The sequence below is a fragment of the Calliphora vicina genome, unplaced genomic scaffold (genome assembly GCF_958450345.1).
Source record: "Calliphora vicina unplaced genomic scaffold, idCalVici1.1 scaffold_18, whole genome shotgun sequence".
NCBI classification, from domain to species: Eukaryota; Metazoa; Arthropoda; class Insecta; order Diptera; family Calliphoridae; genus Calliphora; species Calliphora vicina.
In genome coordinates this window covers 702529-827401 of record NW_027052672.1, presented here as the reverse complement: position 1 = coordinate 827401, position 124873 = coordinate 702529, and the positions used below count along the sequence as shown (strand labels likewise).

The 124873-nt window shown below is 29.6% G+C and overlaps 3 protein-coding genes and 1 pseudogene across 4 annotated transcripts; 2 read left to right on the top strand and 2 right to left on the bottom strand.

Annotated features, from left to right (window-relative positions):
• The first annotated feature begins 9048 nt into the window (after positions 1 to 9048).
• LOC135963151 (troponin C) lies at positions 9049 to 12899 on the top strand. Of its 2 annotated transcripts, none has more exons than XM_065514925.1 (5): positions 9049 to 9180; positions 9251 to 9281; positions 9347 to 9490; positions 9573 to 9824; positions 12655 to 12899. In XM_065514925.1, the coding sequence occupies exons 1-5, from the start codon at positions 9163 to 9165 to the stop codon at positions 12681 to 12683; spliced, it is 474 nt and encodes a 157-aa protein (XP_065370997.1). In that variant the 5' UTR covers positions 9049 to 9162; the 3' UTR covers positions 12684 to 12899. The 2 variants fall into 2 exon arrangements, with proteins under 2 accessions (XP_065370997.1, XP_065370996.1); XM_065514924.1 differs by having other exon boundaries at positions 9056 to 9180; positions 9248 to 9281.
• Positions 12900 to 31289: 18390 nt separating this feature from the next.
• On the top strand, positions 31290 to 102352 carry LOC135963160 (protein rogdi-like). Its single transcript, XM_065514931.1, has 9 exons — positions 31290 to 31444; positions 48182 to 48268; positions 48669 to 48816; positions 48883 to 48954; positions 49102 to 49236; positions 49314 to 49471; positions 92561 to 92681; positions 100573 to 100782; positions 100907 to 102352. The coding sequence occupies exons 1-9, from the start codon at positions 31431 to 31433 to the stop codon at positions 100973 to 100975; spliced, it is 1014 nt and encodes a 337-aa protein (XP_065371003.1). The 5' UTR covers positions 31290 to 31430; the 3' UTR covers positions 100976 to 102352.
• On the bottom strand, positions 32854 to 34398 carry LOC135963140 (crossover junction endonuclease MUS81-like; annotated as a pseudogene).
• On the bottom strand, positions 35311 to 36767 carry LOC135963145 (crossover junction endonuclease MUS81-like). The gene has a single exon (XM_065514918.1). The coding sequence runs from the start codon at positions 36719 to 36721 to the stop codon at positions 35471 to 35473; it is 1251 nt and encodes a 416-aa protein (XP_065370990.1). The 5' UTR covers positions 36722 to 36767; the 3' UTR covers positions 35311 to 35470.
• Positions 102353 to 124873: the final 22521 nt, after the last annotated feature.

Below are 124873 nucleotides of genomic sequence, written 5' to 3'. Positions count from 1 at the left end.
GAAAATTGGGTATAATTTTAATTGCCCTTATCCACAAATAAACAAATTGGGTAAGACTGTCAGTGCCCAGAATATCAACGCTTCATTTAAAATCGTAAAGGCACTAAAAAATAGGCTGATACCCTACAAAGTATTAGGATTATTTAATATTAACATTTTTTTTATTTTTTAAAGTTTTAATTATAATTTAATATAATTGTACGAATTTAAGTGAAATGTGAATTTTGTGATGTTCTTTAATTTTCATCAATATTTTTTTAACGAATTGAGGTTTTGCTAACTTTTTTGTTGAAATACATATTTTTTGTTCAAATTAATAAAATGACTTTTAATTTTTTATACATATAAACACCTATTACTGCCTGTATAATTTCATAATATTTAAAAAAAAATATGTTGTACGATTTTGAGTGACACTCACTGTAAGTATTTGCAAACGGTTTTGCCAATATGAAAGATGTTTTTTGGCAGCATTATATGTCGGAAACAAAATCGTTCCAGAATGGCAGACGAAACCATAGATGCAATATTATGCCTTTTAGTGTCTAATAAAAATAATTGCTAAATAAAAAATTTACTTTCAATTGTAAAGACATTATTATGTACGTTTCTTTCGCATAATTTTCGGAATTTTAGATTTCCCGAAAATCCCGAAACCCCGGGTCGGGATTTCGGGATTCTTTACCAAATCCCGATCCCCGGGATTTTCAAAAATCAGTCCCGATTAGCATCTCTATATGTAATACACAATTGTTTTTAAATAGTAACGTACGATTTTTGTTGTAATTTTACAATCAATAAATTTAATAAATAGTGGGGTAGAAGTAGTCAGTAAAAATTTACTCAATACTGGTAATGAAAATTAAATTGCAATATCAGTAAAAATTTATTTTTACTGCAATTATACTGGTACTGCAAAGTAGCCTTGTATAGCTACAGTAGAGCTATAGTAGAGTTGTATAGCTCATGAATGACCTAGTTCAATTGAACTATTCACTTAACTGAGCGAAGTGAATCATTCATTTTACTGAACGTTTTCAGCTCAGCACTGAGCGTTTTCAACTGAGCTGTTTTGAAATATGCTCATACTTCTTTCAGTACTCATGAAAGAGCTGCACAAGCACATTCATTTGTCGTCTTCGATGTTTCACTTTACTCGTCAATGCTCTAACATTCTTTCGCTCACTGACATTGACAAGTGAGTGAGTATTGTGTCCAACAACAATAAAACAATCATTCGAATGTATGTTTGTTATGTATATGATCGTCAGCGTTGCCACAAAGTAAATATTTTTCCTACCAACATACACTCTAAAACCTACCAAATTCTGTCCTATTCTACCAACAATTTAATTTTAAATAAATATAAGCATTTGATTACACAGGGCAAAAAAATCATTTTGTTGCTATTACATGTGGGTTTGTCATAATGCAATAAATCTGAACAATTTCTGCCGATTTCGATTTTTCATGATTTTTATAAAACAAAAAATTTGATATACATATTTACATAAAAAATATATTTTTTTTTCAAAATTCAGTCAATCGAAAGAAGAACCATTACCTACTCAATTTTATGTATATCAAACAAAAAAGTAAAATTTTGTGAAAATGAGCGAATTCACTTAATTGTGATTAAATTCGAAAATAATTAATCGATTTTTAAATATCTCGTTAAGTTGCTATTATATTAGGGTTTGTCATAAATTATGTTTTCGTTTTGCAGCAGCATTATTTATGTGGGAGCAGTGATTTAATATTGTTTTGAAACATACAATGCAAAAACAGCTTCCATATTTCACCTGCAACCAATCAAAAAGTTGAATCCACTCACTCCTAAATTTCCGCTTCGTTTTGCAAATTTATTCACTACAAAAAAGTAAAATTATAGATATTTTATTCATATTTATTTTCTATCATTGCCGTTTGATGTTTGGTTTTCTCCATCAGCATCAATTGCCAGTCTTGGAGTTTTGAAAGATATCTAAAAATACTACATATTTTAACTATTAAATAAAATTTAAAAAAAAAAATAACTGTTTTGCGGCCTTTTGTTTAAGAAATACAAGTGTTTGTTTACATTTAATTTGCACTGACACTATGATTTTGATGTTTTTCATATAAATGCACAGATGTTATACATTTAACGGCGTTAAGTTCAATAATCAGGGTTCAATAATCTACCACTTTTGGTCCAATTGGACCAAAGCGGCAACGCTGATGATCGTATACTCCCATGCTCTGCCGCGTATATATTTTTGTTTTGATATGATACATTTGTAATACATACTATACATAAGAATGCTTTTAAAACTATTTTTTTTGGAAATAATTCAGTATTTAGCGAACTATTAGATACATTTTTACGAAATTTCACATGGTTGGAGCTGAGGGGTTTTCGAATTTATTTTCAACTTTCTAAGGGTAATGGGGGCCAGTGCGTGGCCCCTCAAAGTTGGTCACCTCGCGTCTCACATTTTTTTAAAAAAAAATCTTCAAAAATCCATTTATGATTCGAATGCTGAAAGCTGAAATTTAAAATGTAAATAGCCCTTTAGAAGATCTACAAAAAATACCCTTACATATGTAAGTTATCACTTTTGGTTGAAGAGATATTTGGGTTTATTTATTTTTTTTAATTTTGCTCGATTTTTTTTTTGTTTTTTAGATAAGCGGGCTTATCGAATTTTTTAAAATATCAGCTATATTGACGATAGAATGCTTAATAAAATAAAAACAACTTGCTAATCTTGATCTCGTCCCTATAAAAAGTTACACGCATCCAAAGTTGGAATATGTAAAAAGGGCCGTTTGTATACCCTACACCACCATAGTGGGAAGGGTATAATGCGTTTGTGCAGATGTTTGTAACGCCCAAAAATATTAGTCTAACGCCCACCTTAAAGTATACGGATCGACTTAGAAGCACTTTCTGAGTCGATTAAACGATGTCCGTCCGTCTGGCTGGTCGGCTGGCTGGCTGTCCATGTAAACCTTGTGCACAGAGTACAGGTCTCAATTTTGAAGATATTTCGGTAAAATTTGGTACATATTATTTTTTCGGCACAAGGACCAAGCCTATTGAAACTGGCTGAAATCGGTCCATTATTTCACCTAGCCTCCATACAAATGTCCTCCCGAAATTGGACTTTATCGGTCATAAATGTTTAATTTATATATGTATCTCCACAAATTCTGCTCCAAATAAGCTGAGCTGAAAAGAGCGCTCACTTTACTGAGCTAGTAAACCCAACTCTACTTCTGAGTTAACATTTTTATCAGTATTATTTATTTTTATGAAATCACCCTTCCTTTTCGTCATTTTCTGATTCGTTTTATTAAAATTAATAAAAAACAAGTAAGAATGGATGATCGGTCAAGCTCGACCATATAATACCCTACACTAAGTAAATGAGAAAAAAAATTTTTCTTTTAAAATTTCAATAATTTATATTTTTGAGTGATTTTTGAAATAGGCCTTATATGGGAGCTATGACCAATTATGGACCGATCACCATGAAATTAAGTCGTGTGATTTATGTTTATATAAAAGTTATTTATGTTGAATTTTATGTGTATACCAAAATTTCTAAAGTTAAAGTGATTTTCGGAAGCGGGTCTTATATGGGAGCTATGACTAATTATGGACCGATCACAATCTATGGGGACATAAATTCCGTATATATAAAACTTATTTGGAACAAAATTTGTGGAGATACCTATATAAATTAAATATTTATGACCGATAAAGTCCAATTTCGGGAGGACATTTGTATGGGGCTAGGTGAAATAAAGGACCGATTTCAGCCAGTTTCAATAGGCTCCGTCCGACCTGTACTCTGCGCACAAAGTTTATATGGACAGCCAGCCAGGCGGACGGTCGGACGGACATCGTTTAATCTTAGAAAGTGATTCTGAGTCGATCGGTATACCTTAAGGTGGGTGCTAGGTTAATATTTTTGGGCGTTACAAACATCTGCACAAACGGATAATAACCTCCCCACTATGGTGGTGTAGGGTATAATTAACGGCTTTATCATAACAATGATGTTAGAAGTAAAAGTCGTATGTTGAATTTTGCAACGCTTCGTATGTAGCATATTGAATTTAACTTAACAAACAGTGACCATAGTTTTTTAAAATTGTTGATTGCAGTGATGTAAAATATACCCTGATAAATAATTACAAGTGATAATTTTCAAAGATTAAACATTAAATATGAAATTATTTTCAAATTAAATGAAATGTCGATATCGTATGTAGAGTTTTGTGACTATGTGTATATTGCAAATTTAAGTCCTTTAGAATTTCTTACTTCTCAAACACAGAAATCATGTTCTTTTCGCTTATGTGATATATGAAACTAAATGATATATGAAACTAAAAACAGTTTTAAATTTCTAAACTGGAGCAGTTTAGAAATCTATGGACAATTTTATAAAACCTTTATAAACATTGCCTCACTTTTGCAACACAGTGTACATTAGGGTGGTGCAAAAATTTCAAATTCACCCTGTTGATAGTAGTAATGTGCCAAAATTTCGGTGCCCTAAGTGAATCAGAAGGCAGTTTTATATTGTTTTACTTTTTAAATATTAATTTCTGGGTTTTACTTTTTTTCAAGATGCTGTTTTTATGAAAGAAATACAAAGGAAAAATTCGTTACAAATTTTAAAGTTATAAAATATGGCTTCGTCATCAGTTTCAATACGCCAAGCGGACACTATATTCTAGATAGGTCTCAAAGATTTATAACCAATATCTAGATTTAATCAATTACCAACTCTAAGGCAAGTTCTTTTTAGATTTAAATTTTTCCTGAATGAAAAATGCAAATCACAGCTCCGTAGAAGAACTAATTTTTGTGTGGAAAAAGGCCGCTATTCCGATTAGACTTGTTAAACATTGTATTGATAAGCTAAAGGAAGAGTCTTTAGCTCATACCCAAAAGAACTTACAACGTGCACAGTTTACGAAGACAGAGAGTTTTTAATTGATCAGAGAACGGAAAGAAGTATGATTATTTCATCAGCAGACAAGTAATACAACATGAAATGCAGTTTATAATGCACTAACTGAATAGGGTTTGGAGAACAAGATATTAGGCATGTGTTTTGACACTACATCCGTTAATACAGGTTTGAAAAATGGAGCTTGTGTTGGCACCACATTTTGGAGATTGTTCTCAGTAAGGCATTTACTCTCTAATTCTCCTGACATTCCTTTATTCAAAAGATTCAAGACAGCACAAAGACAACTATCAACCATTAAAAGAAGCTCCTGGCAGTGAAAATTTTGGAGTTCTTGTGTATGCGAAATATTGGTTTGAAGCCCCTATGGCTACAAATGCAGTTTGGGCAGACCTTTTCTCTGTGGAAAGACATGACCAATTATGAAATTATTGATCCTCAAGTTAGTGAAGTTGTTAAAAATGCCATAAAATCCCATCTTTGGTACCTTTCGGATGAGTTAGTTTTCTTAAGTTTATTCTAAAAGAAAGTATCAAATGAGGCAAAGGTGGCAATTATCAAGAAGATGGAGTGTGAGCTTCTGACAAATGATGAAGAAGAGAAACAGTTGCTCCTGCACGTGGTTGAAGCTAACAGAAAGTGGGTAAACTAGTTTTGAAATTTTGGGCCACTCTAGACTTGCATCCTTTTGAAATTTCTAAAACGGGACACCACTAAATGATCAGAGAAAAATTCAAACAAATTCGTTTATAATTATTATCCTATTTTATTTATTAAAATCAACTATAACACATTAATTTTAAATGTGTAAAATCTACTCATAAAACTTTAACAAAACAAAAACGTTAATAAAAAGAGCAATCTATATAAATATATAAATGTCTTTGTAAGTTTGTTTGTTGGTTTGTTGGTTTGTTTGATCATCACGCCTAAACGGCTGAACCGATTTTATTGAAATTTGGGACATAGATAGATCCTTACTTGGAAGCGTCAATAGGCTATATCTTTTTTTAATACTTGGACTAGAAAGAGATTTAAAGGGGGAAAACCGGTAAAATTGGTACCTTTAGTTCTTAAACAATCAAGAGTAAACGGCTGCACCGATTTGATTGAAATTTGGAACATAGATATTCGTTTACTTGGAAGCAATAATAGACTATATAGTTTTTCTTAACTTGGACCACAAAGGGACGAAAGAGGGCAAAATTTGTATCACGTAAAAATTTGTACAAAGTAAATTGTTATTTTCAAATATCTGCAGAACTAAAATTGTGACTTAATTCAAACTTTATACGAATAAATTTCTTATCACTGTTTGAAATTTAACTAAAAATGGGACGGATCGGAACAGGGGCTGTGACACCACCCATACAAAGTAAATAGTTATTTTCAAATATATGGTGAACTATAATTGTGGAAGTATTGAAATTTAGTCCGAATAGAACCCTTATCATTTTACATGGTTTGGCTGAAAATGGGCGGTATTAAATTAGTGGGCGTGGCACCTACCATACAAAATAAATAGTTATTTTCGAATATCTGGAGAACTGTAAATGTTAAAGGCTTCGAACTTTATATGAGTTAATTTCTTATCAGTGCAAGAAGTTAATAAAAAAATGGGAAGGATCGGAACTCGGGGTGAGTCACCTCCCATACAAAGTAATTAGTTATTTCTAAATATCTTGAGATCTATAATTACTAGATTCTTCCAACTTTATCAGATTAGCTCTCTTAAAATTTTACATAGAATGAAAATGGGTGGCAGTGGATAAATGGGCGTGGAACTTCCCATGCAAAGTATATAGTATTTTCGAATATCTGCAGAACTATTCTTGCGACAGACTTCAAACTTTATACGAATCAATTTCTTATCAGTACATGAAGTTTATCCAAAAATGGGACGGATGGGAACAAGGGGTGTGGCACCCCTTCTTAATTTCTGGCATAACAGGACACTGGCATCAACGTAATTTACACAAAGTTTAAAGACTCTTACAATTAGATTCACTTGATATTCGAATATTTATATATTTTATCTACAATGGTAACAAAATAACTCATTTGAAGCATTACTTTAACTATTATAATAAATAGCTTTCATATCATTATAAGGAGTCTGACTAAAAATAGGCGAATGTCTTAAAAAAAGCTTTAAGATTTTTTTAAAATCACTGGATATTTTTTATACCTTCAACGGCATAGTATGCAATTAATCACAAACAAGAAATTCCGGTATTAATTATATTCATTTATTAGCTTATAAAATCTTTTCACATTTTTTTTATATTACTTCGACAGGGGTAGCGCACCGGGTCAAGCTAGTAGTTAATATTAATATGAACATGTTTATTTGTTTATTTGTGACTTATAGCAGAATTAACGACTCGGTCCGGTCTTGAAATTTGTTCTCTATGTTCCCCTATATCTGGAAGGACCAATAGGCTATTTTGATTGCGATACAATAACCAAGTTAGTAAATTAAATTTCACATACGATAAAATTAACCTAGTAATATTTCCATAAATATAGCGAAATTTTTCCCTAATATCACCCTTAATATTATGCATAGTTTGGGTGAAAATGGTATTGTGTTAGTGGGCGTGGCACCTCTCATACAATGTAAACTTTTAATTTCGAATATCTAAAGAACTATAATCGTAAAAGTATTTAAACTTTTTATGAATCAATTTCTTATCACTATTCGGAGTTTGGGTGAAAATGAAATGGACGGGATTGGATTTTTTGAAAGTAAATAGTTATATAATTGTGAAATTCTTCAAACTTTATATGAATCAATTTCATATCACGGCATGAAGTTTAACCAACAATGGGAAGGGTCGGAACAGGGGGTGAGTCACCTTCCACACAAAGTAAAATAAATATCTTCAGAACTATAATTGCGAGATTCTTCAATCTTTGTCCGAATAGCTCTTTTATCATTTTACATGGTCGGGATGTGATTAGTAGGCGTGGCGCCTACTTCGTTAATTTCGAATATCAGTAGTACTAGGTATAATTGTAATGTATTTAAACTTTGTATGAATCAAATTCTTATCACTGTACGGAGTTTAGCTAAAAATGGTCTGGATCGGAACAGTGGGTGTGGCACTTTCCATACAAAGTATGTACATAGTCAATTTTGAATATCTGGATAATTAAAATTGTGAGATTCTTCAAACTTTGTCTGAAAATTTATTTTTTTATAATTTGTTTCAAAATGGGCGGATTAATATTAGTGTGACCTCATTAAATAAATAGTTTATACAACTTAGCTTTAACTAAAGGTACATCCAAAGTGTTTATTGAATCTCGTCTGCACTGTAAACAAATAATCTTCAAATTCAATTTCCTTCTATCATTAGCATCTTAGCATCGACATCGATAAATGTGCTTTGAGGTCATGTCCACCTGATTTGAAATTACAGTTTGTAGAGAGTAAAACAATGTGTGGTATTGTTTGCAAACTTCAGGCTGACAAACTGTTTTGATATACTCCTCGTACATACATACAAACATACATATGTTCATATAAATAATGTTCTGTTATTGTTTTACAATTTCCACTAAAGCTCTCCACCATATAGACGATGATCCAAAAGGAAAAACAGCCACAATAGAAAGAAGCAGACAATCACACACATGTGCATACATATGTATTTCAACATATTGTGAAAATGTGGTGAAAGGGAAGGTGTAGAAAATAAATGATATAAAATTGAAATTATAAACATTTGCAAACCACTATAGAGTGCATGCAGCAGCATTTTATGAGTTTTTACAGTATTTTTCGGCAAAAAACAATAAAAACAAAAATGGAACGAACACTCTATTCAAAATGGTATGGATGGATAGAAAACAGTAGCAGGCCGAAATAGCCGCAGCAGAATCAGCAGCAACAGAATAGAAACAGGCTAAAATTTATTAAAAAAACAGTGATTTGAATGGGTGAGTGCGTATATTTACTGTGTGTGGGACGACGGCGGCGGCACTGAAGGCATATGAAAATATGTAGATATAGTAATGACGGCTGCGTTTGATGACAGCGGCTGGCTGCCATGACAACGATATGATTTTGGAAGCAATGTTGACTTTGAAACAATTAGTCGGAGAAAGATCGCGGACCATACAGGAGGTTCTTATCAATTAAAAATTCATTGTTAAGAAGTTTGGAAACCAGGAAGTGAAAGCCAAAATGAGTTCAATCGTAGTTGTAAGTTAAATTTATTTTCTTCATGTAACAAATAAACTCATTTTATAAAATTTTCATCAATGTTAAGCAGGATGAAGATCTTACACCCGAGCAAATTGCTGGTAAGTGTTTTTTTTAAATTTGTTTAAAATCTTTGTATTTAATACAATTTATTTGTTTCCAATAGTTTTGCAAAAGGCTTTCAACAGTTTCGATAATCAAAAAAGTGGCAGTATTCCAACCGAAATGGTGGCGGATATTTTGCGCTTGATGGGTCAACCTTTTGATAAGAAAATCCTCGAAGAACTTATTGAAGAAGTTGATGAAGATAGTAAGTAGTATATATGAACATAAACCCGAATTTATTCAAAAATATGCTAAACATCAACTATTTTGTGTAATGTTTCTCTTAGAATCCGGCCGTTTGGAATTTGGTGAGTTCGTACAATTGGCTGCCAAATTCATTGTTGAAGAAGATGCCGAAGCGATGCAAAAAGAATTGCGTGAAGCTTTCCGTCTGTATGACAAACAAGGCAACGGTTATATTCCCACAACCTGTCTTAAGGAAATCCTTAAAGAATTGGACGATCAATTGACTGATCATGAATTGGATATTATGATTGAGGAAATTGATTCGGATGGTTCTGGAACAGTTGATTTTGATGGTAAGTGTTGAATTGTTTGTAATTTAAAGTTTCGCAATAGAAATACTCTTTAAGGTATTTATAGACGGCAACACTGAGTATTAATATTTGTCAAAAACTCAAGTATCATAATACAATTTCATCGTCTAAACAAAATTTGTATTAGATTTTCAAAAAATACAAATGATTTTTTTGATTTACGGTCGGTATTGAAAATTTGTTTAAAACAATTCAAAAACTTTTTATTTTCATATGTATCGGGTATGTATTTATAAAAACAAATAAGGCAAACAAAAATGTAAAGAAAATATAAAATAAAAATAAATTTAGCAGAAAATTATCAGTCAACAAACAAATAAAATATTTGTAATACTATCGTGTAAACAAGAAATATATTTTTCGAAACGATTTCTTGACATACCTAAAGATTTCAATAATATTTTAAATTTGAAAAGTGTTAATACTCAGTACTGCCGTCTATAAATACCTTTAAAAATATTGAAATTCAAAGTACATACTATTATTTTGAATATTACACATGTGTCCAAAATCGCGATTTGGATAAACATTTAAAAAATAATTAAATGAATTATATCGTTTTATTGGAAACAGTGAAGTGATGAACAGATAACGATAAAATGTATGTGAACTAGCATAACAAATTTGCTTTTAAAAATTAATTTTGTAAGAACAAAAATCAAACACAAAATATTTCCAAATTTAATAATAATTTAGGAAAAACATTTTCAAATTCTAATTAGAGTAGATTTGAATTTATAACGGTTTGGATGTGGCTTTTGCACAAATATGGTCTCACAACATCCTCCAGTATGGTCTCACAACATCCTCCAGTATGGTCTCACAACATCCTCCAGTATGGTCTCACAACATCCTCCAGTGTATTGAAATTCTGTCCATATATTACGGTTCCATAATATTAGAAACGTTAAAATGTAGCACATAAAAAGTGAATTTGGACTATTTTGATTTTCAGATATTAGATTTTCAAATACATAATACAATTTATTTTTTGTTATTTACGGTCGGTATTCATACCATAGAGAACATAGAACAGAAACTAGAAAAAACTCAAACAACAAAATTATTAAAAATAATCACATATACGTGTGTTGTGTTTGTTTTCACATAGTTTTTTTATACTAATACATTCTCACCACTTAGGCTTTTGACAACTGAGTTAAGTCTTTGACAGTGGAGTTTCCGATGTATGTTTATTTATCTATGATTCATACATTTTTTTAAACAATTCAAAAACTTTTAATTTTCATATGTATTAGTAATTGATGTTCTCTAAAATGAGTGAACCGATATTCTTTCTGGAAATTTCCCATGAAAAGTGACGACAATACAATTTTTTTTTATATAAAAGCGGTCTTGTGGATTGGAAAATGTATTTTTCAATATGATTTCATGACTGATGAATTTCATTACATATATTTATATATTTGAAAAATATTACTACATAGTATTGTCGCCTGTAAATACCTTAAATATCACAAAATCTACACATAAACAAAAATGCATATGTATATAGACTGTCACTGTATCCCTTATATACAGTAATTGTCACTAACATCTGATCGTTTGGCTAACTCCAATTTATATATTTTGGGTCATTTGACACGTATGTGCTGTTTGTAGTGCAGAGAGAAGACAATTGGTTACTTTATACATTCCATCTAACATAGTGTGAAGTCAATTTAGTGTCTCTAAGTAACCTAGAGTGTAGTCACTTTAAACGTTTATTTTATACCGCCATTAGAAAGTAGTTTATTTGAAAATTATTGATAGCGAGTGGACCAGGTCCATCCAAATGATGTAAAATTCAACTTTCGGGCAAAAATTCTTAAATCTCATAGTCAATATCAAATAAGGGTAACCCATTTTAGATGGCTAAATATGTTCTTAATTATCTTGAAAAGATAATAACCCCGATCCTGGTATGAATATTATAGCCAAAAAACTAAAAATCCCATTTTTGAGATTTTTCAACAATTTTTCAAATTTAAAAATTCTATATAACTGTAAAATTTATTAAAAATATTCATAAATAAAAAATTAATTTTAATTTGAAAAATTTTATCTTTGCAAAAACTCAATAAAAAAGCATTTTTGTGATACCTATACAACCACTTTTTTCAACAAACAATGACTAAATGTAAGAGTAAAACTGGTTATCATAAAATTTTTTAACCTTTTGCATTTCTAACAAAATAAAAAAAATAATAATACAGAAATTCCAAAAAACGAGTTAGATATTAGCATTTTTATTTTTTTCCCATACCAAACGTATGTACATACCCAGGTATGTTGCTGTTGACCTGCGTAAAGCAGTTCTGCTGTTGACATACTATATGTTTAATCAATATAGGTGGACAATAACATACTTAAAAGTGTACCACAAAAAAAACGTGTGGCCTATTTATATATAAGATGTAAATATGTATGTATTTACATATAAAAGAATTTCCAATGCAATTTGTATCGTTTATAATGTTAGAGTGGTCGGATCAACAATGTGTGGAAAAAACGAAGAATATCGTATTTCCCACGTTTATATGTTTAAAATCGCTAAAAATAATATGTATGTATATAGAGAGGAGTTTGCTTATATATAGAAAACATCCATTTAAATATCAACACATTTTCTCCTCCCTACTCATGTATTGTATTAGTGAAGAAATCAGTTTGAATTTTTCATATAGATACATATGGATGTATGTATGAACGATTATGATATGTCTCATTAAAAATTAGTAATTTATTGATGTTGTTTTTCTGTTTTTCTTTGTTTATTAAAATTTTATGAATTTTCTTGGTTTATTTACAGAATTCATGGAAATGATGACAGGCGAATAATAGCAAACGCAACGGCACCAAAAACAAAAAAAAAAGATCACCTCTACTCTACCTGTGTGTGTGTGCTTAATTAAATGTTTAAACGTTTAATTTAAAAATGAAATGTATTATCTAATTTTATTTTTTATACTAAACTGAAAAAAACAACAAAAATGTATCACCCATCGCACACTTTTATAACGGTAACAAAATAAATAACCAACACAATTCACAAAATACACCGTTTTTTTAATAAAACCTTGTCATATGATGTCATACATACAGCATAAATAGTTTTGTAATAAATATTAAATTTAAAATAAAAAACACACTTTATTAATTTCTTTGGAGTCCCAAAGTAGGGCACCTCAGACATGCAACAATTATTAATGGGCCGTGTGCAATTTATCTCTTATACTTATTGAGTTATATGCATTTGAAGTTTTTTCATGACATCGGGCATAATCTACAGAGAGAGAGCCTCAAAAGTGTGTAAACACCACAAGTTATTTGATTTTTTTTAAGATAATGTAAATTCTAAAATCTATCCATCGATTACAATTTGAAAGGTTCGGTTTATTGGAGATTGGGCTGAATAATAGATTCGGTAATGTTTTTTATGATCTTCAAAAAATTCACTGGTGTTTACTAGGGTATTCAATTAATCGGGTTCCTGGTTTAATCGGTTAATCGAGCAAATAATTAATAGGTTAATAATCCGTTAGTTTTAAATTATTCGATTAACCGAATAATTTCTATTTTAATTTTAAAATTAAAATAAATACACGAATTTTGTGTACTTTTGTTAATAAAAAGAACAAAAACATAAAAAAACAAGTAAGAGTGCTATATTCGGCTGTGCCGAATCTTATATACCCTTCACCAAATTATACTTCAAAATTTTAAATATTTTTAGGTAAACAAAATTTATTTTTTTTCCAGTTGTTTTTTGAATTTTTTGGAAAAAAAAATTTTTCGATTGTTATTTAAATTTTTTTTTTTTTTAAATTTTCAATTTTTTTTTTTTTTTAAATTTTAAAATTTTTTTTTTCGTTTTTTCAATTTTTTTTTTAAAAAAAAAAAAATTCGGGTTCAAAATTTTTTTCCCGATTTTGACCCATTGTAGGTCCAACTTACTATGGTCTTATATACGTCGTTGTAAATGTCTTTGAAATATCTATCATTAGATATCCATATTGTCTATATTAATGTCTTAGTAATCCAGATATAGGTAAACAAATAGGTCAAAAATCGAGGTTGTCTTGGTTTTTTCCTCATATCTCAGCCATTTGTGGACCGATTTTGCTGATTTTAAATAGCAAAATTCTCGAAAGCATGTCTGACAGAATTATTGAAGATTTGGATCCCGAAGATATCTGGGGTCTTCAGAAAACTGATTTCAACAGACAGACAGACAGACAGACGGACAGACAGACAGACAGACAGACAGACAGACAGACAGACAGACAGACAGACAGACAGACAGACAGACAGACAGACAGACAGACAGACAGACAGACAGACGGACATGGCTTAATCGACTCCGCTATCTATAAGGATCCAGAATATATATACTTTATAGGGTCGGAAATGAAAAATGTAGAAATTACAAACGGAATGACAAACTTATATATACCCTTCTCACGAAGGTGAAGGGTATAATAACAATAAATAAATATAGAGTTAGTTCGGGTAATGTGGAATACATACCTATTTTTAATTTGACTATAATTTTTAGAATCTTAATTCGATTGGAACAGTTCTCAGCTGGTGTTCTACTACAAGTGTTTCGTTTACATCCATGAAAGTAAAAAAGTCTTTTAAGTTCAAGTTTCAGAGAAATATGGGAAAAAGAGAAAAAACCCATAAACAAGGCATTGACAAAATCGGCGGGTAATGTGGTATACCATGTTCTGTTAATATTTTATACTAAACCACATAACCTATGCATGGTATTTTAATTTGTAAATGAATTTAACAAATTCATGTATTTTATGTATTTTTTTTTTTGTTTGTTTTTATTCATTAATTCAAAAAATTACAATTTTCATTAATATGGTCTCAGCGCCTCTAGGGCATTGTTGAGACAACGTTGGCTACAATATACAAATTATTAATGCTTCAAAAAAAATTTAAAAAGAGATAATATTACATTAGAAAATTTAATAATTTATACTATATTAAAAGCATTTCAATATTATTTAAATAAAAATCTTTAAGTTTTTTCTTAAACAACGATATTGACGAACAGTTTTTTATAGACTGAGGCAAATTATTGTATTCTAAACTACCAATATACTCAATTCTTTGTTTTGTGATTTCTAGACGACATCTAGAAATCCATAAATTCAAGTTGTTTCTTGTATTAAAAACAGTCTGGTTGATAGAAAATCTGATTGTGTGATGTCCAATTCCATGTATTATTTTATAAATATAAGTCAATAGCTGCAGTTTGTAAATACCATATATTGGTAAGACTTTTTTAGCAATATCCCTATACAGCAGCAATGTCGGATATATTTGCGGCAGATTAAACACAGCCTTTAACGATTTATTTTGTATAATTTGTAAACTCTTTAAATCAGCGTTTTTTTTAAATCCATAAACAAGTGTAATATAGTTAAGATGACTTTGAACCAGAGCTTGAAAAATTATATATTTGGTTTTTTCATCAAGTTTATGTCTTAGTTTAAAAAGAATACCAAGTGCTGGAGATATTTTCGATCGAACATATTTAATATGATGATTCCATGTTAAATTACTTTGCAGGATAATTCCCAAAAACTTTATTGAGTCGACTTCAATGATTTCTTTTCCATCTATAAACAAAGGATCTTCTCCAGAAATTCGATGTGGTTGGGGTCTGAAACGTACTAGTTTTGTTTTGTTATGATTTAACACTAATTTATTTATTCTGGCAAATTCTTTAATTAATGATGCATCTCTTTCTGCAGATATTTTAAAAATTAAATTTTCCTTATATGGGTATAGTAGACATAAATCATCAGCATACATTATAATTTTTCCATTTAGCCCCAAATTGTTGATGTCATTAACATAAATGTTAAACAATAAAGGCCCCAGCACACTCCCTTGAGGAACTCCATATTCGACATTAGCCATTGAACTTATGCTTTTATTAATTTGCACATACTGCTTGCGGTTTTGCAAATAACTTTTAAAAAATTCCAATTCCCTGTCTCTTACACCATAAAATTTTAATTTTTCAGCTATTATTGAATGATTTACAAGATCAAAAGCTTTGGAAAAATCATAAAAAATAGCACCAACTCCTCTAAAGCCTCTATCCAAACCATCACAAATATAATTGACCACATTCACCACTGCTTCATCTGTACCACAACCCTTTCGAAAGCCATATTGACTAGGATATATTAAATCTTCTTTCTCCAAAAACATTGATAGTTGATTGTGCAAAATCTTTTCAAATATCTTATCAATAACAGATAAAACTGCAACAGGTCTAAATTTATCTAGTGTATTCCCAAGAACTTCCTTAGGGATAGGAATAATTCTGTGAATGAGTTAAAAATTTTTGTTAATAACGGTGTCACAAATTCTTTACATTCAAAAATACACTTGGATGTTATACCATCACTTCCTGGAGTTTTATTAATATCCAAATGCGTAAGTAAATCATAAACTTCATTTTCATTTGTATGATGTAAAATAAATTTATTACGATTATATCTTAAAGATCGAAACACATTACAATGATCTGTAGAGTTATATATAATTCCATTATTTAAAATTTCCACAGATTTCAAGAAATGTTGATTTAAAATTTCGGCTTTGTCGTGATCATTTTCAATTATTTGATTTTCATTATTCTTCACAGTAATGCCAGATCTTGAACTTCTTCCTAGAGTTTTATTTATAAATTGCCAACATTTTCGTGGATTATCACGGGTATTATTTATATTATCATGGTAATAATTAATCATACACTTTTTAATTGATATTTTTAATATTTTGCTGATTCTCTTAATGCAGTTATCAAAATCATCTTTATTCTTTGCTTTTTTTCTTTTTTTTAATAGTTTCTTTTTGTATTCCATAAGAGATTGTAAATTAGCATTTATCCATGGTGTTAATTCGAGTTTTAAGTCTTTTCTCGTTCTGGTTACAACTGTTGAACTGGCAGCAGCATTTTTTATAGACTCTATTAAATAATTCATGTCAATATTGGGATTATCAGTAAAGCTTGAAACCATCAGAGTGCGATTTAGATTTTCTTTAATAAGTTCATAATTATAATGATAACGAACAATGTCTACAAAATCAGTTGTATTAGCTGCAGAGTCAATTATAATATTTATAAGGTTGTGATCTGATAATGTCCATTCTACAGAATTAACTTTAAGTTCAATTTCAATATTGCAAAACACATTATCTAATGAGGTCCCACTGCTAGGCCGAGTAATAAGAGTATGACAGTTTCTGAAATCATAACATCGAAAAAGGTCATTCAAATCATGTGCCAGAGGATTATTTATAAAATCAACATTAGTGTCGCCAACAAATATACAAGGATTTGGAGCCATACTTGTAAGACAATTTTCAATATATTCAAAGAATTTCTCAGTGTTACATTTTGGTGATCTATAAAAAGATATTAGCTTTATAGGTTTTTTTGTTACGTTTTGTCTTGGTATATTGAGTACAATAGTATCAATATATGTATATAAATAGTATCAATATATGTATATAAATAATATGCCATCTCGAATATATATTGACGTACCACAATAACAATCAGATCTGCAGCAATGAATTGTATTATACCCCGGAATTTTGTAAAGTTGTACCAGTTTACTATCAAACCATGTTTCTTGGATACAAATAATATCTGGTAGTTTAGGTAATAAAGAAATTTTAGATTTAAATTTATTAAATTTTGTAATGGAAGAAATGCTTCTAACATTTACAGAAAATATAGAAAAATAAGATTTACTTTGAGTTTTTAAAAATGTCACATAAGACAAAATTGAAAAAAAGTATTTGTTTAAATTCATTATATTGAGTTTTATGTATTAAAATGTACTATATTAAAAACAAAAATAAGTAAATATTTAAGCAGGTGACAAAAAGGGTGAGTGAACTTCATCATCATCATTATCATCATCATCTACAATAGGATTCTCACGACGCAGAGACCTTCGAGTGCTATTTGTTGTTGCTTCCAGCAATATATTATCTACTTCCTCAAAAGTTTTTATAAGTTTCGGTTTTGACAATTCACTTCTTTTAACATAAACACGACCAGCTAAACTATAAACACGGCGATATCCAACTTTTTGCAGGCTCTTGGCATGGTTAAGCAAAGAAAGTGTTTCTCTGCTTAAAAAATCATTAATAAATATAGATTTATTTTCTTTTTCTCTTAGTTTAGATTTTACTGACATAACCATTTGTTTAGTTCTTTTGTTGTTAAATTTAACGATCATAGTTTGCTTCTTCTTATTGGATGTGTTACTTTCAGAGTTATTATATTCTTTTTTATTTTTCAAGAAAAACGCTTCATCTATGTTATTAGCCTCTACCTTTATATCATAATCTTCCAAAAATTTCATTAATGTTTCTACAGCATCCGCATCTTCTTTACATTCCAAACCATTTATTATACAATCATTTCTAACTCTTTGGTCGTTGAGCATTTTAACAGAAGTTTTTAAATCAGCTATTTCTTTTTTTAAGTTTTTATTTTCTTTTTGTACAGCTTCTATTTTTCTTTTGTTTTCATTAATGCCTTTGAGTATGTCATCGAATTTTGTTGACATAAAATGCATTGTTGTTTGTAACTCATCCAGCTGATTTAGCTTTGCAAGTTGTGTTTTGATTGCATTTAATTCTTGTTTAACGTCTCCACCACCTTCGTTACAAAAATGACAAATATACTCATCGTTCTCATTTTGTAACATTTTATCAAATTGACGTTTGTCTAAAGTTGTACAAATATCATGAAATGTTTTAGAACATTTATCACATTGAATTCTTCCATCTTCTTCTTCCACTTGCAGTTTACATTGACCACATAATAATTTTTTAATAATATTAATGCTTTTACGTCTTGCCCCAGGCATACTTGATGTTATTCTAGTAACTTACAGTTGACTTTATTACACGGTGTATACCAAGGGATTATAAAAGATGTTAACAAATAATTTAAATAGGTTTTTTAAAAAAATACTTCAGGAGCACAAAAAATATTGACATTAATCGAAAAGAGTTGCCAACGTTTTTTTTATACATTTTAATACATCTTCAATTGATGCAGTTAAAGTTGGCGGCTGACCAAGCTTACCAGAAGCTCCTCAATACATTATTCGCTTCGCAGGAGACATTGAATGACTGATACGAAAATAATATCCATCTCGTTGTTTCTAATAGCTCAGATTATTTGTTTGAAAGGTATAGCTAAAGACCACATTAGCCGACCACATGGTTTATTGATATTATTATTAAATTAATCATATACACTAAATATGCTATATTGTTGCATGTGTTTTTCAATAGCAAAATATTCCCATTTGACTTTAAAATTAAATTAATGAAGTTTAAAACCACAAGATCACACTGATTTCTTACAACCGACTACATATTTTCATGACCTGCAAAAATGAAGTACACTCACGCAATGTTAATTTTCTAAGATCATACAACTCTTAAGCTTGGTACCGATACTCCTATGCTCTTAGTTTTAGAGAAAAGTAGCTATACCACATTACCCGCCTATACCATATTACCCGAACTTACTCTATGTGATTGTTTAGGATTTTAGGGCGATCTTCTGAAATAATCTTTTAAAAAAAATATAATTTAAACTTGACTTAAAAGAACTCTATCACTGATTGATGTTGGAGAAATCGAAAATAAGGCATGAAAAATAATATGGGCATTTCCTACGATTAGTCAACCAGTATCGAAAAATAAAATGTTGATAATCATCATGTTTTATTCGATATAATTTGGTACATGTAATTTTTTCGGCCCAAGGACGAAGCCTATTGAAACTGGCTTCACCTAGCCCCCATACAAATGTCCACCCGAAATTGGACTTTTCGGTCATAAATGTTTAATTTATGTAGGTATCTACACAAATTTCGCTCCAAATAAGTTTTATATATACCGAATTCATGTCACCAAATTTTATTATGATCGGTCCATAATTAGTCATAGCTCCGTTCATAAATCTCATAAAAATGTTGGTATAAACATAAAATTCAACAAAAATAACTTTCATATAGACATAAACTACGACCTAATTTCATGGTGATCGGCCAATAATTGGTCATAGCTCCCATATAAGGCTCACATCGAAAATCACCCACTAATATAAATTATTGAATTTTTAAAAGGAAAATGTTACTTAGTGTAGGCTATTATATGGTCGGGCTTGACCGACCATACCTTGTTCATGGTGATAATAATAAAAAACATATGGAAAAATCTTACGTTCGCGACCGGTACCAATTAAATAAAAACCAATTTTTTACAGAAATTTGTGTAAATTGTTTTTAAAACACTAGTCCCTTGAATGTGAAAAGAGGATTTAACTTTTCCAATTGTAGCAAAAAGTTAAAAATTTATGAATGTATTTAAGTATAATCAAATTTCGTGACTAATATCCAAAATAAGAAAAAGTTCGTTTGGGTTAGTTCCTGACCTTTCAAATGTCAATGTGACAGGTTCGCAGAACTAGAGTCGGTCCCTATCATTGATCTAGTTCTATGTCATTTTCCTTTCCTCAATTGTGTATATTTATATCAAGTGAAACTCGAGTGGCACATTTGTAGAAGCCTTAAGGTGTGACCCTACCAAAGTGTTCTAAATAAAGTGCTTACGTCTTTTTCGTCAAATATTTTGACGAAAATGAAAAATGAAAAATGATTCTGAGCCACCAAAGTCAAAGGTAACTTTTTTTAAAGTTTTTGCTCTTCTATCTACATTAGGGTGGCCCTTAATAAACGAAAGTTGGATTTTGGCCATTCTCACCCCCCAGTTTGGTGAACATTAGTAAAAAAATCATCCCGAAAAAATTTTAGGTAAATCGGTTGGGGTTAAGACGTGCCGCAAGCCCTCTGAAGTTTTGAGATGCATTTACAAGGGGAAAAAATGCATTTTTTTCAGTTTTTGTAAAAATTTTGCCATTAAAAAATTACTTTTCCAATTTAATTTAAAATAATAGAAATGTGTACGCAATTGTCGTTCTAATGAGATATAAAAAACAGAAATTGCTCAAAAAATGTTAAAGTTATTAAAAATTCGCCAGGCCATTAACGTGTCTCAGGCAACTAGAACAAGATAGGTAGGAACAAAATTAACATATTTTGATAAATATTAAAATAAAAGCTCATTTTTACTTAAAATAGGTCCATATTTACTTGTATATGAGTTTTTGTCTTCGTAGGATACCGTTAACCTATTCTTAGATATGAACAAAAAAATAAAAATTTTTTAGCGGCAGTTTCAAAACTCCATTTTCAAATTTTTAAAAATTTTGTTAAACAAATTTCAGAATTTTTTGATCATCTCATTGGGATTTATTAGGAAGATAACAGGGAATAAAAATGTGAAAAAATTTTGAAAATATCTCTTATAGTTTATCCGTACCTGCGATTTAAATTTTGAAATTTTCGAGAAAAACCAATTATTTAGCAATTTTTAGACGAATGAGCTCTATGTGCTTACTCTTATGAATTTTAAGCAAAACTTATTCAGAATATTATAGGCCTGATAGTTCTAAATATACTCTGAAACTTTTACTAAAATCGGAAAACGCTAACCCTTAAATCGTGAAGGTCAAAGGTCAAATTTTTCAATATTTGGAATTTTTCATGGAGAGATAGCGAAATATTATATACTTTTGAGCCGATTTTGATGAAACTTAAGAAAAATATAACATAAGCTCTAGGGTTTATAATAACAGCACAAGAATGGAAATTAACGCTTAATGGCACTTGGGGTTAAAATGACCCCAAACTTTTAAAATCATATTTTTTTATGGTTTTAGAAGTTTGGTGTCATTTTAACCCCAATTGCTATATAGGGTTAATTCAAATTTTTCTACTGTTTTTGTAAAGACCAGGCTTTGTGTTATATTTTTGTTAAATTTCATCAAAATCGGCCCAAAAATATACAACATTTCGAACATTTCGAAATCTTTCCAAGAGAAATTCCAAATATTGAAAAATTTGACTTTGACCTTCACGATTTAAGGGTTAGCGTTTTCCGATTTTATTAAAAGTTACAGAGTATATTTAGAACTATCAGGACTATAATATTCTGACTAAGTTTAGCTTAAAATTCATAATAGTAAGGATATAGAGCTCATTCGCCAAAAAACTGCCAAATAATTGGTTTTTCTCGAAAATTTCAAAATTTAAATCGCAGGTACGGTAAAACTATAAGAGATATTTTCATAATTTTTTCACATTTTGATTCCCTATTATATTCTTAATAAATCCCAATGAGATGATCAAAAAATTCTGAAATTTGTTTAACAAAATTTTTAAAAATTTGAAAATTAAGTTTTGAAACTGCCGTTAAAAAAATTTTATTTTTTTGTTCATACCTAAGAATAGGTTAACGGTAACCTACGAAGACAAAAACTCATATACAAGTAAATATGGACCTATTTTAAGTAAAAATGAGCTTGTATTTTAATATTTATCAAAATATGTTAATTTTGTTCCTACCTATCTTGTTCTAGTTGCCTGAGACACGTTAATGGCCTGGCGAATTTTTAATAACTTTAACATTTTTTGACCAATTTCTGTTTTTTATGTCTCATTAGAACGACAATTACGTACACATTTCGATTCTTTTAAATTAAATTACAAAAGTAATTTTTTAATGGCAAAATTTTTACAAAAATGGAAAAAAATGCATTTTTCCCCTTGTAAATGCATCTCGAAACTTCAGAGGGCTTGCGGCACGTCTTAACGCCAACCGATTTACCTAAAATTTTTTCAGGATGATTTTTTTACTAATGTTCACCAAACTAGAGGGTGAGAATGGCCAAAATCCAACTTTCGTTTATTAAGGGCCACCCTAATCTACATATATATGTATATAAAAATGAAATGGTCCATGTATGTAATGGCACTAGAGATGCTAATCGGGACTGCTTTTTGAAATCAGTCAATTATCAGAAAATTATAAGAAAGAAACGTACATAATTATGTCTTTACAACAGAAAGTCACATTTTTATTTAAAACAAGTAAGAGTGCTATATTCGGCTGTGCCGAATCTTATATACCCTTCACCAAATTATACTTCAAAATTTTAAATATTTTTAGGTAAACAAAATTTATTTTTTTTCCAGTTGTTTTTTGAATTTTTTGGAAAAAAAAATTTTTCGATTGTTATTTAAATTTTTTTTTTTTTTAAATTTTCAATTTTTTTTTTTTTTTAAATTTTAAAATTTTTTTTTTCGTTTTTTCAATTTTTTTTTAAAAAAAAAAAAAATTCGGGTTCAAAATTTTTTTCCCGATTTTGACCCATTGTAGGTCCAACTTACTATGGTCTTATATACGTCGTTGTAAATGTCTTTGAAATATCTATCATTAGATATCCATATTGTCTATATTAATGTCTTAGTAATCCAGATATAGGTAAACAAATAGGTCAAAAATCGAGGTTGTCTTGGTTTTTTCCTCATATCTCAGCCATTTGTGGACCGATTTTGCTGATTTTAAATAGCAAAATTCTCGAAAGCATGTCTGACAGAATTATTGAAGATTTGGATCCCGAAGATATCTGGGGTCTTCAGAAAACTGATTTCAACAGACAGACAGACAGACGGACAGACAGACAGACAGACAGACAGACAGACAGACGGACATGGCTTAATCGACTCCGCTATCTATAAGGATCCAGAATATATATACTTTATAGGGTCGGAAATGAAAAATGTAGAAATTACAAACGGAATGACAAACTTATATATACCCTTCTCACGAAGGTGAAGGGTATAAAAATAGTGTTTATTTTAAATAGCTTCTTAAGAATACTATTGAATCTATGGTTTCATCTGACATTGCACCCTGGTTCAAGGACGGCATTAATTAATTTTTTGTATGTCTTCTGATCTACCTGATTTCTACCACAGTTTGTAATAAACAATCTAATTATCATGTACCAAATACATATATTAGGCTTATATCTTTATTACTTTTTTGTCCAGAGACATTCAAAGGTGACCTAAGTGAATGCGTTTGAAATGACCGTATTATATATGCTACCTTTTATCGCTTCATGCTGTTAAAATATTCTTGTAATGACACTATACTGATTTTTTTTTTATAGAATTGGATGTTATAAATGATATATATGCAAATAAAAAAATTAAAAATTAAAAAAAAAAAAATTTTACTACTATAAATTGTCCAAAAATATTTATTTTCTCCAACTTCTATGGATTGTACCTATTGATCTCCAAAGACCTCTAGCCCGAGACTTATATCGAATTAAAGCCTGAAGTCTCAGCTAACGATTTATTAAAAATTCAGCTGCTCGTTTTTGCCCCTAAGCAATTCCGGTACAAAAAACAAAAAAAAGGTTAGGAAAAATTTGCTTCACAAACATGTTATTGCGCATGCAATAACAGCTTTTTTTAAAAAAATAATTCGGTATCTCGGGAACTATTGGAGATATTATTACGAAATTTCACATGATTGGAGCTGAGATGTTTTCGAGTTGATTCGTAGTTGTTCAGCTTCCTACGGGTAATTGGGGCCAGTACGTGGCCCCTCAAATTTGGTCACCGGGGTCTCAAATTTTTAAAAAAATCGCCAAAAATCCATTTATGATCCGAATGAGCTGAAATTTAAAATATAAATAGTACTTGATTTGTAGATTATCTATATTAGTTGATGAGATATTTATGTTTATTGATTTATTTTTTTTAATTTTGCTCGATCTTGTGTTGTTTTTTTAGATATGGCGGGCCAACGGAAGGTCGAAATTTTTTTTAACAACGTCAGCTATACTGGCGATAAAATTCTAAATTAAATAAAAACAACTTGGAGACAGTTATGTCGTCCCTATAAAAAGTTACATGCATCCAAAGTTAGAAAATGTAAAAACTTAAAAAAAATTATATGGTGATTTTCCATGAAGAAAAATATAAAATTTGAATTAATGTAAAATTTTAACGGTTAAAGATATCATAACAAAATTTGGAGCTGATATAGACTCAAATGTCCTTAAATCAATGGCAATATAATTTTTGACATTTTTTTATTTTCAATGTCCTTAAATCAATGGCAATATAATTTTTGACATTTTATATTTTCAAATACCGAAATTCCTGAAACGGGGAAAATGTGTTCCAAAAACTCCGTTTTTGTTTAGAAAACTGCCGACTGTGACGTTATTTACCGTGTGATAGTAAAAAATAGTTTCTTTGCAAGTATTTAAGAAACATATAGGGCTATACAAATAGGGGGCTATTTTGAGGATCGATGCTTTGCCTTTTTAAAAATTTTTACTCAAACCAAATTTTTTTTTAAATTGGCCAAGTTTGGATAGGGTGTGTTATGTCCGCTTATGTGAGCCAAATTTTAGTTTACACGTTTTTCCATTAAGTGCTCTTTCCGGATCATATACAAATTGTATATAGTTCAGAAGAAAATTTGTTTCTACATAAGAAAAAATATAGGCACTTTTTTGGTAAAAAACGTAAAAAATACGGACTTTTTACATGTTCCAAATTTGGATGAGTGTAAGTTTTTATAGGGACGACATGAGTCTTAGCAAGTTGTTTGTATTTTATTTAGAATTTTATCGCCAATATAGCAGATTTTGTATAAAAAATTTCGACCCTCCGTTGGCCCGCCATAACTAAAAAACCAAAAAATGATCGAACAAAATTAAAAAAAATAAATCAATAAACCTAAATATCTCTTCAACTAATAGAGATAACCTACACGTGTAAGCGTATTTTTAGTAGATCTTCTCAAGGACTATTTATATTTTAAATTTCAGCTCATTCGGATCATAAATGGATTTTTGGCGATTTTTTTAAAAATTTAAGACCCGAGGTGACCAAATTTGAGGGGCCACCTACTGGCCCCCATTACCCCTAGGAAGCTGAACAACTGCAAATCAACTCAAAAACACCTCAGCTCCAATCATGTGAAATTTCGTAATAATATCTCTAATAGTTCCCGAGATACCGAATTATTGCCAAAAAAATACGTTTCTGAACCACTGTGCATTGTGGAACGAATTTTGTTTCCGAAATATGCTGCTGCCGAAAAACATCTTTCACATTGGCAAAACCTTTTGCAAATACCTACATATAATAAATCTGCAAGTATTTTCCTCTTGTTCCTTGAAAAATAAAATTATCTATTTCTTTTGCAAGTTGCAAATCTACATTATAATTTGGTTTCGTAATTGTTATTGGGGTTTTTTACATTTATTAATAATATCTTTTAGCCTTTGAGCAATCGAAATATTTTCATTTTGTTCGAGCTCCTCATCTGAGATAAAATCAATTTCGTTTGAAGAGGATTTAAATTGAGTTTTGTTAGATAACTTACAAAAAAAGGTGAGGAATTGATTTTCCAGAGCCCCAATCAAGGAAAACCAAAAATAGCGCTTTCCTTTATTTACTATGTTGTAGCAGGAGTTGAGATTAACAACATTGCTGAACATCACTTTGCGATATCACACAAAAATGTCAATTTCCCCTATTTATTTATGAAAAACGGGATTTGGAAAATCCCGAAAATCCCGGGATTTAAAATTAAAAAACCCCGGTATTTTCGGGAACGGGATTCCCCGTTTGGCATCTCTAAATGGCACACAGTGGTTTAGAAAAGTTTTTTTTGGAAATAATTAGGCATCTCAGGAACTATTAGAGATATTGTTACGAAATTGCAGATGGTTGGAGCTGAGGTGTTTTAGAGTTGATTTACGTTTGTTCAGCTTCCTAGCGCCAATAGGGCCAGTGTGTAACCCCTCAAATTAGGTCACCTCGGGTCTCAATTTTTTTAAAAAAAAATCTCCAAAATTCCGTTTATGATCCGAATGAGCTGAAATTTTAAATATAAATATTCCTTGAGAAGAAAGTTGAAGAGATATTTGGGTTTATCGATTTATTTTTTTATGGCGGGCCTACGGAGGGCCCAAATTTATTTTTAAAATATCAGCTATATTGGTGAGAAAGTTGAAACATGTAACGGTATCACGTGAGAACGGCTGGAGCGATTTGGCTGTTTTTTTTTATTCGATTTTCAGGAGATGGTTTGTAAAGAAAAATGATTTCTTGCGAGCCTTAATTTTCTGACATTAGGGTGGTACGAACAAAGATCTGGTGGATAAATATTAGAACGGGATACTTGAGGTCAAGGACCATTTGAGCAAAACATATATCATACTTTAAGATCCGACTGTAAATTCCAAAGATATAACGAATAAACTGTAAAAAGGCGACTCCTACGTTCGGGAAAAAATATTTAACAATTTTTTCGAAACTGTCTTGCAGAACAGCATTTTATTAGGGGTGTACGGGGAATTTTTTTGGAGGTACGGTCTAATGTACATTAGGGTGGCCCTTAATAAACGAAAGTTGGATTTTGGCCACTATCACCCTCCAGTTTGGTGAACATTGGTAAAAAAATCATCCTGAAAAAAATTTAGGTAAATCGGTTAGGGTTAAGACGTGCCGCAAGCCCTCTGAAGTTTTGAGATGCATTTAAAATAAGTTAATTTTGTTCCTACACATCTCGTTCTAGTGGCCTGAGACACGTTAATGGCCTGGCGAATTTTTAATAACTTTAACATTTTTTGACCAATTTCTGTTTTTTATGTTCCATTAGAACGACAATTATGTACACATTTCGATTATTTTAAATTAAATTGGAAAAGTAATTTTTTAATGGCAAAATTTTTACAAAAACTGAAAAAAATGCATTTTTTCCCCTGTAAATGCATCTCAAAACTTCAGAGGGCTTGCGGCACGTCTTAACCCCAACCGATTTACCTAAAATTTTTTCAGGATGATTTTTTTTACCAATGTTCACCAAACTGGGGGGTGAGAGTGGCCAAAATCCAACTTTCGTTTATTAAGGGCCACCCTAATGTACATACATACATATCGGTAATTATGTTAACATTTTCGAAATGTGCATTAGCAGCAATAGTTTAACCCAGATATGCCGACTGTACTACATGTAGTACACCTTTTAAGTTCAGGTTTACTGTGCTTTCACTTTTCTAATCTACTTGTTGTTGTGCTTCAGAATATAACGGCCAACAAAGCATCCGTTGATAAGTTTTGTCTAGGTTAATTGCTTATGTGTATTTTTTTGGATCAAAGATTTCAGTTTTGTGAAATTGGAAGTGTGAAGATGTCATGTAATCGGTGAGAAAAAGATTTATATGCATATTTTATAGCTGTTGCGTTTCTATGGTTTTTTAATTATAATAGTTGTAAAAACAAATTCGTAGCAAAAGTATATTTGAAAAACCAAATTATATGTGATTTTAGTTGATATATTTGCTGACGTACTACATGTAGTACGTTCGGCATTAGTGTGCAAAAATGGTGAAAACAATAACTTCTTTTTTTCCATATTTTTAACATTAAATGAGATAATAAATGCTTTAGAGGAAAGTGGTGAAGAGTTTTTGCAAAATTCTTACATCTCAATTGCGACCACCCAAGGTGCGAACAACTACGTCACAGATTAAGATTCTGGAGAAGATCAAGTGAATTTTTAAAACATACCAACCCTATTATTAAATGTTGAGGCTGGGCTTTATCGAAATTCTGATTCTACTGATTCGGATAGTGAAGACGAAATTCCATTTGCGATATTGCAACGTGCCAAGAAACGTAAATGTATTAAGTCGTCAGTAAAATGGGTAAAGCATTATCTGCTATTGTCTTTTGCTTCCATATGTGCCGAGCGTACTACATGTATTACGGACTCAAAATCCAAGTTACAAATATTTTTTTTTTCATTCTTTCTTCAGTTTTGTAATATAATCTGTCAGAATAAAGCTATTTTGGAAAACTACAAAGATTGTTGCACTAGTATGCCCATCAGCATATCTGGGTTAAGCTAATCTATTGGTTTTATTCGACCCTCTAAAAGTCTTTGCATTTGATAAAGCTTTCCATTAAAAATAATTCTTTTGTAGTCTCTCTCAAAATAAAAATAAAAACAAAGAAAACAATTCATAAACTATTCTCTAATCGTCTCTACTATTATTTTGCATAGTAGAAATAAAATAATTCTGAATAGTTTTTAAATTTTAAATGACTACCTACCAACCATGCTTTATTTAGTTTTATTTAATATTTTTGTTCGCTCTATCAACTCTCTCTCACTTTTATTTTTGTTCTTTTTTTTACTTTTGAAATCTAAATCTCAGCATTCACATGTTAAGCACTATTAAACTTTTTGTTATCAAAAATTGGTTTTTTACTATAATTGTGATTGACTATTCACTTTGGTTGGTTACTTGGCAGGTTGTTTGCTTACAAAGTTAGCCTGGCAGTTAAATTTATTAGAATTCATACCTACATATGTATTTATGTATCTGTGTATATTTGTTTCTAGTACATACAATCATTTATTGAGTTTTATTTATTTTTGCTTAAAATTCAATTTATGAGCTTTTGAAGCATTTGCGCTATTTATTATTATAACCTACACCACCATAGTGTAGAGGGTATTATGCGTTTGTGCAGATGTTTGTAACGCCCCAAATTATTGGACTAACACCCACCTTAAAGTATAACGATCGACTTAGAATCACTTTCTGAGTATGAATTTAGGTACCGTGAAATAGCTCCCAAATGAAATAACTCCCAATGAAATAACTAACTATGAAATAATTCCCATCAAAAATGAAATAATTCCCGAACTTGAAAAATGAAATAACTACCAAAGGGTAAAATGAAATTACTCCCAAAATTCGGCGGTTTCATAATTTTAAAAAATATTACTCCTAAAAAAGCGAAATAACTCCCAATAGAAATGAAATAATTCCCAAGCAGGTTATTTATGTGATCTAAAAAAGGAACTTCAAAAGTGAAATTATTCTTCGCTTACCAAACATTTTTTGCATTGCAGTCCTATGGCGCGCCATGGCGTAGCGCAAAGTTTTACTCCTCTGGGATGTGTCAAAAACTGGCTCCACTCAGAAAATTTGTTTTGCATTGCCGGCCTTCGGCCGGGCGCTAAGGTTTGGGGTGCATCAAAAACTGGCTTCGCTCAGAAAAGTTTTTTGCATTGCCGGCATTCGTCCGGACGCTATGGTTTTCTCCTCCGAGGTGTATCAAAATCTCTCTTCGCTCAGAAAAGATTTCTTTCATTGCAGAAAGGTTTTATAATATTTCAGAAAGCCCATTTTCATTTCCCACCAGGTTAAGAAATCGTTGCAACATGACAAAGGCCGACGATGTAAAAAGAATCTTTTCTGAGCGAAGCCGGTTTTTGATACAACCCAGAGGAGAAAACCTTTGCGCCCGGCCAAAGGCCGGCAATGCAAAAAACTTTTCTGAGCGAAACCAGTTTTTGATACATCCCAAAGGAGAAAGCCCGGCCGAAGGCCTCCAATGCAAAAAACTTTTCTGAGTGAAGCCAGTTTTTGATATTTATGGGTTCTGCTTTTGCAAAGTAGAACCTAAAAAAATGAAATAACTCCCAATACAGTGAAATAACTCCTAATTCCCAAAATAATATGAAATAAAACACAACAAAAATTTTATTGGGAGTTGTTTCATTGGGAGTTATTGCATTATGAAATAACTCCCAACAAAAAATTATGAAATAACTCCCTATGCGTTAGGAGTTGTTTCATAATCAAATAAGTCCTAAGTTGTATGAAAAATTTGTTGGGTGTTATTTCATCTTTTCGTGGGGAGTTATATCATTTGGGAGTTATACATAAATCACACGACCTAATTTCATAGTGATCGGTCCATAATTGGTCGTAGCTCCCATATAAGGCCCAATCACTCACGAATATAAATTATTGAAATTTTAAAAGAAAAATGTTTTTGCTCATTTACTTAGTGTAGGGTATTATATGGTCGGACTTGAACAATGTATCTAATAGGTTAAGATAAGTGTTTGTAACTTAGAGTAGTTGTTCGTAGCATTTAATTACATATCCTCATATAAAGTGCAAAAAGCCAAAATCAAAACTTATTTTAACAATGCATATTTTTTCGAAAAATCTAATCAAGAAAAATTGAAAAAACAAAAAAAAAATATTTTAAAGTTAAAAAAGAAAATTTTAAATAATTTCAAAAAATGAAAAAAAAATTTTGTTTACCTAAAAATATTAAAATTTGCATTTTGAAGTATAATTTGGTAAAGGGTATACAAGGTTCGGCACAGCCGAATATAGCTCTCTTACTTGTTTTGTATTCATTAATTGTTCTTGCTGTTAGAGTTTTACAATATAGCTGAGTATTAACGACAACAACAACCAGCTAGAAATCAGTTAATGTTTTTTAACGTTTATTTTGCAGGCGAATCTTATTGAAAAGCTCAATTTTTCATTTAGTTGCTTTTTAACCATTTTGTGTACGGAGAGCGTGTTTATTTATTATTATTTTTCGTTTTCCATTTTTTTTTATTATAATATTAAGTTTGTTAGTCGAAATTTCATTAAGTGCGGGTGTATTTCAAAAGGGGTCTTGTGATTTGTTATAATTAAATAGAAAAAACCGAATATAATTTTTCAAAGAATTTGCTATTTAACACGTTACAAAAATGCCTCAAAGAAGGTGTGTATATGTTTGAGTGTGTGAAATGTTATTCAAATGAAATTATTCATATTTATATAAAAAAAAGAGCTAGAAATGGCTTCAAAATTATATTTTAAGTGTGTTTTTCATAAAATTTAGATAAATAATAGTGAATAGTTTCTGTGTAATCTATTTAAATTATTGTTTTATACCAAATGTAAAGATTCCATATAAAATGTTAATTGTTTTAGCCGTGTGACGTTTTATGAGTTGTATATATTTTATTTCCGCCTAAGATATTTAAACAAATCTTATCAAATCGAAAACAGAATGAAAATAGCAAATCTTTTTTGTTTCTGACATAAAAACTACGATGTTCAGTCAATAAAATAATTGGGGTCTTCCATGATTTTATTAGCAATAAAAGATAAAATAATATATTTGATAATTTGTTCAAATTATTACAGTCGTTTTTTCGATATTGATCGTTCAACAATGCCAGCAACATAGTCAACAAAATATTATTGTTTAAATGAATACATTAACAATATAATAGTTGTATTAGAGCCTCATTTTGTAAAATAGAACACATTTCCATTACAAATTTCTTAGGTTTAAAAACGTTTGATTTTACAAAATTTCTAAGCATTCGTTTTACAAAATACGTAATTTGATTTATAATTAGACTTAATTTTATAAGTAATAATATAAAGTGCGTAGGGCCCAAACGGAGGGACCTAGGGGTCGAAATTTGGCATTAATATTCCTTGTTGCTCGAACATGTTTAAAAAAATCTTTTAAACAGATATGGGCTCGATATGACCTAAACATACTTAATTGTTAAAATATAAGTTATTATGCAATAACTTAAATATTGTATTAAGTCAAAATTTTTATATCTATCCACTGCAAAAATTTCAACGTATTCCGATTACTTTTCCATCTCGAAAACCACATTTCAGACACTTTTCGTGATAGTGTAGTGACTACCTTTTTATCCACAAACGAGGTATTATTTTGGGTTAATACAAAAGTTTAAATAGAAAAATTCGTATATTTTTATAAAAAAATTATTATTTTGAGTTAAAAATAATCAAATTGTTTTATTTAAATTTGGTTGTATTTTGAGTTGATACTGTTTTGTTGATAAAATAATAAAAAAACATCGAGGAGTTTCAGAAAAAGGGTACTAACTCAAAAATAGATTTATTTTGCCATAATTTCAACAATTTGAAAAAAAAAAACAATGTAAATATACATATTTTCAAATGGAATTTGCTTACTATATATTCGGATTTTCAAATTCTCTTAAAATGTAACCACACACAGTTACAGGAGAAGCAAAAAGCGATATAAAATGGAAACAACTTCAGATATTGAAACAACATAGATCACAATGAAACTATAAATATATTTTATAAAAAAAAAAATAAAACACTTTTTAAAAGTACACTTTATGCTGTCTTGCGTTATTTTTAATTGTTGTTTTCTGAAACCAAAATAACGTATCATCAAAATAAATTTGTATGAAAATTTAAAAACTTACATAGGTATATAAAAATATGTTTATTATTTTAAATATGTATATTTAATTGTACCATGTATTCCTTAAAAATCGTTATGATAAAAGTCGTAAATCGTTTGACTTATTTTCTCACCTATTGGTCGTTCCAACTGTCCACATCTGATATTGGTCAACAGATTGCGAGCTTCATTAACAGATTCACAATTGTCGAAGGCATCCATTAAGCAGCGAGGAGTAGGGAAGGCTGTCACAATAGCCAAAGATTTTTCTAGCGACAATGAGTGTAATTGCAATAGTTGTTGAACAAATACTTCGCGAATAGTTAGTTGTGCATTACGAGCAGAATCCTCATAGAGCGCTTTAAATTTTAACAGTCCCAACATACGTTGGTTCGGTTGACTCGTTTGTATATCTTCTTTATCACAACTTAGAAGAACTTTATCCTTATAAAGGCGTATGAACATCTGTGTCAATCCTTGTAAATACATCATTGAACGACGATGATTTTCAGTGTGTTCTATCGAAAAATTGTTATGTATCAATGTATTACTTAAAGCTTGTTTAAGACTATCTAAGGGAATGTTCGTTATCACCATAATCTTCTATTAGATATATGATATGTTGTATACCACTTTGTTTAAGACGATGAAGAACCAACTCATTGCCGTCTCTGTCTCGTGCTATCCAAAGAAAGTCGCCTACAGTTAAACGCCTCACCTCATATTCAACACTTAGAGATTCTAAGTAACCCCGTGTTTGATCCAAGGTATTTTTATTTTTGCCACTTGTCTCCTGGACATCCACTAAAAGTAAAATTCTAAATGTTCCGGGACTCATTGTAACTTGTTTTATACGTTCCTCTTCTTCTGCAATTTCTTTTTGTTGGGTTTTTGTTAATTTTATAGGCTTTTCTTTAGGCGGTACAGTTTTTTTCTTTATTTTTACATTTTCTACCAACTTTTAATTGTTTTAGCCGTGTGACGTTTTATGAGTAGTATATATTTTATTTCCGCCTAAGATATTTAAACAAATCTTATCAAATCGAAAACAGAATGAAAATAGCAAATCTTTTTTGTTTCTGACATAAAAACTACGATGTTCAGTCAATAAAATAATTGGGGTCTTCCATGATTTTATTTACAATAAAAGATAAAATAATATATTTGATAATTTGTTCAAATTATTACAGTCGTTTTTTCGATATTGATCGTTTATTTAAAAAAAACTTGCAACAAAGGGGGCATACGAGAGAGTAAAGTGAAATTTTGATAAAAGACAACTTGTTGGAGTTAACGCGACAAAATTTGTTCAACAATGCCAGCAACATAGTCAACAAAATATTATTGTTTAAATGAATACATTAACAATATAATAGTTGTATTAGAGCCTCATTTTGTAAAATAGAACACATTTCCATTACAAATTTCTTAGGTTTAAAAACGTTTGATTTTACAAAATTTCTAAGCATTCGTTTTACAAAATACGTAATTTGATTTATAATTAGACTTAATTTTATAAGTAATAATATAAAGTGCGTAGGGCCCAAACGGAGGGACCTAGGGGTCGAAATTTGGCATTAATATTCCTTGTTGCTCGAACATGTTTAAAAAAATCTTTTAAACAGATATGGGCTCGATATGACCTAAACGAGTGGAAATAGATAGACGAAATATGACGCGAATATTTTCTAATGACTTAATTTTTCAAGTTATAGAAAAATCGCGGCTTGTGGTTTGTAAAAATTAACTCATCAGAATAAAACATACTTAATTGTTAAAATATAAGTTATTATGCAATAACTTAAATATTGTATTAAGTCAAAATTTTTATATCTATCCACTGCAAAAATTTCAACGTATTCCGATTACTTTTCCATCTCGAAAACCACATTTCAGACACTTTTCGTGATAGTGTAGTGACTACCTTTTTATCCACAAACAAGGTATTATTTTGGGTTAATACAAAAGTTTAAATAGAAAAATTCGTATATTTTTATAAAAAAATTATTATTTTGAGTTAAAAATAATCAAATTGTTTTATTTAAATTTGGTTGTATTTTGAGTTGATACTGTTTTGTTGATAAAATAATAAAAAAACATCGAGAAGTTTCAGAAAAAGGGTACTAACTCAAAAATAGATTTATTTTGCCATAATTTCAACAATTTAAAAAAAAAACAATGTAAATATACATATTTTCAAATGGAATTTGCTTACTATATATTCGGATTTTCAAATTCTCTTAAAATGTTACCACACACAGTTACAGGAGAAGCAAAAAGCGATATAAAATGGAAACAACTTCAGATATTGAAACAACATAGATCACAATGAAACTATAAATATATTTTATAAAAAAAAAAAATAAAACACTTTTTAAAAGTACACTTTATGCTGTCTTGCGTTATTTTTAATTGTTGTTTTCTGAAACCAAAATAACGTATCATCAAAATAAATTTGTATGAAAATTTAAAAACTTACATAGGTATATAAAAATATGTTTATTATTTTAAATATGTATATTTAATTGTACCATGTATTCCTTAAAAATCGTTATGATAAAAGTCGTAAATCGTTTGACTTATTTTCTCACCTATTGGTCGTTCCAACTGTCCACATCTGATATCGGTCAACAGATTGCGAGCTTCATTAACAGATTCACAATTGTCGAAGGCATCCATTAAGCAGCGAGGAGTAGGGAAGGCTGTCACAATAGCCAAAGATTTTTCTAGCGACAATGAGTGTAATTGCAATAGTTGTTGAACAAATACTTCGCGAATAGTTAGTTGTGCATTACGAGCAGAATCCTCATAGAGCGCTTTAAATTTTAACAGTCCCAACATACGTTGGTTCGGTTGACTCGTTTGTATATCTTCTTTATCACAACTTAGAAGAACTTTATCCTTATAAAGGCGTATGAACATCTGTGTCAATCCTTGTAAATACATCATTGAACGACGATGATTTTCAGTGTGTTCTATCGCAAAATTGTTATGTATCAATGTATTACTTAAAGCTTGTTTAAGACTATCTAAGGGAAGACCTACGTGTTCGTTATCACCATAATCTTCTATTAGATATATGATATGTTGTATACCACTTTGTTTAAGACGATGTTTTTGCTCATGAAATCGTCCATCTCTTATACTTGAGGCTAAATCATCCATACGTTTACGTTCGACTATATGCGGAAGAACCAACTCATTGCCGTCTCTGTCTCGTGCTATCCAAAGAAAGTCGCCTACAGTTAAACGCCTCACCTCATATTCAACACTTAGAGATTCTAAGTAACCCCGTGTTTGATCCAAGGTATTTTTATTTTTGCCACTTGTCTCCTGGACATCCACTAAAAGTAAAATTCTAAATGTTCCGGGACTCATTGTAACTTGTTTTATACGCTCCTCTTCTTCTGCAATTTCTTTTTGTTGGGGTTTTGTTAATTTTATAGGCTTTTCTTTAGGCGGTACAGTTTTTTTCTTTATTTTTACATTTTCTACCAACTTTTGTAGATCCTGATCGTACAAACTGCTATTCAAGGCAATTGTTTCGGCCTTTCCCTTTTGCATTTCCTCATCAATTAGGTTGCAAAGTGTGGAACCAAAATCTCTAAGTATAGCACACTCCTTGCCAGAAGCCAGTGGGAGGGGATACATTTTAAGTGCTTCCAACGCTTCACGCAATTTGTACTGTGACTTACTGCCCTTTGCTTCAGCTTCTGTTAGCCAACGCAGCAACCAACTCTCGAAAATTGCATTGGGATGTTGAAGTCTTATTTCCAAACGTCGAAGGGACATAATTGCTACACATTTATTAATAAATTCTAGCAAAGAATAACAAGAAGGGAAGGCTCTCTCTTTTTTACAACAATAACCATCAGTGATGGGATTTGAACATTTATATTTAGTGCCAAATTGATGTATCAATTGTGCCAAAATGGGTTCAATAGTGCCAAAACTACTTTTCACAAAATAAACCGAATTTGTATCCCTTTTAAACACAATTTTTTATAAAATTTTTTAAAAAGTAATGGTAATTCAATCGAAACATACTACGTCATTTGCTATTAGGGTCTTTGAATTCGTATTTGCAAATGACATAATGCGATTATGATGGCCTCAGGCAGGGTTATGACTAGAAGATTGGAGATTAAAATAAGTTTAATCTGCGGATGTTTTGGGTTGTCGATTATTTTATTAAGGAATTCCTCAAGATAAATATTATAATTTTGATCAAAATGTATCTGGTCGGATTGATAAATTTTAGGAGCCTTTCATTCAATTAGTTTAAGTTAACTTTAGCAAATTTTACTATGAATAAATTACGAAACGTGTGGTGAAAGAAATCGAAATTCGACAACACCACCACAGATATCGTCTTCGGACAATGAAAGAAATTACCCATGATCATAGGCAAACATAAAGTATATTCTGAGATAATTAAACTCGACTTTACTTCTAACATTGTAGTCGACTCTAAATATAAAACTAGCTGAACTTGTTTTTAACTCATTTAAAATCAGCTGTTTTCGCCAAGCAAAAACCAAAAATGTTTAAGTTAAAAGACATTGGGAAATATTTTGCAATTATTTAACAGTTATCAATAAAATTAGCACCAAAACATCCTAAATATGATATTATTCTTATCTTTTGCATTTTTCTACCACAAACTGCTTTTTTTCTTTAAATGAATTCCACTCAAATCGTCTTAAAATTAATTAGTAAATAACAACAAACTTTAACAAAAATATGAATTTATAGAGCCTACAACCTCTTTATATATTTTGTGACAACCATACATTTTTACTGAAAATGTAACATGTCTAACTAAATCTGATACATTTTAGTTTTACAGGCAATTATTTAATAATAATCGAACTTTAGTACAGATGTTTAATTTAATGACTCGATTTGAAGAAGAAATTCTGTTTTGTATTTCAAAAAGTGCTGGTATCGGTCAAAGCTTCGTTATTTTTAAAATAAGAAAATAAAACTTGAAAATTTTTAATATCTATTTCCGAAATTAATTGAAAAAAACTTTTTTTATTTTGAAAAGTATAGAAAGTGCCAAAATAGTTTCGAGTGTTCCATTGTGCCACTCCAAACGTAATAGTGCCACAAATGGCACAATTGTGCCACAAATCCCATCACTGATAACCATAGTAGAAAAATAGAAGCAAGGTGCATTTAATAAGGTGCCATCGGCAGCACAGCTGATTATAGAAATAGCACGCACAAATGTCAAACTACATATATAAAAAATATTCGCCCGTACGCCCGTATGTCAAACTCTATATATAAAAAATTAGTGAATTCGCCTGTATTTATTTCAATTCGCCACTGCTGTCACCTTGTTAAATACGCCTTGAATAGAAGCAAGGCGAATTCATATATGAATTCGCCTTGGAAGGTAGTTTCCAAGGCGTATTTAACAAGGTGACAGCAGTGGCGAATTGAAATAAATACAGGCGAATTCACTTATTTTTTATATATAGAGTTTGACATACGGGCGTACGGGCGAATATTTTTTATATATGTAGTTTGACATTTGTGCGTGCTATTTCTATAATCAGCTGTGCTGCCGATGGCACCTTATTAAATGCACCTTGGTAGTTTCAATCAAAATTTTTTTTTTCAAATAAGGTTTTTTGAAGTTTCCTTATTTTGTGAGCATTATAAAAAGCGTTGCCACATTCCTAAAAATGATTTTTATTTTAGAGAAATTTTTTACAAAAAATGTGTAATTTATAATTTAGTATTTAAATAAAAATGTATTAAGTATGTTGTGTTGGAAGTTAATGTATTAACTGAAATATTGCTTTTAAGGAAATGGTCCGAGCACACCATTGGCTCTTTTGGCAAATCTTCTTCGCAAGTTTTACATACATCCAGCCACTGTTGTCGTTTGTTAGGTAATGTAGGGACTTTAAAAAAATTTACATTTGAATTTTTGCAAAAATATTTGGTATTTTCGCAGTTGGGGAAAATGCAACTCATGTTTGTTAAATCTTAAAATAATGTTCACAAATTAGCTTTGAAATATTTGAAAATGAAAATCTTACCTTTGATCCCAATTTGATAGTAAATATTTTTTATATTTTTTTTAACATTTTTCAAATTAATGAAAATTATGTATTAATTTTTTCACAAACTTCAAAGAATATATGGGAAAATTTTTAATTAATATGGTATTACTATTTTAACGAAAACGTCAAAATCCTTAAGCATGTCAGACGTAGAATTTTAAAAAATAAAGAGAGAATGAAACTACCTTCTATTCAAGGCGAATTCATATAAGGTGACCGCATCCCTACAACAAGTACAACAATACAAAAACAACATACATTTTGTTTTTGCTTTCTTGCCCAATCTGTCAAAAAAACAGCTGTGTATAAAGCAAGGCGAATTTAATAATAAACTGGAATTTAACAACAAACCAGTGAAAGATTTATATTTATTTTTATTTATTGTTTTATTTCTTGTGGAGAATGGTAATATTATCGATGAAGAGTTCAAACGCGTGGTGAACAAAAGAAATTTAATATTAAACAGCGGAAACAAGGCGAATCTATAGAAGGTGACGACAGAACTACAACAAATACAACATATACAAAAACAACATGTACTTTGTTTTTGTAAAAAGATAAGTGAACTGTCAAAGTTGCCTGTGGTTGTTTTTGCTTTTGGGTTTGTTGTATTTTTCGCCACAACAAACACAAGTGAATTGACAGTTCACTTGTCTAAACAACTGAATAAAAAAAATAATCAGCTGTTCTTCTGTCGTCACCTTCTATAGATTCGCCTTGAGCGGAAACAAATTGGAAACATTAAAAACGGGAGTGTGGCGAGAGATTTACTCGGCAAATTTCACTCCACTTCTTCCGACTTAGTTCATCTTTAGGTACGCGGAACAAAGTTCCACTTCCCTTTGGATATTTAAATTTACAATAAGTGCACACACGCATATTTTAAAATTGATTTTATTATTATTAATATCACTTTTTAAACTTTATGCTTTTTCGCACTTTTTAAATTTTTTGGCGCGCACTAGAAAGTAAACAACAAGCCAACAATTTTGACAGTTTGGGCAAAACAGCTGATGATCAGCTGGGCTAATGAGGTCACCTTATATGAATTCGCCTTGCTACCTTCTATATTTTTATCATGGAAAAATATATCTATATTTTTATCATGACAATAACCACTCTCTCTTCTCACATTAGGGTTGCCAGATTCCGATTTGCAAAAAGGTGGACATTGAGGTCTAAATAGCTGTACAAATCGAAAAAAACTGGGCATTAAAAAAATTACTGAGAAAATGTTAATTTTCGTTTTGTGTAAATAATTATTATTAAAATATATTTGTATCCATTGCAATCAACATATATTTGTATTACACGGTGCTACAGTGAGAAAAAACTTTAAAACGAAAAAGTGTGGGTTATAATAGGTCTTGTTGAGTACATTATAAATTGTGTCAAAAACTTTTTCGAACTTTTTTAAACCAATTTTAACAAGTAATGTCTCGTTTTTTTCTATATACAATTTTCTTTAAAACATTGTACAAAAAAATAAGTTTTCATAGAAAATACATTTTATGAAAGTTTAATTCGTTGCCTTTTTTTGGTCTAAACATGTGTGAGTTAGAGGTACTAAAGTACTACGACTTATCGTAAAACTGTTTTTTCAAAATAACTCAAAATGTTGAGGGTGTTTCAAAATCTTTGAAAACGGGGGTCTACTACCCCCACTTGGTCGCTTTTCAGGTTCTTACAAGAAGTGTTTTTTAGCAGTTATTTAAAAATTTAGAAGCACAATTAAATATTTTCATACGAAACATATAATTTTTCTTAAATTCTCGAATTCATTCCTTTCACCTTTGGTAAAAAAAATAGGACCATATCATTTGACAAATCTCTTGGTATTTGTTTATAAATATCACGAAGGCTGCAGTAATCGAAATATGTATAGTTTGTCGTTACCTATCTTCAGATATTTGAAGGTTCTGACCGCTGTTTTTGAAAAGTTTTCTACTTCAGTCTTAAAAGTTTTTTGTTCATTAGCGAAATTTTTTTCAAAATTCTGTTAACTTTGGTGCCAAAAAATTTGTCATTTATTCTACTTTTGAGGATATTTATAAGTACGGTCATTATATCGAGCAACTCTAAAACTGTACAAGAGTTATTCTCAAGAGCTTAAATAGTTGTATGAAATTCCTGCATTATGTTTTGCATAAACTATAAAAATGCTTCTGATAATCCTTAAATGCTTCTGATAACTTTTTTGCATAAGTTATTACTGGTACTAATTAGTAGTAAGTACATTTGAAGTAGGGTTCTATAGCTGAAACAAAAAGTCGACTTTTCGACCTTTCGACTTTTTCCGATTTTTAAAAAGTCGACTTTTCGAACTTTCGACTTTTTTCGTTTTTTAAAAAGTCGACTTTTCGAACTTTCGACTTTTGGTAATTTATAATAGTCAACTTTTCGAACTTTCGATTTTTTAGTTAAATCGACTTTTTTCGACTTTTTTAGACTTTTTTAGACTATTTTCGACATTTTTAGACTATTTTCGACTTTCCGACTATTTTCAACTTTTTACCATTTCTTGTAAAAAATACATAGTTTCTACATTTATTGATTCGCCTTTTGTAATGTTTAGCAATAAAAATGAAATTTATCAAGGCGATAATAGTTAGAAGAATGTTGCGCAGAAAAAAGCTTTAATTTATAAACATTTATTTATTATTTATATTAGCATATACTACAAAAAATGCAAGTGTACCAAATTGCAATAGTTTTAGTATAATGTTGCAATTAAATTTTTTTTAACAATCTAAAAAGTCGACTTTTATCGACTATTCGACTTTTATCGACTATTTTCGACTTTTATCGACTATTCGACTTTTTTCGACTATTTTCGACTTTTATCGACTATTCGACTTTTGAGATAACATAATCGATTGTTCGACTTTTTTCCGACCAAAAAGTCGATTTCGACTTTTCGACTTTTTCAGCAAAAAGTCGATTGTTCGAACAGTCGAACAATCGACTTATAGAACCCTAGTGTGGTGAAAGTGGTTTTATCACCAATACATATAAGCAATATGTTACCAATACATTCATATAGGTAGGTTTTTTTGACAACCGACTTAGGTTTTTTTTACAGCGTTTCACTTCTTGTTATTATTCTTTGAATTCTAGCTTTTCAAAACAAAAAATACCGCCTTCATATTCATGTCATCTAAAAGGGGGGTCAGATGTATTCGATACATATGGAATTCCATGTGTATGTCAAAATTCACGTTATACATGTGATTCATAATTTCCACGTTCAAACGTACATATGTAATTGCATGTGACATAACCTCTATTAGTTTATATGTTTGTTGTTTTTAACAATATATTTATTTAAAACATTTTTAAATCACAATATATATATTTAATGCAATGAAATATATTTTGTTATGATTTTTCTTTACTCTTTTTTGTTTTGTTTTTTTTATTTTGCACTCACACAGTGTTGTATTTCAAAATACAACTCTTTTATACACACGAAAATAGAACATGCTCTAATTGCCAAAAATGTCACGAGTAATACACATGTATTTTACATACACAAAGTTTCATATGGATCACACGGCATGTATATGTTTACATATGGAAAAATGTCCCAATACATGGCACAAAACACAAGCAATACATGCCGTCTGACCCCCCTTTAATTCCTATTCAAGGCGAATTTAAAGAAGGTGATGACAGAACTACAACATGTACAAAAACAACAGGTACTATGTTTTTGTTAGAAGTTAATTGAACTGTCAAAGTTGCCAGTTGTTATTTTTGCTTTTGGGTTTGTTGTATTTTTCGATGTAACAAACACAAGTGAATTGACAGTTCAATTGTCTAAACAAATGAATTAAAAGATATAATCAGCTGTTCTTCTGAGGTCACATTCTATAAATTCTTCTTGTTCCTAATAATGATGCCAATTTTTCGTTTTAATTTAATAAACGAAAAATCGCCAAAGATCCCAAGTTTGGATATTTGGCTATTGAATTCCAAAGACATCCCAGCAGTTTGAAAAGTGCCAATTGGAATCCTTATACTAGTTATATTACTACTTTAACAACAAACTAGTTCGCTATGGCTGCTAAAGTGGTAATTAAATGGTTATCACTTGCACTACATTTCACCAGCATATTCAGTAATAAGCAATAGTCAGCTATTTGTCCTAAGTTTTTGAAAATAAATTCAAGAAAATTAAAATCCTCTAAAATATACCACTTCGATGGCCACATGTAATGCTGAATGTGGCCGTTTGTGTTTAAGTTCTCAATTACTACGTTTATACGTAGCCTATTCGCAAATAAAAATTATTTGCAATTAACTAACTCACTGTTTATATGTCACATTGGTTACGGAAAATTCTTGTTTTTATGAGATGCCGGATGGTAAAATTTAATTATTTGGTAGCTCTCATGGCGTAATGATTATAAGGTGTATGCGTTACGGCAACAAATACAACAATACAAAAACAAATAACTTTTATAGTGTCAAAAACAACTGACATAATGTATACAAACTACAGCAAAAAAAATTTTTGACAAGATTGAAGTTGTAAACAAACTCGAGCAAAAAAATAATCAGCTGTTTGATTAATGTCACCAAGGTGCATTTAATAAGGTGCCATCGGCAGCACAGCTGATTATAGAAATAGCACGCACAAATGTCAAACTACATATATAAAAAATATTCGCCCGTACGTCCGTATGTCAAACTCTATATATAAAAAATAAGTGAATTCGCCTGTATTTATTTCAATTCGCCACTGCTGTCACCTTGTTAAATACGCCTTGAATGTCACCTTGTATATCATTACACCATGGTAGCTCTTTTATTGAATAAAATATGATACATTTTTTATTTTTTTAAATGTAAAAATTATAGAATCAAAAATTCTTGTCCGTCTTGCTATCCAAGTAATTCAAAAACGCAACGAAATATTTAAAAAACGTCTTAATAAACTAAAAGCGTTAAAACATATGGCAATGCTTAAAATCTTATTTGCAAATAGTGTCGTTAATCAGGAATTGTTTTCGTGAGTTAGCTATTCGCAAATAAAAAATTAATTCACTGTTTATGCGGCATTTTTTTCTAATTGCAATATTTTTATTTGCGAATAAGCCGTGCGTATAAACGTAGTAAATGATGATGTAGAAAATGCTGTGTTGTCGTTTTGGTTATTTATAACCAAAATTGGTTATTTTTTTCCGGATGTGTAGGTGTGTATTTATTTTTCATTTTGGTTACTTTTTTCAAAACATTTTGTTATAGACATATTTTTCAATATTTAATATACGATCCTAACGAGATCGTATAATTAAGACTAATGGTGGTGTACTCTAAAAAAAATGTTTCGACATCGGTTTGTGTTAATCCTTGTTGTAGGTGTATAATCCTACATGTGAGTTTTCATAAACAAATTATATCTATCGCGATTGGCAATTTAAGCCAAAAGATTTGAGTAAGAGTAATTGTTTTAAAGATTTTTTGTGATTTAGGGATGTAAGTAAATGAGTTCCCAATATTGGTTTAATTACACCAGCGGAACAGACATTTTGGTGCCGGAAATTTCAACTACATTTTGTACGAGTTGATGAACTCACAGTACTATGTTACACTTGTTTTTTCAGTCAGCTCGCGTTTTCGAAATATCGATTTTTTTTTATTTTATATTCACGTTATATACCCTATTTTTTGGAGTTTTTCCTTTTAATTTTTTACCATTAAACTGGTCTTTTTAGTATAATAATTGTGATGGATGTTTCTTTTTATCTTTATTGAGGATAAATAAAATGTTGTATTCCGAAAATTCTAAACAAGAATGTTTATTTTTAATATTTAGCTAGGTTCAACCTTTGCTATTGGTTTAGATTTCATTAAAAATACTCTAATTAAAACTACCAATGTCGTATGCATACATACATCTGTAAAAAGCTGTATTTACATGAGACAATGATATTTCAATTCAATTCTTTTTATTTATAAAAAATTTCATTAAAAATGTATTTTATAAAAATGAAAAATAGTTTCCATGCTGTAGCCAGTAACGCAAATAAGATAAGTAAAATGAAAAATGTTCAGCAAAAACACAGCAAAAGTGTAATATTTGAAAATCTATGCCACTATTTAAAAAAATATATTTAAGTCAGGTATTTCATATAGAGGTTAGATAGAGGCAACACTGCTCACATGTAATTCTTAATAATAATTCTTAGAGAGCAGTACAAATAAGAGCCCTGCAGTTCATTGTACTAGTTCCGCTACGTCGAATTCGTTGGCCACTAAGAACTACTACTAGTGAATTCTCAACCCACTCGCAACGTTATTGACAGGTGAATTTAACACGGGGATGTCATTGCAAGTGGCCGATTGGCACACTCTGCATAACACTTCACTATTAAATTCAATAGTGAAAATACTCCAGCATTTGAGAAAAAAAGAAAAAATAAATTTTTCTGAGAGCGGGGTTGAACACATAACCAGCGTTGCCGCTTTGGTCCAATTGGACCAAAATTGGTAGTTTCAAGTTAACAAATTGACTTTTGGTAGTTTGGTTGGTTTGTTCCGATATTTGTCGTATTTTGGTAGGCTACGATATTTCTGAATACATAAGTGTTTTTAAGAACAAAATAATTGAAATAATAACGAAAAAACTACTTATATTATGCCAAAATAATAAAACTACATATTTGCAAAATATGAAGATATCATTTTCTTAAATATTTAGTTTAGTCAGGTAAATGTGTATTTATTTAGTAGTGTTGAGTTCAAAAAATGCCAAAGGGCTCTCAAAACTTTTATTTTATAATAATATGTGTTATAGTCTACGTTTACAATGCAGAAATTGAAAGGTAGACAGACGAAGTTTGAAGGCGAGGTGTTGAAGAGGTACAGTGTGTATTACACAGGTTTAGGTTAGTTCAAAAGAGAATGAGAAAAATGTCTGCCTTTCAATTTCTGTATTGTAAAAGAGGACAAACTCTGCTTCAATATTTCAGTTTCATCTGACACTTTAAATATCCAATTACATATGGAAATTAGGACGATTAATTTATTTCTATATGAAACTTATTTGTGTTGAATTTTTTCGGGATACCAACAATTTTAGGATTTTAATGCTCGTTAAGTAATTTTCGGAAGTGGGCCTTATATGGGAGCTATGGTCAATTATGAATTGAATTTTTAGGTGTAATTTATTTGCAAAAATGTTATTTAATATCTATATAAATCAAGCATTTATGACGGATAATGTCTTATTTCTGGAGGACATTTATATGGGGCTATGTGAAATACATGGACAGCCAGCCAGACAGACGTGCTGAAGGACATCGTTAAATCGACTCGAAAATAAAATCTCGAAAACTGAACGATTTTAACATATTTATGATTGTAGTGTTATTAAATAACTTTCTTCCTCTGGGTAATTTTATAGCAGCAATAATATAATTTTAAGTTAACTATTAATTTTGAAACGAATCCATATAGCATTTCTAAAATATTTTAAATTTGGTAGGTTTTGGTAGTTTTTAATTAGAAATTTGGTAGGAAAAATATTTTATGAGTGGCAACGCTGCACATAACCTCTCGTTTTCTAGTCAAATGCCAAGGTGCATTTAATAAGGTGCCATCGGCAGCACAGCTGATTATAGAAATAGCACGCACAAATGTCAAACTACATAGGTACTTTGTTTTTGTTAAAAAGTAGGTGAACTGTCAAAGTTGCCTGTTGTTGTTTTTGCTCTTGGGTTTGTTGTATTTTTCGCCACAACAACCACAAGTGAATTGACAATTCAAACTGAATAAAAAAAATAATCAGCTGTTTCATCGCAGTCACCTTTCTTAGTGTGCCCTGCCCTAACCCAAGGTATATTACAAGGTGCATTTAATAATGTGCCATCGGCAGCACAGCTGATTATAGAAATAGCACGCACAAATGTCAAACTACATATATAATAAATATCCGCCCGTACGCTCGTATGTCAAACTCTATATATAAAAAATAAGTGAATTCGCCTGTATTTATTTCAATTCGCCACTGCTGTCACCTTGTTAAATACGCCTTGGTATATTAATTATAAGGTAGTGTCATCGGCGAATTCAGAATACCGAGCGAATTGGTTATATTTTTTTTATATGTAGTTTGACATTGTGCCTGCATTTGAAGGCGAATTGGCGGCAGGGAAATATGTCAAAAACAGCACACAAATAAATCAAAGCGAATTTTTGTTAAACAAAAACTGTTTATAAATTTGAATCTGTTTGTAATTTAATTTGATGTTTTTAAAAATAAAACTAATTTCCTGTAGTATTATTATTGGTTTTAAAACATAAACGAATTTAACAGCAAAACAAAGTTTGACATTTACAAAATGTACAAAGTTTGACATTTATAATGCACTACGGCGAAAAATGAACATAGTAGCAAAAAACGATCAGCTGGTCTGATAACACTACCTTATAATTAATATACCTTGCGCTACACGTATATGTGAGAGAGTAATTTTAAAAAATTGAGAGTTGGACTACTTGGTATACTTTGATTGAAGCCATAGAGAATAGACATAGAGCTGTCAACTGACAACTGAGTTAGGTCTTTGACAGCAGAGTTTCCGCTCTATGTCTATTCTCTATGGTTTCCGCTCTATGATTCAAACAATATAGCTCATTCTGCTCCACCTTTGGATTACCCCCGCTCTATACTTGACAAATAATTATCATAACAATTAATGGCGTTTGTTGTCAAGACAAAGTTGTCTGAGCAAAAGCACTAACAATTTTGTCATAACGAAGCAATAATAATACTAATAAATGATGGGGACTATACCTGATAATTTTTTATCTTGTCAACCATTTTCACGTTTATCATGACAAAATTCTATCAATTTCCCAAGTCTTTTTCATAAAATGCAGAAAAAAATTAAAAAAAAAGTTATGAAGAATTCAAACCATGTAGCTGATTCTACTCTACCCTGTACTTATTTGTTAACATGGGAACTTTAAATGTTTTAAAATATTAGTGTCATTTTTATTTAAATGTATATTAAAACCAAAAGACGTGATATGAATATCACGAAATTTAATTTGAAGAAATTTTGCACAAGCAATTAGTAAAATTAAAAGCTTTTTATGGATGCATGTTGTCAACATTGTATGTAACTATGTTATTGTTTATTTCTTTTATTTTTCTGATTAGTACTGGAAATTGGTCATTTAGCCCATACACAAACCGCAAACAAATGCGCCATCTAGCGCCTGTGCCAGAAATAGAAGCATCTGAAAGGTATGTACAAGGCGAATTTATACAAGGTGCTATCAGTTCTACAAATACAACAACAATTGGTCTTAACAAATGTCAAAAAAACAAAAATGAAAAAATAAACAAATATGTATTAAAACTTAATGTAGTGTAGATAATTGAATAGTGAGGGCTTTACTTATTTATGTAAAAAATAAATATTTTGTTAATACGATTAGAATATGTAGATATTTAAATATAAAAACAAGCTTTGACAACTGTTAAAACCAAAAAGCGAAAAAAAAAATTATCAGCTGTTTGACTGACTCCACCTTGTATAAATTCGGCTTGGGTATGTATTTTCTTTCATATTATCTTTTGTCATTCACTTCTAAACAAAAAAAAAACACAGTACATCTGTATGTAAATTTATTCGTTATTGCAGATACCCAGACAACTCTTCTATTTTGCAAATGAAAACACCGAAATGGGGTGAAATACCAGCATCTGGTAACCCTGATGAAGACTATGATTACAACCAAAACAATAGTTTAAGAAAAATGGAAGGAGAAAAGCAGGAGGCCAAGAATTTGGTAAATTTTTCATTTGTGCAATTAAAAATGTGCTAGTATTTTTTAATAAACATATGTGTCTTCTAGCAAATGGAGTTTGAATGGGTGCTAAGGGAGGAGGTGCATCATTTGTTAAAAAAATTAAAATTGACACTCATTGTAAGTTGAAGGAAAATATATAATAAAATGTTATCACTTCTTTTGTTTTCCCTATCAACGCTCACCTCCCCTTTGTAAGTTAACAACCATAATGACATTGTTTTTATTTTCGTTGGTCTTTGTTGGGTTATCGCTGCACTCTAAAAGGAATGTGCCCATCGATTTCCTGTTCCTTTATATGAAAACGAAGGTAAAAAGACTGAAAAATTTATACTCTCTGTACAACCGCCCGATCAGCTAAAGGCTATCTTAACTTTAACTGGTGATACTATAACAAAGGCGGTAAGTACATACATACAAGTTTATTATTATTTTTGAGCTGATAAATTGGTATTACTCGTGCTGCTGTACATTTTTAGGATATTAGCTTTAAGTTATCAAAGCCACCTCATCAAATACAACGCACCTCTATTACACAAGATTCCCCATGGAAATTGCAACAAGTACAAGACGCTGCCAATCATTTGCAGCAGGCCATTAATCATATTGATGACGTTGATGATTCGTATCACTTTAAGTAAGTACACTACATGCATAAATACTGTGTACATACATATACATTAGGCATATAACTAATTTTGGCCAATGTTGTATAAGTAATGAAAATAATTTTTTTAGATCATTTGGAATCAAAAACATCACGCACCAACACCAATTTCTAAAATAAACCAAACTTCTTTTTCTCTGCAAAATTATATAAATTATTTCATTTCTTTTTTGCAAGTGTGAGGGATACTTCCCTTATTTAAAAATAATCTTTTAAAGTATGTCCGCAGTTACTATTAAAATAAAATATATTGTGTTTCAAAATAATTGAAAATATTTCATGAAAAACTTTATTGCGTTTGGTGCGTGAACTTTTTTAACAACCGCGAAAAAATAATACCGTAGTTTTTTATATTTTTTAATGCTCTTTTCGACTATGCTATGCCAATTTGCAAAAATTGTCAATAGTTATGTCCCTAATGTACATATATGTTTGTTTAGCACTACCACAACCATTCCGTTTTTAAATACAATAGGTATAACCACATTTATCGTCTGTACGCCTACAAAAAGAGTTATGAGTAATTTTTATTTTTGTATATTTCAAAATTCTTTTTGAACGTCCAAATACTTATTATATAAAGGTTGGCTACCGTTACGTCTAAAATAACGTTTCAGGATGACAATCAGTGCCGAAATAACTGCAATTACCGTTAAAATAACGTTACCGAAATAATCGAAAATTTCTGTTTTTTTATAATAGAGTTTCATTTCAGTGCACTTGTGGTGTTAAGTTGTGTTTACAAATTTACAAAGTGTTTTTCTTATTTTTATAAAAAACAGTTACATTTGCATTGTTTCAAACAATAACAAATTAATACAAAATTACTAAACGAGCGCGTTGTGATGAAGATGTTACTGCCTACCACAAAGTATACAGAGGCGTCACGAGACAGAAAATAATATAGTTCTATATTTGTTTCATTTTTAGTAACTGCCCTTTTCATTTTGTTTTAGTCTTAATTTTCTGCCGCAATAATTCAATTTCTTTCCGATTTAGTTTGATGCAATTATTTATTTTTGTAATATTTCACTTTTAATTGCCATTGTACGTGTGGAGTTTTATTTTGTAAACGTAAAAAACAACCAAGAATTTTGTTTCATTTAAATTTACACGTAAACAATACACACATTTTTATAATTTTCCATTTTAAAAAATTTTGTGCCACAGACTACGAAAAAATTGTCTTACAAATTTATTTGTTTGTTTTGTTCACATTTCTTTGTCTACCAAATTCGTGTTGTATATAGCGTTTTGCTTTAACACAGTAATGCGCAGCCCATACCACAATTGTGGAAAATAAAATCACACGTATTCTTATGCTCTTACATTTTAGTAGTCGTTGTCCACTCAACGCAGTGATGTTATACGTAGGGAAAAATCCATATTCGTAGGGATTTTCTGCTAAAAAAATGGCCGTAGGGAAAAAATGACAGATTTGTTGAAATCATTAAAATGTAGGGACTTTTCAATAATGTGGGAAAAATATATTAATTTCGCATCCCTTTTGTTATCTGTGACTACATACCAGTGATGCCAGGAGATTTTTTCAGAAATCCCTACGCTTATGAATAAAAATCCCTTCTTTTCCCTACACTCACTTTTGTTTTTCCCTACATTTTTCCCTACACTACTTTTTTCCCTACACTACTTTTTTCCCTACACTACTTTTTTCTTTTTTGAACAGCTAAGTTGTGTTCAATCAAAAAAAAAGGCTTAATCGGATTTTGAAATTGGCAAGCAAGTCCTGGAAAAACCAATGATGTGGGGTTCTTCCAGGACTTGCTTGCCAAAAAGAGAATCAATTGTTCGGGTTTTTGTTTTTGAAAGATTTTTTGGTGCATTTGTATCTGCATTTAAAGTCGTCATCTTTGACCGGCTCCAGCCATCCCATTAGCTTCTCGTTTCTCAACCAACTTGAGCAGTATTTCTTTACTTTGTTTCCATCATTATCAGAAGACGAATCGGACATTTTTTCTAAAATTTGTTGTTTTAATTTATGACATTTATTTCTTAGTACGTATGTATGTAAAAAAATGTGTTTACTTCAAAACAAAATTTATTGTAGAATCTACTCTTGTAGCTAGTTCTTTAAGGAAATTTCAAATACTGTAAAAAGGAGAAGCCAAGGCGTATTAACAAGGAGAGTGCTTGAGTAAGTTAATACGCCTTGAGATAATCACTATATATGTATGTAGTTTGAAAGCGGTGATAATATTAAAGATGCCACATTATTACTTACTTCATATTATACCAGATTTACGAATTTCTAATGATATGCTTAAACAAATTTTATGTTTTTTTAATTTTACATTTGGAAAATACATAATATGTAGTTTTAAATTGCCATTGCAAAAAATCCCTACAATTCGACAAAAGTAAAAAATCTTTCCCTTTTCCCTACATGTGAAATTTTGGGAAAAAATCCCAACAAAAAGGGAAAATTCCCTACACTTGGCATCACTGCTACATACTAATAAAATTCTTGATTCGGCAATATTACAAAATATCAAATGTCTTTGAATGATCGCTTGCCGCCATTTCAGCTTTGATTTTATAGTAGATTTGTAAAATATTGTTTTTTTATATTTATATGTATATAATATAATACATATATTCAGCAGAATGAACTCTTCGTATTCTTCAGACTCCTCGACACGCTTTGAGGAAACCCAAAAGTACCAAAAACAAAAAGACCAGTGATTTTTTTGATTTTTTTAAGATCATAAAAATCATTATATTCCGACTTAAATCTTCTTTTTTCAGGACTGAATCTATTATTCAACTCAATCTGCATCAAACCGAAACTTTTAAAATTTAATCGATGGATAGATTTTAGGATTTTCATTATCTTAAAAAAAATCAAATAATTTTTGGTGTTTAATCACTTTTGAGGCTCACTGTATGTACGTTTGTATGTTTTGAGTTACAAAACATTTATTTTGATAGATATCCAACTCGCATCCCACTAAGCGACCAACAAGTTATTCGAGGAAAATACCAAGGCTTTCTTTTGAGAAAAAAAGTCAAAAAAAATTTTGATTTTGCAAAAAAAAAAAATCAAAAATATTTTTTTTTTTTAATTTTTTTTCGAAAGATTGAAGAAATAGTTCTAAATTATTTAGGACAAATTTTGCTATGAACAATAGGCAATAAGTTACAGGGATGAGAAATAACACCTGTATGGCCAAAATGTCAAATTTTCAGAGAGTTCTTGACCGATATTGTTGAAAAATTGTGTCTAAACTACTATCCTATAGGACTAACCTTGGTTTCAAAAGTTGGTTAACTTGACGTGAAATCCCCCATATATATATAAAATACATCAAACACAAAGGGTATTATTTGCATTGATATACGAATTATCATTTAAAAGTTGTAGGTATTTTTGTAGAGACAATCTTTTGAGCGCGTAGGGAAAAATAGGGTTTTTTTTCGGGCTACGTAAAGACTTCTTAAAAAAGTATATAACAACATTTTTCGCCACAACAAACACAAGTGAATTGACAGTTCACTTGTCTAAACAACTGATTAAAAAAATAATCAGCTGTTCTTCTGTCGTCACCTTCTATAGATTCGCCTTGAGCAGTGGTGTATGACTTTTTCTTTATTTTTTCAGTTTTTGTATTTGTGTGTTTGTAGGTGCACTGAATAAAATGAAGAATTGAATGTGTTGGTGAGAGTAAGTGTATTGGTGAGAGGATTTATTTTTGCGAACCTCTGCTTTAACACATCACTGATATTGTAGTACAATATATATTGCTATCTCTTTTTATGAGAACTGCCCTAACATCTGATTTGGCGTTTTTTAAACGTCAAATTTGACACTTCTGTATATTCTGTGCTGCCTAATGAGCAAAATGAGTAAAACAAATAAACCAACCTCTTCTCAGAGAGTTGGAAATCAAAATTATTATGCTCCCCTACAAACAATTGATGACGATGATGATGATATTGTTATCGATGATGTTGCTAAAGAAAAAATACCACCTCTAACCATAGTAAAAAAGTGTAAAATAGAGCAAGTACACGAATTGATGAGAATATTAAAAATAACCGATTATTCGATTCGAAAAATGTCTATTGGCTTGAAAGTTTTCTGGTCAAAGAAAACTGATTATAGCTATGTTCAATAACTAAAAGTTGTTACTAGTTAGTAACAATTGTTACTGGAAAAGCGTTCATTAACTCAAAAACTTGCAATTAGAGAAAAAATCCAGAGCGTATAAATTTTAGAGAGTGTTCTCTCGTTGCAAACTATTACAAGTTCTATTTTGAACTCGTAATAGTTAGCAGCTTGTATTATATATGTTTTGTGTTATTATTTATTTATTTAAAATTTTATTTTTCTGGTGAAAAGATGCCAAAACAAAAAAATTTTCAATAAAATTGAAGAAAATGTGAGTATTTATACATTTTAAAAGGAATAAAATAAGGAAATAGTGTGTATAAAACAATTGTTACTGGAAAAGCGTTCATTTACTTTTTACTATTTTTGAGAATTTAAGAGACTAATTTTGTAAATTTTGATTTTATTCTCTCGTTGCAAGTATTTACTGGGAAAGTAAATGAACAGACCTTATGATATTTTTTGTAAATCTTTGAAACAAAATTGTGATTTTGAATTCTTTTCGTATGCTAATAAAAATGAGAAACATTTCAAAGCTGTACTTTTAGGATTGGATAAATGACCCAGCTGTACTTAAAAATGATCTCCTTGCTAAAGGCTTAAAATGTACAGATGTCAAAATTGTCTCCAGAGAAAAAGAAAATAGAGGTGAAATTGTAATTTTTATTGTTTATTTTGAGAGGAAATCAATTTCATTGAAAGAATTGAGACAAAATTATTGCTCAATTAATTATATAAAAGTCAGGTGGGAGTACCAGAAACCAAACAGATCTAAAATAACACAATGCTACAACTGCCAGATGTTTGGCCACGGTTCTAGCAGGTGCAACGTCAAAACCTACTGTGCAAATTGTGCCGGTAACCACAGGACTGCGGAATGCAAATCAAATGTCATTCAATGCGCAAACTGTAAAGGTTCCCATCAGGCTATGTCACCAGAATGTCCAAACAGAGCAACATATATTGGAGTTAAGCAGCGCTCTCCGCCAAGAAGGGTTTCCAGACCTGTAAGTAATTATTTAAATAATAGTAGTACAGAATATACTACTAATTTCCCAAATACATTAAATCAGAATGTAACGACCAACCCAAATCCCTGGGGAAATACGTTACCATCAACCCAGAATAATAATGAAAATCTTTCTTCTCTGGAGGAATAAAAAACATTACCTGTTGATCTCATTAACAATTTGAGCAAATGTAAGTCTCGAGCTGACCAATTTGAGGTAATAACTAGTCTCGCATTCAAATTTCTCTCACGATGAACAACAATATATTGAAAATGGCTCTATGGAATGCTCGTGGTGTTCGTTTAAAAAAGGTTGAACTTTTTCAGTTCATAAACAAAATTGATATCTATCTTCTTTGTGAAACTTGGCTAAATGATAAAATATCTATTAGACACAACAACTTTAACTGCTACAGATATGACCGTAAACTAATTGAGCATATAGGAGTTAAAATCTTATTTGGAAATGAATTCTTACATCTATACTCATGTTATTTCCCTGGTGGTTTAAGGGTAAACTCTAATAGTAAACAAATGTTTATTTCTGACCTGCGTATGTTAACAAATGTAAACAGTAAATATATTATTGGATGTGATCTTAATTGCAGAAATCGTTTTTGGGGATGTCATAAAAATAATTGTTGGGGTAATATCCTTTATGAAAAAATTCAACCAAATCATCTGGAAATCGTCTATCCCTTTGAAAGTACATATATACCAGCTGATCCAAGAAGGCGACTATCTACGTTAGACTTTTTCATAACAAATAACCCACAAATAATATCCTCAATAAAGGTGATAAACGACCTAAGCTCCGACCACCTCCCAGTAGTGGGAAATATAAATTTGAGTCTTAATTTAATTGAAAATACAACATATAATTTTAAATAAAGCAAATTGGACTAAATGTGCTCGACACATAAATAGAAATCTACCTCTTCAACCAAACTTTACAGAAGTATTAAGTACTTCTGAAATTGATTATATCTTGTATTTCAACAACACAATATCTGCAGCAATAGATCATAGTGTACCAAAAAGCAAAAAAATTATACCTGACAAGAAATTGCCAAACGGTATAAAAATTTTAATCCAATATCGAAACATCTATAGAAGAAATTGGAAAAGATATAGGGATATAAATGATCACCAGCAAATGACTCGGCTAAACAAGGTTATCATAAATGAAATTATTAAATATAATAACAAATCGTGGAATAGCATGCTTTCTACGTTAGATAAATATTCTGCGCCGTTCTGGAATTTATCAAAAATATTAAAAAGAAAACACAAAAATTTTCCTTTGCTTAAAGAAAATTCTAGAATATACAGTACACTAGAGGAAAAATGCAATATATTAGCAGACACGTTTTATTTAAACATCAATTTTTCAAACCATCTTAGTGATGACGAAACTATATTTGATGTTAATAATGCCGTAAATAGTATAAGACATACTGAAATAAATAACATATCCCAGAGTTATTACATATCTGCCGAAAATACTTCCAATTTTATTAAGATGTTGAAAAATAAAAAATCACCTGGTATAGATGAAATTAATAACAGATGTTTAAAAAATCTGCCAAAAAAAGGAATCAAATATATTACAAATATATTTAATGCATGCTTAAAGCTATGCTATTTTCCAAAACAATGGAAAAAGTCTAAAACAATAGCAATACCTAAACCAAACACCTGCTGAATCTCCGGGGTCTTACAAACCTATTAGTCTATTACCAACAACCAGCAAAATATTGGAAAAGATAATTAAAGAGAAAATATTGAACTATGTTGATTCACATAATATTTTTCCTACTAACCAATTTGGTTTTAGAAGACAACACAATACATCCCAACCATTACTTAAAATTAAAAAACTAGTTAAAAATGATTTCGAAAATGGAAAATCAACAGGAATGGTTCTTCTTGACATTAAATCAGCCTTTGACTCTGTATGGCATAATGGCTGTACAACTAGGGAAATTGTTTAATAAATATTTATTTATTTAAATAAATATTTTTGCAACTTATAATTTCTCAGCAATGAGAAATTATAAGTTGATGAGGATTTGTTGCTTGAGAAAAAGGGAAAAATGAGAAAATAAAAAACCAAAAGGAATTAGTTTTTAAAATAAAAGAGATTTTATTTATTGTAGCAAGAGATGCTTACCCTTTGGATGATGTGTTGAAACTTAATTTTATTATTTTATGTTTTATGCCTTGAAGGCTTTTTTTCACAACGTTATAACGGTTAATTCTTTTTCGTTAAGTTTAACATAGATTTTTTATACAATGTTAATTCTGTGTTCTGTAAATATATTGCGATTTTCATTAAAAGAAAATAAAGAAACAGAATTCAATAATAAACTTATAACTAATTAAAATACTAAATACAATTCAATATATATATAATTCAATTCATATAATTCATTATTAATATAAAAACAAAATTCAATATTTAAAACAACATTTTGGTAATTTATACATGGCGCCCCTCGTTGCACTTCTGCAAATTAGTTTTTGGAGGATGAAGCGCATAGGACCACGGCTAATGAACGGATTGCCTCGGAAAGGATACGTTGATTTGGAGCCGGTGGTTGGGTGTGGATGTTGTTGTGGTTGATGTTGCGACTGGTGTTGCGGTTGCGATTGTTGTTGCGGTTGATGTTGCGATTGCGGCGGCGGATGGTGTTGTGTCTGATGTTGGTGGTGTTGGTATGGCGGCGTCGGGTGCAGTTGTTGCCGTTTCTTGCGGTGTGGCCCGGAGTGTTGGAGCGTACTCTACGTATTGTTGTTGCACGCACTACGGACATCCTACTTCGGATGGGTGAGCAATTGTTGCTAGGCCGTTCTCCCAGGCGTTCGTGCACTGTGCGACTGCGTCTATTTGGATGTAGCAGAGTATGGTGCAGTTCTTGGCAGTATAGACAGGTGTCACTACTGTCACACTCAGCTACGACATGAGTCCGGGCCAAACAGTTGACGCAGTACCTAAGACTGCGTGCCACCTGACTTCTCTGAGTTGGCCCCATCGCTAGGAAGCTCCGACAGAATCGGAGGGAGTGGTAGCGGTAGCACAGTTGGCATTGATGAACTGCTGGGTTGCGTGGACGTTGATTTGGCATGCTGGAAATAAAATAAATATAAGTGAGGTGGACTATGGAAAGTTGATAAATGAATATATATCTGAAACATATGAGAGATATTTGGGAAAAATTGTATGTAAGATTAATTTTACATTTTAATTTCTACTTGCCGCCAACCAAATAATTATGAGAAATATTAAGTGGTTTATGAATTATTATAGGGCAAGTAGCATAATTTTGTTATGGCACGAGTTATAGTCCCATTTTGTGTCCGAACGTCTACTACCCGTACGTGATGATCTGACCCACTATGAACTTTTTCAATGCGTCCGAGACGCCACTCGCAAGGGGGCAAAAGATCATCCATTACTACCACAAAGTCGCCTAATTTTAAATTGGGAGTGGAAAACTTCCATTTATAACGTTTATGCATTGATTTCAAATATTCTTCTTTCCATTGTAGGGAAAGTTTGTGATGGATAGCTTTGAGTTTTTCCCATCGGTTAATTAGAGATAAATTATCATTTGTTTGTTCAGGGAAAGACATAATTGGACCACCTCGAAGAAAATGTCCGGGGGTTAAGGCAGTTAGATCGCTAGGGTCTTCAGATAAAGAGGAAATCGGTCGAGAATTTAATACTCCTTCAATTCTTGCTAATAAAGTTGTGAACTCTTCAAAATTGAAGCGATATGCTCCTGCCACTCGTTTTAAGTGGAATTTAAAACTCTTAACTGCCACTTCCCAGAGGCCTCCCATGTGAGGAGCCTGTGGGGGAATAAACGACCAGTCAAAGCCATGGGAAATGTACTTCTGCGCTATATCTTGGGAAGTGGTGTTGATGAATGTGGTGAATTCTCGACGTAGAGCTCGGTTTGCGCCAAAGAAGTTGCGTCCGTTATCGGAAACTACTCTCTGTGGAAGACCTCTTCGTCCTATAAAACGAGAAAATGTTGCTTGGAAAGCTGGAGTCGACAGGCTTGAGCAAGGTTCCAAATGGATCGCTTTTGTGGCAAAGCATACAAAAACGCAGACATAGCCTTTTACAATAGCTGCTCTTCTGAGAGTGGAACTTTTTAGTTCGAAGGGACCTGCGAAGTCAATGCCTGTAATATTAAAAGGGAACGAATATGTACAGCGATCAGGAGGAAGAGCTGCCATGATTTGTGAGCAAGCTTGTTTTTTATATATGATGCATGTCTTACAGTATCTGATTACCTTTTTTACCCGAAGTTTTAGACGAGAGATATAGAATTCCGTTTGTATCATGCGACACATTAGACTGCATTCACCATGAGCTAGAAATTCGTGTAAATGTAATAGATATAATTCGCAAAGTCGGGAATCTCGTGGTAATATTATTGGGAATCGTTCCTTAAAGGGTAGTGAGGAGTTGGCTAATCGACCATTAACTCTTAAAATACCTTCTTGGTCTAGTAATGGATTGAGTGTAAATAAGGAAGAATTTTTTGGAATTGGCTCGGATTTTAAAAGAGCATCATATTCTATCTGATAGCACCTTTTCTGAGCAAGCATTATTAGTCTGGATTTGACTGATTTAATTTCTTCTTGACCAAGTTCAGTATTATGATGTTGTAAAGGAAAATTTTTATTTGCGAACGAACTTTTAAATCGTCTTATATATCGAAAGACGTAGGCTAAAACTCTTAAAGCTCTAGTATAAGATGAGAATCTTTTAAGTATATCTTCAGGGAGAAGAGAAATATGAAAACTACTGGTGGGAACCTGTAAGTTTCCTTTTTCTATAACATTATTGGAACTTTTTTCATAAGATTTAAACGAATTTAATGGGTTATTCCGTGGCCATTCAGTTTTTGGATTTATTAGCCAAGCAGGGCCATGCCACCAAAGAGTGTTACCGATGAGATCCTGAGGTCTGCAACCTCTTGAGCCTAGGTCAGCAGGATTACAGTGTGTTGGTACATGACGCCATTTTGCATTTGGAAGTAGCGTATGAATTTGTCCAATACGATTAGCCACATAAATTTCTTTCCAAGTGGCTGGTGGTTTTGCGAGCCATCCTAAGACAATTGATGAATCACACCATAGAATTATTTCGGCATTAGACAGGTTAAGTGACGTGATGGTATGATGTACTAGTTTTGCGAGCATAACGCTGCCAGAAAGTTCCAGTCTAGGTAGAGCGATTGAGGCTAATGGCGCTACTTTAGTTTTGGCTACTAACAAATTGGAGAACACGACTGAGGAAGACGTTTCTATTCGGATGTATATGGCAGCACAATAGGCTAATTTAGAGGCATCACAGAACCCATGTATTTGAATGTTGTCCACGGGAGTGAACTGAATCCAACGAGGAATTTGGATTTCTTGAATTTTTTGTAAATCATTTATAATTTCATTCCAGATTCGGAGAGAATCTGGACTTACCAAATCGTCCCAATCAATCTTTTCTAGCCAAAGCTGTTGAATTAGAATTTTCCCTTTGACAACTACTGGAGAGATCCAGCCAGCGGGGTCAAACAACTTGGCAACGGATGATACGATTTTTCTTTTTGTTATGTGTGATGCCTGAGGGATAGGCTCAAAATAATAACTGAAGGAATCAGTTAATGCGTTCCAACGAATGCCGAGAGCTTTCATTGTACTAGCGTCGTGGAATTTAAGAAAGTCTGAATCATATAAATCTTCTTTGGGGAAAGAAGTTAACAACTGGGAGTTGTTTGCAGTGATCTTTTTGAGTAAAAGACCAGCGGATTCTAGCGTTTTTATAAGTTGAGCTTGTGATTCTAATGCGCTTTCTATCGAATGACCTCCAGTAAGAATGTCATCGACATAAGTTTCTTTTTGCAGTATTACTGCTGCTTTTGGGAACTGATCTTGAGAATCTGAGGCCAATTGAAGTAAAGTTCTAATGGCAAGGAACGGTGCACAATTGACTCCAAATGTAACAGTTTTCATTTGGTAATCTTTGACAGCCTCCCGGGGGGACTTTTGGAAAAGTATTCGCTGGAATGGTCTGTCTATTGGATCTATTAATATTTGACGATACATTTTTTGTATGTCACCATTAAATACAAATTTATAAAACCGCCAATTTATTATTACTGTCATTAGATCTGCTTGCAGTGTGGGACCTGTGTATAAAACATCGTTTAGTGAAAACCCAGATTTTGTTCTACGGGACGCATTGAACACTACTCTAACTTTGGTCGTTTTGCTTTCGGGACGAACTACTGCATGATGTGGGAGGTAAAAAGAGTCGCATTTCTCATTTGAAAAGAATTCTTTTGACGTTGTTTCTTCCATGTGATCTAAGGTAATATATTCTAGTAGATAGGGAATGGGGATCTTGGACATCAAAGGAATGCCGCCGCTTGTTTCTAATTGGAATACCGCCGGTAGGGTGACAAAGCGCTTACTTGTCCTAATGGGATTCTAGTTGGATAATGAGAATTGTTGAGAGAGATTGAGAGATAATTGTGAGATTGTGTGGGAGAGTAAAACAGATAATTTGATTATGCAGGTAATATTTAAAAGTACGTGATCATTGTTTGATTGAAAATTTACAGCCTTTGTTTATTACAAGACCACAAATTGATTGGATAACTGTAAGTGTTCTATAAGTTTTTCTCTTTTTGTAATTTTAAAATTGTTTTTACTATCTCTTTTGGTAAATTTTCCAATTGCAATACCTTTTTTATTTCTTGAATGAGATTTTTAGAATTTATGTGGGTTTTTCTGTTTATTGAATATTTCTAACTATTTTAGGTTTTTATATTTGTTGTATTATAACTAAAATAATTTTGTACAAAGTTTTACATTTATGAAAAATATCTTTATTTATTAATTTTAAATATAGTAAAATTAATACATTGGCATGTATTTGATTCAATTTCGCATATTTTACATGTTCTTGAGCAGTTGATGAAATGCTTCCCATGAATAGTTTCCACCATTTTCATGTTTTCATATTTGTTTAATGCATGCATGAATACGCATGCTTGGAAAGTCATGGCCGTATCTATAACGAAAAATTAGCCACACAACGATCTGCTAACTAGTAGAACGATTAGGCTTAGCAGAGAGCTAGAAAAGAGATTATTTCTAATGCATTTTTTGCAGTCAATAAACAATTCGAAAATCAAGTCTGAAAAGTGTGATGATGTATTGCGAACTATTTAAAAATCAAATCAACTCTGATGTACTTATTGACATGTCTATTTAAGTGTTTTCCCTCAAATCATAAAAAGAACAAAATGTGGAATTAATTAATTTTATTTTAACCCCATACAAAAGTTGAATAATATGTTTCACGTATATTAACAAATTTACTTTGTGACAGCTGTTGTTTAAAGACTTAGCAAGTCTTTTATTGTTCGTTAACATTCGTTTAGCGAGTGGATAAGAAATACATTTTAAATAGCTCGTTAAATGCATGCTAAATTTTGGTTATAAATACGGTTGTCAATGTTTAATTCAAAGCATAAGGATAATTGAGTACAGTTGATTTGTGCGCACTTCAAAATACGATCACATTTAATCCGATTTTTTAGTTAGGGTAATTTTCCATTGCTTTATAAATTAATATTCATTTATGAAATTCTTATATATGTATAATTAATTAACATTTTCATTCGCAGCATCTTTATTAACTACAGATAATAAGTATGTCATATATTACAATGTGTAAGATCAGAACCTTCCTTTGTAGTATTCTTGTTCTATTTTAATGGTAGTTACACACACAAAATTATTGTTTAATGATTCTTGGCACGATCCACAATTTTCTTAAAGACACTTGTTATTGTTTTCTTTAGATTTTTCATCGATTGTTTGAATTTTGATGGATATTTTACCTCCGGATCGCAATAGGAACTAATAATGTATGCTTGGAAATGAGATGACGAAATTCAATTTTAATGTCAATGCATATGAGATACTAGAGGAGGATAGTGGAATTGTGTAGGAGAGTAAAACTGGTTAATTTTGATGGTAATATTTAAAGGTCAATTTTCATTGTATTGATTTTAGAATTTATTACCTGTAGTCCTTTAAAGAGCTTGATGAGCTAAATTGCGATTGATGGATTGGGTTCGATCACAATTTCTCTTCTTCGTATATTTTTGTTCTGTTTCAGGATTGTTTTACACACAAAATGTTAGTTTTATGATTCTTGTCACGATCTTGATTTTTCTTTAAGGTGAGTTGTATTCTTTAGATTTTTCTCTTTTTAGTTCGAATTTTGTATTATATTTATTCATCCGGATTGTATAACTTTTGTACATTTGTTTTATATTTTATCATAACTAAATATGAGTACTTCAAATATGAAAATGTATGCTTATAAATGAGATATGTTAATATATTTTATTGTATGCAAAATGATCAGAGACAATCTGCACAATTATTTAAAAGGTAACTGTTATGCTACGCGTCTATTCAGTATATTCACTCTTTAACACCATCAATCGTTTTCGATATGTATGTTTTACGATTCTTGGTATAATCCAGACTTTTATATAAAACAATGTTTAATTGTATGGACTATTTTTTCATTAGTTTGGATATTAATATTTCAAATGGTTGTGAAATTACAGATTAAGATCAATAGCAAAAAGTATACAAACCGCATATCTTTGGATTCTACACCTCTAGATAACATTTATGGATTAAAAAAAAAAAATAAAAAAAGTATCAATAAAATTTACTCTGTTCTCCATTTATAAACAGCAGTAAATAACAATAATATAAAAGGTAAAACTATTATTTATTTTTTATTATAGACATTTGTTTTATATTAGATGAACTACATGAATTTTCAATTACAATTTTCCAAAAATGATGTGAAGAACTAAACAGCTACATATAATAGCGTTCACCTTATTATGCTAATCAGAAAGAACAACATAGGAAATAATATAACAATTTGTAATTTATTTTTCTATATGATATTTTCTTTATAAATAGTATATTTATCCTCTTGATTCTATCTAAGTAATATTTAAACAAAATTATTGAAAAAAAAAAAAAAAATTATGAAATCCCGTGAAATAAGAAAAATACTTACTTTGTCTATTTTCTATGGATATTTTTACAATTAATTTTTTTTTTTTTATTTATCTATATTACGTTTCTATTATTAGGGTTTTACGATATTATAATTAGTATCATTAATTATAATATATAGATGAAAAATATATGCACAATCTGTGTGAATAGGCTATTATGTATATTTTTTATACTAACTACCAATTACGTGAAAGGGAGTATAGTAAATCCGTAATAAGTATTAAAAAAAAACCAAACATTAAATTTTCCAAATCTAAGGTTTTTACATATCTAAGTATGTAAATGGTTATTTATGATAATAATAATTTTTAGAGATTTTTAATTTTCATCTAATATGATTTTTAATATTACAACGACCCAAGTAATAATAATAATAATGCTTGATCTTTTAAAGACTATCCATTCCTTTTTGATGTCATGAGTTTATGTAATCATAAACTCATAACATCAATATTAACACTATACTCATTTATTAATACTACAATTTATTAATACTATACTCTACAAATTATCAACACATAATATTCCACTTATTCTGATCATATTATACTTAAACTGAACTTCAACGCCGTTTCCTACATTAATATTTGTTTTATTTTAAACATAATCCCTCATACTCAATTTATACTTTACAAAAATATGCTATGCTACTCATATACCCAACTCATATCTTACTTATATTTAACATATAATATAACTGTACTAATATCTATACACACTTAAAATCTATTTTTATCCACCTCATATTTGATCTACGATTATCTACTAATAATTTAATAATACTCAATTTCATTACACTGATCATATTTTGTTAAATATTACTATTTACCAAAACTCGCATACCACTGTAATATTCTATCATGTTCTAACGACACTTTAATAAAATAGCAAATTTAAACTATACTTATAATCTAATATCAATGTACTTTTCATTATCCACATCAACTGAACTAACTAATATTTCTTTAATTTATATTAATACTCCACTCATTATTAACATTATTAATATTATTAACACTCAAAATAAAGCCATATCCAACTCTACAAATCACTAAAATAAAACTAATAACTGACTAATCACATTATAGTTAATATTTACTTACAAAATCCTTATATCCCATTTATTCTCGATTTAAAGTTTACTATTTACTACTACTTTTACCGCAATCTAATCATTATTTTCCTTTACTAAGCATAAACTCAATTTAGTTGACAATTACACTGCACTCATAATATACCTGGACCCATAGATAATCTAAAATATATGAAATTCAATCCACAAAATCCGAAGAATGTAGCTTTAAAATCAAATGAAAATACCTAAGCCTATGAAAATATATATATATGTATATATATATTTTTTTTTTTTTTTTTTTTTGAGAGAGAGTTTTTATTATTGTTTGAGAACTTCATCTCTATTTATCTATTGTATGCCTATATCTAAGTCCGTTAATATAACATATTTATACTTTATATCAATTTTCATAACCATACCTTTGTATATTAACTTTATAATCTATTTACACTCTAAAGGCCTTATTCATAAACAATTTTTAAATTTAAACAAAGTTTTAAAAACAAATTTTGCATGGAAATGTTGATTTAAAACATTGTTTAAATTTAAAATTTGTTTATGAATATGGGTAATAATATCCATCTCATACAACAAAAATACTCGATTCATACTATTTATAATCATCAGACTATTATATACTCTTACACTACCATACCACTTAAGCTTCGATCCATAATCTAGACATACATTATGTTTTTTATCCATAGCAGAGAAATTCAATGAGATATTTCAATATGTTATCATATAAGTAAATTATAAACATATTTTGAATAAATATATGTATTTATCCAAATAAAAAGAAAAACAAGTAGTTTATGAATTTATGCAGTTTTTTGATTAAAAAACTACTACAATTTCTTTAGTTCTTCCATACAAATCCAAAAACTACCTTTAACTGGTTTTTGATGAAAATTTCAATATTTTTCAAATATACTAAACTAAAACTTGCATACAATTTTAGTCAAAAAATGTTTTAAAATGACTACAAACATAAGAAAGTGAAAATTAATTACAAAATAATTCAATTATGTTAGTGCATAGGTATGTTAAGAAATTATTGTGTGTATATGTCAACCAAAGCATGATAATTTAGTTGTAAACCTATTGATTTTTCAACAAAAAAAAAAAAAGCAATGTTTATATTTTGATGCACTATAAAAATAAAAATTACAAAACGAATAGAAAATATTTCCAATTGGGAAAGTAAAAACCATGATCAGTAATTTTTATTTATATACAAATCCATATATAATTGGAGAATCTCCCCACAATCTTAATATAATACTTTTTATTATAACTAATAATATGTTACAAGAGTTTTAGAAGCAAGTAAGTGATATTTTAAATAAAATTATGTATGATTAAAAAATTAAATAGGCAATAATGGTTATGCATAGTGATATTCGAATAATTACAATTAAAGAAATATGTATAATAAAATGGTTATCAGATAACTACATATATTATTTTTTTTTTTATCAAATACCACTTCTGATATCAGATAATAGAACTGACAGATATGATCTGATACCTGATAGTTGATCTGATATCAGTTAATATACCTGATACCTAATTTGATAGCATATATGATGCTAATATGAATTATCTTTCATCAGATCTTATGTCAATAAATAGATGATCTCGCATCTGATGTGACACTTAATTGTTAATCAGTTTGCTGATGTGATTCCTATTGTTGATGTGAGTAATGAATAAATTCATTCAGATAAATAGTCAATGTAATATTAAAAAGACATACACATTTTACATGTACATGCACATAGTAATTTTAATTGCTTTATTTACTTATGTATTAGTTATACCTTAATATTAATAGATGATAATTTCTTCATTTTATTATGAAAAAATGTATACTTAATGTAAATAGAAAATATAATTATAACACTAATTGAAATAATGATAAGTGATGCATGTCCAGTTACAGTATAGAATTTTAACTTTTCCAAATCAGTATTATTAGCCTTCAATATGTCAAAATCCATAAGTAGCCTCTCAAAATATTTATTGTTGTTGTTAAAAATTGTTGTATCATTTGTTACTAGTGTAGTTTTAATTTTAGAATATTCCACCAACCATGATGACTTCGGAATAGAAGATTTTATTTTCGGTGTCAAATGTTACGATGTAGATAAGGTTATTCCATCGTATATGGCGGTGCATCCAGATGGTAAACTTAATAATCCTTTTGAAGGTAGGGTAATCCATCTCCGATTTTGATGCTCACAGTCTACAATTAGTGTGAATTGGTTGAATACTGCAAATATCCATTGATTTTTTTAGTGCTAATTCATTCCAAACACTTTTCATTGTAACCTCTTGGAAATTACATTCAGGATGCCTGGATTGTTTTAGTGCTGAAACTTCGCATGATCGTTCTATAGCTGGTTTCCACGAAAGATTATCGATGAAATTTAATTCACCTTGGAGGTTTTTTGTACAATTATTAAGTTGTAAATTTGTCATTAAAAAATATAAATTGGTATCAAAGTTATATACTATGTAATCATTGACTAAAGGTATAATTGAAGTGTTGTTTACTTTAACTGGTAGTCGAACCAGTTTATATACTTCAGAGTTATACATGTTAATTCATGGTATATCAGCATTTATTACTACTCGATTATCTATTACAGTTCCTTTTATTTTCAACGAATTGAAAACTTCCTTTAATATATTCTCACTATGATTTCCTGGTAAAATCACATTTTCTGGTAAATTTTTTTTCTAATATTCATCAATTCTTCGTGCAATTGGTCATCTCTTAGAAAATCCAGATTTACATGACCATGGTTGACGTCATTTATGAGGTTTATGATAGAATATTGAACCTTATCATACTCATCTATCATTAAATTTAGGTGTCCGGTTATTACTTGAAATATTATAGTTAACCACCCTGCTTTAGTAATATTTTCCATTTCATCATCATAATTAATTAGATTAAGTTGACTATTTAATTTACTAAAATTATCATTAAGTTGTTCCATGCTCTTTTTTAATATATTTGGTGTTGAATCAACTATAGAGGTTTGCTTAGATATAAGAAACTTTAAGTTTTCCTGATTCTGAAAGTAATTTTTAATATTTGCTTCGAAAGTTTTGTTATATTCACCAGAATGAATTTTTGCTTTTAGTAATAGAATATTTTTCTCCAATAAATTATATCTTCGGTTTATTATCCATGTTATCATTTTGCAAGATTCTTTATAATATTGTAGCTCTGAGAACTTTTTTTCAATGCGTAAAATGATGGTTTTTATTTCCTTAATTTTATCATAAAATTGATTTAAATCATAATAAATAATAAGATTCCACTTAGAATTAATCATATTCACTGTTCCAAGTTATCAAAATACAATGCTGTAGTTGCTGGTATTTCTTGCACCATTGCGCTTATGTTATATTTATGCGATGCATTATTTAATTGTATGGTGGTCATGAGCCATATTATAAAGAATCTTGCAAAATGATAACATGGATAATAAACCGAAGATATAATTTATTGGAGAAAAATATTCTATTACTAAAAGCAAAAATTCATTCTGGTGAATATAACAAAACTTTCGAAGCAAATATTAAAAATTACTTTCAGAATCAGGAAAACTTAAAGTTTCTTATATCTAAGCAAACCTCTATAGTTGATTCAACACCAAATATATTAAAAAAGAGCATGGAACAACTTAATGATAATTTTAGTAAATTAAATAGTCAACTTAATCTAATTAATTATGATGATGAAATGGAAAATATTACTAAAGCAGGGTGGTTAACTATAATATTTCAAGTAATAACCGGACACCTAAATTTAATGATAGATGAGTATGATAAGGTTCAATATTCTATCATAAACCTCATAAATGACGTCAACCATGGTCATGTAAATCTGGATTTTCTAAGAGATGACCAATTGCACGAAGAATTGATGAATATTAGAAAAAAAATTTACCAGAAAATGTGATTTTACCAGGAAATCATAGTGAGAATATATTAAAGGAAGTTTTCAATTCGTTGAAAATAAAAGGAACTGTAATAGATAATCGAGTAGTAATAAATGCTGATATACCATGAATTAACATGTATAACTCTGAAGTATATAAACTGGTTCGACTACCAGTTAAAGTAAACAACACTTCAATTATACCTTTAGTCAATGATTACATAGTATATAACTTTGATACCAATTTATATTTTTTAATGACAAATTTACAACTTAATAATTGTACAAAAAACCTCCAAGGTGAATTAAATTTCATCGATAATCTTTCGTGGAAACCAGCTATAGAACGATCATGCGAAGTTTCAGCACTAAAACAATCCAGGCATCCTGAATGTAATTTCCAAGAGGTTACAATGAAAAGTGTTTGGAATGAATTAGCACTAAAAAAATCAATGGATATTTGCAGTATTCAACCAATTCACACTAATTGTAGACTGTGAGCATCAAAATCGGAGATGGATTACCCTACCTTCAAAAGGATTATTAAGTTTACCATCTGGATGCACCGCCATATACGATGGAATAACCTTATCTACATCGTAACATTTGACACCGAAAATAAAATCTTCTATTCCGAAGTCATCATGGTTGGTGGAATATTCTAAAATTAAAACTACACTAGTAACAAATGATACAACAATTTTTAACAACAACAATAAATATTTTGAGAGGCTACTTATGGATTTTGACATATTGAAGGCTAATAATACTGATTTGGAAAAGTTAAAATTCTATACTGTAACTGGACATGCATCACTTATCATTATTTCAATTAGTGTTATAATTATATTTTCTATTTACATTAAGTATACATTTTTTCATAATAAAATGAAGAAATTATCATCTATTAATATTAAGGTATAACTAATACATAAGTAAATAAAGCAATTAAAATTACTATGTGCATGTACATGTAAAATGTGTATGTCTTTTTAATATTACATTGACTATTTATCTGAATGAATTTATTCATTACTCACATCAACAATAGGAATCACATCAGCAAACTGATTAACAATTAAGTGTCACATCAGATGCGAGATCATCTATTTATTGACATAAGATCTGATGAAAGATAATTCATATTAGCATCATATATGCTATCAAATTAGGTATCAGGTATATTAACTGATATCAGATCAACTATCAGGTATCAGATCATATCTGTCAGTTCTATTATCTGATATCAGAAGTGGTATTTGATAAAAAAAAAAATAATATATGTAGTTATCTGATAACCATTTTATTATACATATTTCTTTAATTGTAATTATTCGAATATCACTATGCATAACCATTATTGCCTATTTAATTTTTTAATCATACATAATTTTATTTAAAATATCACTTACTTGCTTCTAAAACTCTTGTAACATATTATTAGTTATAATAAAAAGTATTATATTAAGATTGTGGGGAGATTCTCCAATTATATATGGATTTGTATATAAATAAAAATTACTGATCATGGTTTTTACTTTCCCAATTGGAAATATTTTCTATTCGTTTTGTAATTTTTATTTTTATAGTGCATCAAAATATAAACATTGCTTTTTTTTTTTTTGTTGAAAAATCAATAGGTTTACAACTAAATTATCATGCTTTGGTTGACATATACACACAATAATTTCTTAACATACCTATGCACTAACATAATTGAATTATTTTGTAATTAATTTTCACTTTCTTATGTTTGTAGTCATTTTAAAACATTTTTTGACTAAAATTGTATGCAAGTTTTAGTTTAGTATATTTGAAAAATATTGAAATTTTCATCAAAAACCAGTTAAAGGTAGTTTTTGGATTTGTATGGAAGAACTAAAGAAATTGTAGTAGTTTTTTAATCAAAAAACTGCATAAATTCATAAACTACTTGTTTTTCTTTTTATTTGGATAAATACATATATTTATTCAAAATATGTTTATAATTTACTTATATGATAACATATTGAAATATCTCATTGAATTTCTCTGCTATGGATAAAAAACATAATGTATGTCTAGATTATGGATCGAAGCTTAAGTGGTATGGTAGTGTAAGAGTATATAATAGTCTGATGATTATAAATAGTATGAATCGAGTATTTTTGTTGTATGAGATGGATATTATTACCCATATTCATAAACAAATTTTAAATTTAAACAATGTTTTAAATCAACATTTCCATGCAAAATTTGTTTTTAAAACTTTGTTTAAATTTAAAAATTGTTTATGAATAAGGCCTTTAGAGTGTAAATAGATTATAAAGTTAATATACAAAGGTATGGTTATGAAAATTGATATAAAGTATAAATATGTTATATTAACGGACTTAGATATAGGCATACAATAGATAAATAGAGATGAAGTTCTCAAACAATAATAAAAACTCTCTCTCAAAAAAAAAAAAAAAAAAAAATATATATATACATATATATATATTTTCATAGGCTTAGGTATTTTCATTTGATTTTAAAGCTACATTCTTCGGATTTTGTGGATTGAATTTCATATATTTTAGATTATCTATGGGTCCAGGTATATTATGAGTGCAGTGTAATTGTCAACTAAATTGAGTTTATGCTTAGTAAAGGAAAATAATGATTAGATTGCGGTAAAAGTAGTAGTAAATAGTAAACTTTAAATCGAGAATAAATGGGATATAAGGATTTTGTAAGTAAATATTAACTATAATGTGATTAGTCAGTTATTAGTTTTATTTTAGTGATTTGTAGAGTTGGATATGGCTTTATTTTGAGTGTTAATAATATTAATAATGTTAATAATGAGTGGAGTATTAATATAAATTAAAGAAATATTAGTTAGTTCAGTTGATGTGGATAATGAAAAGTACATTGATATTAGATTATAAGTATAGTTTAAATTTGCTATTTTATTAAAGTGTCGTTAGAACATGATAGAATATTACAGTGGTATGCGAGTTTTGGTAAATAGTAATATTTAACAAAATATGATCAGTGTAATGAAATTGAGTATTATTAAATTATTAGTAGATAATCGTAGATCAAATATGAGGTGGATAAAAATAGATTTTAAGTGTGTATAGATATTAGTACAGTTATATTATATGTTAAATATAAGTAAGATATGAGTTGGGTATATGAGTAGCATAGCATATTTTTGTAAAGTATAAATTGAGTATGAGGGATTATGTTTAAAATAAAACAAATATTAATGTAGGAAACGGCGTTGAAGTTCAGTTTAAGTATAATATGATCAGAATAAGTGGAATATTATGTGTTGATAATTTGTAGAGTATAGTATTAATAAATTGTAGTATTAATAAATGAGTATAGTGTTAATATTGATGTTATGAGTTTATGATTACATAAACTCATGACATCAAAAAGGAATGGATAGTCTTTAAAAGATCAAGCATTATTATTATTATTACTTGGGTCGTTGTAATATTAAAAATCATATTAGATGAAAATTAAAAATCTCTAAAAATTATTATTATCATAAATAACCATTTACATACTTAGATATGTAAAAACCTTAGATTTGGAAAATTTAATGTTTGGTTTTTTTTTAATACTTATTACGGATTTACTATACTCCCTTTCACGTAATTGGTAGTTAGTATAAAAAATATACATAATAGCCTATTCACACAGATTGTGCATATATTTTTCATCTATATATTATAATTAATGATACTAATTATAATATCGTAAAACCCTAATAATAGAAACGTAATATAGATAAATAAAAAAAAAAAAATTAATTGTAAAAATATCCATAGAAAATAGACAAAGTAAGTATTTTTCTTATTTCACGGGATTTCATAATTTTTTTTTTTTTTTTCAATAATTTTGTTTAAATATTACTTAGATAGAATCAAGAGGATAAATATACTATTTATAAAGAAAATATCATATAGAAAAATAAATTACAAATTGTTATATTATTTCCTATGTTGTTCTTTCTGATTAGCATAATAAGGTGAACGCTATTATATGTAGCTGTTTAGTTCTTCACATCATTTTTGGAAAATTGTAATTGAAAATTCATGTAGTTCATCTAATATAAAACAAATGTCTATAATAAAAAATAAATAATAGTTTTACCTTTTATATTATTGTTATTTACTGCTGTTTATAAATGGAGAACAGAGTAAATTTTATTGATACTTTTTTTATTTTTTTTTTTTAATCCATAAATGTTATCTAGAGGTGTAGAATCCAAAGATATGCGGTTTGTATACTTTTTGCTATTGATCTTAATCTGTAATTTCACAACCATTTGAAATATTAATATCCAAACTAATGAAAAAATAGTCCATACAATTAAACATTGTTTTATATAAAAGTCTGGATTATACCAAGAATCGTAAAACATACATATCGAAAACGATTGATGGTGTTAAAGAGTGAATATACTGAATAGACGCGTAGCATAACAGTTACCTTTTAAATAATTGTGCAGATTGTCTCTGATCATTTTGCATACAATAAAATATATTAACATATCTCATTTATAAGCATACATTTTCATATTTGAAGTACTCATATTTAGTTATGATAAAATATAAAACAAATGTACAAAAGTTATACAATCCGGATGAATAAATATAATACAAAATTCGAACTAAAAAGAGAAAAATCTAAAGAATACAACTCACCTTAAAGAAAAATCAAGATCGTGACAAGAATCATAAAACTAACATTTTGTGTGTAAAACAATCCTGAAACAGAACAAAAATATACGAAGAAGAGAAATTGTGATCGAACCCAATCCATCAATCGCAATTTAGCTCATCAAGCTCTTTAAAGGACTACAGGTAATAAATTCTAAAATCAATACAATGAAAATTGACCTTTAAATATTACCATCAAAATTAACCAGTTTTACTCTCCTACACAATTCCACTATCCTCCTCTAGTATCTCATATGCATTGACATTAAAATTGAATTTCGTCATCTCATTTCCAAGCATACATTATTAGTTCCTATTGCGATCCGGAGGTAAAATATCCATCAAAATTCAAACAATCGATGAAAAATCTAAAGAAAACAATAACAAGTGTCTTTAAGAAAATTGTGGATCGTGCCAAGAATCATTAAACAATAATTTTGTGTGTGTAACTACCATTAAAATAGAACAAGAATACTACAAAGGAAGGTTCTGATCTTACACATTGTAATATATGACATACTTATTATCTGTAGTTAATAAAGATGCTGCGAATGAAAATGTTAATTAATTATACATATATAAGAATTTCATAAATGAATATTAATTTATAAAGCAATGGAAAATTACCCTAACTAAAAAATCGGATTAAATGTGATCGTATTTTGAAGTGCGCACAAATCAACTGTACTCAATTATCCTTATGCTTTGAATTAAACATTGACAACCGTATTTATAACCAAAATTTAGCATGCATTTAACGAGCTATTTAAAATGTATTTCTTATCCACTCGCTAAACGAATGTTAACGAACAATAAAAGACTTGCTAAGTCTTTAAACAACAGCTGTCACAAAGTAAATTTGTTAATATACGTGAAACATATTATTCAACTTTTGTATGGGGTTAAAATAAAATTAATTAATTCCACATTTTGTTCTTTTTATGATTTGAGGGAAAACACTTAAATAGACATGTCAATAAGTACATCAGAGTTGATTTGATTTTTAAATAGTTCGCAATACATCATCACACTTTTCAGACTTGATTTTCGAATTGTTTATTGACTGCAAAAAATGCATTAGAAATAATCTCTTTTCTAGCTCTCTGCTAAGCCTAATCGTTCTACTAGTTAGCAGATCGTTGTGTGGCTAATTTTTCGTTATAGATACGGCCATGACTTTCCAAGCATGCGTATTCATGCATGCATTAAACAAATATGAAAACATGAAAATGGTGGAAACTATTCATGGGAAGCATTTCATCAACTGCTCAAGAACATGTAAAATATGCGAAATTGAATCAAATACATGCCAATGTATTAATTTTACTATATTTAAAATTAATAAATAAAGATATTTTTCATAAATGTAAAACTTTGTACAAAATTATTTTAGTTATAATACAACAAATATAAAAACCTAAAATAGTTAGAAATATTCAATAAACAGAAAAACCCACATAAATTCTAAAAATCTCATTCAAGAAATAAAAAAGGTATTGCAATTGGAAAATTTACCAAAAGAGATAGTAAAAACAATTTTAAAATTACAAAAAGAGAAAAACTTATAGAACACTTACAGTTATCCAATCAATTTGTGGTCTTGTAATAAACAAAGGCTGTAAATTTTCAATCAAACAATGATCACGTACTTTTAAATATTACCTGCATAATCAAATTATCTGTTTTACTCTCCCACACAATCTCACAATTATCTCTCAATCTCTCTCAACAATTCTCATTATCCAACTAGAATCCCATTAGGACAAGTAAGCGCTTTGTCACCCTACCGGCGGTATTCCAATTAGAAACAAGCGGCGGCATTCCTTTGATGTCCAAGATCCCCATTCCCTATCTACTTATTCTTTGAGAACTTCATTATATTGATTCTGGAGTAGAGGGTCTTTTGTTAAAGTTTGCTCCAGCCGAACGTATTGACTTAGAGCGACAAATCTTGATGGGCCAAGGAATCTAGTCTCTGGAAAATCTTGTCGGAATGGCAATCTGACCATATAACGACCATTTGGTAAACGTTTCGTCGTTTGGCTGTAGAATTGTTCGCAATATTCATCTTCAGAGGGAATTGGACGGGCTGAAGGTATCTCTTCCTGCTCCCAGAATTTCCGGATCAATTTATCTAAATTATTATTTTCTGCTGATTTGACACTTGTTGAAAACGAAAATATAGGTTTTGTTTGAACCGAACCACTGAGAACCCATCCAAATACTGTTTTGTATGCTGTGGCCGAACCACACACATCTCTTCTAATTCCATCCAGATTTATAAAGCGTTCGCTGTCATTTCCCAGAACTAAGTCGATAGGTGACGATATGTTAAAGTGAGGATCGGCTAGATCAAGATCAGAAAGATTAGCTGTACTTGTAACATCAAATGAGGTGGAGGGAATTTGGTTCGTTACTTTTGGTAGCACAATGGCTGTTACCGAAAATCTGAAATTTTTTATTTTTGATACCAAGACTATGTCACATTCTTTTTCTGCTGTTTGACATTGACCTCCAATTCCGACAATTTCAGAATAAGATTTTCTTGATGGTAAGTTGAGTCGTTTTTGAATTTTTTCCGAGAGAAAAGTTCTTTCTGAACCGGGGTCTATCAGCGCACGGATTGTGAACAGTTCCCCTCCGGATTCAATCTGAACTAATGCAGTTCGTAATAAAATATTTGTGCTGTCTGTAGCATAATTTGCGTTAATTTTAGGTTTAATTGCCTGCGAAGTGGACGGTCTTGGATCCGCCTCATTTAAATCGTAAGAGCGACTATTTGAGTTTTTGGGATCAGACTTATTGTCCGGATTCGTTTGACCATTTTTAAACTGATCGTTATTATTTTTCCGAAAAGGATTAAATGCACGCATGTGAAGCAATGTATGATGTTGTTTGTTACAATTTAGACAAGTATTTTTGCTTGTGCAATGTTTTTTAGTGTGGGATGGTGAAAGGCAATTGTTGCAAAATTGATTTTTGAATATGAAATCTACTCTTTCTTGAATAGAAAGTTTCCTAAATTGAGGACACACTCTTAAATTGTGGTCTTTTTCACAAATTTTGCACTTTAAATTGATTTTTTCCTGAGATGCGTACATCTGAATCGGTGATTGAGAATCACTATTGTTGAGAGAAGGAGATTTCGTAATCTTTATAGTAGAAATTCTTTCTACCACTTCACATCTTTTTAAGAGAAAATCACTTAAATCTGACCAAGGTGGTAATTTCCTACTGGCATTTAAAGATTGCTCCCAATGCGCTAAAGTTTCGTGGGGTAATTTCGAGTAAACTAAGTTAACTAACATTGGATCCCAACCATCTGTTGAAACGCCTAAACCTTTGAGCATTGCTAAGCTATCAGTTACGGAGCTGTGGATCCTTTGTAAAGACTCGCTGTCCTCTTTTACGGCTGCGGGAATGTTGAAAAGATTCCTAATTTGGTTATCCACCAGTACACGAACGTTTTCGTATCGCAACTTCAGAGCGTTCCAGGCTAATTCGAAATTGTCGTCGGTAAGTGTGAACCTTTTTACAATTGCTCCAGCAGTATCAGTTGTTTTGTTTCTAAGATGATAGAGTTTTTCAGCGTTTGTGAGCCTTGGGTGATTGATGTAAACTGCCGTGAACATATCACGAAATGCAGGCCAGTCCTCATAACCTCCAGAGAAAATTTGAGTGTCACATGGTGGAAGCTTCAGTCCAGAATTGAAGTTACTATTAGGGGGATTAGGAAATGTTGGGCCTATACTTTCACGCGCTTCGATACTAATTTTCGTTGGTTTTACCAGATTTAGGATTTTCGATATTGTTAAATAATATATATCAACACACGAGTCGTATTGCTCTTGGGCAGTAGCTTTAATCTCTTCACTTAGCTCGGAAAGCATCAGTTCTTCGTAAGATTTTTCTACTTTTTCCCAGCGAGAATCAATATCTTTCATTCTGATGTCTAAAAGAGCATCTGCTTGATTCGAGAGATCATGATCGGCATTTTTCTTACAAAGTGATATGAGGGTTTTTGAATCAAATGCAAATCGATTTTGAAGGTTTTCCATTTTTACGATTAAGTTTTAAAGTTTTACTTAATCAAAATGGATTTGTAATTAAATTATTAGCTTCGTAAAAGCACCTTTTATTTATGTGAATCGGAAATTCACTGGGTAATGTTGAATTCTTTGTAATTCAAATTTCAAATATATTTAATTGGGATGTAGATCAATTGAGATTTATAACCAAATGATTTGCTTCGTAAAAGCACTTTGTATTTATGTGAATCGGAAATTCACTGAGTAATATTGAATTCTTTGTAATTCGAATTTCAAATATATTTAATTGGGATGTAGACCAATTGAGACTGATAATCAAATTATTTGCTTCGTGAAAGCACTTTGTATTTATGTGAATCGGAAATTCACTGAGTAATATTGAATTCTTTGTAATTCGAATTTCAATAATTTTTAAAAGTAAATCCTTTGTAATTCGGATACTTTGTAGAGAATATAGTATAAAAAGTGGACTGTATAATTGTACTACGTGATAGTAAATGGATGTCTAAACTTTACTAACGCAATTAAGTAGACGTTTCATAAAGGACGCAAGTAAATAGCTGTTTTGTAAAATGTGAGTTAAAAGTAAGAAAGTGTAAAAAAAAAAAATATTTTTTGCTTTGTTGTAAAGCAAAAAATGACTTTAAAGAAAAGATTTTCTTTAAATTTCGAAGAAAAATGTTTATATAAACGGAACAAGAAGTTACTTCCGAATATGTTTTTCAATATAGATTATATGGAATATAAGTAATAAATTTGCAGCAATAAACTGTCTTAGTAATAGACAAAAAATTTTTTATGAAAATTACAAGATTTCGGATTTTGTTTTGTTAAAAAACAGTATTTTTCAAAATTTTTGTTTTATGTGTGATTTAATTGACTTATTGTAAAGTCGTAAATTTCTTTATTTTAAAAATTTTGAATTATTAAATATTTTAAATTTTTCGTAAAATTTGATGAAAGCAAGAAATTGCTTGACCTTCAAAACTTTGTATAGGCTTTTTGTAAATTTTCATAAAAAATGTTTTGTTGTATTAAAAACAAGAGATTGCTTAGTATTTTCTTTTTTATGTATTAATTGCCAAAAAAAAATTTTTCACTGTATTAAAAAAAAATTTTTTTTTTTTCTAATTGCCAAAAATTTTCGAAAAATTTTTTTTTTGTTCAGTGTATTAAGAAGCAAGCAATTGCTTTATTTTTTTTAAATTTGTTAATTGCCAAAAAATTTTTTTTTTTAAATTTTGATAAATTTTCTCGCTCACTGTTTTTTTTTTAAAAGCAAGCAATTGCTTTAATTTAAAATTTTGTAAATTGCCAAAAAAATTTTCGTAACTTTTTCTAGTCACTGTATATGAATTTTGTAAATTGCCAAAAATTTTCATAAATTTTTTCACTCACTGTACTGAGAAGCAAGCAATTGCTTTATTTTCAAAATTTATTAATTTGCCAAAAATATTATAAAGTTTTTGTTTTTTAAGAATTTGATTTATTTTAAATTTTTCTTTATTGCCAAAAATAACTTTTGTTGAATTTTATAAAATTTTGTATAAGCAAGGAATTGCTTAAAAGTGCACAAATTTTAATTTGTTAATTTCTTTTTTTTTCCATTGTGCTTTTAAATTGCCACTCTGAAAGAGATTCACTTTTATTTAATTTTAAAATTTTTTCCAAAGAGATTTGGCTGTTGAATTTTTATTGATCAAATTAATTCTAAATAATTGCAAATAATTTCTTTTATTTTTCGTTTAGCTGACATAAAAATGTAAAACACACCACCGAAGAGCTTAAAACAACCGCTTAGCTTTAACTAATTTATTAGTTTCTCTTAATTCTGACTCCCTTTCACTGCTCATATATTTTTCGCTGCTATGTAATTTTTTTTATATTTTTATTTATTGAGTTTAAATTACTTGCTGTATTTATTGAGAACAATTAATTCGTTTAATATTCTTTAATACCAGTAATTATTATTCATTTATCAGTAATTTATTGATAATTGTGTATTTTTAAATTTTCACCAAATTTTTTATTGATATAACCCACTGTGCTTGTTTTCGTTGTTTTTCTTTTTCTTCTTTCACAGTTATATTAGGAGCAGATTGAAGAGAGTATGATTATTGTTATTCAGCCGTTGTATTTAAGAGTAAACAATTGTGTGTGCGTGTGTATGTAATACATACACACGCACACACATACTATGTATATACTATACGTTGGTTATTCTCTTTTGTTAATCTTAGCTTTGATCATATATATTTATATTGAAAAAAAGGTGGTGGTTTTTTGTACTTATTATGCACTCTTATAACAAACAAAAAATTTTTATGCAATTTTAAATAAAAGAAATTATTCACTTTTTGGAAATATTATTGGATTCCATCTTGGTAATATTTTTAGGAAAATAAATTATATTTCTAATATTTTCGGCAATTTAATAGCACTTTTTTTCAGACCAAAAAATTTTTTTTCTGTTTTAATTAGTTAATCTTTGGCACTTTGAATTTTACGAAAAATTTTTCTTTTATTAAGTCGAGTTATTCTTTGGCACTTTGAATTTTTTTTGCAAAATTTCCGACATCTTTATTATTTTAATGGAAATTTGTGGCACTTATTTGGAAAATTAAAATTTTTCGGCCATCTTTTATTATTTTTTTTTTTGAATTTTTCGGCACTTTTCCAGATTTTTTATAAAAATTTTTGGCTTTTCACTTGACAATTTTGACTATATTAAATTCTTTATTTTATTTGGCAATTTCACTTGGCAATTTTATTAAATAACACTTATAAATTTCATGAATACTCACTTTGGCTCAGCTTTTTGTTTTACTTGCGTGTTGTGTTTTTTCCGTCGGCAAAACGTTGTTGGGAACAACTTCAATTTCTTCCAAGGCAACTGGTTCAAAACCCCTTTGAAGGTGAGAAGGATCATGTACAATTTTAGGGAAATTGTTTAATAAATATTTATTTATTTAAATAAATATTTTTGCAACTTATAATTTCTCAGCAATGAGAAATTATAAGTTGATGAGGATTTGTTGCTTGAGAAAAAGGGAAAAATGAGAAAATAAAAAACCAAAAGGAATTAGTTTTTAAAATAAAAGAGATTTTATTTATTGTAGCAAGAGATGCTTACCCTTTGGATGATGTGTTGAAACTTAATTTTATTATTTTATGTTTTATGCCTTGAAGGCTTTTTTTCACAACGTTATAACGGTTAATTCTTTTTCGTTAAGTTTAACATAGATTTTTTATACAATGTTAATTCTGTGTTCTGTAAATATATTGCGATTTTCATTAAAAGAAAATAAAGAAACAGAATTCAATAATAAACTTATAACTAATTAAAATACTAAATACAATTCAATATATATATAATTCAATTCATATAATTCATTATTAATATAAAAACAAAATTCAATATTTAAAACAACATTTTGGTAATTTATACAATGGCCTTATTTACAAGTTAAAATCGTTTAATTTCCCACACGAAATAATCAAAATCTTATTAAGTTTTCTAACTGATAGATCTTTTCGTGTTTATATAGGAAAAACAAATTCACGTGAGGATCATATAAATGCTGGATGACCTCAAGGTTCCTGTTTATCGCCAGTTTTATATAACATTTACATAGCCGATATACCGTCGCACAGTGGGGGATCTGAAAAAAAGTGGAAATAAATCTGTAACTTCTAAACGAATAGCCCGATTTTAATAAAATTTCCCATGGCTATAGAGGAGGTGTCGATAAGTTTAAGTTTTGAATTTGGGCTTAAACAACCAAGGGGGGGGATGAGCCACAATGCCCCAAATTGGGGCACCTCGGGTATATCAAAAATTAAAAATGATGCCAAATTTTTGTTTGCGATTCGATTTGAAAGATTATATATATGGAATGTACTAGACGAGATCTACAAAAAACATTGCTTTAGCCATATATTATCTCTTATAGTTTACGAGTTATTCGCATTTGAAAAGTAAAATTTTATTTTTTTTTGCCTACCTTGGTCTGCCATTTTGCTAATAACGGATCCAATTCTTTCCCGATATTGAAGTATCTTTTTTTGAATTAACAACAAATTTATTAATAATCTTAAGTAAGAATTGTTAAAAAATATCTACTGAGTCAAAAGTTATGTGCATTCAAACTTAAAATTTGTTCGCCATTTTTTTTTCGAAAAAAGTACCAATTTTGGGATTTTTGAAAAGTTTTTTGGGAATTGTGGGATTCTCAATAACAAATCTAAATCCAAATTTTCACTTTTGCATTCCGACAAAAAATGTCTATATAATTGTAAAATTTAATTAAAAAAGTTATAGCAGTTTACAAATTTAAATTTTCAACAAAAAATAAAAAAAAAAAATTATCTTTTTTTTTGCAAAAACTCTTCTATGACGTTTTTAATTTTCAATATATTTAAACATTTTTGAAAAGAAGATGCAATTTCCAAAATATTGATGTATAATATGTCTACCTTATTTTGTCCACGTGTCACAGTAATGAACGAATGATTAACATGTCTAGTGAAATTTCATCACCAAGTTATTTTCTTCCATAACAACTTCAATGTTAGGTACTTATATAATACATAAGTACAAACATTAAGCGATTGCAACTCTTTTTTAACAATGAATCCCAGGTATAATATGAAATACCTGGGATATCCCTAAAACATATTTCATACATAATACTATTTTTTTACTACAGGTAATAGAACAGGTAGATTTCATAGCATATATTTCATGTGAAATATTTGATAAATAAACAAAAAACTAATGAAACAAGTAATGTTTTTTTGGGAAAATATTTTTTATTTTTAAATTTATAATTAGCTTAATTTAGTAAAATAATCAGAAACAGAGCAATCCATATCTAAAAGATAAAGCAAATCTTTAAAGTCATGACTATTTTCAAACGTCAAACTTCTGTAGCAAATCCAACGTTTCCTCATAGATGATAAGACTGGATCTGATGATAAAATTAGATTATTCAAAATGTCTTCATTTTGAGATTGTCGAGAACACTTTCTGGAGCTGAACTGCTGAACATACTTGAAGTCCCTATTTCTCGATTCTTGGAGTTCTTCTGTAAGTTCTCCTAAGGGCAAAATGTTATGTTCAATTATGATTTTTCCATGACATAATACTTTATGTACTGTTGGTGTCATTTCTTTCCAAGGGTACAACGATAATAGAAGTTTTGAAATTTCTGTGGAATACTCGCCAAATTTTGTTGCATTCACTTTGTGCTTACTATTTATTGCCATTAAAATAATATTGACTTTTTTCAGTAATTCCATATTAATTCCCGTTATATCTGAGGTTGTTTCAAAATCTTTGAAAAATCGTCTAGCTGTGTTTCCATCATTTGTGCTTCCATATCCTACGAGTGGTTTATCAATGGTTAATCCAATCTGCTTTTTGAATTCTTCTTTTCTCCAGTTCTTCATTTTTATTTACTGATTTATTGATATTTTCTGGTATGCTTCTATATTTAAATCATATGCCAGATGTAGAAAATGTTCAAGAAATCTTATACGGGCATGTAGAGGAGATATTTCGAATTTGAGCACTTCCTCGTTAATTGTTCTTTCCTTGGATATATTCGAAAATTCCGATTTTTTTCACCACATATGGAACAGTTCCAAGTAGATGATGTTCCTGTTATGGCGTTGCTGACTTTTCCATCGATCATCGTTAGTTTCATATTAAAAGAAACGTTGAAGGAATATTGAGCTATTTGGATTGTAACCGGTACCAAGTCTTTAATTTCAGATTCCATTAAGTTGATCAAATCTTGTGTCGTAATCTTTGTTTCTTTTGTATATTCGAAACATATTGGCCTACAAAAGGCTTTCGATCCAGGAGTTGAATTAATCCATATATCCTCAAAACTAGTTGATGGAGAATCACTGGCAGCAGACTTCCGAATTCTTAATGGAACCAATGATGACATAAATACACTTTTATACTCTGATGATGTTTGACTCGATGTAGTTTGCTTATATTCCGAAAGTGATGATAAGCCATCACATCCCCACTTACAGATTAGTTGCAGATCATAAGTATTTATTTTGTTTAGCTGTTCTGTAGAAAAGTCGCAAGCAATCCTTAATGCTGTATTTTCGAGTAGAGTGGAGAGTCCAATTCTAGCTTTCCGATCAGTAACTTCAATAGGTGATGGTATAATACTCTTTTTATTTTCCTGAATTGAGCCATATGATGGTAACACTTCAACTCCTTTTCCCAACAATGCCTTTCTTAAAGTTATATAATTATCACGGCTTAGTCCCAGCTGCAACATAAGCGCAATAGCCTCTTCTTCGGTAAAAGCAGTATTAGATGATGGTGTAGGTATGCTCTTAAAAATTCGTTTTAATCGTCTAGGCGATGCATTCGGAAGAATATCAGCGATTTTAACAGCTTCCAAAGGCTGTTTTTCTTGCTTTAACATAGCCTTAAATGTATCCGAAACTTCCTCAGTAGACAGGGTTGATAGTGAATCCGATAACCGCTTTTTCTTGGATTTTGGGCACAATTCCATGTATTCCTTACGGGGAGCACCAAAGGCAGACGTGGACACATAAAATTCTATATTTTCACCCAACCAATCACAATATTTGGATTAAAATTTCGTACCAGAAAATTTTACGGTTTTCCATTTTATGTCAAAGGATTTAACAAACTTTTCGATTTTACATAATTCCGTTTTATCCACTTTATTATTATGCGTACTTTCGATAAATTTCAATATGAGGTTGACTTTATCTTGAAATTGATCAGTGTTATGTTTAAGTAAAATGGAGGACAAAGTTTTTTTTTAATGTGATCGTCATCTTTAGCTAATTATAACTAATGTCAATTGTGGATTGAGTATGATTATATATTAATTATTCTTCATGAGTTTCATATAATAGGTTACCTGTAGTCAACGTTTATATAGGTGAAGGTATATTTGGAAATTTACCTGTTCTATTACCTGTAGTAAAAAAATAGTATTATGTATGAAATATGTTTTAGGGATATCCCAGGTATTTCATATTATACCTGGGATTCATTGTTAAAAAGAGTTGCAATCGCTTAATGTTTGTACTTATGTATTATATAAGTACCTAACATTGAAGTTGTTATGGAAGAAAATAACTTGGTGATGAAATTTCACTAGACATGTTAATCATTCGTTCATTACTGTGACACGTGGACAAAATAAGGTAGACATATTATACATCAATATTTTGGAAATTGCATCTTCTTTTCAAAAATGTTTAAATATATTGAAAATTAAAAACTTCATAGAAGAGTTTTTGCAAAAAAAAAGATAATTTTTTTTTTATTTTTTGTTGAAAATTTAAATTTTTAAACTGCTATAACTTTTTGGTTTATGAATATTTTTTAATTAAATTTTACAATTATATAGACATTTTGTCGGAATGCAAAAGTGAAAATTTGGATTTAGATTTGTTATTGAGAATCCCACAATTCCCAAAAAACTTTTCAAAAATCCCAAAATTGGTACTTTTTTCGAAAAAAAATGGCGAACAAATTTTAAGTTTGAATGCACATAACTCAGTAGATATTTTTTAACAATTCTTACTTAAGATTATTAATAAATTTGTTGTTAATTCAAAAAAAGATACTTCAAGAAAATCGGGAAAGAATTGGATCCGTTATTAGCAAAATGGCAGACCAAGGTAGGCAAAAAAAATAAAATTTTACTTTTCAAATGCGAATAACTCGTAAACTATAAGAGATAATATATGGCTAAAGCAATGTTTTTTGTAGATCTCGTCTAGTACATTCCATATATATAAAAATCTTTCAAATATTTCATGTGAAATATTTGATAAATAAACAAAAAACTAATGAAACAAGTAATGTTTTTTTGGGAAAATATTTTTTATTTTTAAATTTATAATTAGCTTAATTTAGTAAAATAATCAGAAACAGAGCAATCCATATCTAAAAGATAAAGCAAATCTTTAAAGTCATGACTATTTTCAAACGTCAAACTTCTGTAGCAAATCCAACGTTTCCTCATAGATGATAAGACTGGATCTGATGATAAAATTAGATTATTCAAAATGTCTTCATTTTGAGATTGTCGAGAACACTTTCTGGAGCTGAACTGCTGAACATACTTGAAGTCCCTATTTCTCGATTCTTGGAGTTCTTCTGTAAGTTCTCCTAAGGGCAAAATGTTATGTTCAATTATGATTTTTCCATGACATAATACTTTATGTACTGTTGGTGTCATTTCTTTCCAAGGGTACAACGATAATAGAAGTTTTGAAATTTCTGTGGAATACTCGCCAAATTTTGTTGCATTCACTTTGTGCTTACTATTTATTGTCATTAAAATAATATTGACTTTTTTCAGTAATTCCATATTAATTCCCGTTATATCTGAGGTTGTTTCAAAATCTTTGAAAAATCGTCTAGCTGTGTTTCCATCATTTGTGCTTCCATATCCTACGAGTGGTTTATCAATGGTTAATCCAATCTGCTTTTTGAATTCTTCTTTTCTCCAGTTCTTCATTTTTATTTACTGATTTATTGATATTTTCTGGTATGCTTCTATATTTAAATCATATGCCAGATGTAGAAAATGTTCAAGAAATCTTATACGGGCATGTAGAGGAGATATTTCGAATTTGAGCACTTCCTCGTTAATTGTTCTTTCCTTGGATATATTCGAAAATTCCGATTTTTTTCACCACATATGGAACAGTTCCAAGTAGATGATGTTCCTGTTATGGCGTTGCTGACTTTTCCATCGATCATCGTTAGTTTCATATTAAAAGAAACGTTGAAGGAATATTGAGCTATTTGGATTGTAACCGGTACCAAGTCTTTAATTTCAGATTCAATTAAGTTGATCAAATCTTGTGTCGTAATCTTTGTTTCTTTTGTATATTCGAAACATATTGGCCTACAAAAGGCTTTCGATCCAGGAGTTGAATTAATCCATATATCCTCAAAACTAGTTGATGGAGAATCACTGGCAGCAGACTTCCGAATTCTTAATGGAACCAATGATGACATAAATACACTTTTATACTCTGATGATGTTTGACTCGATGTAGTTTGCTTATATTCCGAAAGTGATGATAAGCCATCACATCCCCACTTACAGATTAGTTGCAGATCATAAGTATTTATTTTGTTTAGCTGTTCTGTAGAAAAGTCGCAAGCAATCCTTAATGCTGTATTTTCGAGTAGAGTGGAGAGTCCAATTCTAGCTTTCCGATCAGTAACTTCAATAGGTGATGGTATAATACTCTTTTTATTTTCCTGAATTGAGCCATATGATGGTAACACTTCAACTCCTTTTCCCAACAATGCCTTTCTTAAAGTTATATAATTATCACGGCTTAGTCCCAGCTGCAACATAAGCGCAATAGCCTCTTCTTCGGTAAAAGCAGTATTAGATGATGGTGTAGGTATGCTCTTAAAAATTCGTTTTAATCGTCTAGGCGATGCATTCGGAAGAATATCAGCGATTTTAACAGCTTCCAAAGGCTGTTTTTCTTGCTTTAACATAGCTTTAAATGTATCCGAAACTTCCTCAGTAGACAGGGTTGATAGTGAATCCGATAACCGCTTTTTCTTGGATTTTGGGCACAATTCCATGTATTCCTTACGGGGAGCACCAAAGGCAGACGTGGACACATAAAATTCTATATTTTCACCCAACCAATCACAATATTTGGATTAAAATTTCGTACCAGAAAATTTTACGGTTTTCCATTTTATGTCAAAGGATTTAACAAACTTTTCGATTTTACATAATTCCGTTTTATCCACTTTATTATTATGCGTACTTTCGATAAATTTCAATATGAGGTTGACTTTATCTTGAAATTGATCAGTGTTATGTTTAAGTAAAATGGAGGACAAAGTTTTTTTTTAATGTGATCGTCATCTTTAGCTAATTATAACTAATGTCAATTGTGGATTGAGTATGATTATATATTAATTATTCTTCATGAGTTTCATATAATAGGTTACCTGTAGTCAACGTTTATATAGGTGAAGGTATATTTGGAAATTTACCTGTTCTATTACCTGTAGTAAAAAAATAGTATTATGTATGAAATATGTTTTAGGGATATCCCAGGTATTTCATATTATACCTGGGATTCATTGTTAAAAAGAGTTGCAATCGCTTAATGTTTGTACTTATGTATTATATAAGTACCTAACATTGAAGTTGTTATGGAAGAAAATAACTTGGTGATGAAATTTCACTAGACATGTTAATCATTCGTTCATTACTGTGACACGTGGACAAAATAAGGTAGACATATTATACATCAATATTTTGGAAATTGCATCTTCTTTTCAAAAATGTTTAAATATATTGAAAATTAAAAACTTCATAGAAGAGTTTTTGCAAAAAAAAAGATAATTTTTTTTTTATTTTTTGTTGAAAATTTAAATTTTTAAACTGCTATAACTTTTTGGTTTATGAATATTTTTTAATTAAATTTTACAATTATATAGACATTTTGTCGGAATGCAAAAGTGAAAATTTGGATTTAGATTTGTTATTGAGAATCCCACAATTCCCAAAAAACTTTTCAAAAATCCCAAAATTGGTACTTTTTTCGAAAAAAAAATGGCGAACAAATTTTAAGTTTGAATGCACATAACTCAGTAGATATTTTTTAACAATTCTTACTTAAGATTATTAATAAATTTGTTGTTAATTCAAAAAAAGATACTTCAAGAAAATCGGGAAAGAATTGGATCCGTTATTAGCAAAATGGCAGACCAAGGTAGGCAAAAAAAATAAAATTCTACTTTTCAAATGCGAATAACTCGTAAACTATAAGAGATAATATATGGCTAAAGCAATGTTTTTTGTAGATCTCGTCTAGTACATTCCATATATATAAAAATCTTTCAAATCGAATCGCAAACAAAAATTTGGCATCATTTTTAATTTTTGATATACCCGAGGTGCCCCACTTTGGGGCATTGTGGCTCATCCCCCCCTTGGTTGTTTAAGCCCAAATTCAAAACTTAAACTTATCGACACCTTTTTGACAAAAAATCAACAAATCGTATGTTTGAATGTGCATGCTTTGCGTATTTTGTTTTCTTTTGTGTTTTGTTTCTTTTGGCGTTGTTGTTTTTTATACAATTAAACGTATGTTTGGATGTGTGTTGGTTTCATTGCCTTGCGTATTTTGTTTTTGTTTTTTCTTTTGGTGTTCTCTTTCGTTTGGCGTTGTTGTTTTTTGTGTTCTTGATAAATTTAGGATGCTGTAAGCTGAAAGCAGTGATGTTATATACTTTTTTAAGAAGTCTTTACGTAGCCCGAAAAAAATCCCTATTTTTCCCTACGCGCTCAAAAGATTGTCTCTACAAAAATCCCTACAACTTTTAAATGATAATTCGTATATCAATGCAAATAATACCCTTTGTGTTTGATGTATTTTATATATATATGGGGGATTTAACGTCAAGTGAACCAACTTTTGAAACCAAGGTTAGTCCTATAGGATAGTAGTTTAGACACAATTTTTCAACAATATCGGTCAAGAACTCTCTGAAAATTTGACATTTTGGCCATACAGGTGTTATTTATCATCCCTGTAACTAATTACCTATTGTTCATAGCAAAATTTGTCCTAAATAATTTAGAACTATTTCTTCAATCTTTCGAAAAAAAATTAAAAAAAAAATATTTTTGATTTTTTTTTTTGCAAAATCAAAAATTTTTTTGAATTTTTTTCTCAAAAGAAAGCCTTGGTATTTTCCTCGAATAGCTTTTTGGTCGCTTAGTGGGATGCGAGTTGGATATCTATCAAAATAAATGTTTTGTAACTCAAAACATACAAACGTACATACAGTGAGCCTCAAAAGTGATTAAACACCAAAAATTATTTGATTTTTTTTAAGATAATGAAAATCCTAAAATCTATCCATCGATTAAATTTTAAAAGTTTCGGTTTGATGCAGATTGAGTTGAATAATAGATTCAGTCCTGAAAAAAGAAGATTTAAGTCGGAATATAATGATTTTTATGATCTTAAAAAATCAAAAAATTCACTGGTCTTTTTGTTTTTGGTACTTTTGGGTTTCCTCAAAGCGTGTCGAGGAGTCTGAAGAATACGAAGAGTTCATTCTGCTGAATATATGTATTATATTATATACATATAAATATAAAAAAACAATATTTTACAAATCTACTATAAAATCAAAGCTGAAATGGCGGCAAGCGATCATTCAAAGACATTTGATATTTTGTAATATTGCCGAATCAAGAATTTTATTAGTATGTAGTCACAGATAACAAAAGGGATGCGAAATTAATATATTTTCCCACATTATTGAAAAGTCCCTACATTTTAATGATTTCAACAAATCTGTCATTTTTCCCTACGGCCATTTTTTTTTAGCAGAAAATCCCTACGAATAGGGATTTTTCCCTACGTATAACATCACTGGCTGAAAGTGGGCAATGTACATACATACCTATATACTAATTATAAAAAATAATAATGCATCCACAACAAAGGTGAAGGGTATATAAGATTCGGCATAGCCGAATATAGCATTCTTACTTGTTTAACCTAGTTTTAGTTCTTAGTATATAGAAATTGATTCAAAAAGGTTTTTTAAATTTTTTCCTCCAAAACAATTAACACATAAACTTATTATCAATATTACAACAAAACAAAATGTTTAAGTAGAAAAGGAATATATTTATTGCTAACCTCTTTAAGTAATAAGATAAAGTGTAAACAAATAAATATTAAAAATAAACACATAATAAATAAATAAAAAAATTATAATAGAGTTTATTGAAATCTACAGAAGTTTAAATATATTATGATAAAATTCCTACCACTTGGTGAACTTATTCTTTTTTTTTGTAAATTTGTTTAATGATTTAAGTCAGAGCTTAATTACCGTTATCATTTAAATGTCGTTACCGATATAACAGCAAATATAGTTAATACAAAAAACACTTCACCGAAAACGAATAATTTTTACATGCATTTTTAAATGACCTATTATACTTCGATTAAAATATCATAACCACAAATATATTACAGACAAAACAAGAAAAATTATAGGGATTAAATCCAAAAATTAATACCTATATGTATGCGATAAAAATACATTTCGGCACAATTTTAGATTAAATTCAGCAAAAACTTATACCCTCCCCACTATAGTAGTGTAGGGTATAATAAATTAGTGGAAAACAGGAATACAAAATAGATTTTTTTTTTTTTGGGTTTTGTGTGTACTTTGGCTAAGCAAGTATGTGTGCTTATATGCCAGTGCTGTTTTGTCAATACTTGACATTATACATACTTAATGACAGGAAAAATAAACATAGTTGTATTTATTTGAGTCTGACGGTTTAGAATAGTATACAGCAGCAAAATTTAGATTTATAACTATTGCGTGTAAAACCAAAATTAGATTCGCCTGAGGATAATTCCAAAAGTGTAGAATACAGCTGGTATTGTGTGAAGAGTATTTAATGTGATTACAATTCAATATCACATATGTTTATAAAGCTTAAAAGCTCTTTGTATAGAGTGAGTTTCTTGGTTTTCAGCAAATCCATTAGACTATTGTAGTTACTGAAGAAGGCAAACCCTTGCCTTTGATAATTGAATTTGGTGCAATGAAAAATTGCATGATTATCATCGTCAATTACATTACAAATTTCGCATAGATCTGAAGCTATTGATCCAATCATTTTGAGGTATGGCTTGTTGAATGTATGACCAGTTAAAAGTCTGTTGATAATTTTAATTTGAGATGGCGAAAGATTACTATTACTGAACCAGTGAGATTTCGGCAATTCTGGGAACAGTTCATGGAAGCACCTTCCAGATTGTTGAGTTTTATATTCCATGTCCCATTGATTCCAAAGGAGTTTATAAATTTCCGCATAAGCATCCTTTAGGGAGAGCTGATGTCTTATAATGCAGCCAACGGAGGCGGCATGCTTAGCAAAGTAATCCGCCAGTTCGTTGGGAGGTATATCGACATGTGCTGGTGTCCAGATGAATAGAATGGAATTTAGATTAGAATTTTCAATCTTTTTTATGATTTTTGAAACAAGAAAATTGAAGGAAGTGTTGTGTCTGAGTAATAGGCACGCATTTTTGCTGTCAGTAAAAATTGCTGATTGGGAATAGCCATCTTCTATGATGATATCGATCGCCTTGTCAATTGCGTAGAGTTCTCCAGTTAAAGAGGAAACTTTGTTGGGAATTCTAAACATAAAGTTGTGGTTGCAGGAAATGTTACACACTGCGCAGCCAGTGATGTCAGGCATCACAGAGGCATCAGTGGCAAAAATTGCGTATACTTCGCTTTTAAGATGATGTATTTTTTCACAGAAAAACGATCTTATGACCTCAATAGGGGTGTTGTTTTTTTATGAAGGAAAGTTGTTTAGGGATATGTAGATCTTTGCAGACACCATGGGTGTAATGTCCGTACAGGTGTTTTCGAAGATATTCTTGAAGAGTAGATAAGTGTGTGAGAGATAAGGCATAAATGATGTGCGTAGGCGTTGATGGATTAAGACCCAGACTCCTGCGAAGCATGTTATTTTGGAAGCGTCATTATTTTTTTATTTATATACCTGGGAGCATGAGCCGTCGAGGATCTTGCATATTCAGTCTTCGAAAAGACAAGGGACTTGGAGAGATTTATCGCAATGTTTGGCATCAGACCACCTTTAAAGGAAGTAACCATTTTGATAGCATTACAAGCAGCTTTGGAATTTTTCGACAACAGAATCGTAATGTTCCTTGAGCGATAAACTATTTCTAATATATCTGCCCAAAAATTTGAAACAGTTGACATTCATTATTGGATTGTTGTTAAAGAAAACTGAAACATAAAATCAAAAAATAGATTTTTGAATACATTAATTACAATTGTTTATTAAATGCAATGAAATTTTTGTTTTAAATAAATTAAAAAAGAATTGAAATATTTTATTTTTTTAACACAAAGAACCTCCGATGAAGTATTACATGTTGTGGGAAATATATTGGAAGCTTTACAACGAGGACGTTTATCGCTAATAATACCTAAAAAGAAACCGATCGACGAGTTAATAAAGGGACGTAATATGGTAAGTACTACTGATAGTCATATTTTTAATAATATGTAGTTATTGAATTTTATTTTACCTTTTTATTAAACTTTAAAACTATATTTATTTAAGCTTAAGGTATTTTTTTATAAAAATCTCTACATTTTCAATATTTCACATTAAAAAGTATGAATCATGGCAAGTTAACAACACTCTCCTTGTTAATATACCTTGATATGAACCAACAAGTAAGAGAGCTATATTCGGCTGTGCCGAATCTTAAATACCCTTCACCAAATTATACTTTAAAATAAAAATTTTAAATATTTTTAGGTAAACACAAATTCAATTTTATTTTTCCAATTTTTTCGAATTTTTTTTTCCAAATTGTTTTTTAATTTTTTTTTAAATTTAGTGAAAAAAAAATAGGGTTAAAAAATTCTTTGAAATATCTATCATTAGATATCCATAATACAGATATAGTCATAATCTTGTGTAGAACAACATTTTCTGTAGAAAATCTTGAGTATAACAATATTTTCTGTAGAAAATCTTGTGTAGAACAACATTTTCTATAGAAAATCTTTTGCAGAACAATATTTTCTGTAGAAAATCTATTGCAGAACAATATTTTCTGTAGAAAATCTTGTGTAGAACAACATTTTCTATAGAAAATCTTTTGCAGAACAACATTTTCTATAGAAAATCTTGTGTAGAACAACATTTTCTATAGAAAATCTTGTGTAGAACAACAATTTCTATAGAAAATCATGTGCAGAACAACATTTTCTATAGAAAATCTTGTGCAGAACAACATTTTCTATAGAAAATCTTGTGCAGAACAACATTTTCTATAGAAAATCTTGTGCAGAACAACATTTTCTATAGAAAATCTTGTGCAGAACAACATTTTCTATAGAAAATCTTGTGCAGAACAACATTTTCTATAGAAAATCTTGTGCAGAACAACATTTTCTATAGAAAATCTTGTGCAGAACAACATTTTCTATAGAAAATCTTGTGCAGAACAACATTTTCTATAGAAAATCTTGTGCAGAACAACATTTTCTATAGAAAATCTTGTGCAGAAAAACATTTTCTATAGAAAATCTTGTGCAGAACAACATTTTCTATAGAAAATCTTGTGCAGAACAACATTTTCTATAGAAAATCTTGTGCAGAACAACATTTTCTATAGAAAATCTTGTGCAGAACAACATTTTCTATAGAAAATCTTGTGCAGAACAACATTTTCTATAGAAAATCTTGTGCAGAACAACATTTTCTATAGAAAATCTTGTGCAGAACAACATTTTCTATAGAAAATCTTGTGCAGAACAACATTTTCTATAGAAAATCTTGTGCAGAACAACATTTTCTATAGAAAATCTTGTGCAGAACAACATTTTCTATAGAAAATCTTGTGCAGAACAACATTTTCTATAGAAAATCTTGTGCAGAACAACATTTTCTATAGAAAATCTTGTGCAGAACAACAGTTTCTATAGAAAATCTTGTGCAGAACAACATTTTCTATAGAAAATCTTGTGCAGAACAACATTTTCTATAGAAAATCTTGTGCAGAACAACATTTTCTATAGAAAATCTTGTGCAGAACAACATTTTCTATAGAAAATCTTGTGCAGAACAACATTTTCTATAGAAAATCTTGTGCAGAACAACATTTTCTATAGAAAATCTTGTGCAGAACAACATTTTCTATAGAAAATCTTGTGCAGAACAACATTTTCTATAGAAAATCTTGTGTAGAACAACATTTTCTATAGAAAATCTTGTGTAGAACAACATTTTCTATAGAAAATCTTGTGTAGAACAACATTTTCTATAGAAAATCTTGTGTAGAACAACATTTTCTATAGAAAATCTTGTGTAGAACAACATTTTCTATAGAAAATCTTGTGTAGAACAACATTTTCTATAGAAAATCTTGTGTAGAACAACATTTTCTATAGAAAATCTTGTGTAGAACAACATTTTCTATAGAAAATCTTGTGTAGAACAACATTTTCTATAGAAAATCTTGTGTAGATCAACATTTTCTATAGAAAATCTTGTGTAGATCAACATTTTCTATAGAAAATCTTGTGTAGAACAACATTTTCTATAGAAAATCTTGTGTAGAACAACATTTTCTATAGAAAATCTTGTGTAGAACAACATTTTCTATAGAAAATCTTGTGTAGAACAACATTTTCTATAGAAAATCTTGTGTAGAACAACATTTTCTATAGAAAATCTTGTGTAGAACAACATTTTCTATAGAAAATCTTGTGTAGAACAACATTTTCTATAGAAAATCTTGTGTAGAACAACATTTTCTATAGAAAATCTTGTGTAGAACAACATTTTCTATAGAAAATCTTGTGTAGAACAATATTTTCTATAGAAAATCTTGTGTAGAACAATATTTTCTATAGAAAATATTTTCTGTAGAAAATCTTGAGTATAACAATATTTTCTATAGAAAATCTTGTGTATGACGATATTTTCTATAGAAAATCTTGTGTAGAACAATGTTTTCTATAGAAAATCTTGTGTAGAACAATATTTTCTATAGAAAATCTTGTGTAGAACAATATTTTTTATAGAAAATCTTGTGTAGAACAATATTTTCTATAGAAAATCTTGTGTATAACAATATTTTCTATAGAAAATATTTTCTGTAAAAAATCTTGAGTATAACAATATTTTCTATAGAAAATCTTGTGTATGACGATATTTTCTATAGAAAATCTTGTATAGAACAATATTTTCTATAGAAAATCTTGTGTAGAACAATATTTTCTATAAAAAATCTTGTGTAGAACAATATTTTCTTTAGAAAATCTTGTGTAGAACAATATTTTATATAAACAATCTTGTGTATAACAATATTTGCTTTAGAACATCTTAAGTATAACTATATTTTCTGTTGAAAATCTTGAGTGTAACATTTTTCTATAGAAAATAAAATAATTTTCTATAGAAAATCTTGTCTATAACTATATTTTTTGGACATGTTGTGTATAACAGTATTTTCTATAGAAAATCGTATGAAAAACAGCATTTTCTTTAAAAATCTTGTCTATTATAACAGCATTTTCTATAGAAAATCTCGTATTCAACAGCACTTTCTATAGACAATTTTATGATAACAGACGACTGTTTACAACATAAAGCTACTGTAATATGAAAATATTAAAATTTTAAGTACTCTGGTGATGAAGAAAGTAATTTTTTAATACTATTTTAATACGGAACAAAAATATAATTTTCCATCGCTGGATATAAGATTAAAAGTAAATCTTAAAATAGGAGAACACATATGGAACCGTAACAGCAAATCCAATATAGAATCGTTTCTATATTGAAATTTCATAAAATTTTATAGAAATTGCAAACGGAATGACAAACTTACATATATTTATGTATGTATATAGCCTTGCCACTTATGGTTAAAGGTATTAAAAGAATTAAACACAACAATCGAACAAAAAGCTTTTTCTGAAATGTTTGTTACAAAGTAAATTAATAAAGTAGCGACAGTACTACAACAAATACAACATTTACAAAAACCACAAGCAATTTTGTTTTTGGTTTAAGGTCTGAGCTGTCAAAGTTGCCTGTTGTTGTTTTTGCTTTTGGGCTTGTTGTATTTTTCGCCACAACAACCACAAGTGAATTGACAGTTCAGACCAAAGTAAAAAAAATAGTCAGCTGTTCTACTGAGTCTACTTTATTAATTTACTTTGGTTTGTTATTTACTTTCATGTTTAAAAACGGCTAAAAAATAGAACAACAATATGGGAGCGAATTGTTTAGACAAGTGAACTGTCAATTCACTTGTGATTGTTGTGGCGAAAAATACAACAAACCCAAAAGCAAAAACAACAACAGGCAACTTTGACAGTTCGACTATCTTTTAACAAAACAAAGTACCTGTTGTTTTTGCACATTTGGTTGCGTTGCTCAATTATTTGTTGACAATAGCAACAAACAACAACAAAAATGAAATAAGCGCAAACGCAACGTGCTCAAACAACGTGGTTGTTGTTTTTGTACAATATGTGTTCTGTGCAGTGTTGCCATATGTCAAGTTTTCCCTTTTTAGCAAGGTTTTTGAGACGCAAAAAGTTTTATTTTTAAAAAACAAAGTTTTTTTGGAAAATTGATATCAATAAGTTGAACCGATGATTTCAAAATGATAGTCCCCAAATTCATTCACTAAATGGGGAGATTAATTTGAATATATTGAAAGTGTCTCCAGCACTAAATTCACATAAATTATCTCAGTTCGATTACATATATGTACGAATTGGATTTTGTAATTTTAGTATGTACTTAGAAATAAAAAGTTTTCCTCAAAAAATATATAGCAACACTGGTTCTGTGTACGCGTGAGAGAGCTGCTCTTTTGAGAACACATTATAAAAAGCTCTCTCTCAAGGCGAATTTATATACCAGGTGGTGTTGACAATGTTGTTTGCATGTTTGAGCTGTCAATTATCCTGTGATTGTTGCGGCGAATGCTACAACAAACGTAAAAGTAACAAAAACAACAGGCAAACTTTGACAGCTAAACCACATAAACAAAAACAAATTGCAAGTGGTTTTTTTAAATGTTGTACTTGTTGTAGAATCGACACCACCTGGTATATAAATTCGCATTGCTGAAGATTGACAAAAAAAACACATACATACATATATACAAATAAAGATTTGTTTGTTATTATACATATATTTGCATGACGTCATTACAATAACAAATTACATTGTGTTTTGGTTTTTTTGGTTATATCTCAGCCCAGGTCCAACTTACTATGGTCTTATATACGTCGATGCAAAGGTCTATGAAATATCTATCATTAGATATCCATATTGTCTATATTAATAACTTGGTAATCCAGATATAGGTCAAAAATAGGTAAAAAATCGAGGTTGTCCTGGTTTTTTCCTTATATCTCAGCCATTTGTGGACCGATTTTCTCGATTTTAAATAGCAACCGAGCCGGAAGAATTCCGGAGATATTGATATATGAATCATGTATGTATGTTATTTGGGGGCTTCGGAAAGTTGATTTCAACACACAGACGGACAGACGGACATGGCTATATCGATTCCGCTATCTATAACGATCCAGAATATATATACTTTATGGGGTCGCAAATGAAAAATGTGGAAATTACAAACGGAATGACAAACTTATATATACCCTTGCCACTCATGGTGAAGGGTATAAAAATATACATAAATTTTAATATTAGACATGATATGTATATTATATTTTATATATAAACAAAATGTATTTCGAGGTCATTCATACAAAACTGATTACCAGGGAAACCAAAATATGCAAATGCATGTTTTTTCTGGTGAGTCTAATGAGCACATGGATAAGATATTTATTTCAGAAATATTTAAGAATTTTGGCATCGATTTGTTAGTGCATATTTTTGCATATTTTACCCTTAAATGCATATTTTTGCATATATTTGTTTTAAGAGCATATTTATGTCATATTTTTGCGTTTTTAGAGCATATTTTACTGTTTAATAGCAGATTATGACTTTATTAAAAACAAATTTTGTCTTACTTATTTTTCGCTGTTCTGTTACAGGTTTTTACTTCCTTTGTTTAAAATTCAAAATTGAAAAATAGATGGCTTTTTTTTAATATAAAATAAGCACTATTTTCATAATAGCGCCATCTAAATATCAAATTTTAGTTCTAATTCAAACTTAACCGTTCTAAGTGTTAAAGAAATATTGTCTTTTAAATTTCCTCCTGTAACATCAGTTGATGTCGAAAGAACATTTTCTATGTATAAAAATGTTTTCAGATCCAATAGACAGCGATTTTTATTTGAAAATTTAAGTCAATATTTTGTAATTTATTGCAATAGTAACCTTAATTGAAGATGTGACTATATTTATATAAAATATCATCAAAAAATACCTTTCGAGGCCTTTTCATAGCTTAAGTTCCTATTGTTATACCCTACACCACCATAGTGGGGAGGGTATTATGTATTTGTGCAGATGTTTGTAACGCCCAAAAATATTAGTCTAACACCCACCTTAAAGTATACCGAGCGACTTAGAATCACTTTCTGAGACGATTAAAAGTTTTATATGTACAAAATTCATGTCACCAAATTTTGTTACGATCGGTCCATAATTAGTCATAGCTCCCATATAGACCCGCTTCCGAAAATCACTTTAACATGCTTAAATCTCTTAAAATGTTGGTATATACACAAAATTCAACATAAATAACTTACATATAGACATAAATCACACGACCTAATTTCATGGTGATCGGTCCATAATTGGTCATAGCTCCCATATAAGGCCCACTTCCGAAAATCACTCACCAATATAAATTATTGATATTTTAAAAGAAAAATATTTTTACTCATTTACTTGATGTATGTTTTATTATATTTTTTGTTAGACTTGTTTTAGTTCATGTTAATTTTGTTTATTTTTTAAATAAAAGTATATTTTTTGGTTAAAAATTATGTAAAAGTTTGTTTTTTTAAGAGCATATTTTTTAAATTTTAAGAGCAAATTTTAAAGTTTTTACTGCATATTTAAAGCGCTTAAAACACTTTTTTTAGAGCATATTTCCGTCCGGTTTCCCTGCTAATTACCAATCCAACACTAGCTCAGATATCTTAATATTATACAAAAAATTCTAATTTTTTAAGGTGTTCTTATCATTACTTAAGTGTTAACCAGATGGTTCGTTTGACAGCTATATTTTTGACCATTCAATTCAATTACAGTAGTTTCACTTTGAATGGAATTTTTCACAACTTCTCACGGAAAACGTGATAATTTTCAAGCAACTGGAAAATATATAACGAACGTTACGTAACGTGCGTAACAAAATGTTCTCAGCTTTTTATAAAAACGGCAAATGTTTGTTCATGCAAATAAGTTATATTAGAATTCTCTTTCATTCATCTTTCTTTTAGGAATAAGTTTTTGTTCGCTAAAATTACGGAAAAACCCTTCAACTTTTAATGTTACTTCCAATTTTTGTAACGTGCGTAACAAAACATTGCGATCAATTATTTCGCAAGAAATGGCAATTAAAAGGTAATGTCTTATGCCATTTGCAATTGCACTTAAATCTCACTATAGCGTATAGTATACGTTGGAGGTATCTTATTTGAAAAACCAAAAAAATTTCATATTTAAATATGAAAACGTGTACGAATGAAACGTTCGTCACGCAGGATTTGCCCATATGTATCAGTATTAAGAATAACTACAATCATCGTTATATGTTAGAAATGTTACAAATAATTAATGTACCAACATCACAGAGAATTAATTTTAAAGTAGATACTGAAAATGTAGCTCATATTAAGTAGCAGATATTTAGTACATACAAAATAACACAACTTATTATAAATACAGGGTCGATTCACAAGGTCTCATTGCACACATACATGTTTAACATTGTTGGTCGATTTACAAGGTCTCCTATCGTGTTATATTGTCAAAATGTCCTAAAATTTCACGACTCGGCGGATCGGCTTAACCGACTCTTAGGTTTTCGGCGTAGGTTCCTGCTGGTTGGTTACTACGATAACACAGTAAACATATCATACAGAGTAGTATTATTTTAGGACATTTTTTGCTTGAAAGGCAATAACAACGTTTTCAAACCATTGTGAAATATTTGGACATTGTGACAATATGACATGATAGGAGACCTTGTAAATCGACCAACAATGTTAAAAATGTATGTGTGCAATGTTATATTCTTCAGGCTTCGTTTAAAAATGCTGCACAATCACGTAGCGAAATATTGAATTAAAAATATAAGATTTTTAAAAGACCTTAAGCTAAAATAAATATAATTTTAAATATTTTGTATAATTTCATTTTATAATTTAATCATTGCCTTGATTTTTAGAAATCTCTGTCTCCAAATTTATCAGAAGATTTGGCTGTTAGTTTTTATTTACAATCACACAAATTGATTATAGCCGTTTATCAATTGACCAATATACAGGGTGTTATGAGATTTGATACTTGTCAAGCGGAAGCTTCAGTAAATTGGCTAAACGAGGTGTTGATAATGTTAACAGCCGGTCTGCAATTATGCCAGCAATTGAAAGATAAAGTAAGTTAAAAGTTAAAGTAATTAAAATTAAAATAATGTTAAATAAAGTTGACCTGAATAACTATGTACGTTTTAATTAATATTATTATACACATTGACTAATCCAATTCCATTTATTTTTCAGATCTCAGTTTTTTCGCTTTACAAAGATTTTAAAGTTGGCTCCCGCTCTTCATCGGCCTTATCTTATTGATCACATATGCGAGATAACTTTTTGGGATTTTCACGAAAAGGTCTTAGGTTGTATTCTTATTTATATAATATAAATGAAAACAAATTTTAAATCGGTATTTCCACTATCGAATATTGTTATAAATTGCATCAAATGCTTAACTATTTTATTTCCTATAACTATTAAATGATAATTTATACTCAAAGCTTCAGGTTTCCAATTTAAACGAAATGCCTTCTTAACTAAAAACCATTACAGTACTTAAAGTAAAAACAATCTAACACTTATATATGTATGTAGTATATACATATTTATGTACAATGTATGATTTAAAACAAAAAAAGACACCAAGCTGCCTTAAGCACAATTTATAAGATTTTTTTATTTGTTATAACTATTATTGTATTTTATTGAAAAACTACTGTTGTCATTGTAATGCTTTTTTTAAATTATAAAAAATTAAGTGTTTTTGTACAATTATAGAAAGCATATACAATTAATCAATATCAAAAGCAAAACCCTCAATGTTAAATAAAACTATTAGAATATCTGTTAAATGTTTAGACATTGTTGTGACATTTATACTCACAAATTTTGTAATTATTTAATATTCTTTTTTGTACTTAACATTTATTTTAGATAATCAATCCCCATAATTGCCATTACCATAGAGAATCATACATAGAGACGAGACACTCCGAGTTGTCAAACAAAAATACAACAAATCATATGTCTGATACAACAACAAAATACATTGACTAGCATGTATTTTGTTGTTGCAAGAGATAGGTTTTTGACAACAGACTTAGGTTTTTGACAATTACGTCTCGTCTCTATGTTACCCTATGGCCATTGCCATGAAGTTTTGTTATGTTTAATCGGCATGTTTGATTAAAATTCCGATTATTCAACACATAATTTGTATACAGTCAAAGTCTGTTGTAACGAACATGTAGGGATTCCAAATTCTGGTTCGCTATAAACGCAGTTTTTTTTTATATTCGTAACAAAATAATGATACAAAAGGAGAATATTAATATTTTCTATTTTTGGTAGGTTTTCAAATATTGCGGATTAAATAGATTGTGATATTATAAAAGCTTTTTGAATTATAGTTTTTTAAAAGTGTAATTTAGTTTTTCTTTAACGAAATTGTTTGGATATTACTGTTATTTATTTTTGGAAAATGTTTGTCACAATAAATACATAGTTCGTTTTTATAAAAGTGTTTGACTGTATATATAAATTATATATGGCCCTTTATTACAATTATTATTTTAATAAAAAATATATAAAATTGATTGCGTATTTCTTATGTTTAATAAATTATTCTAAATTTTAAAATATTTTTAATAAATGTAATGAACTATGATTCACATTTTGGTGGAAAAAAGGTAATCGTATTCGTTTTTTTTTTATAATAACAACTAATAGTAAATAATATTTTTTTATTAGAAATTCTTTATTTAGAACTTTACTTACATGATTTCGACGTTATGTAACTTCGTAAATGAAACTAATATATTATTCACAAACGTTTATTCTGATATACGGAATACAAAGTTGTATAAATGTTTTATGACTTTGGTTCCAATATTTTTTTAAAGTTTGACATGTTCTTTTACAGTAACTTGCAAAATAAAATATATTATATATTTTTAGTTTCAAAATAATACAATACATTTAAAATAAAAATAACATTTTTAAGTATCTTAATCGAACGAAATCTATTATGTATTTTTAGGGTATTTATAGGCGACAATACTGAGTATTAACACTTTCCAAATTTAAAATATTATTGAAATCAGTCGGTATTTCAAAAAATCGTTTCGAAAAAACATTTAAGCTGAATTCACCCATGAGTTTCTGAAACATTTTTTGTTCGGAACAATTTTTTTTTATATGTAGTTTGAAGTCTCTCTCAAAAATAGAACGTCAAACTACATATAAAAAAAATGTTCCGAACAAAAAATGTTTCAGAAACTAATGGGTGAATTCAGCTTTATTGTTTACACGATAGTATTACAAATATTTTATTCTTTGTTGATTGATATTTTTCTGAAAATTTTATTTTTATTTTATATTTTCTTGACATTTTTATTTGCCTTATTTGTTTTTATAAATACATACCCGATACATATGAAAATAAAAAGTTTTTGAATTGTTTTAAACAAATTTTCAATACCGATCGTAAATCAAAAAAATCATTTGTATTTTTTGAAAATCTAATACAAATTATGTTTAGACGATGAAATTGTATTATGATACTTGAGTTTTTGACAAATATGAATACTCAGTATTTCCGTCTATAAATACCTTTATTAATCGATTGACAGTTTTTGGACTATCAAAAGTTCCCACAAAAACAACAACTAATCATTATGATTAGTTTATATCTTATAAACATTTAAAATGTATATTGATCTACATAAAAAAAGTGGACAGGTTTTTGGTACTTTTATGAGAGAAGACGGGTAAAAACATCTTTTGAACCAATAAACATAGAAATAAATTTCGTATTGTTTACAATCTCAAAAAATACTTTTTGCAAATTCGAACCCTTAGGCGTAAAAATGATTTATTTATTATTTTTTTTTTTACTTTTTTGATAAAATATGATTTTTCTGTAAATTGGCATAGACAATCTTATCTTATTATGACCTCCCATTAAAATTTATTTAAATAAAATTTGTATCATCTCAATGTGGACAAAATGTATCAAAAAGGGGAATATAGATTTTATATTTTTTAAGGTTCCTCTAGTTAAACTAGAGGAACCTTAAAACAGATTGTTATTTGGAACACGAGTTCCAAGGTGTAAATAAACCCAAATCCGGTACTTTTTTCAAACATATTTTTCTTGAGCACATGAATACAGACTCGAATATTATGGTACCATAAAGAGAGAACAAAATGTTATTTTGTAGATTCTCTAATCGTACTTTTGAATTTTCTATATTAATTGAACTAGAAACATTAAGCATATGGTACTGAGGGAGTTAGAATCCTTGGGGACCCTTTATGGAACTTTTTCTTTATTCTAATTGTAAGTTATGATAATGAAACTAGAATCATGAAACACATTCACAAAAATTGGACTTATAGGTACTTTTTTCCTAACAAAAGGAGTTTTTGAATATTTTATAATAATGGTCCTAGAAACATGATATTATGTTCTGAGTGAATAAGTACTTTTTCATTATTCCAATTGTACTTCTTAATTGTATTTTATAATAATAATCCTAGAATCATGAAATTAGACACATAATCCGAAATTAATTAGAATCCACAAATGGTACTTTTAATTTTTTCTATTACAATGAACCAATAAACGTAAAATTGAGGACGTTATCCTGAATGAGTGAGTATTCACAAAGGAAAACCTAATAGTACTCTTTCTTTTAACTAATCGTACCTTTTGAATTTTCATTAATAATGCGTTCAGGAACACAAACTTAAGTACACACGAAATGAGAACGCAAAAATGTGCTGCATTTTATATTTGTATGAGGAACCGAGAAACCTCAAATTTTATGAATCTAAGTGCGAACTTTTTCTTATTCTCAATGGCACTAATTGAATTTTTCCATTTGGACCATTATTTACCGACTTATGGATATATGAAAAATTTATTTTTTGTTGAAACGTATACTTTGGTTGAAACCAAAGTATAACGTTGAAACTATATGTAAGTTATCACAGATTGTGGTAATTTACTAGGATTGGACGGTGAAGCGCACCGGGTTAGCTACTGTAAACATAATACATTGGTAACTCTGCACTTAACTGATCATTGTTGATAATTTTCTTAATTTGTTAGGAAATCTTTAAAACATAAGAGTATAATTTTTTAAACTCTTTTTTCAAAAACGTATCTATCTCTTTAACTATTACTAAAAGCTTTTTATTGAAAGCTTAGCTCATGGCCTTAAACATTTGGCTTTAATAAATACATAGTTAAAAATCATTCACCAAATAGTCATCAAGTTAAGAAGTTGTGGTGTTTGTTTATAACGTGGATTTTGTTAAAGGACATTTTGTAATACATAGTTAATTTGTTTTTTCGAAAAAATAAAGGTAAGCTACAAATAAAAAATTTTCTAGAAATATTACATTTTAATTACTATAAGAAAAAAAATGGAAACTATTAAATTAGTTTATTTAAAATTTCTTACGGAAATAATTGTTAGTTCAAGAGAGACTCATTTGTTGCGCTTGTAAATATTAAGAGAAACCGGTTTTTGATATTGGGCCACAATGTTTTGATGTTTGTAGGGCATTACAGCCAAAGCAATAAAACAAAATCAAAAACGTATAATTTATAATTTTCTTATTCACTTGTGTTGTGGAAAAGACATTTGTTTGTTTTTATAAAACTTTGAAACGATATTACAACAAAAACATGGCATTAATAATAAACCATTGTCAAATGCAGCATTACTTGACCCTGGCCAAAATTATACCAAAATAATCCAAAGAAGACCCCAAAAATTATGAATTTCATTAAAAGCTAACCAAAAAATTATTTGCTTTTAAATATGTATCTAACGTACATTTGGTACTGCAAACAAACAATAAAAAAAGGTTTTTATTTTTAAAAATTAAAAATGGTGCTATATAAAACAAGTAAGAGAGCCATATCTTATATACCTTTCACCAAATTATACTTTTAAAATAAAAATTTTAAATATTTTTAGGTAAACAAAATTAAATTTTTTTTTTTTTAAATTTATTAGTGAAAAAAATGACAAAAATATTTTTGTTAAAAAAATTCGGGTTAAAATTTATTTTCCCAATTTTGACTCATTGTAGGTCCTTATGACTATAGCCTAGTATACAAGGTGGCGCAAAAGTAATCCTCCTATCAGAAAATGCTATAAATTTTGCGATTGGCCCCTAATGTCAGTTCTGTTTTGACATTTGTGTAGTGGAGCAGTGTAGCGTAACATTGTTTCCCTACAAGAACAGTGACAGTCATTTGATGCATCATCTGATGGGTTTATACATCAGTAGTTCCCATCATTTTATTAAGGGCATCGGGAAAAAACTGATGGACACATTCGTGTATGTGTGACTTGCTTTCTCTATCCAACTATTGTTTTCTCTTTCCAACTTGAGCCGTGTTATGCATGTGTTGGTAGATAAATTGCTAGTGTGTTAGATTTCATCAATCATTTCTTGTAGGGTTTATTAACGTGTATTTCGCATTTGTTTACTACATAAATGTCAGGCAGAATTCCCGATATATTGATGTATCAATCATGTAAGTTATTTGGGGGCTACGGAAAGTTCATTTCAACTTACAAACGGACATGGCTATATCACCTTCGCTATCTATAATGATCCAGAATATATGTATATGATTTGTGGGGTCGCAAATGAAAAACGTAGAAGTTACAAACGGAATGACAAACTTATAAGAATGTAAACTTGCCACACATGGTAAAGGGTATAAAAATACCGCAGGGAAACCAAATGCTGAAAATTTTAATAAAATTGATAAAGATCAATTTTATTAAAATTTGAAAATAAATTTGAAAATAAATATTTTATATTTAAACACCAATTGATAAACGATGGGTATCTATGTTTCATATCTTTCGAGACAGAATTCGACAAATTGAGTCATGATGTGATTTAGAGTGCATTGGCATATAGAAAATCCCACTCAAACTCATTCATCTTATCAGGAGTTTATATTGTAATGTATCTTGTAGAATTAGACATGGCAAGTTGTTGAGTAGACCGATAGAAGAGCTGGGGGATAATATCACATACTTTGTGATATTTGTTCGCTTCCAAATTTTGATTTGTAGATTTGTTGAAAGGTCCGAGAAGCTGTGAATGAGCCAAGATACAGATATCATCCGTGTAATCGAGATCGATCAGCCGGCCTTACAGTCCCAACATTATCACAAAGTATACAGAGGCGTCACGAGACAGAAAATAATATAGTTCTATATTTGTTTCATTTTTAGTAACTGCCCTTTTCATTTTGTTTTAGTCTTAATTTTCTGCCGCAATAATTCAATTTCTTTCCGATTTAGTTTGATGCAATTATTTATTTTTGTAATATTTCACTTTTAATTGCCATTGTACGTGTGGAGTTTTATTTTGTAAACGTAAAAAACAACCAAGAATTTTGTTTCATTTAAATTTACACGTAAACAATACACACATTTTTATAATTTTCCATTTTAAAAAATTTTGTGCCACAGACTACGAAAAAATTGTCTTACAAATTTATTTGTTTGTTTTGTTCACATTTCTTTGTCTACCAAATTCGTGTTGTATATAGCGTTTTGCTTTAACACAGTAATGCGCAGCCCATACCACAATTGTGGAAAATAAAATCACACGTATTCTTATGCTCTTACATTTTAGTAGTCGTTGTCCACTCAACGCAGTGATGTTATACGTAGGGAAAAATCCCTATTCGTAGGGATTTTCTGCTAAAAAAAATGGCCGTAGGGAAAAAATGACAGATTTGTTGAAATCATTAAAATGTAGGGACTTTTCAATAATGTGGGAAAAATATATTAATTTCGCATCCAGTGCTGCCAACTTTTTTTTGGAGAAATCGTCAATTTACAAACAAAAAATCGTCAAAATCGTCAAGTTAAAAAGAAAAAATCGTCAAGACAAAAATACGTTAAAAATATCAAAAACATTTTTTTATTAACTTTTTAAATATTTTTTTTATTTACATGCAAATAAAGTTATTACTTAATAAAAAAAAATAATTTAATTTTGGTATTATGTGACTTTACTCTGGTAGATTTCTGTGTGACATTTTTTTAATAGGTCATTTTTAATTGCTATATTAAAACACTGAGAATTATTTAACTTAAGATAATCGTTTGAAAACAATATTCCTTGTAATGTTGAAGAATCGAAAGCATTTCTGATTTTTGTTTTATTTAAATTTACAGTATTAAAAATTCTTTCAACGTTGTCCGACGAATTTGGTAGTGCCATTAAACTCGATACAAATTGTGTTAAAATTGGGAAGGACTTTGCATTATTGACTCTCTTTAAATTAGAAACATTTTTCCAATGTTTCGAGTTCGGTGAATTTCATATTACGTAATTCTCGAACTTCATTATCAAGTTCTTGATATTCTTTTCCATTTAATAAATTTGGAATAAGTTTGGCCAATTGTAAAATTGAATCATTTTTTTTGTTCAATGGAGTTAATCCTTCTAAAAGTTTATCGCCAAAATCAAAATGTTTTAAAATTTGTGAAACCAATTCAATATAAAATTGGACGCTGTCTGCCTTTCAATTTGTACATTGCAAAAGGGGACTTACATAATTTGAATTTTAGGAAAAAAGGTTTTTGTTTTGCTTTTAAAAAATCGTCATTTTTGTTCGCGGGAAAAATGAAAAATCGTCAATCGTCATTTTAATAAATTTGGCTTAAAAAATCGTCAAAATGACGATAAATCGTCAAAGTTGGCAGCGCTGTTCGCATCCCTTTTGTTATCTGTGACTACATACCAGTGATGCCAGGAGATTTTTTCAGAAATCCCTACGCTTATGAATAAAAATCCCTTCTTTTCCCTACACTCACTTTTGTTTTTCCCTACATTTTTCCCTACACTACTTTTTTCTTTTTTGAACAGCTAATCGGATTTTGAAATTGGCAAGCAAGTCCTGGAAAAACCAATGATGTGGGGTTCTTCCAGGACTTGCTTGCCAAAAAGAGAATCAATTGTTCGGGTTTTTGTTTTTGAAAGATTTTTTGGTGCATTTGTATCTGCATTTAAAGTCGTCATCTTTGACCGGCTCCAGCCATCCCATTAGCTTCTCGTTTCTCAACCAACTTGAGCAGTATTTCTTTACTTTGTTTCCATCATTATCAGAAGACGAATCGGAAATTTTTTCTAAAATTTGTTGTTTTAATTTATGACATTTATTTCTTAGTACGTATGTATGTAAAAAAATGTGTTTACTTCAAAACAAAATTTATTGTAGAATCTACTCTTCTAGCTAGTTCTTTAAGGAAATTTCAAATACTGTAAAAAGGAGAATCCAAGGCGTATTAACAAGGAGAGTGCTTGAGTGAGTTAATACGCCTTGAGATAATCACTATATATGTATGTAGTTTGAAAGCGGTGATAATATTAAAGATGCCACATTATTACTTACTTCATATTATACCAGATTTACGAATTTCTAATGATATGCTTAAACAAATTTTATGTTTTTTTAATTTTACATTTGGAAAATACATATGTAGTTTTAAATTGCCATTGCAAAAAATCCCTACAATTCGACAAAAGTAAAAAATCTTTCCCTTTTCCCTACATGTGAAATTTTGGGAAAAAATCCCTACAAAAAGGGAAAATTCCCTACACTTGGCATCACTGCTACATACTAATAAAATTCTTGATTCGGCAATATTACAAAATATCAAATGTCTTTGAATGATCGCTTGCCGCCATTTCAGCTTTGATTTTATAGTAAATTTGTAAAATATTGTTTTTTTATATTTATATGTATATAATATAATACATATATTCAGCAGAATGAACTCTTCGTATTCTTCAGACTCCTCGACACGCTTTGAGGAAACCCAAAAGTACCAAAAACAAAAAGACCAGTGATTTTTTTGATTTTTTTAAGATCATAAAAATCATTATATTCCGACTTAAATCTTCTTTTTTCAGGACTGAATCTATTATTCAACTCAATCTGCATCAAACCGAAACTTTTAAAATTTAATCGATGGATAGATTTTAGGATTTTCATTATCTTAAAAAAAATCAAATAATTTTTGGTGTTTAATCACTTTTGAGGCTCACTGTATGTACGTTTGTATGTTTTGAGTTACAAAACATTTATTTTGATAGATATCCAACTCGCATCCCACTAAGCGACCAACAAGTTATTCGAGGAAAATACCAAGGCTTTCTTTTGAGAAAAAAAGTCAAAAAAAATTTTGATTTTGCAAAAAAAAAAAATCAAAAATATTTTTTTTTTTTAATTTTTTTTCGAAAGATTGAAGAAATAGTTCTAAATTATTTAGGACAAATTTTGCTATGAACAATAGGCAATAAGTTACAGGGATGAGAAATAACACCTGTATGGCCAAAATGTCAAATTTTCAGAGAGTTCTTGACCGATATTGTTGAAAAATTGTGTCTAAACTACTATCCTATAGGACTAACCTTGGTTTCAAAAGTTGGTTAACTTGACGTGAAATCCCCCATATATATATAAAATACATCAAACACAAAGGGTATTATTTGCATTGATATACGAATTATCATTTAAAAGTTGTAGGTATTTTTGTAGAGACAATCTTTTGAGCGCGTAGGGAAAAATAGGGTTTTTTTTCGGGCTACGTAAAGACTTCTTAAAAAAGTATATAACATCACTGACTCAACGAGACAACTAGGAATACGCATGAGCAGTGGTGTATGACTTTTTCTTTATTTTTTCAGTTTTTGTATTTGTGTGTTTGTAGGTGCACTGAATAAAATAAAGAATTGAATGTGTTGGTGAGAGTAAGTGTATTGGTGAGAGGATTTATTTTTGCGAACCTCTGCTTTAACACATCACTGATATTGTAGTACAATATATATTGCTATCTCTTTTTATGAGAACTGCCCTAACATCTGATTTGGCGTTTTTTAAACGTCAAATTTGACACTTCTGTATATTCTGTGCTGCCTAATGAGCAAAATGAGTAAAACAAATAAACCAACCTCTTCTCAGAGAGTTGGAAATCAAAATTATTATGCTCCCCTACAAACAATTGATGACGATGATGATGATATTGTTATCGATGATGTTGCTAAAGAAAAAATACCACCTCTAACCATAGTAAAAAAGTGTAAAATAGAGCAAGTACACGAATTGATGAGAATATTAAAAATAACCGATTATTCGATTCGAAAAATGTCTATTGGCTTGAAAGTTTTCTGGTCAAAGAAAACTGATTATAGCTATGTTCAATAACTAAAAGTTGTTACTAGTTAGTAACAATTGTTACTGGAAAAGCGTTCATTAACTCAAAAACTTGCAATTAGAGAAAACATCCAGAGCGTATAAATTTTAGAGAGTGTTCTCTCGTTGCAAACTATTACAAGTTCTATTTTGAACTCGTAATAGTTAGCAGCTTGTATTATATATGTTTTGTGTTATTATTTATTTATTTAAAATTTTATTTTTCTGGTGAAAAGATGCCAAAACAAAAAAATTTTCAATAAAATTGAAGAAAATGTGAGTATTTATACATTTTAAAAGGAATAAAATAAGGAAATAGTGCGTATAAAACAATTGTTACTGGAAAAGCGTTCATTTACTTTTTACTATTTTTGAGAATTTAAGAGACTAATTTTGTAAATTTTGATTTTATTCTCTCGTTGCAAGTATTTACTGGGAAAGTAAATGAACAGACCTTATGATATTTTTTGTAAATCTTTGAAACAAAATTGTGATTTTGAATTCTTTACGTATGCTAATAAAAATGAGAAACATTTCAAAGCTGTACTTTTAGGATTGGATAAATGACCCAGCTGTACTTAAAAATGATCTCCTTGCTAAAGGCTTAAAATGTACAGATGTCAAAATTGTCTCCAGAGAAAAAGAAAATAGAGGTGAAATTGTAATTTTTATTGTTTATTTTGAGAGGAAATCAATTTCATTGAAAGAATTGATACAAAATTATTGCTCAATTAATTATATAAAAGTCAGGTGGGAGTACCAGAAACCAAACAGATCTAAAATAACACAATGCTACAACTGCCAGATGTTTGGCCACGGTTCTAGCAGGTGCAACGTCAAAACCTACTGTGCAAATTGTGCCGGTAACCACAGGACTGCGGAATGCAAATCAAATGTCATTCAATGCGCAAACTGTAAAGGTTCCCATCAGGCTATGTCAAACAGAGCAACATATATTGGAGTTAAGCAGCGCTCTCCGCCAAGAAGGGTTTCCAGACCTGTAAGTAATTATTTAAATAATAGTAGTACAGAATATACTACTAATTTCCCAAATACATTAAATCAGAATGTAACGACCAACCCAAATCCCTGGGGAAATACGTTACCATCAACCCAGAATAATAATGAAAATCTTTCTTCTCTGGAGGAATAAAAAACATTACCTGTTGATCTCATTAACAATTTGAGCAAATGTAAGTCTCGAGCTGACCAATTTGAGGTAATAACTAGTCTCGCATTCAAATTTCTCTCACGATGAACAACAATATATTGAAAATGGCTCTATGGAATGCTCGTGGTGTTCGTTTAAAAAAGGTTGAACTTTTTCAGTTCATAAACAAAATTGATATCTATCTTTGTGAAACTTGGCTAAATGATAAAATATCTATTAGACACAACAACTTTAACTGCTACAGATATGACCGTAAACTAATTGAGCATATAGGAGTTAAAATCTTATTTGGAAATGAATTCTTACATCTATACTCATGTTATTTCCCTGGTGGTTTAAGGGTAAACTCTAATAGTAAACAAATGTTTATTTCTGACCTGCGTATGTTAACAAATGTAAACAGTAAATATATTATTGGATGTGATCTTAATTGCAGAAATCGTTTTTGGGGATGTCATAAAAATAATTGTTGGGGTAATATCCTTTATGAAAAAATTCAACCAAATCATCTGGAAATCGTCTATCCCTTTGAAAGTACATATATACCAGCTGATCCAAGAAGGCGACTATCTACGTTAGACTTTTTCATAACAAATAACCCACAAATAATATCCTCAATAAAGGTGATAAACGACCTAAGCTCCGACCACCTCCCAGTAGTGGGAAATATAAATTTGAGTCTTAATTTAATTGAAAATACAACATATAATTTTAATAAAGCAAATTGGACTAAATATGCTCGACACATAAATAGAAATCTACCTCTTCAACCAAACTTTACAGAAGTATTAAGTACTTCTGAAATTGATGATTATATCTTGTATTTCAACAACACAATATCTGCAGCAATAGATCATAGTGTACCAAAAAGCAAAAAAATTATACCTGACAAGAAATTGTCAAACGGTATAAAAATTTTAATCCAATATCGAATCATCTATAGAAGAAATTGGAAAAGATATAGGGATATAAATGATCACCAGCAAATGACTCGGCTAAACAAGGTTATCACAAATGAAATTATTAAATATAATAACAAATCGTGGAATAGCATGCTTTCTACGTTAGATAAATATTCTGCGCCGTTCTGGAATTTATCAAAAATATTAAAAAGAAAACACAAAAATTTGCCTTTGCTTAAAGAAAATTCTAGAATATACAGTACACTAGAGGAAAAATGCAATATATTAGCAGACACGTTTTATTTAAACATCAATTTTTCAAACCATCTTAGTGATGACGAAACTATATTTGATGTTAATAATGCCGTAAATAGTATAAGACACACTGAAATAAATAACATATCCCAGAGTTATTACATATCTGCCGAAAATACTTCCAATTTTATTAAGATGTTGAAAAATAAAAAATCACCTGGTATAGATGAAATTAATAACAGATGTTTAAAAAATCTGCCAAAAAAAGGAATCAAATATATTACAAATATATTTAATGCATGCTTAAAGCTATGCTATTTTCCAAAACAATGGAAAAAGTCTAAAACAATAGCAATACCTAAACCAAACACCTGCTGAATCTCCGGGGTCTTACAGACCTATTAGTCTATTACCAACAACCAGCAAAATATTGGAAAAGATAATTAAAGAGAAAATATTGAACTATGTTGATTCACATAATATTTTTCCTACTAACCAATTTGGTTTTAGAAGACAACACAATACATCTCAACCATTACATAAAATTAAAAAACTAGTTAAAAATGATTTCGAAAATGGAAAATCAACAGGAATGGTTCTTCTTGACATTAAATCAGCCTTTGACTCTGTATGGCATAATGGCCTTATTTACAAGTTAAAATCGTTTAATTTCCCACACGAAATAATCAAAATCTTATTAAGTTTTCTAACTGATAGATCTTTTCGTGTTTATATAGGAAAAACAAATTCACGTGAGGATCATATAAATGCTGGATGACCTCAAGGTTCCTGTTTATCGCCAGTTTTATATAACATTTACATAGCCGATATACCGTCGCACAGTGGGGGATCTGAAAAAAAAGTGGAAATAAATCTGTAACTTCTAAACAAATAGCCCGATTTTAATAAAATTTCCCATGGCTATAGAGGAGGTGTCGATAAGTTTAAGTTTTGAATTTGGGCTTAAACAACCAAGGGGGGGATGAGCCACAATGCCCCAAAGTGGGGCACCTCGGGTATATCAAAAATTAAAAATGATGCCAAATTTTTGTTTGCGATTCGATTTGAAAGATTTTTATATATATGGAATGTACTAGACGAGATCTACAAAAAACATTGCTTTAGCCATATATTATCTCTTATAGTTTACGAGTTATTCGCATTTGAAAAGTAAAATTTTATTTTTTTTGCCTACCTTGGTCTGCCATTTTGCTAATAACGGATCCAATTCTTTCCCGATTTTATTGAAGTATCTTTTTTTGAATTAACAACAAATTTATTAATAATCTTAAGTAAGAATTGTTAAAAAATATCTACTGAGTCAAAAGTTATGTGCATTCAAACTTAAAATTTGTTCGCCATTTTTTTTTTCGAAAAAAGTACCAATTTTGGGATTTTTGAAAAGTTTTTTGGGAATTGTGGGATTCTCAATAACAAATCTAAATCCAAATTTTCACTTTTGCATTCCGACAAAAAATGTCTATATAATTGTAAAATTTAATTAAAAAAGTTATAGCAGTTTAAAAATTTAAATTTTCAACAAAAAAAAAAAAAAAAAAATTATCTTTTTTTTTGCAAAAACTCTTCTATGAAATTTTAATTTTCAATATATTTAAACATTTTTGAAAAGAAGATGCAATTTCCAAAATATTGATGTATAATATGTCTACCTTATTTTGTCCACGTGTCACAGTAATGAACGAATGATTAACATGTCTAGTGAAATTTCATCACCAAGTTATTTTCTTCCATAACAACTTCAATGTTAGGTACTTATATAATACATAAGTACGAACATTAAGCGATTGCAACTCTTTTTTAACAATGAATCCCAGGTATAATATGAAATACCTGGGATATCCCTAAAACATATTTCATACATAATACTATTTTTTTACTACAGGTAATAGAACAGGTAGATTTCATAGCATATATTTCATGTGAAATATTTGATAAATAAACAAAAAACTAATGAAACAAGTAATGTTTTTTTGGGAAAATATTTTTTATTTTTAAATTTATAATTAGCTTAATTTAGTAAAATAATCAGAAACAGAGCAATCCATATCTAAAAGATAAAGCAAATCTTTAAAGTCATGACTATTTTCAAACGTCAAACTTCTGTAGCAAATCCAACGTTTCCTCATAGATGATAAGACTGGATCTGATGATAAAATTAGATTATTCAAAATGTCTTCATTTTGAGATTGTCGAGAACACTTTCTGGAGCTGAACTGCTGAACATACTTGAAGTCCCTATTTCTCGATTCTTGGAGTTCTTCTGTAAGTTCTCCTAAGGGCAAAATATGTTCAATTATGATTTTTCCATGACATAATACTTTATGTACTGTTGGTGTCATTTCTTTCCAAGGGTACAACGATAATAGAAGTTTTGAAATTTCTGTGGAATACTCGCCAAATTTTGTTGCATTCACTTTGTGCTTACTATTTATTGCCATTAAAATAATATTGACTTTTTTCAGTAATTCCATATTAATTCCCGTTATATCTGAGGTTGTTTCAAAATCTTTGAAAAATCGTCTAGCTGTGTTTCCATCATTTGTGCTTCCATATCCTACGAGTGTTCATTTGTTCATTTACTTTCCCAGTAAATACTTGCAACGAGAGAATAAAATCAAAATTTACAAAATTAGTCTCTTAAATTCTCAAAAATAGTAAAAAGTAAATGAACGCTTTTCCAGTAACAATTGTTTTATACACACTATTTCCTTATTTTATTCCTTTTAAAATGTATAAATACTCACATTTTCTTCAATTTTATTGAAAATTTTTTTGTTTTGGCATCTTTTCACCAGAAAAATAAAATTTTAAATAAATAAATAATAACACAAAACATATATAATACAAGCTGCTAACTATTACGAGTTCAAAATAGAACTTGTAATAGTTTGCAACGAGAGAACACTCTCTAAAATTTATACGCTCTGGATTTTTTCTCTAATTGCAAGTTTTTGAGTTAATGAACGCTTTTCCAGTAACAATTGTTACTAACTAGTAACAACTTTTAGTTATTGAACATAGCTATAATCAGTTTTCTTTGACCAGAAAACTTTCAAGCCAATAGACATTTTTCGAATCGAATAATCGGTTATTTTTAATATTCTCATCAATTCGTGTACTTGCTCTATTTTACACTTTTTTACTATGGTTAGAGGTGGTATTTTTTCTTTAGCAACATCATCGATAACAATATCATCATCATCGTCATCAATTGTTTGTAGGGGAGCATAATAATTTTGATTTCCAACTCTCTGAGAAGAGGTTGGTTTATTTGTTTTACTCATTTTGTTCATTAGGCAGCACAGAATATACAGAAGTGTCAAATTTGACGTTTAAAAAACGCCAAATCAGATGTTAGGGCAGTTCTCATAAAAAGAGATAGCAATATATATTGTACTACAATATCAGTGATGTGTTAAAGCAGAGGTTCGCAAAAATAAATCCTCTCACCAATACACTTACTCTCACCAACACATTCAATTCTTTATTTTATTCAGTGCACCTACAAACACACAAATACAAAAACTGAAAAAATAAAGAAAAGGTCATACACCACTGCTCATGCGTATTCCTAGTTGTCTCGTTGAGTCAGTGATGTTATATACTTTTTTAAGAAGTCTTTACGTAGCCCGAAAAAAACCCTATTTTTCCCTACGCGCTCAAAAGATTGTCTCTACAAAAATCCCTACAACTTTTAAATGATAATTCGTATATCAATGCAAATAATACCCTTTGTGTTTGATGTATTTTATATATATATGGGGGATTTCACGTCAAGTGAACCAACTTTTGAAACCAAGGTTAGTCCTATAGGATAGTAGTTTAGACACAATTTTTCAACAATATCGGTCAAGAACTCTCTGAAAATTTGACATTTTGGCCATACAGGTGTTATTTCTCATCCCTGTAACTTATTGCCTATTGTTCATAGCAAAATTTGTCCTAAATAATTTAGAACTATTTCTTCAATCTTTCGAAAAAAAATTAAAAAAAAAAAATATTTTTGATTTTTTTTTTTGCAAAATCAAAATTTTTTTTGACTTTTTTTTCTCAAAAGAAAGCCTTGGTATTTTCCTCGAATAACTTGTTGGTCGCTTAGTGGGATGCGAGTTGGATATCTATCAAAATAAATGTTTTGTAACTCAAAACATACAAACGTACATACAGTGAGCCTCAAAAGTGATTAAACACCAAAAATTATTTGACTTTTTTTAAGATAATGAAAATCCTAAAATCTATCCATCGATTAAATTTTAAAAGTTTCGGTTTGATGCAGATTGAGTTGAATAATAGATTCAGTCCTGAAAAAAGAAGATTTAAGTCGGAATATAATGATTTTTATGATCTTAAAAAAATCAAAAAAATCACTGGTCTTTTTGTTTTTGGTACTTTTGGGTTTCCTCAAAGCGTGTCGAGGAGTCTGAAGAATACGAAGAGTTCATTCTGCTGAATATATGTATTATATTATATACATATAAATATAAAAAAACAATATTTTACAAATCTACTATAAAATCAAAGCTGAAATGGCGGCAAGCGATCATTCAAAGACATTTGATATTTTGTAATATTGCCGAATCAAGAATTTTATTAGTATGTAGCAGTGATGCCAAGTGTAGGGAATTTTCCCTTTTTGTAGGGATTTTTTCCCAAAATTTCACATGTAGGGAAAAGGGAAAGATTTTTTACTTTTGTCGAATTGTAGGGATTTTTTGCAATGGCAATTTAAAACTACATATTATGTATTTTCCAAATGTAAAATTAAAAAAACATAAAATTTGTTTAAGCATATCATTAGAAATTCGTAAATCTGGTATAATATGAAGTAAGTAATAATGTGGCATCTTTAATATTATCACCGCTTTCAAACTACATACATATATAGTGATTATCTCAAGGCGTATTAACTCACTCAAGCACTCTCCTTGTTAATACGCCTTGGATTCTCCTTTTTACAGTATTTGAAATTTCCTTAAAGAACTAGCTACAAGAGTAGATTCTACAATAAATTTTGTTTTGAAGTAAACACATTTTTTTACATACATACGTACTAAGAAATAAATGTCATAAATTAAAACAACAAATTTTAGAAAAAATTTCCGATTCGTCTTCTGATAATGATGGAAACAAAGTAAAGAAATACTGCTCAAGTTGGTTGAGAAACGAGAAGCTAATGGGATGGCTGGAGCCGGTCAAAGATGACGACTTTAAATGCAGATACAAATGCACCAAAAAATCTTTCAAAAACAAAAACCCGAACAATTGATTCTCTTTTTGGCAAGCAAGTCCTGGAAGAACCCCACATCATTGGTTTTTCCAGGACTTGCTTGCCAATTTCAAAATCCGATTAAGCCTTTTTTTTGATTGAACACAACTTAGCTGTTCAAAAAAGAAAAAAGTAGTGTAGGGAAAAAAGTAGTGTAGGGAAAAATGTAGGGAAAAACAAAAGTGAGTGTAGGGAAAAGAAGGGATTTTTATTCATAAGCGTAGGGATTTCTGAAAAAATCTCCTGGCATCACTGGTATGTAGTCACAGATAACAAAAGGGATGCGAAATTAATATATTTTTCCCACATTATTGAAAAGTCCCTACATTTTAATGATTTCAACAAATCTGTCATTTTTTCCCTACGGCCATTTTTTTAGCAGAAAATCCCTACGAATAGGGATTTTTCCCTACGTATAACATCACTGCGTTGAGTGGACAACGACTACTAAAATGTAAGAGCATAAGAATACGTGTGATTTTATTTTCCACAATTGTGGTATGGGCTGCGCATTACTGTTGTAGTACAATATATATTGCTATCTCTTTTTATGAGAACTGCCCTAACATCTGATTTGGCGTTTTTTAAACGTCAAACTTGACACTTCTGTATATTCTGTGATTCACACTGCAACCAAGAATTGTGTATTTTATTTTATGAGGAAAAGATGCACTAAAGAGGCCTTCTTATAGGCCGTATTCAGCAAAAACAATTATTCTGCAAGTTTTTGTTTTCATTTTATACGTCAGTAGATATATCGTTGCGAAAAACTATAACCAGACATTGAGATAATTACGCTAAATGTAACCAGGACTGTCAGATGTGGCGATTTCTCGCCAAACGTGGCGATTTTTCATTGCCTTTGGCGACCAAAATTTCCAATTGGCGACATGGCGATTTATAGACTAGTTGGCGATTTATTTGGCGATTTTTAACAAATTATTTGTTTTTCTTGAAATAATTTCTTTGATATTTATTAACCCAATAATTAATAATTAAAATTAATCACGTATTATCTGATCATATGGATGCAGGTAGCATACACGATCAAATAGTTTGAACAATATTATTTTTTTCTTCTAAAATATTTAAGCCTTCATTTTTAAATAATAATGGAAATATTGATAACTTAATATGCTCATTAAAATTGGCTATTGGTTCGCCGGGTTCTTTTCTGCCATTGGAATCTATCGATTTTGGCACAGAATTTGGAACGGAATTACAAAATATAAAAATGGAGGAATATGATGTAGAAATTTTAAAAGAAAATAGTTTTTTGTACTTAAAAAACTTTTAAAAGAAATGCTTAAACAGTTACCAAAAAATGTAACTCTTTTTAAAGTATATAATGAATTTTCAATATTAAAATGTGGAAATTTTCGGTAGTTCAAAATTCATTAACTTTATTTAAATCCAAAAGTATCTGCAGGGGAATATGAATTGTAATGGTCAAAATTAGCATATATCAATTAAACTTAGATCTTTAAAGGTGAAATTTCAACAAATTTGTTAGATTTTTGGCCACAAGTTTACAATTATTGCGATGCAGCTGGAATTGTTACCAACCAGCAACGCTTACGTAATAAAATTCAATAAGAACTTTTAGATTCATTGATAAGAATAATAAGTTATAGGTATGAATGTTAATAAATTGTGTTGCAATTGATTTCAGCCTCCAGATAAAATGCAGTGATAATGAAACTGCAATTAATTTTTGAAAAAAAAACTTTTGATATCAATTTAATATAAATAACTAATGCACTAGATTTAAACCGAAATAAATTGACTTTATAATTCATAAAATATGTATGTAGAATTTCAAAAAAATTATTTTGGCGACTTTTGGCGATTTTACGTTTAGCTTTTGGCGATGGAGGTAAAAAAAATCTGACAACCCTGAATGTAACGTTTAATTTATTTACATATTTATTTTATTGCTCGTGTTATAAAGAGAGCGAAGTAAATGTTATTGTTGTAGATTCTAGTGTACAATGCAAGGCATATTTAACCAGGTGGCAGCGTAACGCCAGCTGACTATTTTTTGCTCTACTTATGTTTTGCCTTGTGAAATGTCAAAAACTTGTTTACAAACATTTTAAAATTTGTAATAAGATTAAAAAGATTATTTTATATTTAAAAAAGTTAGTATTTGTCACCGCTTTATGTGCATTAAATATTTAAAAGTGTTAAAAAAAAACTTTTTCATTTATAAAAGTGCGTTTTTGTGAATTTTTTTTTTGACAGTTTACACGGTTTTACACAAACAAAAATGACTATTGTTCTTGTATTGTTGTAATTGTTGTAGTTACGCTGCCACCTTGTTAATACATCTTGGTACAATGTAGAATATGTACACCAGTAATGCGCAGCCCATACCACAATTGTGGAAAATAAAATCACACGTATTCTTATGCTCTTACATTTTAGTAGTCGTTGTCCACTCAACGAGACAACTAGGAATACGCATGAGCAGTGGTGTATGACTTTTTCTTTATTTTTTCAGTTTTTGTATTTGTGTGCAGGGTTCCCAGATTTTTTTCGAGACTTATCCCCAAATTGAAATGTTTCATCCCCGAAATTCCCCAAAGAAACAATTTGTGATATCCCCAAAAATCCCCAGTGAAAATAATAGTTTAATTTTAATTGATACATATTTATATGTACTTTATTTGTTCTACAATTCATTTTATTCATGTATTTATTTAAAATAATTTAAAAAATTAAATTTATAATACTTGTATAAGGTTATTCATTTAAAAAAAATTGAAAATTACACTTTTACACAACAAACATAAGAAAAACAAGTAAGAAAGTATGGTCAGTCAAGCCCGACCATATAATTCCCTACACTAAGTAAAAGAGCAAAAACATTTTTCTAAATTTCAATAATTTATACTTTTGAGTGATTTTCGGAAGTCGGCCTTATATGGGAGCTATGACCAATTATGGACCGATCACCATGAAATTAGGTCGTGTGATTTATGTCTATATGAAAGTTTTTTATGTTGAATTTTGTGTGTATACCAAAATTTTTAAGCGATTTATACACCTTAAAGTGATTTTCGGAAGCGGGTCTATATGGGAGCTATGACTATCGTAACAAAATTTGGTGACATGAATTTTGTTTATATAAAACTTATTAAATTAAACATTTATGACCGATAAAGTACAATTTCGGAAGGATTTGTATGTGGGCTAGGTGAAATAATGGACCGATATCAGCCAGTTTCAAAAAGCTTCGTCCTTGGGCCGAAAAAATAATATGTACCAAATTTGATCGAATTATCTTCAGGTGGGTGTTAGACTAATATTTTTGGGCGTTACAAACATCTGCACAAACACATTATACCCTCCCCACTATGGTGGTGTAGGGTATAAAAATTTCACAAAAAGTTGTATTTTTAACAAACTAAAACCAAGTGTAAAGAAATCAGAGTATAATTTTCCATTTTTTTAAAATGAATACCCTTATATTCTTTTAAGTTTCAGATTTTATTCCATAAGAAAAACATTTTTCCATAAGAAATACATATTTTTCTTACCTTGTGCCCAAACTTCACATTCCCAGATGGAATTATGCTTTTTTTTGGAGTTGTAAATTTTGTTTGCCATTTTTAACGATACAAATTCGTCATTTGAACTATAGCTTATTCTTCTACAACAAACATTTGCCTCTATTGATAAAACCAATAACAAGGATTGTCAGTATAAAATGTCAAATAAATAAAATATTTGGATTTTAAAATAAACTCTTTCGATTGCAAAATAAACTTTTACATAAAGTAACTAGATCAATTCCGTAAATACGAAAACTAAACCAAAAATAAAAAGAAAATAAAAATCCCCAAAAATCCCCAAAACATACAATATTGCCCCAACTGTTCCCCATATCCCCAAACACAATTATTTATCCCCATTTACAAAATAAAATCCCCAATTTGGGGAAAAATCCCCTAATCTGACAACACTGTTTGTGTGTTTGTAGGTGCACTGAATAAAATAAAGAATTGAATGTGTTGGTGAGAGTAAGTGTATTGGCACAAAGTATACAGAGGCGTCACGAGACAGAAAATAATATAGTTCTATATTTGTTTCATTTTTAGTAACTGCCCTTTTCATTTTGTTTTCAGCTGGCCACACACGGAATGATTTGTTCGCCTGATTTGTGATTGAAAATTTTCAATTACTTGTGATTTTATTCGCGCACAGCACCATTAACAAGTCGAACACGAACAAATCGGACTCACAAATCATCCGTGTGTGGCCAGCTTTAGTCTTAATTTTCTGCCGCAATAATTCAATTTCTTTCCGATTTAGTTTGATGCAATTATTTATTTTTGTAATATTTCACTTTTAATTGCCATTGTACGTGTGGAGTTTTATTTTGTAAACGTAAAAAACAACCAAGAATTTTGTTTCATTTAAATTTACACGTAAACAATACACACATTTTTATAATTTTCCATTTTAAAAAATTTTGTGCCACAGACTACGAAAAAATTGTCTTACAAATTTATTTGTTTGTTTTGTTCACATTTCTTTGTCTACCAAATTCGTGTTGTATATAGCGTTTTGCTTTAACACAGTAATGCGCAGCCCATACCACAATTGTGGAAAATAAAATCACACGTATTCTTATGCTCTTACATTTTAGTAGTCGTTGTCCACTCAACGCAGTGATGTTATACGTAGGGAAAAATCCCTATTCGTAGGGATTTTCTGCTAAAAAAAATGGCCGTAGGGAAAAAATGACAGATTTGTTGAAATCATTAAAATGTAGGGACTTTTCAATAATGTGGGAAAAATATATTAATTTCGCATCCCTTTTGTTATCTGTGACTACATACCAGTGATGCCAGGAGATTTTTTCAGAAATCCCTACGCTTATGAATAAAAATCCCTTCTTTTCCCTACACTCACTTTTGTTTTTCCCTACATTTTTCCCTACACTACTTTTTTCTTTTTTGAACAGCTAATCGGATTTTGAAATTGGCAAGCAAGTCCTGGAAAAACCAATGATGTGGGGTTCTTCCAGGACTTGCTTGCCAAAAAGAGAATCAATTGTTCGGGTTTTTGTTTTTGAAAGATTTTTTGGTGCATTTGTATCTGCATTTAAAGTCGTCATCTTTGACCGGCTCCAGCCATCCCATTAGCTTCTCGTTTCTCAACCAACTTGAGCAGTATTTCTTTACTTTGTTTCCATCATTATCAGAAGACGAATCGGAAATTTTTTCTAAAATTTGTTGTTTTAATTTATGACATTTATTTCTTAGTACGTATGTATGTAAAAAAATGTGTTTACTTCAAAACAAAATTTATTGTAGAATCTACTCTTCTAGCTAGTTCTTTAAGGAAATTTCAAATACTGTAAAAAGGAGAATCCAAGGCGTATTAACAAGGAGAGTGCTTGAGTGAGTTAATACGCCTTGAGATAATCACTATATATGTATGTAGTTTGAAAGCGGTGATAATATTAAAGATGCCACATTATTACTTACTTCATATTATACCAGATTTACGAATTTCTAATGATATGCTTAAACAAATTTTATGTTTTTTTAATTTTACATTTGGAAAATACATAATATGTAGTTTTAAATTGCCATTGCAAAAAATCCCTACAATTCGACAAAAGTAAAAAATCTTTCCCTTTTCCCTACATGTGAAATTTTGGGAAAAAATCCCTACAAAAAGGGAAAATTCCCTACACTTGGCATCACTGCTACATACTAATAAAATTCTTGATTCGGCAATATTACAAAATATCAAATGTCTTTGAATGATCGCTTGCCGCCATTTCAGCTTTGATTTTATAGTAGATTTGTAAAATATTGTTTTTTTATATTTATATGTATATAATATAATACATATATTCAGCAGAATGAACTCTTCGTATTCTTCAGACTCCTCGACACGCTTTGAGGAAACCCAAAAGTACCAAAAACAAAAAGACCAGTGATTTTTTTGATTTTTTTAAGATCATAAAAATCATTATATTCCGACTTAAATCTTCTTTTTTCAGGACTGAATCTATTATTCAACTCAATCTGCATCAAACCGAAACTTTTAAAATTTAATCGATGGATAGATTTTAGGATTTTCATTATCTTAAAAAAAATCAAATAATTTTTGGTGTTTAATCACTTTTGAGGCTCACTGTATGTACGTTTGTATGTTTTGAGTTACAAAACATTTATTTTGATAGATATCCAACTCGCATCCCACTAAGCGACCAACAAGTTATTCGAGGAAAATACCAAGGCTTTCTTTTGAGAAAAAAAGTCAAAAAAAATTTTGATTTTGCAAAAAAAAAAAATCAAAAATATTTTTTTTTTTTAATTTTTTTTCG

Bases quoted from the DNA above. Each gene is read 5' to 3' on its own strand.
- LOC135963151 (XM_065514924.1), top strand. The intron at 9,282-9,346 runs GTAAGTGTTTTT...TGTTTCCAATAG, and splicing joins TACACCCGAGCAAATTGCTG to TTTTGCAAAAGGCTTTCAAC. The intron at 9,491-9,572 runs GTAAGTAGTATA...TGTTTCTCTTAG, and splicing joins TGAAGAAGTTGATGAAGATA to AATCCGGCCGTTTGGAATTT.
- LOC135963160 (XM_065514931.1), top strand. The intron at 49,237-49,313 runs GTAAGTACATAC...GTACATTTTTAG, and splicing joins GTGATACTATAACAAAGGCG to GATATTAGCTTTAAGTTATC. The intron at 100,783-100,906 runs GTAAGTTAAAAG...TTTATTTTTCAG, and splicing joins GCCAGCAATTGAAAGATAAA to ATCTCAGTTTTTTCGCTTTA.
- LOC135963145 (XM_065514918.1), bottom strand. From the start codon at position 36,721: ATGTCCCTTCGACGTTTGGAAATAAGACTTCAACATCCCAATGCAATT.